The sequence below is a fragment of the Lissotriton vulgaris genome, chromosome 1_2 (assembly GCF_964263255.1).
Source record: "Lissotriton vulgaris chromosome 1_2, aLisVul1.2, whole genome shotgun sequence".
NCBI lineage: Eukaryota > Metazoa > Chordata > Amphibia > Caudata > Salamandridae > Lissotriton > Lissotriton vulgaris.
The window spans coordinates 227,936,341-228,080,519 of record NC_141686.1 but is presented as its reverse complement, the minus strand read 5'-3'; positions in this window follow the sequence as shown (position 1 = coordinate 228,080,519).

The following is a 144,179-nucleotide window of genomic DNA, read 5'->3' as shown; positions in this document are numbered from 1 at the left end:
GCCTGTCCGAGCTTACTACACTACTACTGGGCAGCGCACCTCCGGTTTGTGGTGGAATGGGGTGTACGTGAAAGCGATAAGCACTGGTTCCACATGGACCGGGCAGTCACGGGGCGTACTATATGGGATCTACCCTGGTTGCTGCGAGTGGCGCGATCCAGGAGTGCATACATGGTGGTCCCGACGAAAATGGTCCTGGATATCTGGGACAGGATAGTGGTGTCCAAAGGTATCACCACGTTTCTGTCTCCGCACACCCCATCGCTGGAAACCCGCACTTTCCTCCCGCCGCCCAGACTCGAGCATTCGAGAGCTGGACGCACGAAGACTGCAGGGTCATAGGAGACCTCTTCATTGGAGGCTCGCCCAAATCATGGAAGGACTGCAAAGAAGAATTCGGACTACCCTCGACTGCTGGCCTGCAATACGCCCAGCTGCGCCATTGGACTATGGGAGACGACATGTACTGGGCGGCCACCAGGGCCTACACGCCCTTCGAGAAACTGGCACATTCCCTAGGGGGGCTGAAGAGGCTTATCTCCCAAATATATAGCATACTGCAGCATCCCACCTCAACACCCACTCACCCCTACCAGAGGCAATGGCAGTCGGCAGCAGGCGTCGACATAGAACCCTCCCAATGGGCCAGGCTGTGGAACGATATCCCCAAAATCTACCGCAGCATCCCCCAGAGGGAAAATGCCTACAAGATGCTCACGCAATGGTACTATACCCCGCTGAGACTTGGCAAAATGTTCCCTACCACCTCGCCGCTGTGCTGGAGGTGTGGATCTGCGACTGGTGACTTTGTGCATATCTGGTGGACGTGCCCTACTCTAGCTGTTTTCTGGAAGGAGGTACTAAGTCACATCAAAAGGGTGCTGGGCTTCCCCCTGCCTGAGGAGGTGTGCACGCTATTGCTAGGCATCCGACCCCCCGCGCTTAGGGCCCTCACGCGCAGCGACTGGATCCTCATGCTCCAAATGCTAGGCGCAGCCAAGCAACTCATTGCATTGTACTGGAAGCGGGCTGAAGCACCGCCGATAGCTTCCTGGTTTGTGCGCCTTTGGCAGGTAATCTGAGAGTCATATGTACATAACATGTGCATAGTCCAGTCTGGATAACATCAATGCCTGGTCACACTTTTTTGAGCTTCCCAGTGTATAAGTTTGATGAATTTCATCAACATCCTTAGAATCCAGCACATATTTTTGACCACAGCAGAGATCTAGGATTTGAGAAATAGGTGAGTGTCAACTAAGACCCCTAAGTTTCTGAACATTTCAGTTGGGGTGGAAGCAGGGCAGTGGGATGGCCAAGCCCCTGACCAGCCTTGAATGGGATAGGGTCCAAAAAACAAGACCTCCGTCAATTCAATTCAATTCAAATATTTATTAAGATTTGGAACTCAGATGAGGTCCACATAAAATGCATACAAATTAATACAAGAAAATGTAAATATAGCAGCACTCATTCCACAAACAGTAAACGGAATAAAATGGCAAGATATATTCTGAAAAGAACAAAAGTGAACGGGGGGCAATAAATATCAAAAATTTAAAATACAAGCTAAAAATGTAGAATTCACCCTTAGCAGCCTATTTGATTTTAGCAGAGAACAGAATATATAAAGCGTATCCTATCCTAACCAAAAAGCAATACAGAAGAAGCAATACTTGTGTAAACGCAGTCCAGTATCTCACTTTAAAATACAAGATACAAATGTAGAATTCACCCTCAGCAGCCTATTTGATTTTAGCAGCGAACAGAATTTATAAAGCGTATCCTATCCTAACCAGAAAGCAATACAGTAGCAGCAATACTTGTGTAAAAACAGTCCATTATCTCACTTTATCTGAGACTTTAAGCTAGCAGCGGAACGGAAGGTGGAAATAGAATTCAGCATCTCCCTCTCGTGCAAACAGCCGCAGAAAACAGGATTAAAATTTACACATGAACTCCTTAAAATAATTAAAAAGTTTTAAACACACTGCTTCATTTTTTGGACAAAATAGATAATCGCGTGCTGAAGTTACATTTTTGACGCCATTTTGTAAAAACATTGGTTGTAGCCAACGGCGGCAGCTCAAGGTCAATGCGGGACATGCAAACAAGACATGATCCAAGGTCTGAACACTCAGATTGCAAAGGTTACAGACTTTTACATTACTCAGATTTGGGGACATGTGTGCAGTTAGATCGTTTAGAGGTAGAAAATTCATGCGACATAGTGTGAGAAGTCTTCGGAATCCATGCTGTAAATTCCAATATACATATTTTTGGGGAGTTTTTGGTGGGTCCGTATTATCTGGGTTGCATTTTAATGTGTTAGATTTAAGCCAATCCATCACTGCTGTCATACAGACAGCAACGTTTATTTTATATTTGCAGTCATTACTGTTATGTCAGCAGCAGTTGTGTATCATCTGCGTAGGAGACCACCTGGATCCCAAATGATTGGATGAGGTAGAGCTGTGGGATTTATATTAATCTTAAAAAAGGTAGGGCTCATGGCCGAGCCAAGAAGGACTCCATATTTAATTATATTTGTTTCCGTGAAGACCAGTTGTTCCCGGGGTTTAAAAAAAGATCCTAGCCAGGTCAAGGCCATGCCATCCACCCCAGTGGAGGCAATGTGGTAGAGCAAGATCTCATGTGAGATCGTGTTCAACACTGCAGAAAAGTCCAGTAGGATCAGTGTGGCATTATGTCCAGCATCTATGATGAATTTAATGGAGGCTGTGATCTCCACCAGTAAAGATTCTGTGCTGTACCAGGTTAAATATCTGTTCAATGACAACCCAACTAATCCCTTTATTTACTGTCTTCCTAAAATACATTACGGGAGGTTTCTACAAGGGAGACCCATCTTCTCAGGGATTGGGTCCCCCACTGAAGAATTTCTGAGTATATAGACCTCTTTTTTTCAACCTTTGGTGGTCAATTTACCATCTTACATTAATGATACTCCAGACATCTTAAGCAAAATTACAGATTGGGATTGGATGGAGGGTCATCTAGTGGTACCCTGTGACGTATGCTCATTATATACCAGCATAGCAGGAGAACAGGGTTTAACTGCTGATCAACATTTCTTAGATAGTCAACCAATCAACATGTATGAACATACTAATATGGTGTTGAACTTAATCAAACTGGTTATGGAGAATAATATTGTTTTACACAATGGCGATTGGTATCGTCAGATACAAGGAGTCACAATGGGGGTGACATTTTTGCCGTTGTTTGCCAACCTGTAAATGGGGATGTATGAACACACACATTTATGGCAAAAATTTCCCAGTTCCTTGTTGGGGAACATTCTATATTGGGGACGTTTTATTGATAATATCATCATGTTCTGGGCAGGGTCAAGTGAGGCCGTGGAACAATTCTTTTTACACATCAATAATAATGATTTCAATGTGACCTTTACCAAAGAACAGAGTACCATAGATGTAAATTTCTAGGATGTCACTATTAAAGTAGATGGGAATAGACTGAAAACAGTACCTTTCATGAAAAGCACAGCATGCAATGCCACCTTACATGCTGATAGTTTACACCCTCCATCACAGATCAAAACTATCCTGCATGGGAAAATGTTACGCCCAAAACCTAACTGCAGTGATGCAACCAGGATATATCAGGAATTAGATCTGGTTGAAAGTCGATTTTGGGCCAGGGGATACACGCAGGCAATGAATAAAGAGGCACGTCACAAAGTTAAGAAAGTAAATAGTACTAGTCTCCTATTGGGTAATACCAAGAGAAAGGTAAGTGATAGAAGAAAACCGGCCTTCATCACCCCCTATACCACCATGAGCTCTGATGTATACAAGATTCTAAAAAAACATTGGCATTAACTGACACATTATACTACACTGCAGGGAGGAGTGAGCATTAAAACACTGATTGTCCTTGCAAGAGGTAGAACGTTGAGACAATACTTATGCCCCAGTTTTATACCACCTGTGGCTAATATAACACATTTCCCATCACCACCAGTGGGTTTCTACAAGTGTTGACTTTGTAGCATCTGTTATTTTGCAATGCATAAAATCAAAACATTTAATTACAATACAGAGAAGATCTATACAACTTTATAAATTGCAATACAAAATTTGTAATTTATTGCATCAAATGCATTTGCTGTAAAATGTATATTGGCAGCAAAGTGAGACCCCTCAAAGAGAGAATTCAAGAATATGTACGGGCCATACGCAATAATAACACACACTATCCATTGGCGGTACACTTCAATGCGACACACAATTCAAATGAATTGATCAAGTTGGCTTTTTAACTTTTTCATTGTATTGATGTTACAAACTCAGGATTGAGGCGCGGTAACAGACTTTCCAAATTATGCAGAACTGAAAAGTGAGTGGATTATCAAATTGAGGGGGGTTGAACATGGTTTGGATGTTGATAAGGAGATGTTTACATTTCTGTAAAGAAGATGTTATGTTTCATCAGAAACATTAACCTGTCCACAATTATGAACTATATGCTTAGCCATCTGCTGGTTACACTACATCTTTCCATTGTGCTCATCAGCTGCACAAATATCACTTACTAACACTGAGACAAATAAGACATTCTTTCAAAATAGTTCTAATTTCTTCTGCTTCAAAGATACATCAATGGATCCTCTAGCAGGTTTCATCTGTCTGCATTTTATCCTTTGGTGGAGGGTCTGACCCATCTCAATACCTCCATACTAATTGCACATGAAATTTGTAACATGCCTATTTTTATCTTTTTTTCTTTTTTGTATTTAGTGAATATCAAATTGTTGTAATTTTTGGGCTCAGGGCAGCTTTAGCAGAAATATGTCAACTTTTTTAATACTATTGATCAAAATTTTTTTTATGGAGCTTCCAAGAGAGCTATTAATCAATGCACTAAGTTATTCTTCCCAAAATGTTTCACTTTATGCCTATTGGAATATGCACTAGTCCAATATGTCAGCGACTTTTTTGAGACGATCGATATACATGAACATTGGTCCATTCTCGCTGTCATCTTGGCACTTATGTGGCCACAGGAAAGTAATGGGGGTTGCACGCCAAACACTTCATACCCACTGGGGACACATATGGAATTCACGGCGCTGTCAAGATAAGCATTGTGGTCAAGGGGGAATTTGTTTAAATCACATTTAATATAATGCAGAAACAGTGCGTTCTCAGTGGGAAGGCTTAAAACCTAATGGCTCCTCTTTCTGTTTTCATGTTTTCTCTTACATTATGTAGAGTGAACTTATCAAGGTTCTCACTCGCGGAAAATATTGACGAAATTAACATGTCAAAGACACGACTTAGGATAGCGATAAGTTTGTACAGAGCATGTAGCGGCTGCTATTTGGACTCATGATCACTCTTGGTAAGCTACTGAAGCGAGAACTTTCCTCTGACAACAGTATTTTTTATTACTTTAATGTTGCCCTCTACAACAGATGCACAATTTTTTCTATTTGAGTATGATTCAATTATATTTCCTTTCTTCTTTTTTTATATTTCATCCTACATAGCTTTTGCACATTTCTAAATAAGACTCAATTGGAACATTGTATTATATATAATTTGTGTATGAATTTTATGACATCAAAACCTATACAAAGATTTAGAATTGAAGATGAGTCTTATTTACTTTTGGAATACGCTTATTTTTAGTCACTTCAGGTTAGATAATGGCACTTTAGACATAAGGTTTTTAATCACACTATTGGTCACCTATTTGAAATAAATGGCCACTTTATTGAATAAGTTCTACAGTCACAAATCGGGGGAATATGTTTTCCTCTTTATGGGTCTTCCCCCAACATGGATCGTCTGGTTTCCACTATGTTTGGGACAACTTTTTCTTGTGGTCTTTATTGACACATGGTTATTGCTGCATTTGCTCAGCTCACTTGGCTCTCATTGCCTCTATTAATTACAAACATATTAATATATGTTATTTAATATTATATTTATATATATATATATATATATATACATATATATATATATATATATATATATATATATATATATATATATATACAAATATATATATATATACAAATATATATATATACAAATATATATACATATATATTTATATATATATATATATATATATATGTATATATACATACATACATATATATACAAATATACATATACAAATATATATATATATACAAATATATATATTATATATAGAATATCAAATTATATATTAGCAATCAAATCATTAATTACAAAGAATTGCACCTTTCTTTAAAGAATAAGAAACATGTTTTCTGAAAGTGTACAATACATAATATGATACAAATAGTTTGTTTATATGATTTTGCAGACTTGAAAAAGTCTATGGGAGCACAAAACGTGCGTCGGCTGCTGTTTTTTGTCTGTAATGGAATGAATTAAAACTTCAACAGTGAACTGATTCATCAATTGTGGTGAACTTCTTCAAAGGAAACATTCATTTGTTTTGCCTCAGATTACTTTCAAAAGGATAAGAGTAACATAAAAGTGGTGTGCTTTGGTATAATTGCTGGACTTTGACTTTGATTTTGAACTGTGTTTACAGTTCGAATGGCCTTATACCCAAGTGGGCGGGTATTGCGACACCATGAGAACACCTCTACATTTGAATTTTCAGTACAGCAAAAAGAATTAAAATACTGTAAAACAGTAGATGTGCAGATAAAATAGCATACCCACCAGCATTGTATGTTATCCTCCTTTTTTTACCCTGCCTAACAGGCAGCGCACAACCCTTGTAAATATGAAGGGAATGTGCTTCAAAGGACAACACTTCAGGCAGCAGTCGCACTCCCAATGCTTAATTTGCAACTTTGCAAGTTCTGGGCTTTTTATTAGGCAGCAGCTTCAGACAAAATACTTTCTTTTTTTGAATGACTAAAAGGCACTGCACAACCTGTGTAAATATGAAGGGAATGTCCTTTAAAGGACACAACTTCTGGCTCCAGTCGCATTCCCAATGCTTAATTTGTAATCTTGCAACCGCCGGGACTTTTATTAGGCAGCAACTTCAGACAACATACTTTTTTTTAGCCTGCCTAACAGGTAGCACACAACCTGTGTAACTATGAAGGGAATGTGCTTTAAAGGACAAAACATCTGGTTCCAGTGGCACCCTGATGCTTAATTTGTAACCTTACAACTGCCCCGGCTTTTATTGAGCAGCAACTTAAGACAACATACTTCTTTATTTAGCCTGCTAAACAGGCAGCACATAACATGTGTTAATGGGAAGTGAATGTGCTTTCAAGGACAACACTTCTAACTGTACGAGATCGGAAACCAGGTTCTATTCTCAAATGTTGCTCAATATGGTGTGATTTTGGACAAAACATTTAATTTCCCGTCTGCGCCCGTTCGCGGCCGGCCGGGGCCAGGGGCACGAGACGCTGCCCGATGTACCATGTATTCACCCTCTCTGCTTTGCTCATATTGGTCACCAGGCACTATTGATCCCTCAACAACTTCCCTTCTGATGTATCTTGGTTTGTTGACCCCCCCCCCTCCTTCGTTACCCCCTAGGATTGTATCTCTCCTAGCTACGTCACCAATCATGCCCCCCTTTGCCCCTCCGTTACTTTCTATCCCCCTTGCTCCGCTGGGTAAAAGTGCGCTGAACAAATAATTTTAAATTCAAATTCAAATTCAAATTCCCGGCACACATTTAACAATACAGGTGTCCTTCACTAAAGTTTAAGTATTTCTGTTGATTTTTAGGTGCTGCTGTTGAGCACCAGAAGCCATCCAGTTCATATTTAGCACTGCACTTTTCCAATGTTTAAAATAAAACTACATATATAAAGCACAGTTTTAGTGTCATATTTTGCGCAATAGTGTGTGATTTTGGACAAAGCTCTTAATCTGCACCATTTTACAAGCACTAACCCTAGGTCTAATAATACGCTACGCATGCTGTACTAATTCGCACTTCGCAAATTGCACGTACTACAGTACCAAAACTGTGCTTAATCACGTATTAGCAGCTAAATCAACAACATCCTCAGATGCTTTGAAAAAGCAATTTTGTTTGCTTTAAAGCATATAACCAATTCACAAAAGTGAACTTTTACAATGAAAACATAAGGCAATGAGAGAGCTGATGATTGCATTGAAATTATTCTTACATCAAGCTGCAGTTCCACTAGTCATTACTAGATGTCCCTCACAAGACAAATGCAAACCCATTGAAACCCTTTCATCAAGCATTTGCATTTGACTCCTGAGGGACATCTAGTAACCACCAGTTGAACTGCAGCTCTTTGTAGAATTATTTTGATATTGGATACTATATAGTATACACTGCCCACTGCTAATCTCATCCCATAATCCTTTGCAGGGCCTTTGGTTGGAAATGCTTTTTTGCCAATAACTGTGCTTGGGGTGGTCCTAAGAGGATGGGGCCACCACCAAATCGTTCCATGAGATGTGCTTTTTTGTTTTCAAGGCATCGGTTTGGTACTCCCCGTAGGTTAGGTAGGTTCCCAAAATCATCACCTCTCTCACTGTTTGATAATTTTTCAGTTTCTTTTTTGTGAAAGTACTATATGCTCTTTAGTATATAAAGATAGAGATACTTAGTTTATCATAACTGGCATCGTGCAGGATGCCATTGGCAATTATTTTGCATTTTTTTCACAGTGCAGACAAGTACACAGTGCCATCAGCTACACTACGCAGACAATATCCCTGCTACGCAAACTACGCCCAGGGTTAAAATCACGTTTATTATTGCCTGTCATAAGGGCATGACTCACTCTTAACCTTTGGGTTGCCAGTGAGGCATGTCAAAATGTATCAATGATCTTCATTAAAACAAGCAATTACAGAAAGTTAACCTTTTGAGTGCGAAAATTGGCCAATCACCATCATCTTCAAGAAAACTGTTAGACGTGTCAGACTTAGGGTGGCCTTCTCCAAACATTTTGCCTTCACTCATCCTGTTTTGCTGAATTCATTTGTGTTGCCCTTAGGACTATGCACACTGTACTACAGCTAACCGGTGCTAAAGTGCTTGTGCTCACTCCTTTAAATGTGGTGAAATTAGCTTAACCCCTCGCACATTTAATTTATGCGTGAGTCCCTAATAAAGTGGTACTACAAGTACCCAGAGCTTGAGAATAAATATTATATTATATTAGTGGGCTTCCAGCACTGATTGTGACACCCACTTAGGTATCCTTTTAAAACACGTCCCAAGCCTTCCCTTGCAAACTGTGTGACCAGTATTAAATTGCCATTTCGACCTGGCAAAATTAACCTTTTGCCAGGCCCAAACATGCACAGGCATAACTTATTGGGAACGTGTAAAGTATTTATGCAGTACACAAACAGTAACAAAGCGAAAGCACAACAAAATAAAAATCTCAGCCAATTTAGGAAATAACTAACGGGCATTTTCTTAAATGATTTGATTTCAAAATGACAAAAACCTAATCAGTAGGTCCGGAGTAATGAATTTTGAAAGTTTGCAGTAAAAAGATCAAAACTCCAACTACAGACATCTAGTCGTTCAAGACTGGGCAAAAGCTGGGAAATATGCCTGACCGCGATGGAGTATGGTTCGGATACAAGTGGATTACTTTCAGACTTAAAAGAAATTCTGGTGAAAAAGTGCTGAAAAGATAAAATGAAGCGAGTAAAGGCTGCAGGCAGTGTCCGAGGAGGGAGTGTTGTTGTCTGAGAGCCACTGGACAACCTCATATTGAGGATTTATATATTCAGACTACGGCGCATATTATCAAGAAACTGATTTAAAATTATCGCCGATTTAGCGGCAGGAAACTGCCACTAAAGCGGCGATAATGGGCTTGATAATATGCCCTTGTGAATTCGTATAGAAACCCATGCACTGGTGTGAGCATGGGCTTCTATGGGAATTCTCTACGGCATATTATCAAGTCCATTTTTGCCGCTTTAGCAGCAGTTTCCTGCCGCTAAAGCGCCGATAATCTTAACTCCGTTCTTGATAATATGCCCCATAGTTACTTTTATGGAAGTCAAGAACCTCCAGTGGGACAAAGCAGGAGCCTGTAGGCAATAAGCGTTCAAGGAGGCCTGATACCTCATTGGTAAAGGACTGCTGTACAGGATTTAGGGCCATATGTATCAAAATCCTCATTTTGCGATTCTCAAATAGCGATTTTTTGCAAATCGTTTTTTGAGAATCGCAAAATGATATGTATGTAGGATTTGCAATACATTTTGCTAATCCTAGATATTCCTTAATTGTGAATCTCGAATTGCGACTCGCAATTAAGGAATACCTCCCCATTCATTTCTATGGGCCTAGAGGCCCATAGGAATGAATGGGAAGACATTCTCAATTTGTAATTAGCAATTAGAGGATCACAAATTGAGAATGCAATTTCAAGGGTGCAAGGGTGTCAAAGCTGTGGCACCCCTGAAATAAGCATGGGTGCACATGTGGTGCACATACATGCCCTAAGGGCATGTATGTGCTTCACATTGCACTTTGAAAAATTCAAAAAAGTGCATTTTACAAAGAAATCGCAAATTACAGCCAACTTTAATTTGGTGGTAATTTGCGATTCCTTAAGGCCAAATTGCACTTTTTTGGTGCTTTTTACATTGCATTTAAGAAATCGCAAAATTTGCGATTCCTTAAATGCAATCGCAAAATAAGGAAGCGCAAATTTTGCGATTCCTTATTTTGCACGCAGATTTGCCTCATACATACCACTAAGCAAAATTACGAAAGCAAACGGCGAAATTCTGTGAATTTCAGCACTTGTGATCGCAATTTTGCTTGATACATATGGCCCTTACTGCTGTTGTGAACGTAGCAGGAGCAGCCACAAAGTTAGACTCACCTGTTAAGCACCTTGGGTTAATTAACAAGCAGATTGATCCCAGTCTTCCCTCGGTTCTCAAAGCAGTTTTTAGTCAAAAGTCCCCGGTTACGGATTTTGGCTTTCTGGGCACCGTTAGCACCACAACCAAGGGTTCAGCACTGGAGAAGCACCACGAGGGGGTTGGGACTCACTGACGCTGGGTCCAGGTCTGAGTTGAAAATTGTGGGAGCCTGTTATGCTTCTGTGGCCCTGAACAGGAAGCCAGGAAACCTAGCCCTTGATGTTGCTCAACTAGTACTGGATTCAAGTGGACAAGCAGGGCTCAAGCAGCAGGGCAAGCCATGGAGTCTTCAAGGCAGGTGCCAGGTAGTAAAGCAGTTATTTGAAAATCCTTCCACATGTCCAGAATGTAACCTAATGTATAAGTCTGAGGGGGGGCGTGGCCGAGCCACAGAGAGAAATGGCTGCAAGGCGTTGAAGCTCCACCAGCTGACCTACGACACAAGCGTTTAATCCCATATCCTTTGCAGCAATGATGGCGATTTGGGCCTCGATGTTCTCCAGAAGCGGTGCCGCATAGTTTGTCATGCCTTCGGTACTACACGGAGCCTGCATGATGGTGCTGTAGAGACCGCCTCCTGGGGAGCGGACATGGAGAAAATCAGGGGCTTGTATTGCCTTGTATTGCCGGTGAGTGGCCTGGGTACCTGTCTGGTGAGTCTCTGCTCCCCCCTGCTCTGATATCGAGCACGATCGTTGGCGCCTAGGCGGGCCTGTCTAGCTCCCGTGTGGATTTGGGGCCATGCTGCCGCCTGGCCCCTGCGGCCCACCCTCGGGATTAGGGCGATGTGGTGGCATACATAATGGGGGTAAGAGTGGCATGAAGGGGGAGAGAGCTTGAGACTGCATGCTGCCCCTGGTGCCCGGTGCTCCTCCCGTGCAGCCCCCTACACTCTGCAGCCCGGCCTACTGTATGCTCCACTACCCAGTCAGCGCATGTGGATTGAGTCTAGTGATGGGCTCCACCAACTCTGCAGGTGAAACAGCGCTGCCCCTAATGACCACCACCGCAGTGAGGTTCTTTTCCAACTGGCGACCTCAGGTCCCCTTGAGTTGCTGGTCCCTGGCCCACAACGACACTGCGCCACGAGATCCTGGTCCCCTTGTGCCTCCCCTCAGACCACAGAACGCTGGCCAGACTGGCATACTCAATATCGCCCTCCAGCCTCTGCGCTGCCTCGGGCGTACCGCCATATTCCAGAACAACGCTGGGGGCCAGGCGCTGCAGCTGGACTACTTGAGATACTGCAGGCACTATACTGGCCGCTGTGGTGTCCCATCGGTAGAGTATAGTTACAGTGGCCTGCTATTATACTTACTTCCAGTGGCGCGCCCTGCAACATTCTTCAGGCATCTCCGGTTAGCCAGCCGGATTCCATATACTTTCCAGCTGCATGGGTCACAAGGACCTGAAACAAAGAGCACTCCCTTTTGAGAAACTTGCGGAGCAAACCACGGAATAAGGCCCAGACATGGCAGAGCGTGACCCAAGCCCAGATTGTGATGCCACCATCACAGCCCCTCCGGCAGAGTGGCTCCAGGAGATGAGAGCTGGTTATGCGTGCTGGATGGCCGTTTTGACTCCCTTGCCAAAACTCTCGTATCGATGAGAACCAACATCCAGGCGCACAATAGGCGTCTTGACGTGGCGGAGGCACGGATCTCCATCATAGAAGATGGGACCGCGCAGTCGATCAAGAGATTAGACAGAATGGAACGCATGCTGAAAGACGTGGCTATAAAGAATGAGGACATCAAAGCGCGCAGTCAGCGCAATAATGTTCATATTCTCGGGGTACGGGAGTCCACCGCCACGGGTCGCCTGGTTCTCTTTGTAGAAACCCTACTGTCGGACGTGTTCGGAAGAGACTTTTTCACTTCTGGTTTTGTGGTGGAGCGGGCTCACCGTACCTTGGCAACATGACCTAACCCAGGACTTCCCCTTTGTCCTCTTATTGTCCGTATCATGAACTTCGGGGATTGTGACACAGCCCTTTGAATTACAAGAGAGCACAGAGAGACTATCTGGCAGGATTCCAAAGTTGCACTTTCTCCAGACTTCACTGTTATGTTGCAGGAAGCCAGGCGCAAGTTTACCAGAGAGAAGGCTACGCTTCGGAATCTTGGCCTCAAGTATGGCATGCAATATCCTGCAGGGCTCAGGGTTGAGGTGGGGGGCCGTGTACGCTTTTTAGACAATCCGACCAAGGTCCAAGAATTCTGTTGCTCCTATAAGCGCACCAATGACCAGTCACATGAAGGCAGAGGTTGCCCATCTCCTCCTCAAAGTGGCTCCGTTGCAAGTTTGGATCTCTTTTCAGATTCTGGTGCTGGGTGACGTTGATGTTCTACTGCCCTTTATTGTTTTTAGTCTGCATGGGTATTGTATTATGCCATGGTTCAATGTATACTTCACAGTTGGTTGTCTGATGTGGCGTTGCCACACCCCTTGGTGGAAACCTTTGATTTGTTCTGGTTTGTCCTGATGTACCTCTTTGACATAGCGCTGTTTCACTGTAAAGTAAATTGGTACTCTGTTTTTTGTTTGCAGGTTGGGATATGCATTACCTTTATTGTAGTACAGCTGGGTGGTGGAAGGGGGATACGGAAATGTTATAATGCCTTCACTATTGATTATCGGTATTGTTGTTTCTTGTTTTGGTCTACTGCTTTTAAAATGAAACTTGATCTCGTTAAACTCCTCAACGTTCATGGATGGCACAGCCGAGTTTGGTTAATGGTCCCTCCAATTTTTCTCTGCTGTCCTGGGATATCCGAAGTCTCAATAACAACCGTAAAAGAAGGGAGGTGGTGCATTATTTGGTCAGGCATAATATAGACATTGCCTTCCTGCAAGAAACACACTTACCTGTTTTAGACACTGCACACTTTGCTTCAAGCTGGGGGGCCCACAGGTACTTCTCTAATTTTAGTGATTATGCAAGAGGAACAGAGGTTCTCATACAACGGAGGATCCCCTTTAGCTACCAGTTCATTTTCAATGATAAGGAGGGCGGTATACTATTGTCACAGGATCCATGATGGGTCATAGGGTCACATTGCTATGTGTCTACGCCACTAACACTGACTCCCCATAATTTTTCCATACACTGCACACGCACCTCTCCAAATTAGAACCAAGTATGATTATAATGGGTGGGGATCTCAATCTCCTCCTCAACCCGACTTGGAGAGTACCTTAGCCTCACCAGATACAAAGCCTCGGGCGCGGCGTGCCCCGCTTGAACTATGTGACCAGTTTTTATTGATAGACATATGGCACAGGCGCAACCCTACACTTACCAATTTCACACATTATTCAAGACAACACAACACATGAACCAGGATCAATCTCTGGTTCCTCTCCCCTGATGTGTCCTCCTCGTATCGGACATTGACTACACTACCTAGAATGTATTCGGCCCATTCCCCGGTCCAGCTTTGTCCTCAGGTCCCGCAGCCAGAGGGGTTTGAGAGGCAGTGGTGCTTTCCTAGTCGCGCCATCCTAGATGACCTTTTTTGTCATGAGATCGGAGAGGCTATAGAAGACTACTTCACTATTAACACTGGCTCGGTGGACACCTGGATGGTGCTGTGGAAGGAGTTCAAAGTCAACATCCGCTGTGTATGCATCTCCAAACATGCAGGGGTGCTCAAAGCTCTACGCACAACACTGACAAGGCTGGAGGGTGAACTTGCCGCTCTGGACAACGAGTCTCAACATGCCCCCACACCCACCTTGCAGGGAAGTATGCTGGCCTCCTCGCAGAATACAGAGATACAGCAGATTGTGAGATTCTCTACTTGGGCAAATATCAAACTGGCCATAGTTATGGAGAAGGAGACCGCCCAGGTCATACCCTAGCTCAAACTCTTAGGCCATCCTTTAGCAAAACATGCATCACCGAGATCTGCACCATGGATGGGACTCTACTCACATCTCCCACTAATATCCGGGATGAATTCCGGTCATACTACACCACGTTATACACATATAGGCTGGGCTGTGACCCTACCACACAGGAGGCGTATCTCTCGGAGATTGCCCTGGTATACCCTGAAAAAGATATGCAGGACTTCATGGCAGAACCTATCACTGAGAACGAGGTAGGTGGAGCAATCAAGGTTCTCCTCTGCCCCAGGGCTCAACAGATTTACCGGGGAGTTTTACAAGGCCTTCTCCAACCTCCTGGCACCAAAACTGATTGAAGTATATGCCGAGGCCCTGGAAAAACTGATCATGCCTCCTACATTAAGTGAAGTGGTTATCATTCTTCTTCCTAATCCGGGTAAGGACCCCTCCCTCTGTGGATCCTGCAGGATGCTTTCCCTATTAAATGTTGATTTTAAAATCCTTGCAAAAATTGATGCTAATAGACTTTTGCAATTAATGGAATTCATCATCTCCCCAGCACAATCAGGTTTTGTCCCGCATCGTTCGACCTCCTTAAATCTATGGAACTTATGTGCGGTACTTCATAGAATAAGCCCCGAGGTTTCGGCTGCGGCGATTCTTCTTGACACCAAAAAATCCTTTGAAACCCTTGGGTGGCACTTCTTTGTATCCATCATGCATCGCATGGGCATGCCAGCCGGCTTTATAGCCTCTATAGGCCCTCTTCACTGCCCCCTTGCCATAAACATGTGCATGTGCCGGAAGCGCAGCGGACAAGCGCAGCGGGCGTGACGAATGCGCGCCGAAGGCGTGCATAAGGCAAGCTCGTCTGCGCTCGTCCGCGCCGAGTCCGGGCCTAGGGCCACCCCCCTTACACCCCTGACTACGAAACCCAGGCAATACAGCCCCGAAAAACTCTTAGAGCTAAGACTCCTACAAAAGAACTGTAGCCAGCATCCTTACCACGTTGAATGTCTCTCGTATACATGCAACCTCTGCAAATCCACCCTCAAGCCCCTCCCACCCTCGGACCAGTGCCATGAGCACCGCATGTTCTTGCTGAACTGTAGGTCTCTGTCCAAGCATAAGAACGAATTTGCACTCTTGATGGAGGAGCACAAGCCGGACATTGTTTTCCTAACGGAAACCTGGCTCACCTTAGACTCGGACCCAGCCTTGGTTACAGCCATTCCCCCTGGCTTTCAAATCTCCCGCCAAGACCGCCCAAAAGGCAGAGGAGGAGGATTAGCAATCGTTCACAAAGAGCAGTTCCTCTGCCGAATTATTGCAGAAAGCATCCCAGACTGCGAAAGCCTAGCGTTTAGTCTGGAGCTCTCGCCGAACAACTGCTTCTCAGGCACCCTCATATACAGACCCCCCGGCCCCCCAAAACAATTCCACATCCAACTAGCACGGATTGTGGCAGAACGTGTCAGCAGTACCGCCAATTTCACATTGTTGGGGGACCTTAACTTTCACTTCGATTCCAAACTATATCACACAGCAGCTCTTCTTACCGACGACCTTGCCGCGTTACAATTACACCAACTGGTCAGCTCCCCTACCCATGATCAAGGACACCTGCTTGACCCAGTTTTCAGTAATTGTACTAATTTGACAACTAGTCCACCTCTCCCTCTCCCCTGGACTGACCATCTACTGGTCCCTTTTTTATGGCACACCCCCAGACCCCCAGCCACCAAACCCACTATAAGAATAGCCAGACCGTGGTCCCGCCTCCCTATCGAGACATGGACCAAAAAACTGTCCAGCAACACCCCCCCCGCTTAATGAGGACCCATGCTTCGCAAACCTTTCTTATGAGGAATGGATCACCAAGTCACTCGATCTTTCCCTACCTAAACGGAAAACCACCACAAAACGCTGTCAAAAATCAGCTCCATGGTACTCTGAACCCCTCAGAACTACAAAACGTCAGTGCAGACAAGCGGAAAGGAAATGGCGCCTGGATTCTTTGCCAGAAAACAAAATCCAATACCAAAAACTACTCAAAATATATAAAGAACAAATCAAGGCCAGCAAAACAGCCTATTTCGAAAAACGAAATTATCCTAGCGAAATCCAAACCCAGGGAAATTTTCCGTATCGTGAAAAGCCTCACCAAATTACCACCCAGTCTAGATGAGACCAAGACCGCAGTACACTGCAACAACATGGCAGATTTTTTCCTGCAAAAAATTACTACCATTTATGAATCATTCCCTGCTCCTCCCAACACCCTCTCTACCGCGAGCAATTCTGACCTGAACTCCTCCCCCACTTTGGACCACTTTGCTCTTCTTAACCTCTCGACTCTTGAGTCCTTGGCAAAAAAAGTCAAATCCGGGTCTCCGGGGGACCCAGCCCCGCCAGACATCATTATGTCAGCCTCGGCTATCACCCTGCCCGTCATAATGGACCTCCTTAACTCCTCCATTACTACTGGCGTAGTCCCGCCACAATGGAAACAAGCCATGGTCCGAGCACTATTAAAGAAGCCCAATCTGGATCCCTCGAACCTCAGTAACTACCGGCCAATCTCTCTCCTTCCCTGGCTTAGTAAAATCCTAGAGAGACACATTAACAGCCAGTTGATCAAATATCTCGAAAACCACCAGCTTCTTGATCCTACCCAAACGGGCTTCAGACCAAGACATGGCACCGAAACCGCGCTCCTCATGGTCACCGAGGAATCCAGAAACATCCTGGATCAGGGAGGATCAGTGGCAGTGATCCTCCTTGACTTAAGCGCGGCTTTTGACACGGTCAGCCATGACATACTGCTGGACCGCATGACAAACATCGGCATAAAGGACAAAGCTTTGTCTTGGTTTGAATCCTTTTTACAGGACAGATCCTTTCGGGTATTTGATGGAACATCTTCCTCTACCAGCAGACCATCAAAATGTGGAGTCCCGCAGGGCTCCTCACTGAGCCCGGCGCTCTTCAACATATATATGAGGCCACTGGCTGAAGTTGTTCGTCAGCATGGAATTAAGATAATTTCATATGCTGACGACACTCAGCTAGTGGTCTCACTGGCACAGGAGGCTAACCATACCTCGAAAGGAGGGCTGAGGAAATGCCTAGAGGAAGTCAAGGACTGGATGTCCTCCTCCTCATTAAAAATGAATGGAGACAAGACAGAGCTTATGCTCCTGGGCCCTGCCAACCCTAACTCCCTCAGCACTCTATGGCCACCCTGCCTGGGTACCCCTCCGGCCCCAAAGGACAGCATCAAGAGCCTTGGGGTGTGGCTAGACAGATCTCTGTCCTTCGGCACCCAATCCACCAAACTGGCAGCCACCTGCTTCTGCCTCCTTAGAGTGCTAAGGAAGGTACTCCATCTTCTACCGATGGAGGCAAAACAAGTAGCCATTCAGGGCCTTATCCAGTCACGACTGGATTATAACAACGCCCTTTATCTCGCCGCCCCAGAGTACACGATACGGAGACTACAGACGGTGCAGAACTGTGCCGCGCACACTTTGCTTCAGATTCCTCGACGTCAATCAGTCAAAAATCGACTGAAAAAACTGCATTGGCTACCCATTCCCCAAAGAATACAATTCAAAGCCTTATGCATTGCGCACCAGGCGTTCTGGAAAACGGGCCCTCTCATCACTCGCAACCTAGTGTCACACTACCTTCCCACTAGGAATCTGCGATCCAACCAGACCTTCACGGCCACAATTCCCAAAATAAAAAAATCCAGAACTGGCGGTAGGACTTTCACCTACAATGCTTCCAAGCTATGGAACACCCTACCCCTCCACCTAAGGAAAAATCCTAATCTTACCTCATTCAGGAAACAGCTAAAAACATTCCTCTTCAATGCTGCCCAATAACGCCCTGGCTACCTCCTCTTGTTCTGTTGGTTTCTTAGCGCTTGGACGCCCCCGGGCAGCAATCGCGCTCTACAAATCGACATACAAATACAAATACAAATACAAATATAGTCGAACAACAGCAAGGCTTTGCATGAACTGAGCCCTCTCTGACTCCTTCTCGCTGACCCGCGGCACACGCCACGGTTGTCCTTTGTCGTCCCTTCTGTTCATTCTCGCCATGGATCCCTTTAACACAGCACTTCCAAGAGTGGCATCTACACAGGAACCAACAGTTCAATACAGGCCCCCTTTTGGTTTCCTTATATGCCGACAACACTATCCTCTATGTTCGGGTCCGCACCTAAACCTAGACCCGTTCCTCCAGGAGACTCTTCGCTTTGGGCACTCTGGGTTGGGCATTAATTGGCATGCATCAATTATTTGTCCCTTAACCAGTAGCACGAACCCTTGGGCTTGTGAATTTCCCTTGGAATGGTTCTCGGACTCAATCAAATATCTGGGTATCCATATACACTTAGACCCGGTCCAGATTGTCCGACTTAATTATCGACAATCAGTTGCAAAGCTGGAGACTCAGGTGGAGAGATGGATGTGTCTCCCACTATCCATTGCAGGCGGAATTGACAGAATTAAGATGATGGTCCTCTGTAGATTTTGATATCTTTTTAATAATATCCCCATTCCCCTCACGCATAGTTTTTTTTCATCACTACGATCCCATCTCATCCAACTGGTCTGGGGCGGGAAACAGCCACATGTTAAATGGAGGATACTCACTTTACCATATGATAGTGGTGGTTTTGGGGTTCCGGATTTCTATTTATACTATTTAGTGGTGTAGTTTTGCCTTTTACTTGGTACCACCCAGACGCCAGGATTCGGTTTCTGAGCCCGGAGGCCGACTTTGTCCTCCCTGATCGGATTGCTGCCATCTTGCCCAAGGGTGAACCCAGGGATCCTGTAGATATACAGACAGTCTTGACTACTAGCTGGTCATGGATATCAATAGCGTGTACAGAGTTCCCCATATGAAGTGGAGTAAAATAAGTGAGTGACTCTCTCTCTGAAAGTGTTGGTTGTGCAGCAGGGAATAAGGTAATCCCTTGACGGAATTGAGGATGCCTCACACAATTAAAAGGCTGGACGACTGTTGCCATCCTACCCGATGATTGTATCGTGTCATCATTGGCCTCCTGCTCCAGCGACAGGCTGGCGGTGCAATGCCTGCCGGGTAGCACTGGGTGCTACTCTTTGGCGGAGTTCTTTTATTCCTGGCCAATAGATGCATGTGTGTGAGGGGCCTAAAGAGTGCAGAAGTGAGCGTGAGTGAAGAGTTAAAAAAGGTCAGTAGAGTCCATTGAGAAAACTTTAATGATATGGCTCACTACCTCGTTAAAATTGGTGAAGGGAGGGGTACCAAAGCACAAAGAATAAGGTAATTTGGCCTCGTTCAACCCTCGCCTATGGTGCGGTCAACATGTTTCATGCCACTCGGGCAATTCTTCAGGACCTAAGTAAGCTCATCAACTTGTAGGGAATTTCAAACCATTAGAAAGAAATTACGTATACAACCTGCGTGGTATGGCAGGAAGAAATCCTACGTGAGTTCCCGTCCTAGGTTTGGGGAGAGAAGGAAAGAGGGACACAATCATTCCTGGGCCCATCAAGTGGAAAATTTGCACGTGGAAACAGAATGCAAAAATAGGTATGGTTCAATGGCCTATACCAAAACACAGTGAAGGTGCAAGAGAGAGAGAATAAATGGGGAAGGTGTTTACACTATGTGTGCCATATGTCATCAATGATACATTAGTTCGATATACAACAGGCTTTACACTCCATGCTAAATCACTCATCTGTGTTTTACAGCCAAGGGGTAGTGTAATAAATAAACTTAGAAATTGGAAACAGAACCATGAGCACTTCAATGGGGGAAGAAATAATGGGATCACCAGGGCAGAATACTCTCAAGAAGTCCTTATCCTTAAACCCTGGTAGACGGTCCCCACAGACTGTCCTTGTGGGGCCTGAGCTGTAGGGTAGTTACCTAAATAGGGAGGGGAAAACATTAGGTTTATGATTGTGGTTAATGTAACAGGACGGTTTCAAGTGGGCCCTGAGGTGGTTACACCTACAGGATCGCCAATTGATGCCACAAAAAACCACATCGTGTCCGTTGACCACATCTTACCTTATTCGCCCGAGGCACTAGGCTAGTAAGCACCTACCCCTACCACAGCGGCGAGATCGCAGGACAGCCGGTGGATCGGTGTGTAGCCGAGCTGCTTAAGAAGCAGAATGCCGCGGGCGCCGTGAGTGGGCGTGTTTGGGGAGCATTGCTAGGTAACACCGCCAAGCGTGGTGTGGAAAGAGAGGGCAGTCAGTAGCCGGTAAGCGTTCAAAGAGGAGCACCATCTTGGAATAGAGCAGCCCCAATTGTGGGCGAATGCGACGGGTACCTTAATGGATGTAGATAGATGGTGCTTGGACTGGAGAGGGAACAATCTAAGCATGGTTTATCGGGCTAGCATATTCCAAGGGACAGAATCGTTGAGACCATGTGCATCTGTCTGGAGACGATGTACCCACCGCTGTTCCATTCTGTATAAGGCTTGTTGGTTAATGGAAGGGTGGCATTCAAGGACAGTCCATTGTATATTCTCCGCTAAATGATTCTGTTCTCTGCAGTGTTCATACAGCCTGGAGTGTGTCTTTTTACAGCGGATGTTGCTGTTATGTTCCATGATTCGTTATACAGAAGCAGGCTGTTCCTATCAGTCTCTTTCTTGAAGATCTCACACTGCGGCAGGAAGAATGGTCCTCTCCCACCACTATAGCCTTCATCATGGTACTAGTCCACATAGCCCTCACCGAAAACTTTTTCAGGTACGAGTCCCAGTTCTACCACCAGATCCGCGGGACTTCGATGGGTTCGACGTTCGCACCGAGCTTGGCCTGTATTTATATGGCGACTTTTGAAAAAAACTACATTTATCCATCTGAACAGAACCCGTTCCGAAAAAATCTCACCCTTTGGCGTCGTTATATCGACGACATTCTAGTCTTCTGGAGAGGTGATCGGACCAACTGTGAGGCCTTCTGCACGTGGATCAACCTGCAAGATCCCTTTTTGAAATTCACAGGCACGATCTCTGAGGACTCTGTACCCTTTTTAGATCTGACAATCAAGTTGGATCCCACAGCAATCACCATGACCCTCTTCAAGAAAGAGACTGACAGGAACAGCCTGCTTCTGTATAACAGCCACCACACCAGAGCCTTAAGGGATAACTTGCCTTTCGGGCAATTTCTACGGCTTCGCAGGAACTGCACCTCAATAACAGATTACAAACAAGAAGCCAATTCTCTACAACACAAGCTCCAGGATAGGGGGTACCCAACTCGACTTCTCAAGAAATCATCAAAAAGGGCTCTCAATAACAACAGAGACTCGCTCCTGGAAGTCCACATTAAGGAGAAAGATGATACAATTACATGTGTGACGTCTTACACTAGAAGCTCTACGTTTATAAAGAAGACGGTGAATTCGCATTGGGGAATCCTAAATACGGCGGGCCTAGATATACCTCGGCCCCGGTTTGCATTTAAGAGGACATCCAACCTCAAGGATACCCTGATCCATACTTGCCCCAAGAAGTCGAGCACTCGCCCCCTGAATACACTCTGGGATCTGCCCCCTGTCACGGGCCATTATCGATGTGGATCATGTGTGGTATGCCCTCAGACTATCCAGGGTAAAACCATAGAACTTTCTAATGACTTCACCTGGCACCTTAACAAGCATACGAACTGCAACAGCGCAAAATGTATCTACATGCTAACGTGCCCATGTAAGCTGACCTACATCGGTATGACGATGCGCACTGTTAAACTACGAATCATGGAACATAACAGCAACATCCGCTGTAAAAAGACACACACCAGGCTGTATGAACACTGCAGAGAAAAGAATCATTTAGCCGAGAATATACAATGGACTGTCCTTGAATGCCACCCTTCCATTAACCAACAAGCCTTATACAGAATGGAACAGCGGTGGGTACATCGTCTCCAGACAGATGCACATGGTCTCAACTATTCTGTCCCTTGGAATATGCTAGCCCGATAAACCATGCTTAGATTGTTCCCTCTCCAGTCCAAGCACCATCTATATACATCCATTAAGGTACCCGTCGCATTCGCCCACAATTGGGGCTGCTCTATTCCAAGATGGCGCTCCTCTTTGAACGCTTACCGGCTACTGACTGCCCTCTCTTTCCACACCACGCTTGGCTGCGTTACCTAGCAACGCTCCCCAAGCACGCCCACTCACGGCGCCCGCGGCATTCTGCTTCTTAAGCAGCTCGGCTACACACCGATCCACCGTCTGTCCTGCGATCTCGCCGCTGTGGTAGGGGTAGGTGCTTACTAGCCTAGTGCCTCGAGCGAATAAGGTAAGATGTGGTCAACGGACACGATGTGGTTTTTTGTGGCATCAATTGGCGATCCTGTAGGTGTAACCACCTCAGGGCCCACTTGAAACCGTCCTGTTACATTAACCACGATCATAAACAGAATGTTTTCCCCTCCCTATTTAGGTAACTACCCTACAGCTCAGGCCCCACAAGGACAGTCTGTGGGGACCGTCTACCAGGGATTAAGGGTAAGGACTTCTTGAGAGTATTCCGCCCTGGTGATCCCATTATTTCTTCCCCCATTGAAGTGCTCATGGTTCTGTTTCCAATTTCTAAGTTTATTTATTACACTACCCCTTGGCTGTAAAACACAGATGAGTGATTTAGCGTGGGGTGTAAAGCCTGTTGTATATCGAACTAATGTATCATTGATGACATATGGCACACATAGTGTAAACCCCTTCCCCGTTTATTCTCTCTCTCTCTTGCACCTTCACTGTGTTTTGGTATAGGCCATTGAACCATACCTATTTTTGCATTCTGTTTCCACGTGCAAATTTTCCACTTGGTGGGCCCAGGAATGATTGTGTCCCTCTTTCCTTCTCTCCCCACACCTAGGGCGGGAACTCACATAGGATTTCTTCCTGCCATACCACGCAGGTTGTATACGTAATTTCTTTCTAATGGTTTGAAATTCCCTACAAGTTGATGAGCTTACTTAGGTCCTGAAGAATTGCCCGAGTGGCATGAAACATGTTGACCGCACCATAGGCGAGGGTTGAACGAGGCCAAATTACCTTATTCTTTGTGCTTTGGTACCCCTCCCTTCACCAATTTTAACGAGGCAGTGAGCCATATCATTAAAGTTTTCTCAATGGACTCTACTGACCTTTTTTAACTCTTCACTCACGCTCACTTCTGCACTCTTTAGGCCCCTCACACACATGCATCTATTGGCCAGGAATAAAAGAACTCCGCCAAAGAGTAGCACCCAGTGCTACCCGGCAGGCATTGCACCGCCAGCCTGTCGCTGGAGCAGGAGGCCAATGATGACATGATACAATCATCGGGTAGGATGGCAACAGTCGTCCAGCCTTTTAATTGTGTGAGGCATCCTCAATTCCGTCAAGGGATTACCTTATTCCCTGCTGCACAACCAACACTTTCAGAGAGAGAGTCACTCCCTTATTTTACTCCACTTCATATGGGGAACTCTGTACACGCTATTGATATCTAGTTGTAGGACACGTACATTGGACCCCGGTAAACATTGTCCTGTATCTGTCCCTCCTTGTTGTTAGAATACTAGCTGGTCATGGCACAGGCTCCATTGCTACAGTGGCTCCTCGGTTTTATATTCGTCGGCCCTACCTAATGCCCGCTGGCTCCCCATTTCAGGAAAGAAACTTGTGCAAAGCACAATGAAAAAGTTCATCATTTTAACAATAGGTGACTTGTACCCAGATGGGCACATCTTTTCGGCCACCGAGGAAGCTCGCTTCCAAGATGCTACGTTCATGGATAAATTTGTTCTCAAACGACTATACTCAGCCTTGCGAGACACGATCAATGGCTTTCAGTTAGAACCTGACGCATTCTCTCCACTGTGCGGGCGTCCATAGCTCAGTCTCTCGTTGCAGAATGCAGTTGCAATTTGACCAGTTGCAATGCAGGCATCAGTCCAGTTTTTCAAAAGTTAGTGGCCACACTCATGCTGAATAGCTGCTTCAGGGACAGGCTACTTGACCTCGGGGAAGAGGAGTCAGAGTGCACAGCACAGAATCCTGACAGCCTGCAACGCTGGTCTCTGGTTCAGAGACAAGTACAGTAGCGCAATGATGTCTTTTAAGGACAGTATCTGGACGCCTGCTCACAGCGTGAACGGAGTACAAGACAGGTGTGCCTCAGAACCGGGCGGGCTGGCAGAGTGGCAGACAAACAGCAGATCCTGCTTTAGCCAGCCTTTGCCCACTGGGCCTCTCTGGCTTCTCCTAATCAATCAGGTGCAGAGCAAATGTGGACTAATGGCCACTCTGTCCCACGTGGGACCCGGCCAAAACTGAATGTGAGGCCCCAAATACATGGATTGTCAGACTGAGGAAATATAAATTTTATGGTCAAGAAATGTTCCCTAACGTGTACCCCACCGTCTCCATGTACCAGCCTGAAGTACATGTAACTTCCCTCCTGTGCCAGCTATGAAGACGCAAATACATTTGCGTCCAACGTTAACATGTCCTCTTTCAGATCCGCCATGAACGGGTTGAATATTCCGTTCCTAAGTATGCCATGCCAATGTCTTTTTGTGGTGTACTTTACACGTTTTTCCAGCTCTGGCGAAGTAGGCCCTGAATTCTGCCATCGAGCCTTTTCTTGCCTTCTGACTCTGAACGCCTCAGCCTGGGCTGCTTCTGTACCTGTGACCTCTGCCTTACTCCTTGCGCGGCTCACGGCGCTTGGCTCAGCCTGTTGCCTGCCAAGACTGTATTCAACCTTCGAATTATCTGCTCCGCTCCTCGAAAATACATTCCTGTCTCGTAGTTCAAGTAAACATCCTCCCAGCTGCAGAGCAAAGGGCCTGGCCTTACTGTCTCCGTGCAAGTAATTCATAGCTCCCGTTGCCATGGTAGGCCATGCCCCCCTCGCATCTTATACAGACACGTAGACGCTTATACACGCACTCACAGTCAGTATAGAATAGCCCCTGTCCTAGAGACCTTTTCCTTCCGGATAATACAGTTCCTAAAACATAAGATATTAGATACGATTTGGGATTAGGTTGATCTGACATCCCAGACTTTAGTCTCCACTTGTAGGGCTAAATGTCAAGTCCCCTTCACCCTCCAGTTACACGTCAATCACACGTCATGCTGCTGCGCGCGCATCTCTGCCATGTATTTCTGCTGACACTGCAGGATTCTCTTATGGATCCACCTACTTGTGACATCATGTTAAATGACGTTTCTAGTACACGCCTATTGCAACGCCTTTTTCTGTTACGTATGAGCATTCTTATCTCTCCTCTCAGCTGTTACGCCTTCTGCATATGCCTTTAATGTAATGCATTGACTATATATATGAATGACTGTTAATAAAGTATTGTCTGTCAGTCCCTTCCCGAACCCATGTGGTGACGGAATGGTATGCCACCTTGGCTCGAGCCAAATACCCAATTCCTTTTTAAGGAATAAAACCCTTTTTGAGAAACCTCAAATATCACGGATTTTGCCTCTTATTTTTCTGAGTTATTCTTATTGAACTTTACCGCATAAATTAAGCATGGGTAATTAGAATTTACCACATAATTGGCGCCCGAACAGGGACCCCTCCCCCATCTCACGCGCCGGAGGTGCGTTGCAGGCCTAGCACCCTGCCACAGCCGGACGGACAACTACGCGTACCCGCAGGATTTCCTGTATCTCCCTCAGGCCAACGGAGGTGACTGAGGCTGCGATCAACACCCAGACGAGGCGGTGAGGAGTGCGGAGGATCCCGACCAGAGCCTAGCTGAGAGAGCAAGATCCGAGGTATACGGAGGCCCACCAGGTTCCGAAGTTCCAAAGTATCTGTGCCACAAGTCGAGTCCGAATCCAGTCCGGTCCAGTCCAGTTCAGAGTTTCCGAGGCCTTCTGTTTCCGTGCTTCCCGGTGAGTACCGTTGCTGGGGACGCATCTAGACGTGCGCATTAGTTTGTGCCGGTCAAGACGGGTTTGGGTACACAGACCTGGTCTGCACTGTTTAGCAGTGTATCTGTACTGTTTAGCAGTACATCTAGTATCACGCAGTTAGCAAGTTTTATTCTAATTATTGTTGTTCGTTTTAAAATGTTTTAATGTGTTATCTAAATGTCGTGGTATGAGTGATTGTTCGATCTTCATTATTGTGATTATTGTGTTCATTGTGTTCATATCTGAGTAAGAACCAAGTAGCCAGATTTTAAGATGCCGTTATTCTCCAAATTAAGACAAATAAAAACTAGAAAAGGGATACTAGAAGAAGCTGTTCCCATTCCACCTAGGGACACTCCAGGGTACTTTATGTACCACAAGCAGGGCCTAGATGCCGTTTTATATCTCGATTTATGGGTGGACTACACCAAAGATCTAGCAGAGAATCAGAGATGGCCCGCTGCTGGGACGTGGGATGCAGATTGCATCATGAGAGTAGAAGAAGCATTATGGAAAAAGAAAGCCAGACAGTCACAGAAAGATGCCATTGAACTATGGCGTAAGGAATCGCATAGGCGTACAGAAAAAGCACACAGAAAAGAAGAGAAAAGTAGAGAGGAGTCTGAAAAGGCCCGAGAAAACGTATTAGTTGAGGAAGGTATCCGAGTAAAAATAGAACAAGTAGATAGACAACGAAACACCCTTATGAATGGTATGTATCCTCTCTTGGCCGAAGGTTTGCCTAAGGCCACCCCGGAAATACCGACAGATCTGCCACCCCCATTACTCCCGACTAAAATGCACCAGAAAACAGCAAAGGACATTTTCCTTTCTTCCTATCTAGACGATGTAGCCCCCGAATATGTTAATACCGCACCTCCACGCACACCTCCTCCTGGCGGCGCTGGACCCCAAGATGGTCAGCCCCCACCTCCGCGACAAGCTACTCCTCCTCCCGTTCCTCCTGGTCTTCCAGCCGTCCTTCCACCTCTTCCTGGACCTATTCCCCCTGCTTTACACCCAACGAATCCCTTCGGAGCCGGCGCCTCAGGAGGCGCGTCCGGAGGGGTGACAGGTTTCCAAACCCCGCCACCCACACATCGGTGGACTTATAGAGACCTAGCACACCAACGTACACCTCGAACAGCCGATTTTGCAATATATGGAGATCGTCTTGCAGACTGTAGATATGATCCAGTACCTGGTAAAAAGAATGACGAAGGGAAAGTCTACATGGTTTCTCCCGACTCTATGGTTCAGGTCATCATTAACACGATACATAGTCCAGCGCACCTAGGAGAAAAAGCTATGCTAGACAGTATTCAACACATATGGTTCAATAAAAACTTACGAGCAGCAGCCAAACAAAAAGTGCGTACTTGCATGATTTGTTGTCAGTTTAATCCAGGTAAAAGCATTCCCGTAGAGCAAGGTGGATTTCAGCCTCCCGATCATCCTTTTGAAGTCCTCCAGATGGATTATATCCAGATGGAACGTTGTCGAGGTTTCAAATATGTCCTCGTAGTCGTATGTGCTCTTTCCCGATGGACAGAAGCATATCCAGTCCCAGATTAAACTGCTCCCACCACTGCCAAGCAGCTGGTTCGTGAATTCTTCCCACGGTATGGTTTGCCCCGTATCGTGTACTCAGATAACGGTCAGCCATTCTCATCCGAGCTTGTGAAACATATTACACTCCTGTTAGGTTATCAGTGGAAATTCCACTGTGTCCGGCATCCCGAGGCAGCAGGTCTCGTGGAGCGCCATAATCAGACTCTAAAAATCCGACTTTCAAAGATCTGTAGAGAGAAAGGCGTTGACTGGATAGTCGCTTTGCCAGTTGCCCTTTTCTATATGAGGATGGTGGCGCATTCTCGAACCGGGCTATCCCCGTATGAAGTGGTCTTTGGTAGGCCACCGAATATGTGGGGGACGCCTATACCTCACAAAATCACAGATGTTGACTGTATTATGCTGACAGATTACCTTGCCTCCTTGATGTCTGCACCACAATCTTGTCGTTCACAGGTAGCTGCAGCCTTTCCCGACAACACCGAGGTGAAGCCTCACGAAGTGGTCCCTGGGGATTTTGTCTTCATTCGCAACTTCGACCGGAGAAGTCCACTGGAGCCCCGCTGGCAAACCCCGAAATTGGTTCTTCTGACGACGAGGACCGCGATTAAAGTTGAGGGCAGGAAGGAGTGGCTACATTCGAGCCACGTAAAGAAGTTTCACGGACTCCCTTCGGACTTGGACTCTAAGCCCTGCCCTCCTACACAGACTGATTCAAAACTCCCCCTGGTTGAGAAAACCGCCTCCGAGGAATACAGACTAAAGTTACGGTCTAGCAAGTCAGACAGTTTAATTGTTTAAGTCCTCCCCTAGGTGAATCGGTTAAATTAGTTTCTGACATGTACCCCCTAGATCGAGATAGAGAGAGAGATAGACAGAGACAACTCAAGAAACGTGCATATTGTAAATCACTTCGTAGTCACTGTATAGTGACATTATTGATTATGTTTTTCCTAAGTCTTCTGATTATTGTTGCTAGTATATTACTGCCAATCTACTATCCTATTTTCAAGCGTGCACAACCTGCTTATAACGTCACTGCCGAACATTCTTTCAGTGAATTACCTCCACATGAACTGTCATACAGACTTGCGCTGCGCAACAACACATTCATTAGTATGTTACATCACTCCCATCAGACTAATAACGCTACAAACTGTGGAGTCCACGAGTCAGCTGATTGTTGACTCTTTAAGCTGTCTAAATAATTAAAATTAAAGAGTCAACAATCAGCTGACTCGTGGACTCCACAGCCGGGCATTGAAGCCTGAGGATGAGGCATAAAACATTGTTAACAGCCAAGATGCATGCTATGGCGATCCTGTTTTCAAATACGACTCAACTCAACGCTAAAAATCATGCACTCCAAGCAATGCGTGACACAGATGAGCTGCCTAATTAAAAGGCAACCCTATAAAAATAATTACCCTGAGCGGTTGGCCCTGGTCAGCATGACGCTATCTGCCCATCCCTGCAGCCAGTGGACCAGATCATCACGCCTGCTGGGCTGTCACAGAGCTACACCAGGCATTGACATTGCTGCACTGAAAGTAATTGGGCCAATACTGGTAAACGCTCACCCATACTGGACCAATTTGAGTTTTGTTAGGTTGTATGTCGCAGCTGAAAATTAAGTGATCACCAGACACACACTAAGACTTCAGCTGTAACACTGACAGTGCATGCAGGCGAAGATATCGGCAAGCTATTATAACTCAAACCACATTTTATTAGAAGAGAGAGCGATATCACTGACTTACTTTGAGAGGCATGAGGCTGCAAACTGGTATGGGCCTGACCGCCTCTTGGCCATAACCGTTCCAGCAGCATGAAGATTCAGCGGCGGAGTGGTGTGTTCTGGTATCTAGCAGTCAGCGTAGTCCATTCCTTGGGTTGCGTCGGACTCAAGTTCTCCGCCGGTTGTGGATGTCGATTATATTTTTTTAAATAATATTACTGTGGTCTGAGCAGCGCTCATTGCCACTGCAGCACCCACAGCTAACGCAACTCAGGAACTGCATCCACGCTCTCGTGCAAAAGTGCAGAAAGCAGGAAGTTACGTTAGTCACATGTACATAAGTATGCTGCGCAGTTGGAATCCAATAATTGTTACATTGTAGAAGCTTAGCAAGAGAGCTGCAAGAGCCCCTAAAGCCTGCTGGGAGCCACTCCAACTGTAGTTTAGCATTACAAGGGTGCATAATTACCAGCTCTAGAATGGCTTGACAGTGAAGGTTTGATATGCCTATTATGTGTGATTTAGCATTTCAGTGCGGTGATGCGAACAACCACACTGAAATGCATTAGTGTCACGCCTGATGCGTGATACTTGGCAGGGCTGAGAGTATTATAATTGAATCAGGTTTTCGGTGGCCTGAGAGATGAATAACTGCCGGTGTTATGGGCAAGACATACTATTGTGTTCCTAAAACCCTAAAGGCAATGTTTGTCAAAGTTTAAAAGATGTACTTCCTGTATCAGGACCAAAGATGGCCTCAGGAGTCAGCACTTAAAGTGACCCCAGCTGTTTCAGGGGGCGGCTCTAGTGTGGCCAGGTGCCGGAAATACCTGTGGTCACTATGACTGTGGTGTTTTGATTGTAATACTGTCATTTATTATCCTGTTACCTAAGTGGTGGTGAAGGACGTCACGCAGCTGGTGGCCTTTTCTGGCTGCACAACACTATGTACATTCCAAACAGGCATGGGAAATAAAAAGACTCCTAAAACTACTCAAGTGTGTACTTTGACCAAGAGTTACGGCACCGCCTCAAGACTCTTTTTAAACAATTGCTGATAATAGTCAAAAGGATGTGACAAGTATCACAGAGATTAAAAATAAAGGAAATGTATCAGCATGAGACTAGCCCTTTTCAATGGTTGTTCTTTAGGTGGAAGCATGTCTGATCGTAAAACCAATAAGGTACTTTCACTGATTTATCATTCGTTCAGATACAAACAGCACAACCAATATTGAGATGGTAAAATTAAGTTGATCACGTAAGTAGCTACAGAATATATTGATTACAAGGTGGGATAGTGATGAGTGTGTACTATCATTATTACTTAAAGGCGAAGGACAGAAATGTGCTGCATGCACAAAGGTCAACTGTCAGAAACCATCGTTTTTGACTGATCTGAGGCATCTATCCTGACCAGAAATGGCCTCCACACAAGCAGAACACATCCTTGCTTTATTTTTGAAACATCAGCAGTTCTGTTCTGTTATACTTTGATCTTCCTTGCAATTAATCAAATCCCTCATCATCATCATAGAGTTTATTTCAGCACAATGACATAAAAGAGCATGTTAAAAACATTACATAAAAAAGGATAAAACAATAAAATGATTTATACTAATCTTTTAATTCCAAAAGATTTTCATAAAAGCTAGCACATTGCATATCATAAAAAGTCCACTTTAAACAGTTTAAAACAATGGCAAATTGAAGTTGCAATTGATCAATTTTAAATGACGGCAGAAGATGAAACCTATTCCATCTAAGCATCCTTTTCTGTCTAAGCCTCCACATGTTCATCAAAAACAAGTGACAGCAATTACGATACATTGTCTAGTGTCCCTTCTTAATATTCTATATGCGGTCCAATAATTCCTAAAGCTCAATTTACGGCAAAGTGTTAAAATCCATTTTGTTCTAATACCTTGCTATGTTGAGCAGAAAAATGCCAAATGTGCACCTGTTTCCACCACCTCGGGGCAGAAAAGGCAGATCTTGTCAGAATCATGGGCATCACGTTTCCATTTAGCTGTGAAGGAGCAGGTAGGCAAAGTCCCTAAGTAAAATTTGAAATGTAATATATAAAGCTAATGCAAGGGGGGGTTCAATATGATCCAAGAATGCCTACAGATGATAACCAACTTTAAACTCCATAAAGGAGGCAATGAGGGATCCAGCCAACAGAGGATGTAGAATAAGTTGTCAATATAGCACCAATAGGTACTTTTCACCTCTGGCTTTAAAACAGATAGCCTCTCTAGGGGAACACCAGAGATTCTCATACGCAATCTGATCCAGGCGATCTAGAAAAGTATTGTATTGTATTGTATTGTATTGTATTGTATGTATACTTATATAGCGCGGTCCTGTCACCCCAAGGGCATCCTGGCGCTTGAAATCAACGTTAACACCACATACGCTGCTCAAGTCCAAAGCAAGGTGATCTTACAGGCCCCAGGCTACCCCAGAACACCTTCTGAGGTGCTACGAAATGGCATCACCTCTGGGACTACCCATAGCCTCTGCCAACGCAACAGTAGTTTTAACCTAGCTATGCCATTAATGCATCTAACGACATGTGGGGCACTGACAGGTAGATTACTTAAGCCCCTCATAAATCAGTTTTTGTTAGCTCAAGAGCTCTAGAGTTCTCCACTTTACAAAGTAGCCCTAGGGCCTGACGTTCATAGATTTCAGTGGTTGGAGTTATCGGGCAAAAAAAAGTGCAGAATATGGGGAGAGGGATGAGACAAGGTGATGATAGAAACAAAGATCACATGTGTGATTGAAGGATCAGGGAAAACTAGAGAAAAGGAAAGAAAAGTAGGAAAAGAGAAAAAACAAGTAAGGAGACGAGAGGTGAGGACAGAAGAAGAGAAAAGCAAAAAGAAGAGGATGAGGGGAGCAATGGGAGGAGACAGAGACAAAAGGAGAAGCAAGACACATGAACGAGAAATGGAGAGAAAAAAGGGTTGGATTAGAAGGAGGCATAGAGTGTTTTGGGGGTCCACTGCCATTGATGTAGTATCTTAAAATAACTATCTTTCAGACTGGCCTCCATTAACCCTCAACCATGTTCTTCTAATGGCTCCTCTGAATCCCCCTCAAATATTTGCACTTCCTTCCAATTATGAAGTTCATTTGAGGTGGCTTGCAAGAATGTTTTAGCAATTAGAGTTGCATATGAGCCAGAATCCCTTCCACCATTTTCCTTCCAGGTGAGTAGATATTGAAGAATTGGGGACAGTGGTATGTAGATAGGTCATGGACCCAGTTTTACACGTATTGGGTGCACCAGTAGAGCATGCCTCCACTGTTGGGTATGTGGGATATTATGAGATTGCACTAAGTACTGGAAGGTTTAACTAAAGTATGCCCGTTATCCCTGTCAGCTTGCAGGCTCTCCCCATCGTCCATGTAATTTCTTCTCCCCCAATTTCATTCTGGCCATTCCGTTATAATGGCATTTTCAGCTGAAGAACTGCATTACGTCAGGCAGCCTATGGACCCTCAGCAATTGGAGTATTTTATAAGCCTGAAGTGTACTTGCCTGTGTAACCAATTCATGTCATGGCATTTGTATCCAAATTGCAAATCTGCCTTAAGCCCCTTAACGTGGGTTGTGTGTGTAGAAATGTCTTTTCAGTTTTTTTGAGCAAAACTTTGGAGGGTTATTTGGCGCTGCAACAAGTGCGTTTTGGTTCCTGGCGCACACAGCCATGGCTGCAGCGCACAGAGACCCTACACTGCCGCACACATTATGGGGTCGATTCCGATTCGGGAAAAAAAACATCCGTACGATTTGTATCCGGAGCCCTCTCTGTACGAATCGTACCTGTCTGTCCGAGTCACGAAGTACGATCCGTATTCCGTGAATCCGTCTGAATCGTTGAGATCTGTACGTATTGCAAGGCTGAAACCGTGAACCGTACGACTCGTGCACATACTGTACGACTCGTACACATGCCGTACGACCTGACGAGTACGATTCGGACCGTGGTATGAGGACGCAATTCGTATGATCCACCTCAGGTAAGGGCGAGTCGTATGGAAAAGCACACAAACACATACACACCGTACGGTCTGAACACCCCATGATCGCAGGGGTACGCACCGTACCCCTGCAATCATGGGATGTACGAGCCGTACCCCCATTGTATGATCGGTGTACGAGTTGTACCCCATGTACAATCGGTGTACGAGCAGTACCCCCATCGTACATGGGGTACGGCTCGTACACCGATCGTACACCGATCGTACAATGGGGGTACGGCTCGTACATGGGGTACGGCTCGTACACCGATCATACACCGATCGTACAATGGGGGCACGGCTCGTACACCGATCGTACATTGGGTACGGCTCGTACACCGATCGTACACCGATCGTACAATGGGGGTACAGCTCGCACACCCCATGATCGCAGGGATACGGTGCATACCCCTGCGATCATGGGGGTAAGCACCGTACCCGGGGGGGGCCATTCTGTACCTGTTTTGGCACGAACTCTGCTTTTACGGCTGTGTTCAGCTCCCGTAGAAAAAGGGTCGCACGGTGCGTACCTGACACGTATCGTACTTGCTGGGTCGTAAAAACCAGCCGCGAACCGTACAGATGTCGCGTACAGAGATTAGAGTCGTACGGTGTCTTGTACGACTCGTACGGAGTACGGCTCCTGGTGCGAATCGTACTTCGTCGTACGTACGGGGGACGTTGCAGGGTACGATTCGTGGCGAGAGCACAGAGACCCTACACTCACGCACACAGAGGAAAAAAATTAGAGGGAACATTGCTTGTGGGTTTATATCATGAGAGATAAAGAGGATTTTTTTTATAGGAACCTTGAGCCTCAGCTAGCTCGCCTCGGGACAGACATGAGTCCCTGGCGATCACTGCCTCTTTCCCTCATGGGCCGGGCGGCATTATTTAAGATGCTCGCTCTGCCGAGGCTCCTTTAAATCCTACAAAACACACTGTATCCTGTCCCACGGGGGTATTTGCAAGCGTCTCGCAGGCGGTGTGGACACTGCTGTGGAATGGTGGGACTCCTAGGATAGCACTCCACAAGCTCACTAGAGGGATCTATGATGGGGGTCTGGCGCTCCCTAATGTCAGATTATATTACTGGGCCTTGCAGCTCCAGGTAGTCAATGACTGGGAATATACAGACAGCACCGAACCGGCCTACAGAGTAGACAGGTTGGTCACGCCAGGGGGTAATATCGAGCACCTGCTTTATGCCCTGAGGCCGCGAAGAGAGTGGCCTGTACACACAAGAATGGTAGTTCAATTTTGGAGGGAGGCGAACAAGTTCCTGGGGTGGACAGCTAAACTGACCGGTATGACCCTCCTATGGAGCAGAGATCAACTGGGAGAGGTGACACATTTGACCAGCTTCAGGGGGTGGAAGCTGATTGGCATTGAATATTTGGGTGACGTTTGGAAGGGATCTTCCCCCGCTCTTTTGCTTACCTCAAGAAGGAATATGGCCTTCACGACTCACAACATTATCACTACATCTGTCTCATACACTCCATAAGTTCATACATTAGTAGAGATTCCTCCATCCCGGAATATTCCCCCTTGGAAGCCAATTTACCTGAACTACACTCTCTATTGGCAGCTTCAGCCCTTTGCTCTCCGGCTCAGCCACTCATCAAGCTTCCATCCTCGAACAATGGCTGGCGGCGGCTTGCAATTCAGTAGCTCCATTAAAAACCATAAAAGCTGTGCGCCCTCACGATGCCCAGCGATGGTTCACTGACCAGCTAAAACATTGATAAACTGGCTCTCCGCCAGGCTGAACGCCGATGGCGCCACAACTGTGATCCCCTTCTCAAAATCTAATTCACGACCCTTTTAAAAAATTATAAATCCTCCATTTTAGAGGCTAAAACATCCTACTTTTCCAGAAAAATCATGGAGTCTGCTTCCAAAGCAAAAGATATATTTTCGATTGTCAATGAGCTCTCTCTTCCCGATCGTGTCACTCTTCCCTCCATGCCCACCCAGGCTCTGTGTGATGCGCTAAACACTTACTTTCAGGATGAAATCTCCACTATTAAAAACAATATTTCTCCGCCCACTTCGTCCCATTCATTCTCATATCCCCCTCAATAATCCCCAGCAACTGGATTCCTTCCCCCCTATCTCCATTACTGAGTTCCAGAGACTTCTGCACTAAGTCAGTTCCGGGTCTCCCAACAACTGTTGCCCCCCCATATCCTCAAAGAAATCCTCTTGGCCTGCCCTGACCCTGCCTTGGCACTTCTTAACACCTCGTTGGCCACAGGAGTAGTTCCAGACTCCTTCAAACAGGCAGTGGTGCTACCAATTTTAAAGAAAGCCAACGCAGACCCCTTGGTTCTGAGCAATTATAGGCCTATTTCTCTGCTCCCCTACCTGGGAAAGATCTTGGAGACCCACGTGACTCGGTGTTTGAGCACCTTCATTGAGAGTTCATCTTTTTTCGACCCTCAACAGGCTGGTTTCCGCCCCCTTCACTCCAGTGAGGCGGTCATTGCGGCCGTCATGGATACGTTAAGAACTGGGGTGCATAATAACATCTCTCAAGCCCTCGTCCTGTTAGATCTGTCAGCGGCTTTTGACATGGTCGATCACTCTATATTGATCGACCGTGTCACCAACGCCGGCATTCAGGGCGTTGCCCTTGACTGGGTCCGATCTTTCCTCGACAGGCGCTCTCAAGCAGTTCATCTTTCCACCTTCTCTGCTCCCCTTTCCTCCCTTTCCTGCGGAGTCCACCAGGGCTCGGCTCTATCCCCCCTTCTTTTTTTTTATTTATATATACAACCCCTTATGGTTTCTCTCCGTCACTCCTCTGCAACAATCTATAATTACGCAGATGATCTGCAGTTGATTTTCCCCCTTGATACCTCTCCCTCTTCCCTCACCAATTTCCAAACCACCATGCTTTACATCTCTGATTGGATGGCCCACAGCCACCTCAAGCTAAATCCTACTAAGACGGAACTTGTCCTGGTTGGCGGACCGGCCAATCCGTGGAATGATAACTATTGGCCCCTCTCTCTTGGCGCCCCCCCCCCCGCCCTGTCAGCTCTGTGAAAAGTCTCGGAGTAGTCATCTCTGGTGATCTGTCCTTGAAGTCGCAGATCTCGGCAGTTACATCATCCTGCTTCTTCCATCTGCGCAGGATACGCAAGATCTGTAGATTTCTCACCAGAGAGGCACTCACTTTAGTCATCTTGGCCCTAGTCATCTCCAGGGTTGACTTCGCTAACATCTTATACGTGGGGATTCCTGCTTACCAGCTCCAGAGGCTCCAACTTATACTAAATCAGGATGCCCGCTTGGTGTTCCACCAGCCCAAGCACCAGCACGTTTCTCCACTACTGCGGAGCCTCCACTGGCTTCCAGTGGCCAAACGGTGCACCTTTAAACTCGGATGCACTATTTTTAAAGCTCTTTACAATCTGGCACCTGCTTTTATCTCTTCCAATCTAAAGCGGTATTTACCAACACGAAATTTACGCTCTTCCGCCGACAACCTCCTGTGCATCCCTCAAATCCATCGCAAGAAACATGGTGGTCTTCGCTTTTCTTTCCTGGCCCCTTCCTTTTGGAATTCCCTCCCCTCCTCCTTCCGTCACTGCCCTTCCTATGAATGCTTTTGCAAGACATTAAAGACGTTCCTTTTCAAAGCTGCCTTCGAGTAACCATTGGCCCTTGCCCGTTGTATCTGTTATGAGCGCCAAGAAACCGTTCCGGTGAACGTGCGCGGTATAAGAATTTTTAACATAACATAACATAACAAGATATATTACTGTTAGACCCCATATTGGAGAAGCCCACATCCAGCATCTACCGTAAGCTCATAAACAATATACCAGATCCCTTGATGATGCTTCGAGCAGCATGGGCCCATGATATTGGTACCCTAGAGGACGATTATTGGCAAGACGCCACACAGAGCCCGCATGAAATAGCAATCTGTCCCAGTTTTAGGTTGGTCCAATTGAAAATCCTACATCGCATATATTACCCTCGCACACATCTACCCACATAGGGCAGGAGTCAATCGGCCCTTTGTGTAAGTGGTTGCCAGGGGGAAGGCACCCTCTAGTGGAGGAGTGACCTAAATTGGTGCCAAAGAGATGATTAAACCATATAAAAGAGCTGGGGTTGCATTAAGAAATGGAAGATTGGGGGGCCATGGCGGAATTATAGAGGGTCGGGGACGGAGTCTGGGAAGTGATTATGTAATTGGATGTCCCACTTCTGTACTAATGTGCTCGTTTTTGTTCACCCTGATGCTATTTCCTAATCAGCCTCTTGAACATTGTCTATTGTTTTATGGTACTATGAGCTATGTTAATAAAATGTTTTTTTTTTAAATGACCCTCTTCTTTACCGGTAGCCAGTGTGTTTTGGAAGATTAAATAGTAGATGAATGGCCATGATCTGGACTTTTTGTAATCTATGTATCAGGTAATCTGAAAGTCCTATGTACATAACATGTGCATAGTCCAGTCTGGATAACTTCAATGCCTGGACCACACTTTTTGAGCTTCCCAGTGTAGAAGTTTGATGAACTTCATCAACATCATTATTAGCATCCAGCATATTTTTGACCACAGCAGAGATCTAGGATTGAGAAATAGGTGAGTGTCAACTAAGACCCCTAAGTTTCTGAATATTTCAGTGGCATCTCCTAGGTCGACGACACCCAGCTGATCCTCTCCCTCACCAACGACCCTGCCACCGCCAAAGACAACCTCCAGGAAGGAATGAAAGACGTCGCAGAATGGATGAAGATCAGCCGTCTGAAACTGAACTCAGACAAGACGGAAGTTCTCATCCTCGGACCATCTCCTTCTGCCTGGGACGACTCCTGGTGGCCCCTTGCCCTGAGCACCACACCCAAGCCAACGGACCACGCGCGCAACCTGGGCTTCTTCCTGGACTCCTCCCTCACGATGACCAAGCAAGTCAACGTCGTCTCGTCATCCTGCTTCAACACCCTGCCCATGCTCTGAAAGATCTTCAGATGGATCCCCAATGAAACCAGGAAGACAGTCACCCAGGCCCTCGTCACTAGCTGCCTAGACTACGGGAACACCCTCTACGCTGGAATCACAGCCAATCTCCAGAAAAGACTCCAGCGGGTTCAGAATGCCTCAGCACGACTCATCCTGGACATCCCTCGCCACAGCCACATCTCGGCCCACCTGAAAGACCTGCACAGGCTCCCCGTCAGCAAGAGGATCACATTCAGACTCCTCACCCATGCACAAAAGGCTCTCCACGACACGGGACCGAAGTACCTCAACAGCCGCCTCACATTCTACACATCCACCCGCCAACTCCAATCCACCAGCCTCGCCCTCGCCTCTGTACCACGAATTCGCAAATCCACCGTCGGAGGAAGATCCTTCTCCTACCTGGCAGCCAAGACATGGAACTCCCTCCCCACTCACATACGGCTGACCCTGGACAATCTCTCCTTCAGGAAACAACTCAAGACCTGGCTGTTCGAGCAGTAGCGACTCCCCACCCCCGCCTACCCCCCTCAGCGCCTTGAGACCCTACGGGTGAGTAGCGCGCTATACATATTTTGTTGATTGATTGATTGATTGAGCAGGGCAGTGGGATGGTCAAGCCCCTGACCAGCCTTGAATGGGTCGGGTCCAAATAACAAGACCTCTGTCTTATCTGGGTTGCATTGTAATGCGTTTGATTTGAGCCAATCCATCACTGCTGTCATACTGACAGCAAAGTTTATTTTATATTCGCAGTCATTACTGTTATATGTCAGCAGCGATTGTGTACCATCTGCGTAGGAGACCACCTGGATGCCAAATGATTCAATGAGGTAGACCAGTGGTATTTTATATTAATCTTAAAAAGGGTAGGGCTCATGGCCGAGCCATGAAGGACTCCATACTTGATTGCATTTGTTTCTGTGAAGAAAGGTTTAAGTCAGACCAGCTGTTCCCTGTGGTTTAAAAAAGATCCTAGCCAGGTCAGGGCCTTGCCATCCACCTCTGTGGAGGCAGCGCGGTAGAGCAGGATCTCATGTGAGGTCGTGTTCAACGCCACAGAAAAGTCCAGTAGGATCTGTGTGGCATTATGTCCAGCATCTATGATGAATTTAATGGAGGCTGTGATCTCCACTAGTGCAGAATCTGTGCTGTACCAGGTTAAATATCTGTTCAATGACAAGCCAACTGATCCCTGTATTTACTGTCTTCCTGAAATACATTAGGGGGGGTTCCTACCAGGGAGATCCATTGTCTCAGGGATGGGGTCCCCCACTGAAGAATCTCTGACTATATAGACCTGTTTTTACAACCTCTGGTGGTCAATTTATCATCTTACATTAAGGATACTCAAGACATCTTAAGCAAAATTACAGATGTGGATGGAAAAATGAAATGAAATGAAATGAAAAGAAATTTCTAAAGCGCACTGTGGCCAAGCGGCTTCCTGGCGCTAGGGGACACATCAGTATCTGCAAAGGAGCCCAATGAGATTAGCCGGGGAAAGCCTGAAGGAAAAGAAAAGTTTTGAGGGCTTTACGAAAATGGAAGAAGATCGGGATAGAGCGAATGGAAAGAGGGAGATTGTTCCAAATCTGGGGGGCCCTAACAGAGAAACGGGTGCCCCCGGTACGAGATTTACGGAAGCGGGGGACGTGAAGGAGAGAAAGAGAAGAAGAGCGGAGGGAGCGGCTGGGGGCATGGGAAGAGATTAAAGAGTTAATAAAAAGCGGGGCAGAGCGAGCGTGCGCCCGGAAAGCCAGACAGGCTAATTTGAACTGGGACCTAAAATGAACAGGAAGCCAGTGAAGGGTTTTGAGGGCCGGGGTAATGTGGGAGGATTTGGGAAGACGGAGGATAAGACGGGCCGCCTGGTTCTGGATGGCCTGGAGACGGCGAGTTTCGTAGGCAGGAATGCCTACGTACAAGCCATTTCCATAATCCAGGCGGGATGTAATGAGAGCCGCGATGATGGTTTTAAGAGCATCAACAGAAAAAAACCGGGAGATTTTGCGGATAAGGCGGAGGGAAAGAAAACACGAGGACACAACGGAACTAATTTGGGCATGCATAGATAAATCATTACTGATCTTGATGCCCAAAGTCCGGACAGAGGAGACTGGGGAAGGGGGAGGGCCAAAAGAAAGGGGCCAGTGAACAGAGGACCAGGGATTAGACGGGCCACCAGTGAGGACAAGCTCTGTCTTGTCAGGGTTGAGCTTCAAATGATTGAAGCTCATCCACTGGGAAATAAAGACAAGAGTGGTGCAAAACTTGGGAAGAGAGTCAGTTGGGGAAGAGAGATCAAAGACGAGCTGGAGGTCATCTGCGTAGTTATACACAGAGACCCCCAGCTTGAGAAGGGAGGAGATAAGGGGGCGGATATAAAGGTTGAAGAGAAGGGGAGAAAGGGAAGAGCCTTGAGGGACCCCACAAGTGACAGGAAGTGAAGGCGCAGAGAAGTCAGAAAGGTGGACTGCCTGTGATCTGCCTTGAAGAAAGGACGCGATCCAGGAGAAGGCAGTGCCTTGGATGCCCGCTGCGCTGACCCGGTCGAGAAGGATGGCATGGTCGACCGTATCAAATGCAGCGGACAGATCCAAAAGGACCAAGGCCTGGGGGAGGTTGCTGTCGGCCTTCCCCTTAAGTTCATCCAGGACTGCGAGGACCACCCCCTCAGTGGAGTGGCCGGGACGAAAGCCAGCCTGATGGGAGGCCAGGAGATTATTTGCTTCAATGTAGGAGGAAAGGCAGGATGTTACGTAGCTTTCGAGAATCTTCCCTCAATAGGGAAGAAGAGAGATCGGCCTGAAGTTCGATGGGAGAGAGGGGTCCAGACCGGCTTTCTTCAAGATAGGAAAAACAATAGCAGATTTAAAGGAAGAGGGAACACAGCCCGAAGCCAGGGAAGAGTTGAGAAGAGTGAGAGGAGGGATAGGGCAACTAGTGTAGAGAGTTCTCAGGATCCGTGCAGGAGCACAGTCCGCAGGGGAGCCGGACTTGACCTTGACAAGCAGGTCAAGGAAGAGATCAGATGAAATTGGTTCAAAATGATCCAAAGCGGAGGGGGACGGGTGAAAATGATCCGGCAGATCAGGTTGAGGCACAATAGGAATATTGGCCTTGATAGTGATGATTTTGTTGATGAAATAATCATTCAAAGAGTGACAGAGAGATTGAGAGGGGGCAGGGGAGAGACATGCGCGGTCAGAGGAGGCAAGACTATGAACCAGTGAGAAGATCTCGCGAGATTTGTTGCCCGAAAGGGCCACTCGCTCAGTAAAGTATTTAGATTTGGCCACTAAGATGGCTTTTTTATAGTTGTTGAGGAGGGCTTTATATTTGAGGCGGAGGGTCGGACAGTAGTTGCGGCGCCAACGGCGCTCCGACTGTCTGAGTTCTAATTTCAGGGATTTAAGGTCGCTAGAGAACCACTTGTGGGCGTCGTGTAGACGAGCTGATTTAATCTTTTTAAGTGGGGCGACCTGGTCACAAGCAGCAGAGAGCCAGATGTTAATGGCATCCGCTTGACTTTCCACAGACGGGTCGGTCAGGGTAGGAGCCGATGAAGACAATAGGGAAGAAAGATCGTGAAGATCAGTCTTGTTCCAACTCCGGGCCAAGATGTTTTTTGGCAGGGAGGCTTTCTCTTGGAGGATAATCTACTGGTAACCTTTGACATATGCTCAATATATACCAGCATACCAGGAGCACAGGGTTTAACTGCTGCTCAGCATTTCTAAGATATTCGACAAATCAACATGTATGGCATATTATTATGGTGTTGGACTTAATCAAAGTGGTTCTGGAAAATAATATTTTTTTACACAATGGCGATTTGTATCGTCAGTTATAAGTAGTGGCAATGGTGGCGAAATTTCGCCTTTGTTTGCCAACCTGTATATGGGGATGTATGAACACACACATTTATCGCAAGAATTTCCCAGTTCCCTGTTGGGGAACATTCTATATTGGGGACGTTTTATTGATGATATCATCATGTTCTGAGCAGGGACAAGTGAGGCCTTGGGACAATTCTTTTTACACATCAATAATAATGATTTCAATCTGACCTTTACTAAAGAACAGAGCACCACAGATGTAAATTTCTTGGATGTCACTATTAAAGTAGATGGTAATAGACTGAAAACAGTACCTTTCAGGAAAAGCATGGCATGCAATGCCACGTTACATGCTGATAGTTCACACCTTCCATCACAGATGGGGAAATGTTACGCACAAAACCAAACTGCAGTGATAAAACCAGGACAGATCAGGAATTAGATCTGTTTGAAAGTCGATTTTGGGCAAGGGGATACACACAGGCAATGAATAAAGAGGCACATCACAAAGTCAACAAAGTAAATAGAACTAGTCTCCTAATGGGTAATGCCAAGAGAAAGGCAAGTGATATAAGAAAAATTGCCCTCATCACCTCCTATACCACCATGAGCTCTGATGTATACAAGATTAAAAAAAAACACATTGGCATTAACTGACACATTATACTACACTGCTGGGAGTAGTGAGCATTAAACCACTGATTGTCCATTCAAGAGGTAGAACGTTGAGACAATACTCATCCCCCATTTTTTTACACCGGTGGCTAATATAACACATTTGCCATCACCACCACTGGGTTTCTACAAGTGTTGACATTGTAGCATCTGTTGTTTTGCAATGCATACAATCAAAACATTTAAATACAATACAGAGAGGATCTATACACTACGTAACTATATATTGCAATACAAAATTTGTAATTTATTGCATCAAATGCATTTGCTTTAAAATTTATATTGGCAGCACAGTGAGACCCCTCAAAGAGGGAATTCAAGAACATGTACGGGCCATACACAATTATAACACACACTATCTATTGGCTGCACACTTCAATATGACACACAATTCAAATGAATTGATCAAGTTGGGTTTTAAACTATTCATGGCATTGATAAGGGGTGATAACAGACTTTCCAAATTACGCAGAACTGAAAGTGAGTGGATTATCAAATTGAGGGGGGTTGAACATGGTTTGAATGTTGATAAGGAGATGTTTGAATTTCTGTAAAGAAGATGCTGTGTTTCATCAGAAACATTAACTTGTCCACAAATATGAACTATGTGCTTAGCCATCTGCTGGTTACACTTCATCTCTTCATTGTGCTCATCAGCTGCACAAATATCACTTACTAACACTGAGACAAATAAGATATTCTTTTCAAAATAGTTCTAATGTCTTGTCCTTCAAAGATACATCTATGGATCCTCTAGCAGGTTTTTTCTTTCTGCATTTTATCCTTTCGTGGGGGGATCTGACCGATCTCCTTTCCTCCATACTAATGGCACATGAAATTTCTAACGTGCCTATTTTTATATTTTTTTCCTTTTTTGTATTTAATGAAGATCAAATTGTTGTAATTTTGGGCTCAGGGCAGCTTTAGCAGAAATATGTCGAGTTTTGTAATACTATTGACCCAGATTTTTTTTATGGAGCTTCCAAGAGAGCTATTAATCAATGTACTAAGTCATTCTTCGCGAAATGTTCCACTTTATGCCTAGTGGAAGATGCACTAGTCCAATATGTCTGCCGCTTTTTTTGAGACGATCGATATATATGAACATAGGTCCATTCTCGAAGTCATCTTGGCCCTTATGTGGCCACAGGACAGCAATGGCAGTTCCACGGCAAACACTTTATACCCACAGGGGACACATATGGAATTCACGGCGATGTCAAGGTAAGCGTCATGGTCAAGGGGAAATTTGTTTAAATCGCATTTAATATAATGCAGAAACAATGTGTTCACAGTGCGGAGGCTTAAAACCTAATGGCCCGTCTGTCTGTTTTTATGTTTTCTCATATATTATATAGAGTGAACTTATCAAGGTTCCCACTCGTGGAAAATGTTGATGAATTTAACATGTCAAAGACGTGACTTAGGTTAGCCATACATTTCTACAGAGCATGCTATTTGGACTCTTCAGTCATGACCACTCTCGGTAAGCTACTGAAGCGAGAACGTTCCTCTGACAACAGTATTTCCTCAGCCACTGAGGAAGTTCACTTCCAAGAGGCCACATTCATGGATAAATTTGTTCTCAAATGACTATACTCAGCATTGAGAGCCACACTCAATGTCTTTCCATTAGAACCTAACTCATTCGCTCCACTGTCCCTCACTATTGAGAGTGAGAGCGGAGTGCACATTGTATCCAAACTCTACAAACTTTGCATCACACAACTCCCTATCGTGGATAACAAACTTCGTACGGAATGGGAGACAGATTTGGGTCATCTGATCATAGACCACCAGTGCGGAGTCTGCTGTAGAGCTACAAATGACGTCTCATTGAATAGTCGCCATAATTATTGCACTACAAGTTTCTGGGAAGAATTTACATGACGCCAGCCACGCTGCATTAAATTAACCACATACATGCCAGAAATGCAGTGCTCAGCACGCTGATTTTGCTCACCTGACCTGGACTTGCCCCTGCATACGTCCCTACTAGGAGCTAATACACTCAAACTTAGAGGATATCCTTGGGCTTCCCCTTACTCCTATTCCGGAAGTGGCACTCCTGAGTTACACAGTAAATTTTCCTGAAGCAGTCTGGTAACTTGCAACCCTTAGCCTCCTGCTGGTAAAACGAGAGATTGCATTACACTGGGGCAGCAAGGTTCCCCCACATCACAAGGCTGGTTGAATAGCTTAGCCCACTGGAGCACAAATAGCAAGATATACACAAGCACGTTACCTAGCACGTTGCCTAGCACAACGCGCCCCTGGGATATTTGGGGCCCATATAAGGCATACATTAACACCCTACGCAACTCAACCACTTCTCAGTCCTGTTTGGGTGTAGTACCACAGGGGTATGATAGAGCAATGTATTCACGCACAAACAAGTCATATTAGATTTCATCCAGCACTGCAGGATCTACCACTTCCGCTTACACACCACCTCAGTATATTTATGCTACTTTGGGATCGAGACGCCACTTGCTCCTTAGACACAGCTCACTGCATCGATAGACTTTGAGGGATTCTTCAGACATATGATTACCCAATCTCATGTATTCAATATGTATGTTATACAATCATTGTTTCGAGACCAGGTGGTGCTTCTGTTTTCTTCAATATTAATGTGATGTTAACATAATGACAACGTGTTTATCTTACTGTGACCAATAATAACTATAATGAATATGTCAAATTTGCTAATCAATAAAAATAAAGTTTTTTAAAAAAAGTGTAAGTCTGAGGGCCCTATTTTTATTCCTGGTACCTTCTTTGATGTGGAAGCAGTTTCAAGAGCCTTCGCTTTATAGTGCTTGGAATTCACTGAATCCCCTGCCATGGCTCCAAGCTAGTGGCAGAGACAATGCAGTGGTGACAACCCGTTTGTATGAAGGCAAACACAGCCTATTCATTTGCAAGTTGGGCTGTGCTGAGCTTGGCCTCCATCTCCTACCCCCACATCTGGTTCTGGAAAACTCTTCCCCTTCCCTTGTCAAGGATCCAAACTTTCTGGGGTTTACAAAAGGTAGGGCAGACCGGAAGTCAGTTTTCTGTGTGTGCACAGGAAGCAAAGCCCTTTGAAGTGTAAGTGAAGCTGGTTACAGCTCCTCCCAGTCACTAGCAGAAAGCAAAAATAGCAAAAATAGGTGAGTCAAGAAATGGGCAACTTTTAAAAAAAGTGTCATCTTCAGAACTATGAATTAAATCCGACAATGCCATTAAAGAGGACTTTAAATTACAATTAATTGTAGTGTGACCACCGTGTCTCTTTCTCTACATGCTCTCAACCCAAACTTATCATTTGTCAAGTACAATAAGGTATCCCAATAATAGCCAGTGTGAGAGATAGGCCTTTCAAAAGGAGTCTTTAACTGCTAGGACATGGAAAACTTAAACACGCATTTCCTACTTTTCAAGTACAATGCAACCTACTGAATGAGTCTTTGGGGCCTATGTGAGGGATGGTTTGTAGGTATTAACAAACATTGGCAAATGCAATAGGTTTCACCTAGGTGAGTAATATAAGGGTTTTATTTTCTAAGTCTTAGCTTGGTGAGCAATTTTGCAGCATGAATGTCTGTCAGACCACAAAGCATCTTAATTTCGAAAAGAGGTCACAAGCACCCTCGGTGGACAATAGGAAGAAAATAGCTTATTGATTCTAGAGGAATTGGTGCCTCCATTCACACCTCTGTGGCTTCTAAGTGCATTTGTTCTGCCATTTTATAAAATACTTGCTTTTTATCTATGGCATGTTATTGTATTTTAGGCACATTTTTATAAAACTTACTATCATTTGTGTGGTCACTCTGAGTTTTTGTAATCGGTGCTCAGTGGCATAGCAAGGGGTGTGGTCCACCCCGGGTGGCATGAGTTTTGGTGGTACGGTGGCACCCCCCTTGCTCTTACCTGCACCGTTGCGGGCGGCAGATGCAAGAACCGTTGCCAGCCAACACGCTCTCCCCTGCGACCGTCACGCCTGGCGCCAAAAGGTTTAGCTGCACCACTGCCTGTGCTTGTTTGTAAATTAATTGTAATCACAAATTGTACACGTGACATAATTCTGTGTATAAATATCATATATATAAGCTTTTACAATACATAAAAATATTGCAGTATAATCTCAAGCCATTCACAGTACAATTTTCAAATTCCATCCATAATACAAAGTGAATGAACATAGCATTGATCAATAAAAGAGGTTGTTGTGATGCATGACAAGTAGCAAAGGAGTATATTTGAAGATTCTTAATTAGTCTTAGTTGATGGATGGTGTTCAAGTACAAGAGTCCACCAGGAGCAGCCTGCCTGCTGCTCAGCCCATTCTCACACTGTCATACCTCACCACATACTCCCCCAAACATTCCAATCATCTGCATCACACCAACATTCCACTCAGAACACTCACACTGTCGGAGGGCTTGGAAAGCAGGTAGCCAAGATATCAGGCAAAATACATGAATACCTTTAGCAGGATTTAACATAGTATCCCCTTTATATATATATATATATATTACCTACTGGCTATCGCCAGTAGGTATATATAGTTAGGATTAATTCCCTATGGGATTTTTGAAAATTCTATGTCTAATAACTTTGGCGTTTGAGGACGGAATCGGCTGAAATTTTCAGGAAAATGGCACATTTAGTTTCTGAGCAGCCCCTGAAAATTTGGTGGAGTTTCGTCAAGGGCGGGCTGAGAAAAAAGGGGGGTCCCAAAACGCGTTTTTCCCATTCATTTTTCCATAGGGCGGTTGGACTCACTTTTAGCTCGAACGGCTGAATGGATTTGCACGAAACTTGGCAAAATTGTAGGGACTGTTAGCCCGATGTGCCTTTGCTAGGTCTCAATATATGTGCTCCAGTAGTTTTTGAGAAATTAACGTTCAAAACAAGATATATATCTGTAACAGCGCTGCGGGCAGCGATCCGGTCCGCTTACTTTTCGCGAAACAGAACTTTGCGCGCAGAAAGCTGATTGGCTCTCCGGTGTCTGTCAACATTCTAAACAGTCCGGAGCGGCCGCCATCTTATCTCTCGGTAGGATCGAGAGAGAAGAGGTGAAAAACGAAGGGGGAATTTATTGAAAGGGGGCAAGGTATACCCCTCTTGACCCCCTAGGATTGTTGTTGGGGTTATTAAAGGGTCCCGTGGGGAAAATAAAAAAAAAATTATTTTTCACGGTAGAAGCGTTTCCCGGGCCGCGAACTGGGCCGCAAACTGGTAGCGAAACGGGAATTCGCCATTTTGTGCTTCGTTTTAATTGTTTAGAGACAAAAATTATCGCCGCACATCGGCCACAATGCATGAATATCGTTGAAAAGTCAGCGATATTCATGCATTATCCAGCAAATGCTCTTAGCCATGTTATCCACCTTCCATTGGATAACAGAAAGCTGATTGGCTCTCCGGTGTCTGTCAACATTTTAAACAGTCCGGAGCGGCCGCCATCTTATCTCTCGGTAGGATCGAGAGAGAAGAAGAGGTGAAAAACGAAGGGGGAATTTATTGAAAGGGGGCAAGGTATACCCCTCTTGACCCCCTAGGAATGTTGTTGGGGTTATTAAAGGGTCCCGTGGGGAAAATAAAAAAAAAATGATTTTTCACGGTAGAAGCGCTTCACGGGCCGCGAACTGGGCCGCAAACTGGTAGCGAAACGGGAATTCGCCATTTTGTGCTTCGTTTTAATTGTTTAGAGACAAAAATTATCGCCGCACATCGGCCACAATGCATGAATATCGTTGAAAAGTCAGCGATATTCATGCATTATCCAGCAAATGCTCTTAGCCATGTTATCCACCTTCCATTGGATAACATGGCTAAAAACTGCTCTGTGCGTGAGCTTTTTTTTTTTTTTTTTTTTGCTGCGTGACGTTTGTTAACGTTCGATTCGATGGAAATCAGGAAGTGTTGAACACCATTTTGTCACTGCGAGTAAATATTTTGTTATAAATGAATCCTTATTGATAAACATTGTCTGCGGCATCTTGCGTTTTTGTCCAATGCCACAATTTTGTCGTGCACGGCAGCCATTTTAGATGCCTTGACCAGGGCCACTCTCTGCACGCCGCCGATTCTCAGCATGGCTCCCCACCCTCGCATGCATCTCCCCCACGCAATGGTCACCCCCGCTCTCTCTCTCATGCATGGGCCATATACTTCCCCCATCTGTGCTGCTCTTCTCTGAGAATCACACCCTGTGCCCGCTCGACACCTCCCTTTCACCCTATTCACTACCGCACCCTCTGACACTCCTCTTCCTCTGTGTCCAATTGTCCAGGCCGGACCTAGGCTATCACCTAGCCCTGCGGATGTAGTTTATGGCCCCAGCTGTAGAGTATCCAGACATGCCAACCCTCCCGATTCAGGTGTGAGCCTACTGATTTCAGTGCTAGTCTTTCGCTTCCCGATTCCTGCAAGGAAAAACCCGGGGGCATATTACCAACAACTAGCGGTAATTTTTGTCTCTAACTTGTTTAGAGACAATAATTATCGCCGCACTTCGGCGAATTTTATCGCACATAAACCTTGCTATTAGCAAGGTTTATCGCAAATGCGATAAAAAACGGCCGCAATGCATGAATATCGCTGAAAAGTCAGCGATATTCATGCATTAGTCAGCAAATGCTCTTAGCCATGTTATCCACTTCCCATTGAACAAGCGCATGGTCTTTTAAAGATTTGTGAAGTACTCGGGCGGCGGTGTGTGTGTGCCCTCTTTCAGGAGCGGGCGGGGGGGCACTGCCAGCAATTTGCAGGCCAGGCAGTGTTCAACACGTGCATCACCCTTTCTCTGCCTGCTATTGCGCTCCATGCTTCGGAAAGGTAAGAAAAAGAACGTGCATTTGAGTTTGAAATGTCCGATCTTGTAGCAGTACACTTGCAAAGCCCACACATGACAATAACCCGATTCAAGGCCCCATTCACCCGATTTTTAAAAAAAATATAGTACTCCAAGACAGTTACATTTTAAAACTTTATTAATATTTAAATATAACAAACGCAACAAAAACTGTAAATATATTTAACCATTTTTTGAAATTAACCAGAACTATAACGATAACAACAACAACAATAATATAACTTTTATGCCTAAATTACGCAAACATTTAGCTAATCTGCTAAAGGGGGGAGTCGCCATTTCTTTACAATAACCAATAATGAAAAATCCACCTCAATAGGGTTGCCCGTTTTCTCGATGCAGCACTATAGTGCAATATACACAGCACCTGGGGTGTCAAGAGTGAACAGGTCTTTCTTTGTTCCTTAAGATGTTATCTCCGAGAATGCTGATGCATTGGTGTCTGTACACTTCTTTGTCAATTCTGTCAAGATGATAACTGCTTTATAAACAGACGATATCTTTGTTTAGTCATTAGTGTTAAGTGTGTCTGAAACTACAGTGCCCTTCTGTTTTTTTTTCTTCAGGCTCTACAGAGTTTTGTGTGTTGTTCTTTTGAGCGACAATTATTCCAGAGGTTTCAGGTTCACTTGTTTTGTTCTGCAGTGAGTTAACAGCTTTAGAGAGTTCATGTTTATTTGCTATGTCCTGCTGTTCGTCAACTGCTTCAGAGACGTCAGCCTCATTTTTTATGTTTCAGTAGATCCTGGACCTGCCCGGCCGCGCCCAAAATGGCGCCGGTGTAAATGGGACTCGTAACTGCTTGTTCTGTACTGGTTGCCCAACCTTGATATCACGAGATACATATGCAGTTTTGAAGCACATGGCGGAGGCTTGTCTGCTGTAGTGGGGCGCCCCTTTATCGTTTCAGTCGCCATTCCGCCCGCTTTTGCTACACTGTGCCTTTTCCGCCATTCAGCTGTTTAGCGCCCGCTCTTACGGCTACAGCGTCTCGCTCACCATGTAGTTGAGTTGCTCCCACTCTTGCGGTGCAGCGATAGGCGGCTGCCACAGGACTCTTAAAATGGCGGCCGGCTCTTCGGATTTGGGCCTGGTCCAGTAAAATGGCCCTGGGACACCTTGGAACTCGGACGCTTGTCTGCCAGGGCTTGGGTTCCATTCTCGAAAGCGTCCCCTCAGCCTTGAAGATTGTACAAAAGTCTTGGGGGCCCTCGACTCCCGCAGGCTTCCGGTGGGGAGCGGCTGCCATGATTGCTTGCGGATTGGCCACGACGGAGCTACGAGATGGTGGTGCTCTCATGGTGACGCCAGCTTCAGTCTGAAACATCCCGAAACAAGGTGGGGCTTTCATCGTTTGGGGAAAAAAAATTTTTTAATCCAATGAAAAGTGTTATTTTTAGGTCACATGACCTAGTCTTACATAATTAGGAAAAGAAAAGTAAAATGAACCAATGAAAAGTTTTATTAACAAGTCACATGACCTGTTATGCTTACGTTACGCGCTGCGCGGCGCGCTCTGGATCGTTTCCGGGAAGCTGCGCCTTGCGCACCGGAGCACTTCCGGGTGCGCTAACGCGTCGCGTCATATGACGCATTACGCGACAATGCAGGTGCAGAATATAGTCAAAATGTCTCCACCAACCAGCGGTCGGAATTCCACCGCTTTCAGCAGTCCAAAAAGTTCGGTCAAATCTTAAGAGCGGGAGCAACTCAACTACATGGTGAGCGAGACGTTGTAGTCGCAAGAGCGAGCGGTAAACAGCTGAATGGCGGAAGAGGCACAGAGTACCAAAAGCGGGCGGAATGGCAACTAAAACGGTAAAGGGGCGCCCTACGACAGCGTGTCTTCAGGTGAAATGGATTGTGGGACAAGGTCCAGAATGAAAGATTCTTCAAAAGGGAAAAAATTCCGCCGGACCCCGGGAGCCGGCCGCCTATGCCGGGGGCGATCTCAGGCCTCACCAGGGCAACACGACTTGGGGAGGGGGCAGGAGCCAAGCGCCCCCTCTCAGTCCGCGCCATCTCACCGCCCCTCGGGGGCCTCCGTCAAGCGGTTTAGGGAGGCACCGTATCACATTGTTTTCCAATGCAGTCAGGTCCACAAATGGACCCCACTTACTTTGAATAGTGAAGCTGCAGCAGGTGCAAATAAGGTTTAAACAGTGTTACAAGAGCTGCTTAGAACTCTGAAGTATGGCACTCAACAACCAGGACTTATGCCATTTATGTAAGGCAGTGACATGGAATCAACTCAGGGACAAAAAGCATGAACGAACATTCACGTATGAAAATCTTATTTGGAGAAGGGGTAGAATCCAAACGCCCCCTGCCAGTTCGCGCCACTACACCGTATGTGGAAAATCTGAAGCCATCATTCTACAAACTCTCAACGCTTGTTATCAGTGCATGACTTTCATGCTCGATCGATTGAGCTAGCCGGATCGGGCAATAAAAAGTATAAAATAGTTATGTAAATAGTTATTTAATAAAATGTTTTACTCTGTTTCTTTGGTGGTGTGTTGTGTATATTTATAATATTTGCATAGGGTTTGCCGTTATTTTGGGCGGTGTGGGTGGCGGAGTCGAGCTGTTTTGCAGCCCTCATGGTGTGGAGCTCAGTTCATTTCACTATTTTCGTATTTCTCATGAAGGGTTATTCCTAATGTTTGTATTTTACCGAGGTTAAAAAGAGATCGAATTAGTGGTCTACTGATTTTGCTCGATTACTTTTATTTTTTTACACGATTTTTCACTATCTGCAAAGACTAAACAGAGTATTGCGACTTTGTGCTTGTTTGTAAATAGAGAATGATCCAAAGAGAACCAATTGTAAAACAGTAAATGCTTGGATAATAATTAATCAAATGGAGAGACAAGCAGGTACGACGGATTACAACAGGGGTAAAGGTCTGAGTTAACTACCGTTCACTATCTGCAAAGAGAGAGTACTACTAAGAGAAAAGAGGGGAGTGGGGGGGGGGCAGCGTTCAAAGCACATCAGCGTGCATAAACACGAAAACGTTTTTACCTATCACGTACTTGACATTTGACAGCTTTTGATATTTGCTATTAAAAAACCATTGAATTTCACAGAAAAAACCATAGGTTATACTCCATATATAGTTAGGAATTTGCATTTACAAAACCTTGAAAATTCAATGAAAAAACCATTGGTTTTAGGCCATATATAGTTAGGGATTTGCATTTAGAAAACCTTATTTTACTCGCATAAAACCATTGAAATTCCATATATAGTTATAAGCGCTAACTATATATCGCGCACCCGCAATCCACTGCTGATGATGTCACATATTACATCATTCATGACATGGTTAGTGACATCACTGATGACATCACTGATGACCTCTCAAATGACATCACTGATGACATCACTGATAACATCTCATTTGACATGACTGATCACATCACTGATGATATCATTCATGTGATAATACCATGAACCTCTTCAGACTCTAATATAACCTTAGATACAATCAGTGTAAACAGACAGTCACTCATCCATGGAGTTACTCACACACCTAGTCAGTTATGCCAAAAATCAATCACACCTCCATTTTCTCAACTATACAGTTATACACACCTTACTTATTCAAACATATACTAACACATATTTACTTTACTCTCTTATACAATCTCTGATACATGTTCACAATGATCCATACAGCCACTCACACATTCACTAGCTCTTATGCACAGTTATTTATAGATGTCAACTCTCACATGTACTGTGTTTTACATATGTACTTAATTTGACATGTAGCACTGAGATATCCATTCACTCACTAATACACTCATGCACAGTCAACCGCCCATACAGCTGTTTCCACATGCAGTTTTGAATCTATACATGTAGTGAATCAACTACTCACACATCTATGTACAGAGTCACACACCTCCCAGCCACCCATACACACACACTCAGTTTCCCATACAAATACTTGGACAACCAATCAATAACCCATACAGTTACTCATATAGCTACTGATCAACATATGCAGCAGTTTGTAGAACAACAGATATAATGATGCACAAATTAAAACAGTTTAGTCACTAACCCATGGACTCAGTGAGACACATTTAATCACTCACTCAATCAGTCAGTCATGCACCTAATAAATCCTTCATCCAGACACTTATACATGCACTCATTCTTCAATATGTAAAACATGTTTTAACTTTACAGAAACATACAGTCACTGGATGTTGTCATCAGTGATGTCATCAGTGATGTCATTTGAGATGTCATCAGTGATGTCATCAGTGATGTCACTAACCATGTCATGAATGATGTAATATGTGACATCATCAGCAGTGGATTGCGGGTGCGCGATATATAGTTAGCGCTTATAACTATATATGGAATTTCAATGGTTTTATGCGAGTAAAATAAGGTTTTCTAAATGCAAATCCCTAACTATATATGGCCTAAAACCAATGGTTTTTTCATTGAATATATATACATATATATATATATATATATATATATATATATATATATATATATATATATACATATATATATATATACATGTATATATATATATATATATATATATATACCGACAAACAACCAGGGCCTCAGCACGACTCCAGGCGAAGAACCAGCAAACACCTCCGCCCGTAAGAGGAAGGCCAAGAGGTACCGGGACAAGAAGAGGAAGAAGTACAAACAGAGGAGGAAACAGAGCACGCGGCCAAGTGGGAAACAAGAAGGGCCAAGACAAGAAATATTAAAGATGGATGAAGACCAGGTAAATTGTACTATCATTAATCTTTCCTCAAGAGACATCAGCATGAAAGATAAACGTACTCTGTGTTTAGGTCTTTCATTCTGTCCCGCAGTACCCATGAATTATGTTAACAGCAAGATTGACTTATTTAAGTTTTGTCGGAAATTAAAACTTAAAAAATGGCATGTATTGAAACCATCTAGAAGCAGGAATGTGTGCACTACCAATCCTAGAGAGATGGAGGATAATCTAGTCATTGGGGATATGGACAATCTATTGGCATTAGATGAAATCAACAATGAAATGGAGGAACATGAGATAAGCCTAGAAGCTAAAGGTATCTTTGAGGCCCTTGAGATACAACATGATAGCAGTGCTAGGAGTAACTTCAAACCCCGATCTACCTTTACCCCCAAACTTTATCACGACAACATAGACACTTTTCAAGAAATGGTAGGGAAAGAACTTCTTCAGTACAGGAGCCAGAACTGGCAGAAAAAAATGAAGGCTTTCAAACATAATCTCTCATCAGCAGAAAAAGCAGCTATGACAGAGTTAGCAGAAGATGAGAGCATTGTCATCCGTCCTGCTGACAAGGGTGGCAATATTGTAATCCTACCGAAAAATCTGTACGTAGGGGAAGCATTGAGGCAACTCAATGATGGTAAAACTTACAGGAAAAGCAATAGAGAAGAATACAATCTGAGTATCACCACAATTTGGGACAAATTATCAGATTGGAAGGACAAAGGATGGATCGAATGGGAGGAATATTGTTACCTTAAACGTGATTATCCAATTTTGCCAATATTATATTTGCTACCTAAGGTGCATAAATGCAAACATAATCCCCCGGGCAGACCCATCATTTCGTCCAGAGGGAGTGTACTGGAAAACATCTCCAGATACGTGGACCATTTTTTGCAGGAGTACGTCTGGAGCCTACCCACATATGTACGTGACACCAAAGACTTCCTGGATAAAATCAAGGATGTCAAGTGGGAAAAGGACTTACTGCTCATAACACTAGATGTTAGCTCCCTTTATACCTCCATAGAACACACTCAAGGTATAGAGGCAAGCGCCAGATTCTTGAAAACTCGTAACATGAAGTACCTTGGGCATACTACTATGATCTTGGACATGATGAGGCATTGCCTAGTTAACAACTATTTTCTGTTCAATGACGATATCTATGTCCAACTGCATGGCACTGCGATGGGCACATGTTTTGCCCCAAGCTTTGCCAACCTGTTCATGGGCGCATGGGAGGCTGACATCAGAAATAGACCAGATATACAGGAGGATTTTCAGAATGTCACTATGTGGCTAAGATACATAGATGACATTTTTTTAATCTGGAAGGGCAGTAAGAACGCAACCATTGAATTCATCTCCAAATTGAATACCAACCATAACAACATTACTCTTACTAGCAACATCAGTAATAGGGAGATTGAATACTTGGACACAAAGGTGAGAGTTCAGAACAACAAACTCAAAACCATACTGTTCCGTAAAGAAACAGCAGGTAACACCTTACAGCACGCCCCTAGCAGCCATCCTGACCCCCTGAAGTGGAGTATCCCCTACGGGGAACTACTCAGGGCGAAACGCAACTGCAGCACCATTGTTGATTATGAGAAGGAAGAAGCAACAATGGTACAAAGGTTCACCAACAGGGGTTATCCGAAATGGGTAATCAAAAGAGCCATCAACAGAGTGAAATCAGTGGAACGCAACGACCTCCTCACCAATCAAAAGAAAGATGATGAGAGTATCGATGATGAAATGGTCACTCGCATCATCCTTGACTACAATGGCAATCACAAACAAGTAAAGAAAAGTATTACCAAGAATTGGGACATTGTGAAGAATGATCCCATAATAGGCACTACCATACCATCCAGACCGAGTATCACCTACCGCAGGGGCCGCAACTTGAGTGATCTACTAGTACACAATCTGATCAGTGACATTACACCCCGGGGAGTAGATCTTCCCGGATTCTTTCCCTGTGGGCACTGCAAAGCCTGTGCGAGCAGTCAGATGGTTAAAGAATATTGGAATCCTAGTACCAACAAGATGGAAACCATCAATCAATTTTTGACCTGCACTACCACATTTGTGGTGTATGTACTTGTATGCCCATGTGAACTCAGGTACGTGGGCAGCACCACAAAAATGGCCAAACAACGGATATTGGAACATACCAGGGCCATAACGAATATAGACAAACAATATCCCATTGCCAGGCATTTCGAGAGTCATCATTTTTCTAATGCCAAACTTCTGAGGTACTACATTGTTGAACAAGTGATCCTATCCGCCAGAGGTGGCAACCGAGCATTGAGACTAAGACAAAGAGAATCGAAATATATCATTGGTCTCTGCACCCGTTTTCCGAAAGGACATAACCTCGATGAGGAATACAATGTACATTTACATCATGAATGATTTTTGTTATGGTTATTGTGATGATTTGACTTCAAGAGTACATTAGTCCTCATATGCTTCCTTCCACAGGTTGAAAGGGTGGGACTATGTCTCAGATCCATGAAACCAGCACCCCAGTCCTTTCAACGCTGGCCTTCTCCATTCTGCAGTTCAAGTATGTTTCCTATTTTGTTGAATCACAGCGCACTTTATCACTTTTTGGTAGTTGGAACTGGGTTTTTTCAAAGCAGATCCTCAACGTAGTTCTCAATTCTGCTGTTTTTGTGTACATTCATACATTGTGCCAGTCCATTTTGACCAGGACACTCTTGACTATTGGTGTCCGGTGACATTCCCACTAACAAGGGAACCGGAGTACGGATCTTGACTAGACTTACACAAGTGTTCTCACATACCCACTAACCAGGGAACAGAGAGATCTCACCCAGGTGGCCCAGCGTACCTACGGGGCTACAATGTATTTTACATTAGTATTGTTTACAGTCAAGCGAGTCAGTTACCAAGGGAACAACAGGATGTTCCATTGGCCAATCACGCGCTAACAGATTAAGCACGTGATTGGACGACCCAATCACAGGGGCCGCATTCTTTACCAGCACGAGTGGGCTCTATACATGTATTGTTTGTAATATACCCCTCGTAAACATGGACTATAAGCTTAAGTTACAATTTAAGCCCAGGCCAATGTATATTTACCGCAAAATATCGTAATGGTATAACGACTTGATAATGTGAATTTTTTGCACACGTATATCAATTTATTTACATATATCAGGCAATTGTTTTATGTTATGAATACAAGTGAGTATCTGTACAACTGTCGTGTATACCATTCAGGCAGACCCACTGAAAGATGGTGCCTATAAACACTAAGGTTAGGCGTGTGAGTCCATCTTTGATGTTTAGTATGTACACACAGTAAATACAGCAAATGCCATGAGAACTATTGTGTGAACAAGCACTCACGGAGTGCGAAACGCGTCACGTAGGGCTTATGGCGTGAATAAACCCTACCTGTTTGGCAGACCTGATTTCTGGTGTGGTTATTGTTGTGCCTGAGTGCGCGCTTGGGACGCCGTTTTGCACTTCACATATATATATATATATATATATATATATATATATATATATATATATATATATATATATATATATATATATATATATAGGGCACCTGACCTTACTGGCACCTGGACTGTTGCAGTTCGTTTTGGGGCCAACAAAGGTTGGACGGTCAGGAGTCCGCCAGGAATCCGGGGAAGATATTGGGCAGTTTGAGATTATTCAATCTCATGCTGGGCTTTCGAAACGCGTCAGGCACACCTGCACGGAGTGATTCAAGCGGCAACCGCCTGTACCTTAAAGAGAGTCCGACTCTCTGCTGCTGTTGGTCGAGTGCAAACCAAACTGATGGACACATCCTGGAGCTTGCATATATATATATATATATATATACATATATATATATATATATTCACTGAAAAAACCATAGGTTTCACACCAGTTATAGTTAGCTGGAAATTTTACTGATATAAAACCATTGAAATTCCCACGTTATAGTTAGATGGACTCACTATAACTTGCGCGTGCAATGCACTGCTGATGACATCACATATTACATCACTCATGACATGGTGAGTGACATCACTCATGACATCACTGATGACACCATCCAGTGAATGTGTGTCTTTCTGAAAAATAAATATATTTTATATATGTATATGTAAAAGTTGATGGAAGAATAAATGTTTAAATAAGTGTCTAAATGGATGGTTTTTAAAAATTGATTGGTTAACTGGCTTAATAAGACATCATCAGCAGTGCATTGCACGCGCAAGTTATAGTGAGTCCATCTAACTATAACGTGGGAATTTCAATGGTTTTATATCAGTAAAATTTCCAGCTAACTATAACTGGTGTGAAACCTATGGTTTTTTCAGTGAATTTAATAGGTTTTTTAAATGCTAATTCCTAACTATAACTGGTGTGAAACCTATGGTTTTTTCAGTGAATTTCATAGGTTTTTTAAATGCTAATTCCTTTGTATATCGAGTTTCTAACCTTTTTTTTTTTTTTACAATGTGCTGTTTTTTTTTAAGTATTCATTTTTTGTATATAATTTTTTTCTTTTGCGCTCTGGGTGCGCGCTCCGGGAAGCTTTCAGCTAAGCTCTCCGGTAAGCTTTTCCGAGAGCTCATCTGAAAGCGCACCCAGAGCGCAACTGTCGTTCGTGAAAAAAAATATGAATGAAAAGTTAATAATAATGCAAAACATTTCGTACCATACAAATAAAATTAGTTTTTTTTAATAAGGAAAATGATTATGCATTTCTATAAAAGATTGATGACGTCACTTCGGCGCGCAACGTAAGTGCCCTCGGAAGCGCCTACGTTCGCGGCGCATAAACGCACGCAAAAGCGCCTACGATCGCGCCACGTTTGCGCCCCGGAAGCGCCTACGATCGCGCTGCGTAAACGCACCGGAAGTGCTCCGGAGCGCGCAGCGTAAACGCGTCGGGTCATGTGACCCTAAAATAACACTTTTCATTGGTTGCTAACAGTTTTTTTTTACAATGAATGAAATCCCCACCCATTTCCTTCACTTCTTCTTTCACTTTTGTGACTGAAAGACCTGCCTTTTTTGCTGTTCCATATTCCTTGATTAATCATGGCTGCCAGACCATCCAGCAGTGAAGATGACTCCAATGATTTCATTGATGAAGAGCCTCCTCAGCCGAAGGTCAAAGAACATTTCATCTGGAAATTTTTTAAGTTTCCAGCAGACCAGAAGAAGGTGAATGCACCAAAAGTAGAGTGCAGGATCTGCAAACAGGTCCTGTCACGGGGTAACCCCCCAAAAAAATACTCTTTTGGCAACTTCACCATGATTCGCCATGTGGAGAGGAGGCACCCCCAGAATTTTGCCCGGGAAAGTGTCAGGGCTCTGGCACAAGAGGTTCCCAGAGATGGGGCCTCTACATCAACAGGAGGAGCAACTTCTTCTGGAAGAGAACAATCACAGGAGCAGGTAGCAAACATACAACCTGCATTTAACCATGGGGTCGTCAGATGCAGATACTGCAATCAACTCCTCACCTATGGGGAGCAAAGTGTCCTGCTCATGGTTCGAGCATTGGAGAACCATCGCTGCCCTTCCCACCCCTAATTTTTTTCTTTTCTTTTTGCTCCTGTTGAGCAGTTTCCATTCCCTGTTTTTGTTCCTGTTCAGTTAAAAGAAGAAAACCAAAAGTTCTTTTCAGAACTACCTCCAATTCTCATCAAAGAGCTATATTCTTAAAAAATGAAGAGTAAGTGAAATATAGTGCATTGATAATTGAAAGGAGAATGAGTAAGAAAGAACAGAAAGGTATGAGAGGTGAAAGGAAGTGAAGTAGGAGGAATGAAAGAAGGTGAGTGTTAGAAAAGAAAGTTATGACACAGTGAATAAACTGGAGGCCTCATTTCTGAAAAGTGACGCATCGCTACGTGAAAACAGCGATGCGTCACTTTTCTGGACGCACTCCTTATGACATTCCAGATATGTCATATTTAATATATGACTAATCAATTCGCAAGGAGTTACAGATATGTCAGTATTTCTGACATATCTGTAAACACAAAAGTAACGCATTGCAGGAGTGCGTCACAAAAGTGACGCAACTCCAGTAATGTGTCCTTTCACATGGAAAAAGCACCATGTGAAAGGTTTGCTGTGAAGCAGGCGCAAGATTTTGGCGCAACAGCATCCTAAAAGTGACGCACTGCGTCATTATTACCAAGCTTTTTGCAAGGAACACCCCCTCTGCATGCATTATACCTGACACTATTTTTTAAAAAGTGACGCATCTAGGTACATGGGTCACTTTTTAAAACTCTGCGCCACATTGTATCTGCATCAGGTATAATGTATGCAGAGGGGGCAATCCCTCGCAAAAAGCTTGGTAATAACGACGTACTGAAATCTATGAGATTTCTCTGCGTCACTTTTAGGATGCTGTTGCGTCAAAATCTTGCGCCTGCCTCGCGTCACTTTCATGTTTACAGATATGTGAGAAATACTGACGTATCTGTAACTCCTTGCAACATGATTCGTCATACATTAAATATGACACATCTGGAATGTCATAAGGACTGTGGACAGAAAAGTGACGCATCACACCAGCAGTGTAATAAAATGTGCCTCGTTGCACTATATTTAAAGGATGCAACAGAATCCTAAAAGTGACGCAGTGAAATCTCAAACATTTCATTGCGTCGCTATTACAAAGCTTTTTGTGGGGGAACACCCCCTCTGCATGCATTATACCTCACGCAGATATAATGTGGCGCTTGATTTTAAAAAGTGACCCATCTACCTAGATACGTCACTTTTTAAATATAACGCAACGAGGCACATTTTTTTACACCACTGGTGCGATGCGTCACTTTTCTGTGCGCACTCCTTATGACATTCCAAGTAACGCATTGCTGGAGTGCGTCACAAAAGTGACGCAACTCCAGTAATGTGTCCTTTCAAATGGGGAAAGCAGCATGTGAAAGGTCTTGCCTCAGTCTAACACCTGCTGTAAAGCAGGCACAAGATTTTGACGCAACAGCATCCTAAAACTGACGCAGTGAAATCTCAAAGATTTCACTGCGTCGCTATTACAAAGCTTTTTGCGGGAGAACACCCCCTCTGCATGCATTATACCTGACGCTATTTTTAAAAAGTGACGCATCTAGGTACATGGGTCACTTTTTAAAACTCTGCGCCACATTATATCTGCGTCAGGTATAATGTATGCAAAGGGGGCATTCCCCCGCAAAAAGCTTGGTAATAACGACGTACTGAAATCTATAAGATTTCTCTGCGTCACTTTTAGGATGCTGTTGCGTCAAAATCTTGCACCTGCCTCGCATCACTTTTATGTTTACAGATATGTCAGAAATACTGACGTATCTGTAACTCCTTGCAACATGATTCGTCATACATTAAATATGACACATCTGGAATGTCATAAGGAGTGCGCACAGAAAAGTGACGCATAACACCAGCAGTGTAATAAAATGTGCCTCGTTGCACTATATTTAAAAAGTGACGCATCTAGATAGATGCGTCACTTTTTAAATATTGCATAACAATGCGCATTTTTTTACACCGCTGGAGCGTCACAAAAATTGACGCACAGGAGGCGCAAAACTAACAGCGCAAGGCCTTCATAAATATGGTCCTGGATTTTCCCCGTGCTTCGCCGGTGCGCGTACCATGCGCTTCCCCCGCGCAAAACGAAAATTTTTTTTTAATGCCCTACAGGACCCTATTTTAGTCCCTACATCAAACCTAGCGTGTCAGAGGGGGTCTACTCTTCCCCCTTATGGTCATTTGCCCCTTTTATTTTCAAACCCCTTGTGTCTCGATTTTACCGAGACACAAGATGGCGGCCGCTCCAGACTGTTTAGAATGTTTACAGACACCCAAGAGCCAATCAGCTTTCTGCGCGCAAGTCGCGTGTCGCGCCTGGAGCGCACTCCGGTGCGCGCACCGGAGAGCGCCTATAGATATATATTTTTTTGAACCTAAATTACTCAAAATCCACTGCAGCACATATCTTGAGACATAGCAAAGGCACATCGGGCTACCAGTCCCTACAATTTTGCCAAGTTTGGTGTAAATCCATTCAGCCGTTCGGGCTAAAAGTGAAATTGACCGCCCTATGGAAATTAACATGGGGAAAATGCGTTTTGGGACCCCCCTTTTATCTCGGCCCCCGCTTGACGTATCCCCCCCAAACTTTCAGGGAAGGACCGGGGCTCGACGAGGCCATTTTCAGGAAATTTTCAGGCAGATTCGTCAACCGGTGCCAAAGTTATTCCAAATAGAATTTTGAGATTTAACATTGAAAAAAATCCTAACTATAACTACCTACTGGCGACCGCCAGTAGGTAATACATGTATATATATATATATATATATATATATATATATATATATATATATATATATATATATATATATATATATATATATATATATATATTACCTACTGGCGGTCGCCAGTAGGTATATATAGTTAGGATTTTTTCCCTATGGGATTTCTGAAAATTCTATGCCTAATAACGTTTGCGTTTGTGGACGGAATTGGCTGAAATTTTCAGGAAAATGGCACATTTTGTTTCTGAGCAGCCCTTGAAAATTTGGGGGGGGTTTGTGGAGGGGGGGCCGAGAAAAAAGGGGGGTCCCAAAACGCCTTTTTCCCATGTTAATTTCCATAGGGCGGTTGGACTCACTTTTAGCCCGAACGGCTGAATGGATTTTCACGAAACTTGGCAAAATTGTAGGGACTGTTAGCCCGATGTGCCTTTGCTAGGTCTCAATATATGTGCTTCAGTGGATTTTGAGAAATTAACGTTTAAATCAAGATATATATCTGTAACAGCGCTCCGGGCAGCGATCCGGTTAGCGAACCTTTCGCGTATCGGAACTTTGCGATGCGAAGCTGATTGGCCCTCCGGTGTCTGTCAACATTCTAAACAGTCCGGAGCGGCCGCCATCTTGTCTCTCGGTAGGATCGAGAGACAAGAGGAGGCCAAAACAAAGGGGGAAATTACCATAAGGGGGCATAGTAGATCCTCGTTGACCCCCTAGGTTTTATGTGGAGGTTTTAAAAGGGCCTAGGAGGGTCCAAAAAAAAAAAATTAAAAAATTTTTTTTTGCGTGGTAAGCGCCAAGTTTGCGAACCGGAAAGCGTTCTGGGCAGCGAACTTTATGGATAAAAGAATGAAAGACTTTTCTAATACTGTATGTTAATTATTTGTTGGTTTTGTTGATTTTTTTTAATATTTTTATTTTTTCAGCAATTTTTTATTGTTGTGATTGTGTTTCAAAATTTAATAACATTTCTTACATTTAACTACTTTATGAATTACATATAAAAATGATTAAAGACTCAAACAATTTTTTAATATTACATATAATTTTATTTTTCGGATTGTTTTTCGAAATTTAATAGAACGTCTAGCATTTCACTGTCTGATATGTGTTCTTGTTCAGTGAACATAAGTTCAAACATTTGACCGTCATCATAATGAAGTAAATGATCCACTGATTCCACACATTGAACTAATTCATGGTCCCGTGATTGATCCATGAAATCAGAGTCTTCATTGTCCTCAATTTCTTTTTGTGTGTTGGTCTCCAGAACAATTTCGAAGGAAACATTCTGCTCACCTTCCATTTTTTTGCTGTAATTTGCATAAAAAATAAATATATAAGTAGAGATAGGGCACTGTTGGGTTTAAGTTCAGACAGGCACTTGTGAGTTTATACCAGAGAAGTAATCTATGGGCACTGTATGGTTTCAGGCGTGAATTAGTACTATTAAAAAGTGCCTGTGAAGAAGCCTAAGTAAATTTATAATTATACCACAGAAACCTAAATCAGTCCATAATTATAATAAAGAAGCCTTTCTCAATGTCTAACTCTTACAGAGGGATAGTATATAACTATCTGAAAAAGTTTACCATATTTACTTATAGTACACAATATACTTCAGTTTTAAAAATAACAACTTACCTTTAGAAACAAGTTGATGTTATTATTGATATTCTAAATGATATATACAACAACAAGTAGTAGTCAAAATGGCTGTGTTTCCTTCTCTCCCTTTATATATATACAGGTATATAACCAATCAAATGTCAGGTAATAAAAGTAGAAAATGAAAGTAACATTTTCATTCGTTGTCAATTCCAACACTTCAGATGTGTTTTGTGAAGTAATTTACCTCACGGTACTTGGAGAGGTCTACAGGCTAAATGGCTAAATGAAATTTCAATGAAATTTGTGAGAATGGAAGGGATTGTTATGTAGTATGAGCTAATCTATATTTGGTGAGAGTGTCTCTAGTCGTTTTTCTGTAAATTACTTTCCCACCTTTTTTTTGGACCGCTTTCCGGGAAGCGGCCCGGTTAGCGAACCTTAAGCGTCACGGGAGTCCACCATTTTGTGTATCGGTCGCATTAAGATACAAGATGGAGGGCAAATAATGTTTAGAATGGGTAGAAGGGGTCATGGTAGACTTATCTTGACCCCCTAGGTTTTCTGAGCGTGGCTGAGGAGGCTTATATGTGCGGAAAAAAAAACTTTTTTTTAAAAGATTCCGCGAGGTTAGCTTTCGGTTAGCGAACCGGGTAGCGCTCCGGGGAGCGAATTTTGTGGAAAATTTGTGAAAAAAGTTAGAGAAAAATAATAATTGTGAGTGATCAGATGTAGGGTAGCTCTGAGAAGAGCTTTTGGGTTTATGGTACATTTAGGTACTTATAAGTAGGTACCAATGCACAGTCTTAAATTCAGAATGAAAATTCTGTTGCCCTCATCTGAGAAGTGAACTCCATCTCCTCTGTAGATATCTTGCATGTAGTAACGCAAGTTATTGTTGTAAAGAGAGCCCATTCCATGGTCTCTCATGTAAGCTGAAACAGATTTGTTTACATGCTTCCTCGCTTTCTCAATTTGTGGACAAAATTGGTTGGACCACCTCCATTTCTGTCTTTGGCATATATTGGAATATACCAAGGCAGTTTGAGGAAAAAGTGCCATTAATTGCTCCAAGGTGTCCTTTAAAAGCATTTCCAGACCTACCCCTGACAAAGTGCCCAAATCATTACCTCCACAGTGCACTATTAACAGGTCAGGTTTTGGCAAATGCATAAAGGTTTTCACCAATGGTATCAATTGGTGACATTTTAATCCTCTTTGGCCCAACCACTTAATTTCCACATCTTGTAAATTGAGGTTGTGTAAATTTCTGCTCTCAGCATACCTTTGAGCCCAGTGGATGTAACTATGTCCAACAATCCAGACGTTAAACATGGTGGAAGAAGGTTGTTCTGCAGTCAGATGAAGTGTGGTAATGAAAGGGCAGTTGAAACAGTAGGAGTTTCTAAAGAAAAAAAACTGTGGATTTACAATGCTAATGATTCATTAGCAGTGATTGGTGCATTTCCATTTCTGAAAACAGAAAGTTAGGGTGCATGGATGTGTTCTTTGAAAGATGTAATTTGAATGGTCAAGGAAGAAACATTTAATGAAAGATTGCACTGGATACGCAGGTGCACTGAGAGTTCAGAGTTCAATTGAAACATTGTTGTGTGAATTTGCAAACATGAGAGGTCTTCCAGGAGGTGGTTGCTATGGAAACAAGGCAGACAGGGCAGAGGGGGGAAGGGTTTTGATTTGAAAAAAGTGAGGGAAGAGGTATGATTGGCTAATATGAGAGATATGTGAAAAGAATATCTGTATTTCTGTGCTTTCAATAGCTGCAGCCTTTGGAGTGCATCCTTTTTCTTCTGCTGAAGACAATTTGGTGTATTTCTGAGACTGTTTTCAAAACTCAAAAAATATTTGCTAAGGTGAGAAAAGATTTATTTAATTTAGATAGAGAATAGTATGATTTAAGGAGAAAATGATGAAGAAAGCTGTGTTTTTAAAATGTGGTTTTGTCTCTAGTGATATACTAATAGAATTAGTTTCATAGAGAAATTATAATTGCATATTTGGTGTAACATTCTGGCATGCAGTAACATAAGATATTGTGATACATGGAGCCCATTTCATGGTCTGTTATGTAAGCTGAAACAGATATGTTGCTTTTAAAAACGATTTAAGAAATCAATTACATTTCTGGATATGTACTGCTAGAGCTTCATAGGTTGTTTTGGGCCATATTTATAAGGTATTTGAGTGTCTAAGATGTTATGTTCGCCTTTTAAAATGTAAAGTGTTCCTCATGGGGCAAGTGTCTTGTAAATACGGTCCCACTTGTGCTTGGCAAATTTAGATTTTGATTATGGGAGTTACCTAGCCATATTAATAGTGTCCCAAAAATGGTGCAAGGGCATTCCAGAAAACACAATCATGTGTCTCAAGGACATTTTTAGTCATTTCTTCATGACTGCAGGTATACAATTGATTTATATGCTGTGTTTAAAAACGAATTTTGAAATGAATTAAATTTCAGGATATGTACTGTTAGAGCTTCATAGGTTGTTTGGGGTCATATTTAGAAGGCATTTTAGTGTCTTTGATGTTATTTTTCCCTTTTTAAATGGAAAGCGTTCCTCATGGGGCCCTGAGCAGTTCTTAGCCATGTTATTTAATAGGAAGTGGATAACATGGCTAAGAGCATTTGCAGGAAAATGCATGAATATCGCTGATTTTTCTGCTATATTCATGCATTGTGGCCGTTTTTTTTCACATTGCTTCATAGGTTGTTTGGGTTCATATTTAGAAGGCATTTTAGTGTCTTTGATGTTATTTTTCCCTTTTTAAATGGAAAGCGTTCCTCATGGGGCCCTGAGCAGTTATTAGCCATGTTATTTAATAGGAAGTGGATAACATGGCTAAGAGCATTTGCTGGAAAATGCATGAATATCGCTGATTTTTCTGCTATATTCATGCATTGTGGCCGTTTTTTTTCACATTGCTTCATAGGTTGTTTGGGTTCATATTTAGAAGGCATTTTAGTGTCTTTGATGTTATTTTTCCCTTTTTAAATGGAAAGCGTTCCTCATGGGGCCCTGAGCAGTTCTTAGCCATGTTATTTAATTGGAAGTGGATAACATGGCTAAGAGCATTTGCTGGAAAATGCATGAATATCGCTGATTTTTCTGCTATATTCATGCATTGCGGCAGTTTTTTCCACATTGCTTCATAGGTTGTTTGGGTTCATATTTAGAAGGCATTTTAGTGTCTTTGATGTTATTTTTCCCTTTTTAAATGGAAAGCGTTCCTCCTGGTGCCCTGAGCAGTTCTTAGCCATGTTATTTAATAGGAAGTGGATAACATGGCTAAGAGCATTTGTTGGAAAATGCATGAATATCGCTGATTTTTCTGCGATATTCATGCATTGCGGCCTTTTTTTATCACATTTGCAAGCACTTCTTAGCCATGTTATCCAATGGGAGGTGGATAACATGGCTAAGAGCATTTGCTTCAAAGGTTGTTTGGGGTTATATACCATTTTTGGGAAATTATTAACATGCCTATCTAACTCCCATAATCAAAATCTAAATTTGCCAACCGCAGGTGGGAGCGTATTTACAATAAATTTGCACCATGAAGAATGTAAAATAGCATACTAGATACTCAAATAACTTATAAATATGACCCAAAACATCTTATGAAGCACTAGTAGTGCATATTTCCAGAAATGTATTGGTTTTCATTTAATGATTTACTTCATTGGTAGGCCTTCACATGTTTTTTCACCTTGGTTTTTTTCAGTGAAAATCTTATCTGCAACCATGTGTTGGCCTCACCTCAAATAAACAAAACAGGTGATGGACTGAATGTGGATCAATGACACACATTCACCCCAGTCCAAAGATCTGGGCCTAAACAAACCTTTAGATAGGCTACATCTTATCGTCATCCTGAATTAATGATTTAAAATATTAGGGAGTGATTTATGAGTGTTGTATGCCTGTTTTGTACCATTGAGTGTCATTTTTGTGATGCAGTGCTGGTGGAAAATATTTGCTATGTTAAATAATTAGTACGGCATTAAGTTTTAGATGACTGTTATTTATTTATTGTTTGGTAATAGTGGTTAATAACATTTTATATTATATTTTTTCACAGATTCAACTGCAGATTCTTTCATAGTTTGGAAAATGCCTTCCAGAAGTCGAATACGAAAGGCTAGAAAACGTCAAAGACAGCAGGATGATGTTTTATTGCAGCAGTCCTCTTCCCCAAATACTTGTCAAAACACCAAGAAAGGTCCGGGTAAGAGCACGAAATCATTCTTAAGAAATATTTGTAGTAAAAAAAATTTTGCTCAAAAAAATGTTTCTGTTCACAAAAAGAAAAGTAATTTAAATGGAAAGGAGAGACCCATCACAAATGTTACTGGTAGAGGAAGAGATAACTCTGTGCATGATAGTAGAAGGAAACAACAGTTTAGGGACATTCGACAACGAATGTTCCGTAATAGGATATTAGTTAATTTATTGAAAAATATTAAAAAGAAAGGCCAACAGAAAGCGGCATTTTATAGGAAGAAGAAAAATGTAGAGAAAATTATTGATCATGCTTTTGAAATCAAGCGAAAGTTGTTTATTTTGGTAATCAATAGAATTAGGAAACTAAGCAAGGTAATTTCTGATTTCAAAACAAAAAGTAGATGGAAGAGAGTAGTAAATCGTACTAACTTTTGTGAAGTTTTTTCTGGAGAATGGATGCATAGTTCAAGTTCTGAGGCATTTTTTAATGAGGAGACTTATTTTCAGGATAATGATTTGGTGCATGCAGTTGACATCAGTGGTCGAGCTTATGAAGTGAAGGATGGTTGTCCAGTTGAAAAAGAACAACTTGTGACAACAGAGACAGAAGAGGCGCTAAGTGATGAGGTTTTAGGAAGACGTCCTAAGGGTCCTGTGTACATTTGGAAGTGTAGTTCTATTTGCAGTGTGCGACAGGTTTCCATCAATTTGCTTTGTGATTTTATACGGACATTTAATAAGAAAAGTTTGAAGCAGAAAATGAAGTTGTTGCAAGATTTAGATCCTTGCAGAGTGAGACAAATGACAGGTTTGCGTGGTCATTCACTGGCTTGTCTTTCCAGGAGAGTATGCCAGAGTGTTTTTCATCATTTCAGGATGCTAGCAGTGCATCATAATAAAGTGAGAAAATTAGTGAGAATGTTGTATTATGCTAAGAGTCCAGCAATTATGCTTAAACAGTTATGTGCTGCTCTTTTGCATGGTTCTGAAATAGATGTGAAGAATCTTTGTGAAGAAATTGAGTTTTGTTACTTTGGTAGTAAAGATGAGAATGTTCAAATTGACCCTGAAGTAGAGGGTAATGTGGAAGATAATGTACAGGTTTCCAGTACAGATAATTTTCAGAAGGAAATTGCCACGTTTCAGATGAAATCAAGTGAGAGGCCTAATTTCACTTGTGTATGTTGTCGGATTTATATGCAAAAAGTGAAAGGGAAAATAATAGTGAATGGAAGGATTTAGCCACATACTTGATGGTAGAAAATTATTTTGATTTGGGATCGGATCAACGTGTGTGTACTTATTGTTGTAATAAATTAAACCAAAACCAGATGCCTGCTAGGGCAGTTCATAATAATCTGGAATTGGTTGAGATTCCTTCTGAATTGAAGGATTTAAATACTTATGAATCTATTTTGATTCAAAGTATCCATCCCTTTCAGGCTATTGTAAGAATGGAGCCAAAGACAGGGAAGTTGCCTCCAGCAGATTTACAGAGAGGATTAAAGGGAAGAGTTGTTTATTTGCCTCTAGATTTGAACAAAAACATTAACACAATTGGAATAGAAAAAGTGGAAGAGGAACCTCTGGTTATCTTGGTTAATGGGGTTCCGACAAAGAATAAGAAAATATGGCAAGATTTAGTGGATGTTAGGAAAGTCAAAAAGGCAACAGTGTATTTGAAGAAAAATAATAAGTACTATAAGAATGTATATGTTGCAGAAGAGGAAGTAAGTGATGAAGAGGATAGCGATTTGTGTGCTGGCCAAATTGAGAAAGTAGAGGCCTCTAAAAGTGAAGAAATATATGAATATTATAGTGTTCATCCTTTGCATTCCAAGGAAGTCATGGGGAATGCTATTGAGTTGTTTCAAATGAAACAAGCCAAAGGGAGTCCCATTAGTGTTTGGGAGGAAAGTTTGGAAGCTCGGTGTTTCCCACAGCTATTTCCCACAGGTCAAGGAGGAAGATATGATGAGCGACCTCGTGAAATTCCTGCGTCTGAATACCGGACTTTACGATTGTATGCAGAAGATCCTAGGTTTCGGCAATGCATTCCCTATTTGTTTCATCTCCTGTTTGAAAGCGATCTGTCTGGACTGTCATATGCAGTGAACCACATCTTAAAAAGTGGTATACAGATGCGAAACATCTCGGCAAGTGACTTTATGCATAAAGTCAATGTCCAAGACAGTATTTTGGATTCTCACTTAATTAATCTCATGGCGTGTCAGCGTGGTACTAATGAGTACTGGTACCGTCGTCATGGTGATTTAAAATGTATGCTGAGGAACTTAGGAACTCCGACATGGTTCCTCACTCTGAGCTGTGCCGAGTATGGCTGGGATGACTTACTTGAATTTCTACGAGAGGCAAATGGAAATATTGAAAACATTGAATTCAAGACACCTGGAGAACTGTGTTCTTTGGATCCTGTGAATGTATGCAGGTACTTCAATCATAGATTTGAAGCTATGATGTCTTTCATCACAAATAAAAAGAATCCACCTCTTGGAGAGGTGTTGGATTTCTTCTGGAGAAAGGAGTACCAAGCAAGAGGTGCCCCTCATATACATATGTTGCTGTGGATCAAGGATGCACCTAAATTTGGAACAGATCCGGATGACTTAGTGATGAATTTCATCGAACAGTATTCTACGTGTGCTGTTCCAAACGCAACGGAGAAGAAAAGTCCAAGAGAACAAGTTCTACGTTTCCAAAGCCATCGTTGTGGAAAGTACTGTCGTCGTAAATTCAGAAACAAGGACAAGTTCTACACCAAATGTCGTTTCAACTTTCCACGACCGGTGATTTCTAAAGGAAGAGTGAACAGTTTGATGTCTTCGCTGCGACATAATGTGACGAGGAAATCACCCAAGAATACATACAATTTGAAAAGGAACGAAGAGTCCAAGTACATCAATGACTACAACCCAGTGATTTTGTCCATGTGGAATGCCAACATGGATATACAGTTTGTGGCTGACAACTGTATGGCTGTGGCTCGGTATGTGACATCTTACATCACCAAAAAAGAAAAGACCGAACTGAAGGATATGTGGGAGGACATTTCCCATGAAAAGAGCCTCAGCAAGAAGTTGTACAGTTTCAGTCTGAAGATGTTGTCGCATCGAGAAATCGGAGCTTACGAATGTTCTGATCGATTGTCTTCAGCAAGTCTCTATGCCAAATCCAGGAGTCTCGTTTGGGCGAGTCTTGGTCTTGCTGCAACGCGAAATCGAGTTCTAAAACCTGTTCGGGAAATTGAGTATTTGGCAGAAAAGGAACCAAACAGTACCGACATTTTGAAGACCAACATGTTGGATACATATTATCCAAATCGAAGCAGTCACCTTGAGAATGTTTGTCTATATGAGGTTCTCCAAAATTATATATTCAAGAGGAACATCAAAGAAGATATTGAGAAAGGAGTGTATGCTGTAATTGGAAGTGAGGGATGCCTGGTCAAGCAAAGAAAATGCCAATTAGTAAACCATCAAAAATTAAGTGGCGAATCTCCAGAAAAAAAGGAGTTTTTCTATTTAGCACTTTTGCAACTTTTCAAGCCTTGGCGTGCAGAAGAGGAACTGCTTGGAGATTTCCTCTGTTACGAAGACTCTTTCAATGCAGCCAAGGAGTCCATAGAATGTCCTGCTTTTTCTAAATATCAAGAAATGCTAACTTTGGAAATTGAGCAGGAAGCAACGATTGCAGCCGAGATTGCCAGAGACAGTTCTCAGGACAGTCAGAGTTCTGTTTCATTGAGTCAAGATCCACTTGGAGGACCTATTATCGAAAATGAAGCTGCCACTGCTATGAATGAAGTAGAAAGAGCCATGGCACATGCTCAGGAGGATTCAGTTAACTTACAAGACTTGGAAAAACAACTCAACGTTGAGCAGAGGAAAATATATGATGAAGTTACCAAGGAAATTGAGCACGGATTAAGTCATGAGAAGAAAGAGTGCTCGTGTACGTCGTTGAAGCCTGTCCGACTGTATGTGAGTGGAGAAGCGGGAACTGGAAAAAGTTTCCTCATTAAAGCAATCTCTTGTTATTTGCAGGAAAGGACTGAGTCATCGCTGTCTTGTGTTGTCACCGCTCCTACTGGACTGGCAGCACATAATATTAAAGGTATTACTTTGCATCGTCTACTGATGCTGCCGGTGGAGCATGACAACAAATTACAATACAACAAGTTATCTGGAGATGCTTGCTGTGAAGTTTCAAGAGTTTTGAGGAAAATGAAACTACTTATCATTGACGAAGTAAGCATGGTTTCCAATGTCATGCTTGCCTTTGTGCATTTGAGAATGCAAGAAGTACTTAAAACTGAATATGATGTCTTATTTGGTGGGAAACACATTATTGTTTTCGGAGATCTTCTACAGCTGACACCAGTAAAAGGTCAACCTGTGTTCAAAATACTCACGCATGAAGATACCAGGAAGTGCCTAGGGAGCATTGGCAACGTCAATATATGGTTAAACTTCAATTATGCAGAACTGCATCAAAATATGCGTCAGGCAAAGGATGAAGATTACAAGAATATTCTACAAGATATTAGAATTGGAAAAGTGACCGAGCATGGGAAAGAAGCTTTAAATGCACGGTTACTGTCAAATTTGTATCCCAAACAAGAGATTGTGCCTGAGAATATTTTTCAGAAAATTACTGAGAAGAAATCCGGGATATGTCTCATGCCAACTCTTGCAGAATGTGCCATCTTCAACAACAAAATGTTGAATTTAGAAAAGCAAGACATTGTGAAACTGGAAGCTATCGACAAATTAGAGCATATGGGATCAACAATTATTTTGTCAGATAATTTGAAATCAAAATTGGATTCATTAGAGAAGACTATATCTAAGACAGCGGGTTTTGAAAAGACTCTGAATGTGTGTTTAAATTGCCGAATCATTTTGAGACGGAATTTACATGTAGAAAGAGGTCTGGTAAATGGATCAATGGGTAATGTTGTTGATTTTGAGAAATACAGAAATAGAGATGGAATAGAATTTTTAAGAATTAAATTTGATGGCATTGAGGAAGTACAGATAATTGCTCGTTGTTCTGCTAGGTTTTTGCTTGTTAAAGACTTATATGTTCGCCGTAAACAGTTTCCTGTTTGCTTGCATATGCGGTGACAATCCATAAATCGCAAGGTTTAAGTGTCGACTGTGCATTGGTGAATATTGGCAGTTCAGTGTTCAAGGAGGGTATGGCATATGTGGCATTGTCACGAGTTAGAACTTTATCGGGATTGTACTTGATTGACTGTGATGTCACAAACATTTGTGCGGATCTAGATTGTGTTAAGGAATACAATAGGTTAAGAAGAGAGTATGCGCCACATTTGCCTCAATATCCTTTGTTTGAGAAACGGGTGGTAGGCCGGAAACGTAGAAATAGCAGTAATAGTAGGGAGGTTGTTGCAAAAAGACTAAAAGTCAATGAACCGAAAGTTGTTAGCAGAAAGAAAGTGGATACTGTTGAAGAGATTGTTGGTTTTCAATTTGAAAACAGTTCTGGTGTCAACTGCTATGCAAATGTCGTTGTTAATGTTCTCTTTTCACTAGAGAGTTTAAAAGAACAGATTGTGTTCAATTCAGAACAAAGTTTATGCTGCTTGTTGAATTCTGTGTTAGAGAAATGTAGCACTGATCGAACAAAAGTAGAAAGTGTGTCTGAAGTTCGTTATCTGTTAGATGAATGTTCAGGTCAAACAGACTTCTCTGAAAATAATCAGCAAGATTGTCAGGAGTTTTTAATGTATATGCTTGATATATTGCAAGATGAGGGTGTAGATGTAGATCACCTGTTTGGGCTTTCTTATCAATGGCAGCATGACTGCGAGAACTGTATGGTATCAAGTACTACTAGTGTAGACTCAGAAAGATTTATATATTTAACTTTGCCAGACAGTAAATCAGTGTCCTTTAATAAGCTAGTAAATGCAGCGGATCACAACATGGAGTGTAGCCAATGTAAATGTGATATGATGTCAACATTATTTATACGTAGATATGGCCAGTATGTCATTTTAATGATGCAACGATGTAGGCCTGATGGATCAAAATTGTCAACTTTAATAAAAAATTTTGTGGCTTCTCAGCTGTCAATATCAGGGAGGACTTTTGTTACTGTAGCAATTATCTATCACGATGGTCCATCAACAACATCAGGACATTATACAGCTTACTTAAAGTCTGGAAACGGCTGGTCATTCTGTAATGATTCTGTTGTAACTTTCAAAAAAAAATTGCCGTTTGACCTTAAAAATTCTTACCTGGTGTTTTTAAAACCTAAATTTTAAGTAGAGGGAATGTAAGTCTGCAATGCTGTCTCGATTAAAAATCCAACTATATAAACCTGATGCAAGTAAGTCTGCTTCATAGTAAGCAGTATCAGTGTCATAGGAAAAGGAGAACATGAGTGACAAAGAAGAGTAAGATATTAGTAGTCCAGGATTGTGAAAATAATCTCAAATATTTTATTTTTGAAAGTTGCGAAAATAGAAAATGTCGGGATTTGATTGGAAGAATTACAAGACTTGCGAATCGCGGCAACATGATTTGGCCTAGTGGAAACATGTGATATAATGAGAGAAGTTTTTTTTCTATGTAACATATTTCACGTATCGATGGAGGTTTTCTTTCAGAAAGTGGCGGGCTGAAAATATTTAAAGCACAACAGAGTGGATGCTGTTTATAGGAGATCGTTTGACGTCATTGAAAGTAAGTTAATTTTAAGAAGTTTTGAAATCAGATTTCTTAGGTTGTATGGGTTTTTTAAACACAGTCATTTTGATTGTGTTTTTTTTTCCCCGCTGTTACATGATGAATACCTTCAAGTCACTGATTTAAGTGAAATTTGATACATTCTGAGAACAGCAAAAAGAAACCATTTAACATGTATAATTAATGTTATGCTTTTTGTCCTTATGATATACATTTAGAAATGTGAGGTACATATGGGTAAGCTGAGTTCTGTAAATATCAATTTTAATGCTTTCAGTGCTGTACTTCTGGGTAGTGTTTTTTTTAAAAAAAGAAAAGAGGCCTCACCTCAAAGAAAGCTCTTGAAAGCACACATCTTATTTGCATCCTAAATCAAGCATTTACAATGTTAGACACAATTTTATGATGGCTTTACGTCTTTTTTGCGCTGCTATTGCATCACTATTGTGAGACATTAGCAGTGCAAGAAAAACATCATGTTCCAAAATAGGGCTCAGTTCATCAACATCAAGATACAGTTTCTTTAGAATATATATCTTTAGGATTGTGTAGGGGACGTAGAGAAGCAGAGACTTCTGTAAATGTCAAAGTTGTTGAAAAACTGTTTGTTTTTGAACCTTTTCCCTTGTCTTTTCTAATTTTTAAATACATGTTTTAATATTTTTGGAAATGTTTGTTCTTTTTTTTACAGATTGAAAGTATGAAAAAATATTTAAAAAAAGGTAACAAGAATTATAAGGTAAATGTTTTCTACTCTTTTTACCCGCAATGCACTGCTGATGATGTCATTGACAGTATCTCTCATTTACTCTCTATAGCTGTCTTTCTTTTTACATTATTCTCTGTTTACTTCCCTTATACTAACTCTTCTTTTTTTAAAAAAAATATTTTTTTAGTTCGCTTAAAGTTCGCGAACCGGTCAGCGAACTTGAAGCGAACCAAAAGAAATAGAGCTTGCCAGAGTGATAAACATTCTAGCAATTTTGTTTGAAAGGGGAGGTAGTTCTGAAAAGAACTGTTTTTTTTTGTTTTTGTTGTTTTATATTTTTTTTTTTATTTTTTGAACATTTTTTGATTTTTTTGTATTTTTAGAACTGTTTTATGTTTTTTTTGTGTTTTTTATGGAGGGGAGACAACAAAAAACAGGCTTTCAAAATGGCTCAACTGGAGCAAAAAAAAAAAATTACTTTTTGGGTGCATTAGGGCATTTATGATTTTCATATGCAATGTTCATCAGGTTGACACTCATGTTGCCATATGACAGCATAGCACCACAGTAAATACAAGATAACTTCATATGCTGGAAGTTGGGTTGGATGTTTGGCACAGTCTCTTGTGCCTCTCTTCCCGTCAAAGACAATGTGGATGTAGATCTTGCCACAGGAGTTGCCGTCGGATTGTCTTCAAGATCCCTTAACTCAGCCCGGCTGTAGTTCAAGGGATGCCACCTGCTCATGTGACGATGCATGGTATAGTTCCCCATACTGTACTTCTTTTCTGTGCCTCTCGACAATCTGTAATCACAGATGAGGCAGGTGGCATATTTTGCATTCACTTTCTTTGATCCAGGAGGGATGGAGAAAAACTGCCAGATGAAACTGGTTTTTCGTTTAGAAACCCGGGGCAACTCATCGACAAATTGTTGTTCCTCTCTCTCCTCTTCTTCTTCTTCCTCATCTTCCTCCTCTCTGTTAGTCATAATTTGACTAGGTGGTCCTCTCTTCTTATGAGGAGGTGGAGGTGGTGGTGGGGGTGCACCAGCTGCAGCAAGAATGGAAGCCATTGTGGAACTTCAGATAAATGGTCTTTCTCTCACCAAGATGAAAGTCAGAGTGAGGAAATAAGGAGGGGTTTACATGATTTGGGGAAAACAAAAGTTCTGAGCCAATGAAAAGTGTTATTTTTAGGTCACATGACCTAGTCATACATCATTTGGAAACCAAAAGTGAAATGAACCAATGAGAAGTTTGATAAACAAGTCACATGACCTGTTCCGCTTACGTTACGCGGCGCGCGCCGCGTCCCAGATCGCTTCCGGTTCGCGGTCCGGAGCACTTCCGGGAGCGCTAACGCGACGCGTCATTAGACGCATTACGCGATAACGTGATACGTCGCGCTTCCGCGACGCGTCACTGTTCCGCTAACGTAACGTTGACCGGTTCGCGGACTAGATCGCGGCATCAAAATGAGCTAACGGAAAGCTTCCCGGTTCGCGAACTAGAAGCGAAGAAAAAAATATTTTAAAAAAATTATCAATAAATATCTAAATATATTTTGGGATTTAAAGAATAATACATTTTACAGCTACAGATGTTAGCTTTTAAAAAACCAATGAAATTCACTGAAAAAACCATAGGTTATAGACCATATATAGTTAGAAATTTGCATTTAAAAAACCATTGAAATTCAATGAAAAAACCATAGGTTATAGACCATATATAGTTAGGAATTCGCATTTACAAAACCATATTTTACTCGCACAAAACCATTGAAATTCCATATATAGTTAGTTGCACTAACTATATATCGCGCACCCGCAATCCACTGCTGATGATGTCACATATTACATCATTCATGACATGGTCAGTGACATCACTGATGACATCACTGATGACAACTCAAATGACATCCCTGACAACATCACAGATGACATCATTCATGTGTTAATACGATGAACCTCTACAGACTCTGATATAACCTTAGATACACTCAGTGAAAACAGACACTCACAGATTGTCACTCATCCATGGAGTTACTCATACACCTAGACAGTCATGCAAAGAATCAATCACACCTCCAATTCCTCAACTATACAGTTATACACACCTTACTTATTCAAACATATACTAACACATATTTACTCTCTTATACAATCCCTGATACAAGTTCACAATGATCAATACAGCCACTCACACATTCACTGGCTCTTATGCACAGTTATTTATATATGTCAACTCTCACATGTACTGTGTTTTACATATGTACTTACTTTGACATGTAGCACTGAGATATCCATTCACTCACCAATACACTCATGCACACAGTCAACCGCCCATACAGCTGTTTCCACATGCACTTTTGAACCCATACATCTAGTGTATCAACTGCTCACACATCTATGCACAGAGTCATACACCTCCCAGCCACCCACACACACACTCAGTCTCCCATACAAATACTTGGGCAACCAATCAATAATCCATATAGTTACTCATATAGCTACTGATCAACACATGCAGCAGTTTACAGAACAACAGACATAATGATGCACAAATTAAGACAGTTTAGTCACTAACCCATGCACTCAGTGAGACACATTTAATCACTCACTCATACAGTCAGTCATGCACCTACTAAATCCTTCATCCAGACACTTATACATCCACTCATTCTTCAATATGTAAGACATATTTTAACTTTACAGAAACATACAAACACTGGATGATGTCATCAGTGATGTCATCAGTGATGTCACTGACCATGTCATGAATGATGTAATATGTGACATCATCAGCAGTGGATTGCGGGTGCGCGATATATAGTTAGTGCAACTAACTATATATGGAATTTCAATGGTTTTGTGCGAGTAAAATATGGTTTTGTAAATGCGAATTCCTAACTATATATGGTCTATAACCTATGGTTTTTTCATTGAATATATATATATATATATATATATGTATATTGGGCACCTGACCTTACTGGCACCTGGACTGTTGCAGTTCGTTTTGGGGCCAACAAAGGTTGGACGGTCAGGAGTCCGCCAGGAATCCGGGGAAGATATTGGGCAGTTTGAGATTATTCAATCTCATGCCGGGCGGTGTATTTCACACAGTCCCTGCTAATTGGACTCCCGGACGACGTGGCTGGGGTGGTACGGAGGACCTAAGGAGGCACTTTGCTATTTCCACACCAAAGCAGGTAATTTCATCCCCTCTCCCATACGGGCTCACGCTTCCCTTAAGCCCTGCAAAGACATTGGACTACCCGGCGTTTCCTTTTGCACCGCATTTCCAAGGGTCCACTACACTGGATTGTGGGAATTGGAGTCCCGTACTACACATGAGACTCCACACAGGTGCAAACACGAACTACAAAGGGTGGAGCGGACATGTTTTTGCACAACATAAAGAGGAGGGACTTACTATCAACGTGTGTCTACGCCGAATGGAATGCTTTGGGCGCTGAGGAAGGCAGAAGTGCTGCCGAAATGCATTCGCTTGTGTGAAATTATAAAGGGCTTCCAAACGGTTCCTCCTGGGTCTCTGCCTCATTTTTCCTTGAAAGAAGTGGTGTGTGTTCATATATATATATATATATATATATATATATATATATATATATATATTACCTACTGGCGGTCGCCAGTAGGTAGTTATAGTTAGGATAATTTTCAATGTTAAATCTCAACATTCTATTTTGAATAACTTTGGCGCCGGTTGACGAATCTGCCTGAAATTTTCAGGAAAATGGTCTCATGGCGGTCCGGTCCTTCCCTGAAAGTTTGGGGGGGATTCGTCAAGCGGGGGCCGAGATAAAAGGGGGGTCCCAAAACGCGTTTTCCCCATGTTAATTTCCATAGGGCGGTCGATTTCACTTTTAGCCCGAACGGCTGAATGGATTTCCACCAAACTTGGCAAAATTGTAGGGACTGGTAGCCCGATGTGCCTTTGCTATGTCTCAAGATATGTGCTCCAGTGGATTTTAAGTAATTAAGGTTCAAAAAAATATATATATCTATAGCCGCGCTCCCGTGCGCGCACGGGAGTGCGCTCCAGGCGCGACACGCGACTTGCGCGCAGGAAGCTGATTGGATCTCAGTTGTCTGTAAACATTCTAAACAGTGCGGAGCGGCCGCCATCTTGTGTCTCGGTAAAATCGAGACAGAAGGGGTTTGAAAAAAAAAGGGGCAAATGACCATAAGGGGGAAGAGTAGACCCCCTCTGACCCCCTAGGTTTGATGTAGGGACTAAAATAGGGTCCTGCAGGGCATTAAAATTTTTTTTTCGTTTTGCGCGGGCATATGCGCTCTCCCGTGCGCGCACGGGAGAGCGCTCCAGGCGCGACGAGCGACTTGCGCGCAGGAAGCTGATTGGATCATAAGGGGGAAGAGTAGACCCCCTCTGACCCCCTAAATCCAGGACTATATTTATGAAGGCCTTGCGCTGTTAGTTTTGCGCTTCCTGTGCGTCAATTTTTGTGACGCACCAGCGGTGTAAAAAAATGCGCATTGTTATGCAATATTCAAAAAGTGACGCATCTATCTAGATGCGTCACTTTTTAAATATAGTGCAACGAGGTACATTTTATTACACTGCTGGTGTTATGCGTCACTTTTCTGTGCGCACTCCTTATGACGTTCCAGATGTGTCATATTTAATGTATGACGAATCATGTTGCAGATACAATATGGCGCAGAGTTTTAAAAAGTGACCCATGTACCTAGATGCGTCACTTTTTAAAAATAGCGTCAGGTATAATGTATGCAGAGGGGGTGTTCCCCCACAAAAAGCTTTGTAATAGCGACGCAGTGAAATGTTTGAGATTTCACTGCGTCACTTTTAGGATGCTGTTGCATCCTTTAAATATAGTGCAACGAGGCACATTTTATTACACTGCTGGTGTGATGCGTCACTTTTCTGTACACAGTCCTTATGACATTCCAGATGTGTCATATTTAATGTATGACGAATCATGTTGCAAGGAGTTACAGATACGTCAGTATTTCTGACATATGTGTAAACATAAAAGTGATGCGAGGCCGGCGCAAAATTTTGACGCAATAGCATCCAAAAAATGACGCAGGGAAATCTCATAGATTTCAGTACGTTGTTATTACCAAGCTTTTTGCGAGGGATTGCCCCCTCTGCATACATTATACCTGATGCAGATACAATATGGCGCAGAGTTTTAAAAAGTGACCCATGTACCTAGATGCGTCACTTTTTAAAAAATAGTGTCAGGTATAATGCATGCAGAGGGGGTGTTCCTTGCAAAAAGCTTGCTAATAATGACGCAGTGCGTCACTTTTAGGATGCAGTTGCGCCAAAATCTTGCGCCTGCTTCTCAGCAAACCTTTCACATGGTGCTTTTTCCATGTGAAAGGACACATTACTGGAGTTGCGTCACTTTTGTGACGCACTCCTGCAATGCGTTACTTTTGTGTTTAGAGATATGTCAGAAATACTGACATATCTGTAACTCCTTGCGAATTGATTAGTCATATATTAAATATGACATATGTGGAATGTCATAAGGAGTGCGTCCAGATAAGTGACGCATCGCTATTTTCACGTAGCGATGCGTCACTTTTCAGAAATGAGGCCTCCAGTTTATTCACTGTGTCATAAATTTCTTTTCTAACACTCACCTTCTTTCAGTCCTCCTACTTCACTTCCTTTCACCTCTCATACCTTTCTGTTCTTTCTTACTCATTCTCCTTTCAATTATCAATGCACTATATTTCACTTACTCTTCATTTTTAAAGATTATAGCTCTTTGATGAGAATTGGAGGTAGTTCTGAAAAGAACTTTTGGTTTTCTTCTTTTAACTGAAGAGGAACAAAAACAGGGAATAGAAACTGCTCAACAGGAGCAAAAAGAAAAGAAAAAAATTAGGGGTGGGAAGGGCAGTGATGGTTCTCTAATGCCCGAACCATGAGCAGGACACTTTGCTCCCCATAGGTGAGGAGTTGATTGCAGTATCTGCATCTGACGACCCCATGGTTGAATGCAGGTTGGATGTTTGGCACCTGCCCCTGAGATTGGTCTCTTCCAGAAGAAGTTGCTCCTCCTGTTGATGTAGAGGCCCCACCTCTGGGAACCTCCTGTGCCAGAGCCCTGACACTTTCTCGGGCAAAATTCTGGGGGTGCCTGGTCTCCACATGGCGAATCATAGTGAAGTTGCCAAAAGAGTATTTCTTTAGGGGGTTACCCCGTGACAGGACCTTTTTGCAGATCCTGCACTCTACTTTTGGTGCATTCACCTTCTTCTGGCCTTCTGGAAACTTAAAAAATTTCCAAATGAAATGTCCCTTCACCTTTGGGGTAGGTGGCTCTTCATCAATGAAGTCATCTTCACTGCTGGATGATCTGGCAGCCATGATGAACCAAGAAAAAAGGAGCAGCAAAAAAGGTAGGTCTTTCAGTCACAAAAGTGAAAGAAGAAGTGAAGGAAATGGGTGGGGATTTCATTCATTGTAAAAAAAAACTGTTAGCAACCAATGAAAAGTGTTATTTTAGGGTCACATGACCCGACGCGCTTACGCTGCGCGCTCGGGTGCACTTCCGGGTGCGTTTACGCTGCGCGATTGTAGGCGCTTCCGGGGCGCACACGTGGCGCGATCGTAGGCGCTTCCGGGGCGCAAACGTGCCGCGATCGTAGGCGCTTCCGGGGCGCACACGTGGCGCGATCGTAGGCGCTTTTGCGTGCGTTTAGGAGCCGCGCACGTAGGCGCTTCCGAGGGCACGTACGTTGCGCGCCGAAGTGACGTCATCAATCTTTAATAGAAATGCATAATCATTTTCAATATTAAAAAAAACAAATTTTATTTGTATGGTACGAAATGTTTTGCATTATTATTAACTTTTCATTCATATTTTTTTTTCACGAACGACAGTTGCGCTCTGGGTGCGCTTTCAGATGAGCTCTCGGAGAAGCTTACAGGAGAGCTTAGCTGAAAGCTTCCAGGAGCGCGCACCCAGAGCGCAAAAGAAAAAAATATAAAAAAAAATGAATACTTAAAAAAAACAGCAAATTGTAAAAAAAAAAAGGTTAGAAACTCGATATACAAAGGAATTAGCATTAAAAAAACCTATGAAATTCACTGAAAAAACCATAGGTTTCACACCAGTTATAGTTAGGAATTAGCATTTAAAAAACCTATGAAATTCACTGAAAAAACCATAGGTTTCACACCAGTTATAGTTAGGAATTAGCATTTTAAAAACCTATGAAATTCACTGAAAAAACCATAGGTTTCACACCAGTTATAGTTAGCTGGAAATTTTACTGATATAAAACCATTGAAATTCCCACGTTATAGTTAGTCGGACTCACTATAACTTGCGCGTACAATGCACTGCTGATGACATCACTCATGACATCACTGATGACACCATCCTTGTGACAGAGTGACAGACCTAATTTCAGTGTAATGTAACGCTTGAAACACATATTCAAAAATAGAAACAAACATTTTCAAAAAAATGGAGATACCCAAACCAGTAACAACAACCAATTCAGTAATTCCACCATCTATATACACATCCACTCATTCACCAACAGTTCTATATAGTCACTCATATATACTCACTCATCATATGTAGTGATACACCTACACATCCTGTTACACATCAGCAATCATCCAAAAGTTACTCACACACATACTCACACATGCAAATAAACTATTAAACATCCATTTATTTGCATATACATTTATACACACACTGCCACCTTACTTCTAAGGAAACTTACCCATACTTACTCTCTTAAACAATCACTTATAGAAACACATACTTATTTACACAGGAACTCCTACAATCTCGCACTATATATACTATACTCACTTATATACATCAATACTCACATATACTAGATTAAAACATATGTCGTTACTAATGAAGACACTAGTGAGACAGTCATTCACTCACTAACACACACATATATACACTCATCCACCCATACAGTCCTGCACATATGCTGTCTTCAAAACACATACAAACAGTGAGTCAGTCACCAACCCCATGCAGCCACTTATACACAAAGAGAAACACTGATACAAACATTTAAATATTTAAACAATACTCGCTAATATATGTATTCACTAAGATACACATAATATGCCAGTTACCCAACCAATTTTTTTTAAAAAAACATCCATTTACACACTTATTTAAACATTTATTCTTCCATCGACCTTTACAAATACATATATAATACAAATTTATTTTTCAGAAAGACACACATTCACTGGATGGTCTCATCAGTGATGTCATGAGTGATGTCATCAGCAGTGCATTGTACGCGCAAGTTATAGTGAGTCCGACTAACTATAACGTGGGAATTTCAATGGTTTTATATCAGTAAAATTTCCAGCTAACTATAACTGGTGTGAAACCTATGGTTTTTTCAGTGAATATATATATATATATATATATATATATATATTCACTGAAAAAACCATAGGTTTTAGTCCATATATAGTTAGGGATTAGCATTTACAAAACCTTAATTTACTCGCACAAAACCATAGAATTTCGCATATATAGTTAGATGCAATAACTATATATCACGCGCACGCAATCCACTGCTGATGATGTCACATATTAGATCTTTCATGACATGGTCAGTGACTTCACTGATGACATCACTGATGACAACTCAAATGACATCACTGATGACAACTCAAATGACATCACTGACAACATCACTGATGACATCAATCATGTGATAATACGATCAACCTCTTCAGACTCTAATATAACCTTAGATACACTCAGAGTAAACAGACACTCACAGACTGTCACTCATCCATGGAGTTACTCACACACCTAGTCAGTCATGCACTGAATCAATCACACCTCCATTTCATCAACTATACAGTTATACACACCTTACCTATTCAAACATATACTAACACATATTTACTCTCTTATACAATTCCTGATACAAGTTTTCAATGATCCATTCAGCCACTCACACATTCACTGGCTCTTATACACAGAAATTTATATATGTGAACTCTCACATGTACTGTGTTTTACATATGTACTTACTTTGACATGTAGCACTGAGATATCCATTTACTCACCAATACACTCGTACACAGTCAACCACCCATACAGCTGTTTCAACTTGCAGTTTTGAACCCATAGATCTAGTGAATCAACTGTTCACACATGTATACACAGAGCCACACACCTCCCAGCCCCCCCACACACACACTCACTCTCCCATAGAAATACTTAGGCAACCAATCAATAACCCATATAGTTACTCATATAGCTACTAATTAACACATGCAGCACTTCATAGAACAACAGATATAATGATGCACAAATTAAGACAGTTTAGTCACTAACCCATGCACTCAGTGAGACACATTTAATCACTCTCTCATACAGTCAGTCATGCACCTACTAAATCCTTCATCCAGACACTTATACATCCACTCATTCTTCAATATGTAAGACATATTTTAACTTTACAGAAACATACAGTCAATGGATGTTGTCATCAGTGATGTCATCAGTGATGTCACTAACCATGTCATGAATGATGTAATATGTGACATCATCAGCAGTGGATTGCGGGTGCGCGATATATAGTTATTGCATCTAACTATATATGCGAATTTCTATGGTTTTGTGCGAGTAAATTAAGGTTTTGTAAATGCTAATCCCTAACTGTATATGACCTAAAACATATGGTTTTTTCAGTGAAATTCAATGGTTTTTTAATAGCAAATTTCAAAAGCTGTCAAATGTCAAGTACGTGATAGGTAAAAACATTTTCGTGTTTATGCACGCTGATGTACTTTGAACGCTGCCCCCGCCCCCTTCCCGCCCGCTTTTCTCTTAGCAGTACTCTCTCTTTGCGGATAGTGAAGGGTAGTTGACCCAGGCCTTTGCCCCCGTTGTAATCCGTCATGCCTGCTTCTCTCTCCATTTGATTGATTGTTATCCAAGCATTTACTGTTTTAGAATTGGTTCTCTTTGGTTCATTCTCTATTTACAAACAAGCACAGAGTCGCAATACTCTGTTTAGTCTTTGCAGATAGTGAAAAATCGTTTTAAAAAACAAAAGGAATTGAGCAAAATCAGTAGGCCACTAATGGGATCTCTTTTTGACCTAGCTAAAATAGAAACATTAAGAACAACCTCTCATGAGAAATACGAAACTAGTGAGATGAACTGAGCTCCACACGATGATGGCTGCAAGACAGCTCGGCTCCGCCACCCACCCCACCCAAAATAACGACAAACCCTATGCAAATATTATAAATATATACAACACACCAGCAAAGTAACAGGGTAAAACATTTTATTAAATAACTATTTACATAACTATTTTATACTTTTAGTTGCCCGATCCGTCTAGCTCAATCGATCGAGCATGAGACTCATGCACTCTGATCTCCTTGGCCTCAGTCAAGCATCAATAGTAAGATTTTCATACATGAGTGTTCGTTCATGGTTTTGGTCCCTGAGTTGCTTCGATGTCACTGCCTTGCACAAATGGCATAAGTCCTGGATGTTGGGTGCCATAGTTCAGAGTTCTGAGCAGCGCTTGTAACACTGTCTAAACCTTATTTGCACCTGCTGCAGCTTCACTATTCTCAAAGTAAGTGGGGGCCGTTTGTGGACCTGACTGCATTTGAAAACAATGTGATACGGTACCTCCCTAAACCGCTTGACGGAGGCCCCCGAGGGGTGGTGTGATGACCCCCTCCTCAAGTCTTGTTGCCCTGGTGTAGCCTGAGATCACACCCAACATAGGCGGCCGGCTCCCGGGGTCAAGCGGAACTTTTTGCCTTTTGGTGACTCTTCCATTCTGAACATTGTCCCACAATCCGTTTGACCTGAAACGATTACACAAATAAAACATTTGTGAGTTTTAAATTTCCGGAAAAGTATAATTCACCAATACCTTTCTCTGTAGATCTTTTTCCATTAACAATCCCAGTTCCATCACCCGCCCAGGATATCACTACTGTTAGTTGTCATTTTTGCTTCTGTTTTAATAAAAAAAAAATTTAAGGTGTTTACTGTTTTTGTTGCGATGTATATATTTATAAGTTATTAAAGTGTTATAATCCTACTAATTTTTTATCGATTATTGCTCTTTGAGATATTCCCTGTCACAGGGAATATCTCAAAGAGCAATAATCGGACCCTGTCTACAAACAGAGAAGAATAGGAATATTCTGTCTCCCTTTGCAGATAGTGAAGGATAGGTAATGCGGACTTTTGTCCCCCGTTGTAATCCGTCATGCCTGTTTTTCTCCCCACTAATTGATTGATTGGCTGGACATTTATTGTTCAAGGAATAGTTCTTTTGAGGTATTCTCTGTTTACAAATAACGTGGAATAGAAATATTCTGTCTAGTCTTTGCAAGTAGTGAAGGGTGGGTAATGCGGACCTTTGTCCCCCTTTGTAAGCTGTCATGCCCATCTACTCCCCACTGATTGAGAAACTAGTTCCACCCGGACCATTTATTAGAGGTACATCATCTGGCTCAACCGGAGAGTACCCCTAATAAAGAAGACATATGTAAAATACGAAGTAATCACTGTATCCTAATAAACAGAAACTTTAACATGAAACACACTTGAAAAGGAAGGGAAAGAAATCGAACAAAATCAGTAGGCCACTGATAAGTTTTTGACTTCGCTAGAAATAAGAAACATAGAAGTGGTGAAAAAAGCCAAGCGTGACGTTACGGCAGCCGCGAGGTAGCTAGGCTCCGCCACCCCCCCACTGCTCCAAGCATGTCTGTCCCACCGCCCGCCACGCCCATTAACGGTAACATGAAATAGATACAAATCAGCAGACACCTACCCCCATTCCGGAAACTCCCGAAGTGCAACAGGGCCACGGTTACGCCCATCCGGAAGATGAGGCCTCGACACGTGCAGGGCGGAGCCCGGCTAACCGCCATCAGCCGTGGGGTGGATGGCCCAAAATGTACTGGTCTCCCGATTCCCTTCTTCTGCCGCCTTCAAGGCCACGGGGGGATGTCTTGCCTCTGCCTCCGACCCCCCCCCCTCTTATCGCCTGGTCCGGACATCACGGATATCAACGCCAGGTGTCGGCACGTTTGCTGAATACTGTATAGGTTTTCCTACACTTGGCGACGTGCTCGCTGCCTTGAATTCCTGGCGTAAGTCCATGAAGTTTCAGTCAACAAGGCCGGAGGGTGTTCTTCTAGACTGGCTCGCTGACCCGCTTCCCACGTGTGCTTGATATGAGCTCCCCGTTCGGGCCTGAAGCGACGCCCTGCAGGCCACGGGGGGGATGTCTTGCCTCTGCCTCCGACCCCCCCCTCTTATCGCATGGTCCGGACATCACAGATATCAACACCAGGTGTCGGCGTGGGGTGCACTGGGAGGGAGAGGCTGCGCGAACGAGCCTCTCCCACCCCCACAGGTGGGGGCCCCTCAGCTGCACCCCCAACGCTCCACTCACCCAACAAAAGGGTTCCTCCACTCTTGCGATGCAGCGGCGCTGCACTCACCCGACAAAAGGTCTCGTCCACTATTGCGAGGCAATGATGCTCCGCTCACCCAGTGGGGGTCTCGTCCACTGTTGCGGTGCAACAACGCTTCTAGTTTCCTGCGTCCAGAAACGTTCTCCTCAACTTTGAAGATTCTATAAGAGCCACGGGGGCCCCCGACCCCCGATGGGGAATGACTGCCATGATCACCCACGGAACGACCACGACGTAGCCGCGGGACGTCGGCGCGCTCATGCCGGCGCCGGCCTCAGTCTTGAAATCACCAAAATCCTGCAAGACTACCAACTTGATCAGTTCCGGTGGGACACCAGTATGACCCGGTAGAAGAGATTGTTGCCTCCCACCCCACTTTGACTGATGGTTCATCTCAGCAGTCCCCTCTGCTACCCTTCAACGAAAACTTTTGGACTGCCGAAAGAGGTCCCGGTCCAACCACGAGTTGGTGGAGACATTTTGACTATACTTGGACCTTCCTGACCTCACCCAAAATGGCGCTGGTACAAATGAAACTCTCAACTCCTTGTTGTGCCCCGATTGCTCAGCCTTGATATCATGAGATATGTATGCAGTTTTTAGCACATGAATTGATATGGGATAAGACTGATTATATGTTCGGACAATGAATTGATCCAGGATGGGTATTGATTATACGTTCGAACAATGAATTGACATGGGACAGGTACTGATTACACGTTCGAACAATGAATTGATATTAACTTCTAATGCATCATTGATTACTGTATTTATTATTGAAGGTTCGAATTGTCGACACTTTTGGTACTTGCTCACAATGAATTATCAATATGATTTTGTTGCACTTGTCGCACTTTTTACTAGGAAATCAACGACCACTGACTCTCTGTTATGTTTTCCACAAATAAATACCCCCCCCACCACGCGTAGATTGGTAAGTTTCGAATAAATGGCCACTGTTTCCGATTTTTTTTTTTTTTTTTTAAAAGCAGGTGAAATGAAGCAGCTCAATTAGTTAAGGGTTAAAAAGTATAGTACGCAGAAACATTGAAAATATGAATGGTCAAGGTTTGTTGTGTGTTTTTCATTTTTCTACAGCATAAAGCAATCGATAAAGATCCTGGTATTTAGCCTCTACTTTATATGCTACCTGTATCAGGGAAGTTGTTTTAAATGACCCTAAGCCACCCCGAACGAATGTCACCTGGCCCCCCTAGTACGAACGAAAACGACCCCATACCACTGTAGGTTATCTCTCTTCGTCAAAAATGACAAAAATTACTTTCTAGGACGTTTTGGACATTGATGATTTTCATATGATCTATTTTTTAAAGTAATACTCATCTCTCCGCATGAAATTAATTTTCCACATGCTTCACAAGTCAATCTCATCTGCCTAAAGTTCTTTTACAGATTTGGGACCGTTTCCCTTGCCTCTGACTCACTTATTGCTAAGCCATTGGTGGATGTTTTTGCCGGTCGGGGATTATCCACCAAATCTCGAAGTTGTGCTTTAGAATAATTAAGAGGGTGCCACCTCTCCATGTGCCGATGCATGGTATGATTACCATAGCTATATTTTTTTTCGGTCCCTCTCGAGATTTTTTTTTTTGCAGATGAGGCAGGTAACGAACCTGGCATTAACTTTCTTTTCATGTGAAGGAAAAGAAAATAATTGCCAGATAAAATTCACTTTCACATGGGACGTTCTTGGCATTTCTTTCAGAAACTTTTACATCACTGTGTCATTTCTTTGTCTATCCTGGTTAAAGCAATGTCATGTAAATAGTTGTTTAAAAAGTTTTTTTTAACGTGTTTACTTTGTTGGAGCGTTGTATATATTTATAAGTTATTAAAGTGTTATAATCCTACAACTTTGTTGGAGTGCTATATATTTTTAATGTGACACATAATTGTGAAGACTTTGATGTACAAAAAGGCATCCCTGGAATCTTCCGCTTCAGGCTCGGTCCCACACACCCTTACAGTGAGAAACCCCTCCCCAATCACAATACAGGATCGTTATCAGATAGTAGGAACGCGTGTGGTGTGACGGATCTCATGAGGTGGCGACCTTGATCTACTGTAACTCCGTTGAACAGTGGTGATTAACTACAGTTGGGGCCATAAACTACATCTGCAGGGCTAGGTGATAGCCTGGGACCGGCCTGGACAATCAGACACAGAGGAAGAGGAGTGTCAGAGGGTGCGGTAGTGAATAGGGTGAAAGGGAGGTGTCGGGCGGGCACAGGGTGTGATACTCAGGGAAGAGCAGCGCAGATGGGGGGAAGTTTATGGCCCATGCATGAGAGAGAGAGCGGGGGTGACCAGTGCGTGGGGGAGATGCTTGCGAGGGTGGGGAGCCATGCTGAGGATCGGCGGCGTGCAGAGAGTGGGTCTGGTCAAGGCATCTAAAATGGCTGCCGTGCACGACAAAAGTGTGGCATTGGAAAAAAGGCAAGATGACGCAGACAATGTTTATCAATACGGATTAATTTATAACAATTATTTTTAACAATATATTTACTCGCAGTGTCAAAATGGCAATCAGCACTTCCTAATTTCCTTCGAATCGAACGTTAACAGAAGTCAAGCGGCAAAAAAAAAAAAAAAAACGCTCACGCTCAACCGCTGGAAGACAAGTATCAACATATATGAGCCTCCTCAACCACCCTCAGAAAACATAGGGGGTCAGGATAAGTCTCCCATTACCCCCTTATACCCAATACTCACATTGCTTTTCCTCCATCTAGTAATTTAATTAAATCGAAACACAAAATGGCGAATTCCCGTTTCGCTACCAGTTTGCGACCCGGTTCGCGAACCGAGAAGCGCTTCTACCGCGAAAAATCAAATTTTTTTTATTTGCCCCACGGGACCGTTTAATAACCCCAACATCATTCCTAGGGGGTCAAGAGGAGTCTACCTTGCCCCCTTTCATTAAATTCCCCCTTCGTTTTTCTCCTCCTCTTGTCTCTCGATCCTACCAAGAGACAAGATGGCGGCCGCACCGGACTGTTTAGAATGTTGACAGACACCGGAGAGCCAATCAGCTTCGCTTCGCAAAGCTCCGTTACGCGAAAAGTACGCGATCTGGAGCGCTATCCAGGACGCTGTCACAGATATATCTGTTTTTTTAAACATTAATTTCTCGAAATCCACTGGAGCACATATATTGAGACCCAGCAAAGGCACATCGGGCTAACAGTCCCTACAATTTTGCCAAGTTTCGTGCAAATCCATTTAGCCGTTCGAGCTAAAAGTGAGGCCAAAGGCCCTATGGAAAAATGAATGGGAAAAACGCGTTTTGGGACCCCCCTTTTTTCTCGGCCCCCCCTTGACGGAACCCCCCCAAATTTTCAGGGGCTGCTCAGAAACAAAATGTGCCATTTTCCTGAAAATTCAGCCGATTCTGTAAACAAACACCAAAGTTATTAGACATAGAATTTTCAAAAGTTCCATAGAGAAAAAATACTAACTATATATACCTACTGGCTATCGCCAGTAGGTAATATATATATATATATATATATATATATATATTTTTTTTTTTTTTTTTTTTTTTTTTTTTTTTTATATATATATATCCGCACTGTCCTTCTCACTGCGCCAGTCTGCAATCACCGACCCCACACAGGAAAGAACAGGAAGACCCAGAGTGCAGGTGAGTTTAGTTTATTCGATAGCACACCACGGCAGCATAACGTTTCGGCCTGCACAGAGGCCTTGGTCACATGGCATATATTTATATATATTATATCAAAACACCTTCCCTGGCTAGGAAAGACTAAGTCGCACTATCACGGAGAATGTCATTCTTTATTCAAGGTTGGAATTATTGTCCCAATGCATTTCCGCCATTCAATCGGCCTTCTTCGGGGGAGGGTTTTTCAGACAGCAACCGGTTTCGCCTCTTATTACCAGGTGAGTGATTGTTCCTTTATACTTTCTTCCCTCAGGTTGGCGTTAACTCAATTAACTAGTTGCAAGGCTTCCTGGTATTCGTAGGCTGCAAACCAAATGACGTGGATGATGTCTGTGCCTTGAACTGATACCGTGATTTCCCCGCACGCCGCTTTCATGTGCGATGGGCACTCATGCCAGAATCTGGTTTCTGGTGGCGGCCGCTGCCCTTTGAGCTTTCCACTGATTTCCCATTCGTCCTGTTGTCAGGCAGGCATGGCGCTCTTGATGAGGTGCGTGACTCTGCGGCAGGACAATGCCGTAAATAACATCAAAACACCTTTCTTGGCTAGGAAAGACTGAGTCGCACTATCACGGAGAATTTCATTCTTTATTCGAAGTTGAAATTATTGTCCCAATGCATTTCGGCCATTCAATCAGCCTTCTTCGGGGGAGAGTTTTTCAGACAGCAACCGGTTTCGCCTCTTATTACCAGGTGATTGATTGTTCCTTTTTACTTTCTTCCCTCAGGTGGGCGTTAACTCAATTAACTAGTTGCACGGCTAACTGGTATTCGTAGGCTGCAAACCAAATGACGTGGATGATGTCTGTGCCTTGAACTGATACCGTGATTTTCACGCACGCCACTTTCATGCGCGATGGGGACTCATGCCAGAATCCGGTTTCTGGTGGCGGCCGCTGCCCTTTGAGCTTTCCACAGATTTCCCATTCGTCCTGTTGTCGTGCAGGCATGGTGCTCTTGATGAGGTGCGTGACTCCGTGGCAGGACAATGCCGTAATTAACATCAAAACACCTTCACTGGCTAGGAAAGACTGAGTCGCACTATCACAGAGAATTTCATTCTTTATGCAAGGTTGAAACTATTGTCCCAATGCATTTCGGCCATTCAATCGGCCTTCTTCGGGGGAGAGTTTTTTAGAAAGCAACCGGTTTCGCCTCTTATTACCAGGTGATTGATTGTTCCTTTTTACTTTCTTCCCTCAGGTGAGCGTTAACTCAATTAACTAGTTGCAATGCTTCCTGGTATTCGTAGGCTGCAAACCACATGACGTGGATGATGTCTGTGCCTTGAACTGATACCGTGATTTCCCCGCACGCCGCTTTCATGCGCGATGGGGACTCATGCCAGAATCCAATTTCAGGTGGCGGCCGCTGCCCTTTGAGCTTTCCACTGATTTCCCATTCGCCCTGTTGTTGGGCAGGCATGGCCCTCTTGATGGGGTGCGTGATTCTGCGGCAGGACAATGCCGTAAATAACATCAAAACACCTTCACTGGCTAGGAAAGACTGAGTCGCACTATCACGGAGAATTTCATTCTTTATTCAAGGTTCAAATTATTGTCCCAATGCATTTCGGCCATTCAATCAGCCTTCTTCGGGGGAGAGTTTTTCAGACAGCAACCGGTTTTGCCTCTTATTACCAGGTGATTGATTGTTCCTTTTTTTCTTTCTTCCCTCAGGTGGGCGTTAACTCAATTAACTAGTTGCAAGGCTTCCTGGTATTGGTAGGCTGCAAACTAAATGATGTGGATGATGTCTGTGCCTTGAACTGATACCGTGATTTCCCCACACGCCACTTTCATGCGCGATGGGGACTCATGCCGGAATCCGGTTTCTGTTGGTGGCCGTTGCCCTTTGAGCTTTCCACTGATTACACATTTGTCCTGTTGTCAGGCAGGCATGGCGCTCTTGATGAGGTGCGTGACTCCGTGGCAGGACAATGCCTTAAATAAAATCATAACACCTTCCCTGGCTACGAAAGACTGAGTCGCACTATCATGGAGAATTCATTCTTTATTCAAGGTTGAAATTATTGTCCCAATGCATTTAAGCCATTCAATCGGCCTTCTTCGGGGAAGAGATTTTCAGACAGCAACCGGTTTCGACCTCTTATTACCAGGTGATTGATTGTTCCTTTTTACTTTCTTCCCTCAGGTGGGCGTTAACTCAATTAACTAGTTGCACTGCTACCTGGTATTCGTAGGCTGCAAAGCACATGACGTGGATGATGTCTGTGCCTTGAACTGATATCGTGATTTCCCCGCACGCCGCTTTCATGCGCGATGGGGACTCATGCCAGAATCCAATTTCAGGTGGCGGCCGCTGCCCTTTGAGCTTTCCACTGATTTCCCATTCGTCCTGTTGTTGGGCAGGCATGGCGCTCTTGATGGGGTGCGTGATTCTGCGGCAAGACAATGCCGTAAATAACATCAAAACACCTTCACTGGCTAGGAAAGACTGAGTCGCACTATCACAGAGAATTTCATTCTTTATTCAAGGTTGAAATTATTGTCCCAATGCATTTCGGCCATTCAATCGGCCTTCTTCGGGGGAGAGTTTTTTAGAAAGCAACCTGTTTCGCCTCTTATTACCAGGTGATTGATTGTTCCTTATTACTTTCTTCCCAAGGTGGGCGTTAACTCAATTAACTAGTTGCAAGGCTTCCTGGTATTCGTAGGCTGCAAACCATATGTCCTGGATGATGTCTGTGCCTTGAACTGATACCGTGATTTCCCCTCACACCGCTTTCATGCGCAATGGGGACTTATGCCAGAATCCGGTTTCTGGTGGCGGACGCCACCCTTTGAGCTTTCCACCGATTTCCCATTCGTCCTGTTGTCGGGCAGGCATGGTGCTCTTGATGAGGTGCGTGACTCCGTGGCAGGACAATGCCGTAAATAACATCAAAACACCTTCCCTGGCTAGGAAAGACTGAGTCGCACTATCAAGGAGAATTTCATTCTTTATTCGAGGTTGAAATTATTGTCCCAATGCATTTCGGCCATTCAATCAGCCTTCTTCGGGGGAGAGTTTTTCAGAGAGCAACCGGTTTCGCCTCTTATTACCAGGTGATTGATTGTTCCTTTTTACTTTCTTCCCACAGGTGGGCGTTAACTCAATTAACTAGTTGCAAGGCTTCCTGGTATTCGTAGGCTGCAAACCATATGTCCTGGATGATGTCTGTGCCTTGAACTGATACCGTGATTTCCCCTCACACCGCTTTCATGCGCAATGGGGACTTATGCCAGAATCCGGTTTCTGGTGGCGGACGCCACCCTTTGAGCTTTCCACCGATTTCCCATTCGTCCTGTTGTCGGGCAGGCATGGTGCTCTTGATGAGGTGCGTGACTCCGTGGCAGGACAATGCCGTAAATAACATCAAAACACCTTCCCTGGCTAGGAAAGACTGAGTCGCACTATCAAGGAGAATTTCATTCTTTATTCGAGGTTGAAATTATTGTCCCAATGCATTTCGGCCATTCAATCAGCCTTCTTCGGGGGAGAGTTTTTCAGAGAGCAACCGGTTTCGCCTCTTATTACCAGGTGATTGATTGTTCCTTTTTACTTTCTTCCCACAGGTGGGCGTTAACTCAATTAACTAGTTGCACGGCTAACTGGTATTCGTAGACTGCAAACCAAATGACGTGGATGATGTCTGTGCCTTGAACTGATACCGTGATTTCCCCGCACGCCGCTTTCATGCGCGATGGGGACTCATGCCAGAATCTGGTTTCTGGTGGCGGCCGCTGCCCTTTGAGCTTTCCACTGATTTCCCATTCGTCCTGTTGTTGGGCAGGCATGGCGCTCTTGATGAGGTGCGTGACTCCGCGGCAGGACAGTGCCGTAAATAACATCAAAACACCTTCCCTGGCTAGGAAAGACTGAGTCGCACTATCACGGAGAATTTCATTTTTTCTTCAAGGTTGAAATTATTGTCCCAATGCATTTCGGCCATTCAATCGGCCTTCTTCGGGGAAGAGTTTTTCAGACAGCAACCGGTTTCGGCCTCTTATTACCAGGTGATTGATTGTTCCTTTTTACTTTCTTCCCTCAGGTGGGCGTTAACTCAATTAACTAGTTGCACTGCTACCTGGTATTCATAGGCTGCAAACCATATGTCGTGGATGATGTCTGTGCCTTGAACTGATACTGTGATTTCCCCTCACACCCCTTTCATGCGCAATGGGGACTCATGCCAGAATCCGGTTTCTGGTGGCGGACGCTTCCCTTTGAGCTTTCCACCGATTTCCCATTTGTCCTGTTGTCGGGCAGGCATGGTGCTCTTGATGAGGTGCGTGACTCCGTGGCAGGACAATGCCGTAAATAACATCAAAACACCTTCCCTGGCTAGGAAAGACTGAGTTGCACTATCACAGAGAATTTAATTCTTCATTCAAGGTTGAAATTATTGTCCCAATGCATTTCGGCCATTCAATCGGCCTTCTTCGGGGGAGAGTTTTTCAGACAGCAACTGGTTTCGCCTCTTATTACCAGGTGATTGATTGTTCCTTTTTACTTTCTTCCCTCAGGTGGGCGTTAACTCAATTAACTAGTTGCAAGGCTTCCTGGTATTTGTAGGCTGCAAACCAAATGACGTGGATGATGTCTGTGCCTTGAACTGATACCGTGATTTCCCCGCAGGCTGCTTTCATGCGCGATGGGGACTCATGCCAGAATCCGGTTTATGGTGGCGGCCGCTGCCCTTTGAGCTTTCCACTGATTTCCCATTCGTCCTGTTGTTGGGCAGGCATGGCGCTCCTGATGAGGTGCGTGACTCCGCGGCAGGACAGTGCCGTAAATAACATCAAAACACCTTTCCTGGCTAGGAAAGACTGAGTCGCACTATCACGGAGAATTTCATTCTTTATTCAAGGTTTAAATTATTGTCCCAATGCATTTCGGCCATTCAATCGGCCTTCTTCGGGGAAGAGTTTTTCAGACAGCAACCGGTTTCGCCTCTTATTACCAGGTGATTGATTGTTCCTTTTTACTTTCTTCCCTCAGGTGGGCGTTAACTCAATTAACTAGTTGCACGGCTACCTGGTATTCATAGGCTGCAAACCACATGACGTGGATGATGTCTGTGCCTTGAACTGATACCGTGATTTCCCCGCACGCCGCTTTCATGCGCGATGGGGACTCATGCCAGAATCCAATTTCAGGTGGCGGCCGCTGCCCTTTGAGCTTTCCACTGATTTCCCATTTGTCCTGTTGTTGGGCAGGCATGGCCCTCTTGATGGGGTGCGTGATTCTGCAGCAGGACAATGCCGTAAATAACATCGAAACACCTTCACTGGCTAGGAAAGACTGAGTCGCACTATCACGGAGAATTTCATTCTTTATTCAAGGTTCAAATTATTGTCCCAATGCATTTTGGCCATTCACTCAGCCTTCTTCGGGGGAGAGTTTTTCAGACAGCAACCGGTTTTGCCTCTTATTACCAGTTGATTGATTGTTCCTTTTTACTTACTTCCCTCAGGTGGGCGTTAACTCAATTAACTAGTTGCAAGGCTTCCTGGTATTGGTAGGCTGCAAACCAAATGATGTGGATGATGTCTGTGCCTTGAACTGATACCGTGATTTCCCCACACGCCACTTTCATGCGCGATGGGGACTCATGCCAGAATCCGGTTTCTGTTGGTGGCCGCTGCCCTTTGAGCTTTCCACTGATTACACATTTGTCCTGTTATCGGGCAGGCATGGCGCTCTTGATGAGGTGCGTGACTCCGCGGCAGGACAATGCCGTAAATAACATCAAAACACCTTACCTGGCTAGGAAAGACTGAGTCGCACTATCACGGAGAATTTCATTCTTTATTCAAGGTTCAAATTATTGTCCCAATGCATTTCGGCCATTCAATCGGCCTTCTTCGGGGGAGAGTTTTTCAGACAGCAACCGGTTTCGCCTCTTATTACCAGGTGATTGATTGTTCCTTTTTACTTTCTTCCCTCAGGTGGGCGTTAACTCAATTAACTAGTTGCAAGGCTTCCTGGTATTCATAGGCTGTAAACCAAATGACGTGGATGATGTCTGTGTCTTGAACTGATACCGTGATTTCCCCGCACGCCGCTTTCATGCGTGATGGGGACTCATGCCAGAATCCGGTTTCTGGTGGCGGCCGCTGCCCTTTGAGCTTTCCACTGATTTCCCATTCATCCTGTTGTCAGGCAGGCATGGCGCTCTTGATGAGGTGCGTGACTTCGTGGCAGGACAATGCCTTAAATAAAATCATAACACCTTCCCTGGCTACGAAAGACTGAGTCGCACTATCATGGAGAATTAATTCTTTATTCAAGGTTGAAATTATTGTCCCAATGCATTTAAGCCATTCAATCGGCCTTCTTCGGGGAAGAGATTTTCAGACAGCAACCGGTTTTGCCTCTTATTACCAGGTGATTGATTGTTCCTTTTTACTTTCTTCCCTCAGGTGGGTGTTCACTCAATTAACTAGTTGCAAGGCTAACTGGTATTCGTAGGCTGCAAACTAAATGACGTGGATGATGTCTGTGCCTTGAACTGATACCGTGATTTCCCTGCACGCCGCTTTCATGCGTGATGGGGACTCATGCCAGAATCCGGTTTCTGGTGGCGGCCGCTGCCCTTTGAGCTTTCCACTGATTTCCCATTCATCCTGTTGTTGGGCAGGCATGGCGCTCTTGATGAGGTGCGTGACTCCGCGGCAGGACAGTGCCGTAAATAACATCAAAACACCTTCCCTGGCTAGGAAAGACTGAGTCGCACTATAACGGAGAATTTCATTCTTTCTTCAAGGTTGAAATTATTGTCCCAATGCATTTCGGCCATTCAATCGGCCTTCTTCGGGGAAGAGTTTTTCAGACAGCAACCGGTTTCGACCTCTTATTACCAGGTGATTGATTGTTCCTTTTTACTTTCTTCCCTCAGGTGGGCGTTAACTCAATTAACTAGTTGCACTGCTACCTGGTATTCGTAGGCTGCAAACCACATGACGTGGATGATGTCTGTGCCTTGAACTGATACCGTGATTTCCCCGCACGCCGCTTTCATGCGCAATGGGGACTCATGCCAGAATCCAATTTCAGGTGGCGGCCGCTGCCCTTTGAGCATTCCACTGATTTCCCATTCGTCCTGTTGTTGGGCAGGCATGGCGCTCTTGATGGGATGCGTGATTCTGCGGCAAGACAATGCCGTAAATAACATCAAAACACCTTCACTGGCTAGGAAAGACTGAGTCGCACTATCACAGAGAATTTCATTCTTTATTCAAGGTTGAAATTATTGTCCCAATGCATTTCGGCCATTCAATCAGCCTTCTTCGGGGGATAGTTTTTCAGACAGCAACCGGTTTAGCCTCTTATTACCAGGTGATTGATTGTTCCTTTTTACTTTCTTCCCTCAGGTGGGCGTTAACTCAATTAACTAGTTGCAAGGCTTCCTGGTATTCGTAGGCTGCAAACCACATGACGTGGATGATGTCTGTGCCTTGAACTGATACCGTGATTTCCCCGCACGCCGCTTTCATGCGCAATGGGGACTCATGCCAGAATCCAATTTCAGGTGGCGGCCGCTGCCCTTTGAGCTTTCCACTGATTTCCCATTCGTCCTGTTGTTGGGCAGGCATGGCGCTCCTGATGAGGTGCGTGACTCCGCGGCAGGACAGTGCCGTAAATAACATCAAAACACCTTTCCTGGCTAGGAAAGACTGAGTCGCACTATCACGGAGAATTTCATTCTTTATTCAAGGTTTAAATTATTGTCCCAATGCATTTCGGCCATTCAATCGGCCTTCTTCGGGGAAGAGTTTTTCAGACAGCAACCGGTTTCGCCTCTTATTACCAGGTGATTGATTGTTCCTTTTTACTTTCTTCCCTCAGGTGGGCGTTAACTCAATTAACTAGTTGCACGGCTACCTGGTATTCATAGGCTGCAAACCACATGACGTGGATGATGTCTGTGCCTTGAACTGATACCGTGATTTCCCCGCACGCCGCTTTCATGCGCGATGGGGACTCATGCCAGAATCCAATTTCAGGTGGCGGCCGCTGCCCTTTGAGCTTTCCACTGATTTCCCATTTGTCCTGTTGTTGGGCAGGCATGGCCCTCTTGATGGGGTGCGTGATTCTGCGGCAGGACAATGCCGTAAATAACATCGATATTAACAACAAGGGGTGGTGAGGGACAGAGTCTCTGAATTAAACAGAATACTCTCACCCAGTCAAGAGATCAGGGCTAGATCCAACACCGTTTTTTAGCTCACTGCACCATCCCAGTTTCAGAACCTGGCTGTATGCAAATTAGTCTGTTCCTGTCCCAGTGCATGATGGGAACAGGGCAAACCAAACTACAAAAGCCAATTCTTACACTGGGAAGGAAACAAGCTACCGGGGACCGGTTTCTGGCATTTCAGCCTCTTCGGCCCGGCTTGCTTGAATCCTGATGGTGCAATGAGCAAGGGACTCACATCTGAGTATACCCTTCCACGCTTAGGGTGGACAAAAATATTAACAACAAGGGGTGGTGAGAGACAGAGTCTCTGAATTAAACAGAATACTCTCACCCAGTCAAGAGATCAGGGCTAGATCCAACACCGTTTTTTAGCTCACTGCACCATCCCAGTTTCAGAACCTGGCTGTATGCAAATTAGTCTGTTCCTGTCCCAGTGCATGATGGGAACAGGGCAAACCAAACTACAAAAGCCAATTCTTACACTGGGAAGGAAACAAGCTACCGGGGACCGGTTTCTGGCATTTCAGCCTCTTCGGCCCAGCTTGCTTGAATCCTGATGGTGCAATGAGCAAGGGACTCACATCTGAGTATACCCTTCCACGCTTAGGGTGGACAAAAATATTAACAACAAGGGGTGGTGAGGGACAGAGTCTCTGAATTAAACAGAATACTCTCACCCAGTCAAGAGATCAGGGCTAGATCCAACACCGTTTTTTAGCTCACTGCACCATCCCAGTTTCAGAACCTGGCTGTATGCAAATTAGTCTGTTCCTGTCCCAGTGCATGATGGGAACAGGGCAAACCAAACTACAAAAGCCAATTCTTACACTGGGAAAGAAACAAGCTACCGGGGACCGGTTTCTGGCATTTCAGCCTCTTCGGCCCGGCTTGCTTGAATCCTGATGGTGCAATGAGCAAGGGACTCACATCTGAGTATACCCTTCCACGCTTAGGGTGGACAAAAATATTAACAACAAGGGGTGGTGAGGGACAGAGTCTCTGAATTAAACAGAATACTCTCACCCAGTCAAGAGATCAGGGCTAGATCCAACACCGTTTTTTAGCTCACTGCACCATCCCAGTTTCAGAACCTGGCTGTATGCAAATTAGTCTGTTCCTGTCCCAGTGCATGATGGGAACAGGGCAAACCAAACTACAAAAGCCAATTCTTACACTGGGAAGGAAACAAGCTACCGGGGACCGGTTTCTGGCATTTCAGCCTCTTCGGCCCGGCTTGCTTGAATCCTGATGGTGCAATGAGCAAGGGACTCACATCTGAGTATACCCTTCCACGCTTAGGGTGGACAAAAATATTAACAACAAGGGGTGGTGAGGGACAGAGTCTCTGAATTAAACAGAATACTCTCACCCAGTCAAGAGATCAGGGCTAGATCCAACACCGTTTTTTAGCTCACTGCACCATCCCAGTTTCAGAACCTGGCTGTATGCAAATTAGTCTGTTCCTGTCCCAGTGCATGATGGGAACAGGGCAAACCAAACTACAAAAGCCAATTCTTACACTGGGAAGGAAACAAGCTACCGGGGACCGGTTTCTGGCATTTCAGCCTCTTCGGCCCGGCTTGCTTGAATCCTGATGGTGCAATGAGCAAGGGACTCACATCAGAGTATGCCCTTCCACGCTTAGGGTGGACAAAAATATTAACAACAAGGGGTGGTGAGGGACAGAGTCTCTGAATTAAACAGAATACTCTCACCCAGTCAAGAGATCAGGGCTAGATCCAACACCGTTTTTTAGCTCACTGCACCATCCCAGTTTCAGAACCTGGCTGTATGCAAATTAGTCTGTTCCTGTCCCAGTGCATGATGGGAACAGGGCAAACCAAACTACAAAAGCCAATTCTTACACTGGGAAGGAAACAAGCTACCGGGGACCGGTTTCTGGCATTTCAGCCTCTTCGGCCCGGCTTGCTTGAATCCTGATGGTGCAATGAGCAAGGGACTCACATCTGAGTATAACCTTCCACGCTTAGGGTGGACAAAAATATTAACAACAAGGGGTGGTGAGGGACAGAGTCTCTGAATTAAACAGAATACTCTCACCCAGTCAAGAGATCAGGGCTAGATCCAACACCGTTTTTTAGCTCACTGCACCATCCCAGTTTCAGAACCTGGCTGTATGCAAATTAGTCTGTTCCTGTCCCAGTGCATGATGGGAACAGGGCAAACCAAACTACAAAAGCCAATTCTTACACTGGGAAGGAAACAAGCTACCGGGGACCGGTTTCTGGCATTTCAGCCTCTTCGGCCCGGCTTGCTTGAATCCTGGTGGTGCAATGAGCAAGGGACTCAGACATGAGTCCCTTTCTCACTGCTCCATCAGGATTCAAGCAAGCCGGGCCGAAGAGGCTGAAATGCCAGAAACCGGTCCCCGGTAGCTTGTCTCCTTTCTGGTAAAGAATTGGCTTGGTAGTTTAGTCTGCCCTGTTCCCATGATGCACTGGGCCAGGGACAGACTGATTTGCATATAGCCATGTTCTGAGCTGGGATGGGGCAGTGAGATAAATAACGGTGATGGATCAAGCCCTGATCTTTGGACTGGGTAAGAGTGGTCTGCTCAATTCAGACACTCTGTTCATCACCACCCCTTTTGTAAATCGATTTTGGCCACTATAGGTGTGGCAGGGTATACTCAGACATGAGTCCCTTTCTCACTGCTCCATCAGGATTCAAGCAAGCCGGGCCGAAGAGGCTGAAATGCCAGAAACCGGTCCCCGGTAGCTTGTCTCCTTTCTGGTAAAGAATTGGCTTGGTAGTTTAGTCTGCCTGTTCCCATGATGCACTGGGCCAGGGACAGACTGATTTGCATATAGCCATGTTCTGAGCTGGGATGGGGCAGTGAGATAAATAACGGTGATGGATCAAGCCCTGATCTTTGGACTGGGTAAGAGTGGTCTGCTCAATTCAGACACTCTGTTCATCACCACCCCCTTTTGTAAATCGATTTTGGCCACTATAGGTGTGGCAGGGTATACTCAGACATGAGTCCCTTTCTCACTGCTCCATCAGGATTCAAGCAAGCCGGGCCGAAGAGGCTGAAATGCCAGAAACCGGTCCCCGGTAGCTTGTCTCCTTTCTGGTAAAGAATTGGCTTGGTAGTTTAGTCTGCCCTGTTCCCATGATGCACTGGGCCAGGGACAGACTGATTTGCATATAGCCATGTTCTGAGCTGGGATGGGGCAGTGAGATAAATAACGGTGATGGATCAAGCCCTGATCTTTGGACTGGGTAAGAGTGGTCTGCTCAATTCAGACACTCTGTTCATCACCACCCCCTTTTGTAAATCGATTTTGGCCACTATCGGTGTGGCAGGGTATACTCAGACATGAGTCCCTTTCTCACTGCTCCATCAGGATTCAAGCAAGCCGGGCCGAAGAGGCTGAAATGCCAGAAACCGGTCCCCGGTAGCTTGTCTCCTTTCTGGTAAAGAATTGGCTTGGTAGTTTAGTCTGCCCTGTTCCCATGATGCACTGGGCCAGGGACAGACTGATTTGCATATAGCCATGTTCTGAGCTGGGATGGGGCAGTGAGATAAATAACGGTGATGGATCAAGCCCTGATCTTTGGACTGGGTAAGAGTGGTCTGCTCAATTCAGACACTCTGTTCATCACCACCCCCCTTTTGTAAATAACATCGAAACACCTTCACTGGCTAGGAAAGACTGAGTCGCACTATCACGGAGAATTTCATTCTTTATTCAAGGTTCAAATTATTGTCCCAATGCATTTTGGCCATTCAATCAGCCTTCTTCGGGGGAGAGTTTTTCAGACAGCAACCGGTTTTGCCTCTTATTACCAGGTGATTGATTGTTCCTTTTTACTTACTTCCCTCAGGTGGGCGTTAACTCAATTAACTAGTTGCAAGGCTTCCTGGTATTGGTAGGCTGCAAACCAAATGATGTGGATGATGTCTGTGCCTTGAACTGATACCGTGATTTCCCCACACGCCACTTTCATGCGCGATGGGGACTCATGCCAGAATCCGGTTTCTGTTGGTGGCCGCTGCCCTTTGAGCTTTCCACTGATTACACATTTGTCCTGTTATCGGGCAGGCATGGCGCTCTTGATGAGGTGCGTGACTCCGCGGCAGGACAATGCCGTAAATAACATCAAAACACCTTACCTGGCTAGGAAAGACTGAGTCGCACTATCACGGAGAATTTCATTCTTTATTCAAGGTTCAAATTATTGTCCCAATGCATTTCGGCCATTCAATCGGCCTTCTTCGGGGGAGAGTTTTTCAGACAGCAACCGGTTTCGCCTCTTATTACCAGGTGATTGATTGTTCCTTTTTACTTTCTTCCCTCAGGTGGGCGTTAACTCAATTAACTAGTTGCAAGGCTTCCTGGTATTCATAGGCTGTAAACCAAATGACGTGGATGATGTCTGTGTCTTGAACTGATACCGTGATTTCCCCGCACGCCGCTTTCATGCGTGATGGGGACTCATGCCAGAATCCGGTTTCTGGTGGCGGCCGCTGCCCTTTGAGCTTTCCACTGATTTCCCATTCATCCTGTTGTCAGGCAGGCATGGCGCTCTTGATGAGGTGCGTGACTCCGTGGCAGGACAATGCCTTAAATAAAATCATAACACCTTCCCTGGCTACAAAAGACTGAGTCGCACTATCATGGAGAATTCATTCTTTATTCAAGGTTGAAATTATTGTCCCAATGCATTTAAGCCATTCAATCGGCCTTCTTCGGGGAAGAGATTTTCAGACAGCAACCGGTTTTGCCTCTTATTACCAGGTGATTGATTGTTCCTTTTTACTTTCTTCCCTCAGGTGGGTGTTCACTCAATTAACTAGTTGCAAGGCTAACTGGTATTCGTAGGCTGCAAACCAAATGACGTGGATGATGTCTGTGCCTTGAACTGATACCGTGATTTCCCCGCACGCCGCTTTCATGCGTGATGGGGACTCATGCCAGAATCCGGTTTCTGGTGGCGGCCGCTGCCCTTTGAGCTTTCCACTGATTTCCCATTCATCCTGTTGTTGGGCAGGCATGGCGCTCTTGATGAGGTGCGTGACTCCGCGGCAGGACAGTGCCGTAAATAACATCAAAACACCTTCCCTGGCTAGGAAAGACTGAGTCGCACTATAACGGAGAATTTCATTCTTTCTTCAAGGTTGAAATTATTGTCCCAATGCATTTCGGCCATTCAATCGGCCTTCTTCGGGGAAGAGATTTTCAGACAGCAACCGGTTTTGCCTCTTATTACCAGGTGATTGATTGTTCCTTTTTACTTTCTTCCCTCAGGTGGGCGTTAACTCAATTAACTAGTTGCACTGCTACCTGGTATTCGTAGGCTGCAAACCACATGACGTGGATGATGTCTGTGCCTTGAACTGATACCGTGATTTCCCCGCACGCCGCTTTCATGCACAATGGGGACTCATGCCAGAATCCAATTTCAGGTGGCGGCCGCTGCCCTTTGAGCTTTCCACTGATTTCCCATTCGTCCTGTTGTTGGGCAGGCATGGCGCTCTTGATGGGATGCGTGATTCTGCGGCAAGACAATGCCGTAAATAACATCAAAACACCTTCACTGGCTAGGAAAGACTGAGTCGCACTATCACAGAGAATTTCATTCTTTATTCAAGGTTGAAATTATTGTCCCAATGCATTTCGGCCATTCAATCATCCTTCTTCGGGGGATAGTTTTTCAGACAGCAACCGGTTTAGCCTCTTATTACCAGGTGATTGATTGTTCCTTTTTACTTTCTTCCCTCAGGTGGGCGTTAACTCAATTAACTAGTTGCAAGGCTTCCTGGTATTCGTAGGCTGCAAACCAAATGACGTGGATGATGTCTGTGCCTTGAACTGATACCGTGATTTCCCTGCAAACCGCTTTCATGCGCGATGGGGACTCATGCCAGAATCTGGTTTCTGGTGGCGGCCGCTGCCCTTTGAGCTTTCCACTGATTTCCCATTCGTCCTGTTGTCGGGCAGGCACGGCGCTCTTGATGAAGTGCGTGACTCCGCGGCAGGACAATGCCGTGCATAACATCAAAACACCTTCCCTGGCTAGGAAAGACTGAGTCCCACTATCACGGAGAATTTCATTCTTTATTCAAGGTTGAAATTATTGTCCCAATGCATTTCGGCCATTTAATCTGCCTTCTTCGGGGGAGAGTTTTTCAGACAGCAACCGGTTTTGCCTCTTATTACCAGGTGATTGATTGTTCCTTTTTACTTTCTTCCCTCAGGTGGGCGTTAACTCAATTAACTAGTTGCAAGGCTTCCTGGTATTCGTAGGCTGCAAACCAAATGATGTGGATGATGTCTGTGCCTTGAACTGATACCGTGATTTCCCCGCACGCCGCTTTCATGCGCAATGGGGACTCATGCCAGAATCCGTTTTCTGGTGGCGGCCGCTGCCCTTTGAGCTTTCTACTGATTTCCCATTCGTGTTGTTGTCAGGCAGGCATGGCGCTCGTGATGAGGTGCGTGACTCCGCGGCAGGACAATGCCGTAAATAACATCAAAACACCTTCCCTGGCTATGAAAGACTGAGTCGCACTATCACGGAGAATTTCATTCTTTATTCAAGGTTGAAATTATTGTCCCAATGCATTATGGCCATTCAATCGGCCTTCTTCGGGGGAGAGTTTTTCAGAGAGCAACCGGTTTCGCCTCTTATTACCAGGTGATTGATTGTTCCTTTTTACTTTCTTCCCTCAGGTGAGCGTTAACTCAATTAACTAGTTGCAAGGCTTCCTGGTATTCGTAGGCTACAAACCAAATGACGTGGATGATGTCTGTGCCTTGAACTGATACCGTGATTTCCCCGCACGCCGCTTTCATGCGCGATGGGGACTCATGCCAGAATCTGGTTTCTGGTGGCGGCCGCTGCCCTTTGAGCTTTCCACTGATTTCCCATTTGTTCTGTTGTTGGGCAGGCATGGCGCTCTTGATGAGGTGCGTGACTCCGCGGCAGGACAATGCCGTAAATAACATCAAAACACCTTCCCTGGCTAGGAAAGACTGAGCCGCACTATCACAGAGAATTTCATTCTTTATTCAAGGTTGAAATTATTGTCCCAATGCATTTCGGCCATTCAATCGACCTTCTTCGGGAGAGAGTTTTTCAGACAGCAACCGGTTTCGCCTCTTATTACCAGGTTATTGATTGTTCCTTATTACTTTCTTCCCAAGGTGGGCGTTAACTCAATTAACTAGTTGCAAGGGTTCCTGGTATTCATAGGCTGCAAACCATATGTCGTGGATGATGTCTGTGCCTTGAACTGATACTGTGATTTCCCCTCACACCCCTTTCATGCGCAATGGGGACTCATGCCAGAATCCGGTTTCTGGTGGCGGACGCTTCCCTTTGAGCTTTCCACCGATTTCCCATTCGTCCTGTTGTCGGGCAGGCATGGTGCTCTTGATGAGGTGCGTGACTCCGTGGCAGGACAATGCCGTAAATAACATCAAAACACCTTCCCTGGCTAGGAAAGACTGAGTTGCACTATCACGGAGAATTTCATTCTTTATTCAAGGTTGAAATTATTGTCCCAATGCATTTCGGCCATTCAATCGGCCTTCTTCGGGGGAGAGTTTTTCAGACAGCAACTGGCTTCGCCTCTTATTACCAGGTGATTGATTGTTCCTTTTTACTTTCTTCCCTCAGGTCGGCGTTAACTCAATTAACTAGTTGCAAGGCTTCCTGGTATTTGTAGACTGCAAACCAAATGATGTGGATGATGTCTGTGCCTTGAACTGATACCGTGATTTCCCCGCACGCCGCTTTCATGCGCGATGGGGACTCATGCCAGAATCCGGTTTATGGTGGCGGCCGCTGCCCATTGAGCTTTCCACTGATTTTCCATTCGTCCTGTTGTTGGGCAGGCATGGCGCTCTTGATGAGGTGCGTGACTCCGCGGCAGGACAGTGCCGTAAATAACATCTAAACACCTTCCCTGGCTAGGAAAGACTGAGTCGCACTATCACGGAGAATTTCATTCTTTATTCAAGGTTTAAATTATTGTCCCAATGCATTTCGGCCATTCAATCGGCCTTCTTCGGGGAAGAGTTTTTCAGACAGCAACCGGTTTCGCCTCTTATTACCAGGTGATTGATTGTTCCTTTTTACTTTCTTCCCTCAGGTGGGCGTTAACTCAATTAACTAGTTGCATGGCTACCTGGTATTCGTAGGCTGCAAACCACATGACATGGATGATGTCTGTGCCTTGAACTGATACCGTGATTTCCCCGCACGCCGCTTTCATGCGCGATGGAGACTCATGCCAGAATCCAATTTCAGGTGGCGGCCGCTGCCCTTTGAGCTTTCCACTGATTTCCTATTCGTCCTGTTGTTGGGCAGGCATGGCCCTCTTGATGGGGTGCGTGATTCTGCGGCAGGACAATGCCGTAAATAACATCAAAACACCTTCACTGGCTAGGAAAGACTGAGTCGCACTATCACGGAGAATTTCATTCTTTATTCAAGGTTCAAATTATTGTCCCAATGCATTTCGGCCATTCAATCAGCCTTCTTCGGGGGAGAGTTTTTCAGACAGCAACCGGTTTTGCCTCTTATTACCAGGTGATTGATTGTTCCTTTTTACTTTCTTCCCTCAGGTGGGCGTTAACTCAATTAACTAGTTGCAAGGCTTCCTGGTATTCGTAGGCTGCAAACCAAATGATGTGGATGATGTCTGTGCCTTGAACTGATACCGTGATTTCCCCACACGCCACTTTCATGCGCGATGGGGACTCATACCAGAATCCGGTTTCTGTTGGTGGCCGCTGCCCTTTGAGCTTTCCACTGATTACACATTTGTCCTGTTATCGGGCAGGCATGGCGCTCTTGATGAGGTGCGTGACTCCGCGGCAGGACAATTCCGTAAATAACATCAAAACACCTTCCCTGGCTAGGAACGACTGAGTCGCACTATCACGGAGAATTTCATTCTTTATTCAAGGTTGAAATTATTGTCCCAATGCATTTCGGCCATTCAATCGGCCTTCTTCGGGGGAGAGTTTTTCAGACAGCAACCGGTTTCGCCTCTTATTACCAGGTGATTGATTGTTCCTTTTTACTTTCTTCCCTCAGGTGGGCGTTAACTCAATTAACTAGTGCCAAGGCTTCCTGGTATTCATAGGCTGTAAACCAAATGACGTGGATGATGTCTGTGTCTTGAACTGATACCGTGATTTCCCCGCACGCCGCTTTCATGCGTGATGGGGACTCATGCCAGAATTCGGTTTCTGGTGGCGGCCGCTGCCCTTTGAGCTTTCCACTGATTTCCCATTCATCCTGTTGTCAGGCAGGCATGGCGCTCTTGATGAGGTGCGTGACTCCGTGGCAGGACAATGTCTTAAATAAAATCATAACACCTTCCCTGGCTACGAAAGACTAAGTCGCACTATCATGGAGAATTCATTCTTTATTCAAGGTTGAAATTATTGTCCCAATGCATTTAAGCCATTCATTCGGCCTTCTTCGGGGGAGAGATTTTCAGACAGCAACCGGTTTCGCCTCTTATTACCAGGTGATTGATTGTTCCTTTTTACTTTCTTCCCTCAGGTGGGCGTTAACTCAATTAACTAGTTGCAGGCTACCTAGTATTCGTAGGCTGCAAACCAAATGAAGTGGATGATGTCTGTGCCTTGAAATGATACCGTGATTTCTTCGCACACCGCTTTCATGCGCGATGGGGACTCATGCCAGAATCCGGTTTCTGGTGGCGGCCGCTGCCCTTTGAGCTTTTCACTGATTTCCCTTTCGTCCTGTTGTTGGGCAGGCATGGCGCTCTTGATGAGATGCGTTACTCCGCGGCAGGACAATGCCGTAAATAACATCAAAACACCTTCCCTGGCTAGGAAAGACTGAGTCGCACTATCACGGATAATTTCATTCTTTATTCAAGGTTGAAATTATTGTCCCAATGCATTTTGGCCATTTAATCGGCCTTCTTCGGGGGAGAGTTTTTCAGACAGCAACCGGTTTTGCCTCTTATTACCAGGTGATTGATTGTTCCTTTTTACTTTCTTCCCTCAGGTGGGCGTTAACTCAATTAACTAGTTGCAAGGCTTCCTGGTACTCGTAGGCTGCAAACCAAATGACGTGGATGATGTATGTGCCTTGAACTGATACCGTGATTTCCCCACACGCTGCTTTCATGCGCGATGGGGACTCATGCCAGAATCCAGTTTCTGGTGGCTGCCGCTGCCCTTTGAGCTTTCCACTGATTTCCCATTCTTCCTGTTGTCGGGCAGGCATGGCCCTCTTGATGAGGTGCGTCACTCCGCGGCAGGACAATGCCGTAACTAACATCAAAACACCTTCCCTGGCTAGGAAAGACTGAGTCGCACTATCACGGAGAATTTAATTCTTTATTCAAGGTTGAAATTATTGTCCCAATGCATTTCGGCCATTCAATCGGCCTTCTTCGGGGGAGAGTTTTTCAGACAGCAACCGGTTTCGCCTCTTATTACCAGGTGATTGATTGTTCCTTTTTACTTTCTTCTCTCAGGTGGGCGTTACCTCAATTAACTAGTTGCAATGCTTCCTGGTATTCGTAGGCTGCAAACCAAATGACGTGGATGATGTCTGTGCCTTGAACTGATACCGTGATTTCCCCACAACCCGCTTTCATGCACGATGGGGACTCATGCCAGAATCCGGTTTCTGGTGGCAGCCGCTGCGCTTTGAGCTTTCCACTGATTTCCCATTCGTCCTGTTGTCGGGCAGGCATGGCGCTTTTGATGAGGTGCGTGACCACGGGGCAGGACAATGCCGTAAATAACATCAAAACACCTTCCCTTGCTAGGAAAGACTGAGTCGCACTATGACGGAGAATTTCATTCTTTATTCAAGGTTGAAATTATTGTCCCAATGCATTTCGGCCATTCAATAGGCCTTCTTTGGGGGAATGTTTTTCAGAGAGCAACCGGTTTCGCCTCTTATTACCAGGTGATTGATTGTTCCTTTTTACTTTCTTCCCTCAGGTGGGCGTTAACTCAATTAACTAGTTGCAAGGCTTCCTGGTACTCATAGGCTGCAAACCAAATGACGTGGATGATGTATGTGCCTTGAACCGATACCATGATTTCCCCGCACGCTGCTTTCATGCGCGATGGGGACTCATGCCAGAATCCGGTTTCTGGTGGCGGCCGCTGCCCTTTGAGCTTTCCACTGATTTATCAAGCGTCCTGTTGTCGGGCAGGCATGGCGCTCTTGATGAGGTGTGTGACTCCGCGGCAGGACAATGCCGTAAATAACATCAAAACACCTTTCCTGGCTAGGAAAGACTGAGTCGCACTATCACGGAGAATTTCATTCTTTATTCAAGGTTGAAATTATTGTCCCAATGCCTTTCGGCTATTCAATCGGCCTTCTTCGGGGGAGAGTTTTTCAGACAGCAACCGGTTTCGCCTGTTATTACCAGGTGATTGATTGTTCCTTTTTACTTTCTTCCCTCAGGTGGGCGTTAACTCAATTAACTAGTTGCAAGGCTTCCTGGTATTCGTAGGCTGCAAACCAAATGACGTGGATGATGTCTGTGCCTTGAACTGATACCATGATTTCCCCGCACGCCGCTTTCATGCGCGATGGGGACTCATGCCAGAATCCGGTTTCTGGTGGCAGCCGCTGCCCTTTGAGCTTTCCACTGATTTCCCATTTGTCCTGTTGTCGGGCAGGCATGGCGCTCTTGATGAGGTGCGTGACTCCGCGGCAGGACAATGCCTTAAATAACATCAAAACACCTTCCCTGGCTAGGAAAGACTGAGTCGCACTATCACGGAGAATTTCATTCTTTATTCAAGGTTGAAATTATTGTCCCAATGCATTTCGGCCATTCAATCGGCATTCTTCGGGGGAGAGTTTTTCAGACAGCAACCGGTTTCGCCTCTTATTACCAGGTGATTGATTGTTCCTTTTTTACTTTCTTCCCTCAGGTGGACGTTAACTCAATTAACTAGTTGCAAGGCTACCTGGTATTTGTAGGCTGCAAACCAAATGACGTTGATGATGTCTGTGCCTTGAACTGATACCGTGATTTCCCCGCACGCCGTTTTCATGCGCGATGGAGACTCATGCCAGAATCTGGTTTCTGGTGGCGGTCGCTGCCCTTTGAGCTTTCCACTGATTTTCCATTCGTCCTGTTGTCGGGCAGGCATGGCGCTATATATATATTATGAAGAACTCCACACCACTTCCAGCAAGCAATCCTGCAACGCCAGCGAGAGAAGGAGACAGACCATAGAATCAGGTGCAATAATTTTATTTTGCACAGAACAGCTGCGCGTTTCAGGCTTTCACGAGCTCTTATTCACGCTGTATATATGTATATATATATATATATATTCACTGAAAAAACCATAGGTTTCACACCAGTTATAGTTAGCTGGAAATTTTACTGATATAAAACCATTGAAATTCCCACGTTATAGTTAGTCGGACTCACTATAACTTGCGCGTGCAATGCACTGCTGATGACATCACATATTACATCACTCATGACATGGTCAGTGACATCACTCATGACATCACTGATGACACCATCCAGTGAATATGTGTCTTTCTGAAAAATAAATATTAGTGAGTTATGTTTAAAAATTTAAATACATATATTAGTGTTTCACTTTGTGTATAAGTGGCTACATGTGTTGATAAGTAGCAACATGCGTATGTATATGGGTTATTTGATATTATTATTAGTATCAGTATGAGTGTCTATATGGTTTGGTGGGGGTATTACTTAGCACATAGATGCATGAGTGACTGACTCTTTGTTTGTATGTGTTTTGAAGACAACATATGTACAGGACTGTATGGGTGGATGAGTGTCTATATGTGTTTGTTAGTGAGTGAATGACTGTCTCACTAGTGTCTTTATCAGTAACTACATATGTTTTAATCTGGTATATGTGAATATTGATGTATATAAGTGAGTATATGTGAGAGTAAGAGATTGTAAGAGTTCCTGTTTAAATAAGTATGTGTTTCTATAAGTGATTGTTTAAGAGAATAAATATGTGTAATTTTAAATAGAAGTAAGGTGGAAGTGTGTGTATAACTCTATATTCAAATAAATGGATGTCCAATAGTTTATTTGCACGTGTGAATATGTGTGTGAGTAACTTTTGGATGAATGTCGGTGTGTAACAGGATGTATAGGTGTATCACTTCATATGATGAGTGAGTATATGTATGAGTGACTATATAGAACTGTTGGTGAATGAGTGGATGTGTATATAGATAGTGGAATTACTGAATTGCTTGTTGTAACTGATATAGGTATCTCCATTTTTTTAAAAATTTCAGTTTCTATTTTTGAATATGTGTCTCAAGGGTTACATTATAGTGAAAGGAGGTCTGTCACTATGTCACAAGGATGGTGTCATGAGTGATGTCACTGACCATGTCATGAGTGATGTAATATGTGATGTCATCAGCAGTGCATTGCACGCGCAAGTTATAGTGAGTCCGACTAACTATAACGTGGGAATTTCAATGGTTTTATATCAGTAAAATTTCCAGCTAACTATAACTGGTGTGAAACCTATGGTTTTTTCAGTGAATATATATATATATATATATATATTCACTGAAAAACCATAGGTTTGACACCAGTTATAGTTAGCTGGAAATTTTACTGACATAAAACCAATGAAATTCCACGTTATAGTTAGTTGGACTCACTATAACTTGCGCGTGTAATGCACTGCTGATGACATTACATATTGCATCACTCATGACATGGTCAGTGACATCACTTATGACACCATCCAGTGAATGTGTGTCTTTCTAAAAAATAAATATGTTTTATATATGTATATGTAAAGGTGGAGGGAAGAATAAATGTTTAAATTATTGTCTTAATGAATGTTTTTTTAAAAAAGAAATGATTGGATAACTGGCTTATTAAGTGTATCTTACTGAATACATATATTAGCGAGTAATGTTTAAATATTTCAATATATGTATCAGTGTTTCACTTTGTGAATAAGTGGCTGCATGGGTTGATGAGTACCTACATGTGTGTGTGTATGGGTTATTAGATGTTTTTTTAGTATCAGTATGAGTGTCTCTATGGTTTGGTGGGGGTGTTACTTATGATATAGATCCATCAATGACTGACTCACTGTTTCTATGTTTTTTGAAGACAACATATGTGCAGGACTGTATGGGTGGATGAGTGTGTATATGTTTGTGTTAGTAAGTAAATGACTGTCTTATTATTGTGTTTATCAGTAACTACATATGTTTTAATCTAGTATATGTGATTATTGATGTATATAAGTGAGTATATGTGAGAGTGAGAGATTGAAAGAGTTTCTGTTTAAATAAGTATGTGTTTCTATAAGTGATTGTTTAAGAGAGTAAGTATGTATAAGTTTCCTTAGAAGTAACGTGGTAGTGTGTGTATAGTTGTATATGCAAATAAATGGATGTTCAATAGTTTATTTGCATGTGTGAATATGTGTGTGAGTAACTTTTGGATGACTGTCGGTGTGTAACAGAATGTATAGGTGTATCACTACATATGATGAGTGAGTATATGTATGAGTGACTATATAGAACTGTTGGTGAATGACAGAATGTGTATATAGATGGTGGAATTACTGAATTGGTTGCTGTAACTGGTATGGGTATCTCCATTTTTTGGAAAATGTTAATTTCTATTTTCCAATATGTGTTCTAAGGGTTACATTACACTTAAAGGAGGTCTGTCATCAGTGATGTCATAAGTGATGTCACTGACCATGTCATGAGTGATGTAATATGTAATGTCATCAGCAGTGCATTACACGCGCAAGTTATAGTGAGTCTAACTAACTATAACGTGGAATTTCATTGGTTTTATGTCAGTAAAATTTCCAGCTAACTATAACTGGTGTCAAACCTATGGTTTTTTCAGTGAATTTCATAGGTTTTTTAAATGCTACTTCCTAACTATAACCTGTGTAAAACCTATGGTTTTTTCAGTGAATTTCTTAGGTTTTTTGAATGCTAGTTCGTAAGTATGAAATCACGTTCGTAACTAGATAGTGTCACCGCCTACACGTCCTAAGAAGCGCATGTAAAGTCATGTGACTTGAAAACAACACTTGCAATTGGTTCTTAGTAGTTTCTGTTCTGGAATTTACACGAAGCACTCCACCCACTTTCCTCACAATCTTTTCTACTCTGAAGAGACAACAACGTCGTGCATCTTCCGGAAAACTTTGCTGAAATGGCTGCCCTTCCGCATTCATCTTCCGAATCTGAAGGAAATGAGCGACCACCGTTAAGAAGAAAAAAGGAATCTTTCATTTGGCAATTTTTTACTTATCCTGAAGATCAAAAGAAAGTGAATGCGCCAAAAGTAACCTGCACGATATGCAATTCGGAGCTCTCAAGGGGAAATCCAAATAAAAAATATTCCTTTTCTATACACACCATGCAGCGGCATGTTAAACAAAGGCATCCTGAGCATTATGCAAAAGCATCGACAAGAGCCCTGGCCACGCTATTACCATCAGAGGTGGCCAGCACATCTTCTGGTGGACGACCTGTATCTCCATCGAGTGCTGAGATGGACTTGAGACCATATCTTGCGAAGGTGCATATGAAATGCAACGAGTGTGGAGAAATTCTTTTGTATGGAGAGCAGAGCCTCGTTCTTATTAAACTCAAAATTGAAAGTTACAAATGCCCCAAGAAAAGATACATTTCTTCACTTCATTTTCATAGTATTACATACTGAAAAATGTAGTAGCAACTTTAAGAAATCGAAAGCATCATAACACTTCTTTCCAAAAAAAAAATAAAAAAAAAAAAATGTTCTTTTCAGAACTAACTCTTTCTACCAAAACGTGCTCCAAGAGCATATTATGAGATGTTTTTTCGCCGCTTTATTTTAGTGCGAGACCGGGTGCGCGCACCCTCCTATCGCGTACAGGACCTGACACTTGCATGTGAAGTCATGTGACTTCTAAACAACACTTCTAATTGGTTCTTGGTAGTTTCTATTCTGGAATTTACACGCAGCACTCCACCCACTTCCATCACTTTCTTTTCTACTCTCAAGAGAGAACAACGTCGAACATCTTCCAGAAGACTTCGCTGCAATGGCTACCGCTCCGCATTCATCTTCCGAATCTGAAGGAAATGAGCGACCACCTTTGACAAGAAAAACGGAGGCCACGCTATTACCATCAGAAGTAATCAGCACATCTTCCGGTGGACGACCTGTATCTCCATCGAGTGCTGAAATGGACTTGAGACCATATCTTGCGAACGTGCACATGAAATGCACGAACTGTGGAGAACTTCTTGTATACGGAGAGCAAAGCTATACTCTAATTAAACACACAATTGAGTCATAAATGCTCCAAGAAAAGTTAAATTTCTTCACTTTATTTGGATAGTATGACATACTGAAAAATGTCGTAGCAACTTTAAGAAATCAAAAGCATCATAAAACTTGTTTCCAAAAAAAAAAAAGAAAAAAAAAAAGTTCTTTTCAGAACTAACTCTTTCCACCAAAACATGCTCCAAGAGCATATTATGAGATGTTTTTTCGCCGCTTTATTTTAGTGCGAGACCGGGTGCGCGCACCCTCCTATCGCGTACAGGACCTGACACTTGCATGTGAAGTCATGTGACTTCAAAACAACACTTCTAATTGGTTCTTGGTAGTTTCTATTCTGGAATTTACACGCAGCACTCCGCCCACTTCCATCACTTTCTTTTCTACTCTCAAGAGAAAACAACGTCGAACATCTTCCCGAAGACTTCGCTGCAATGGCTACCGTTCCGCATTCATCTTCCGAATCTGAAGGAAATGAGCGACCACCTTTGACAACAAAAACGGAGGCCACGCTATTACCATCAGAAGTAATCAGCACATCTTCCGGTGGACGACCTGTATCTCCATCGAGAGCTGAAATGGACTTGAGACCATATCTTGCGAACGTGCACATGAAATGCACGAACTGTGGAGAACTTCTTGTATACGGAGAGCAAAGCTTTACTCTAATTAAACACAAAATTGAGAGTCATAAATGCTCCAAGAAAAGTTAAATTTCTTCACTTTATTTGGATAGTATAACATACTGAAAAATGTCGTAGCAACTTTAAGAAATCAAAAGCATCATAACACTTGTTTCCAAAAAAAAAAAAAAAAGTTATTTTCAGAACTAACTCTTTCTACCAAAACGAGCTCCAAGAGCATATTATGAGATGTTTTTTCGCCGCTTTCTTATAGTGCGCGACCGGGTGCGCGCACCCACCTATCGCGTACAGGCGTCGAGACACGCGTGTGCAATCATGTGACTTTAAAACAACACTTCCAATTGGTTCTTACTAGTTTCTATTCTGCAATTTACACGGAACACTCCACCCACTTCCCTAGAAAACCAGTTTATCGAAAAACTTTTAAAGCCTCCTCTTATGAAATATTCGACATCAATCACATAGCAGAGTACTAAATAGCACTATGTACACTCCGTCCCTTAATTATAAGAGACTTATTGCTATGTAAAAGCAACTTTTGTTTTCACGCGATAATGTGAAATGCTGAGCCTGTTACACAATTTGCTTTCACATATATGTTACTATTCTCCTTCGAGCACTAACACCGTAGAAAATACCACCAATAGCGGTGATATTTTTTACACCGAGAACAGGCGATTTGTATCGCTTAGAGCCCTTACAATTATAAAGTTTTATTTCCTAAGTCTCTGATCTCCAACTGTGCAACGTGGCTCCCCTGTGTGTCGTAATAAGGTCCATAAACAAAAACTACAGGGCCAGCATTATAAACATGCACAGAACCACAAAACGACAAGAGCCACCATGTTGATATATATCCTTAATATAATAAACCTCTGAGAATAAATACATATTTCCGTGGCACCCCATAACACAAATGTGGCGTCCTCTGACTCTGCTCCATTACCAAACACCCTAACTCCCCGCCCCCCTCACTTTTCACTAAACTCCGCACTCCACCCCACCCGGACCCCCTATTACAAACCCCCAACCTACCCTCCCTGCCCAAACCCACCATGAACCTCAAACCGCCCCTAGAAAACTTATAAGACACAGGATTACTAAAACTCAAAGAATACGCAACAGGCAGATGATGTAAATAGTACATAAAGGCACATATTTTTTCCATAATACTATTTAAAAACATGTTCTATTTTTTATAAATCTAATATGCATCTGACCCTCTAGAACTGCTTTCAAAACGTGAACTATAAACCTCTACTTTTCATTTTCAAACCATACACTTTCATCTAACCCTCTAGAACTGCTTTCAAAACGTGAACTATAAACCTCTACTTTTCATTTTCAAACCATACACTTTCAATTACATTTTTTTTTTTTCACAATTCATGTAATGTTACACACCTTTTCTAAAATACACCAGTCCCTATTATTTATAAGGATTTATTTTCAGTCTTCATCAGTGACACTTTCTTAACATATAATGGAAATCACTGTAACTTTTTAAACGACAATGCTAACGCGGTAAAAATAACCCTTCATTTGCTTTCCTGTAAGAATGCAGACTATGTACCCCACGCATGCGTTTCTTGATCTTTGTATTTGGCAGCGAATACCGACCTTGAATCGGAAGACATGAACAAGACCGCCATTGTCACATTTAAAACCGAACGTTGCATCTGCTCACACACATATCTTTCACTAAGCTAACATTCACAGAAAACAGCATTGATGTAAAAAAAAATTGACCTTGTTTTACAACTCCCTCAAATCACTCCCTTATTTTTTAACGCATCCTCCAGTTCAAAAAAAGCTACTTTTTTGATAACTACTAAGCAATATATAAGTGACTAGACTCCTAGAAAATGTATCAAGTAATTCTGCTCCTCTCCACTGCATAGCCGGCGACCTAATTCTGTGGAGCTGCTATACAACCAGCGGTGCTGCGCCGTTTCCTTTACCATCTTGGGAAATTCAAAATGGATGTCCCTCCTGCCTTCGCAAACGAGCCGGGCCACTTAGAACTATTTCGACAGAGAATGCTTCTGTACTACGGCACCTTACCACTCTCAACTTTGAATACTTCATATCGATTATCATTTCGATATTCGTATTTCACCTGTGTGCAGCCTGTATTTCATTGCCTGAGCTGTGATTTCACGTGGGCCCTGGATTTATGTCTCTGCAATTTGGTACCTCCTGAACCGAATTACAATCACCTCATGAATCCGTTACTTGATCATGAACAGCTTTGTTACAACGGAGGGTTTATGGCCTTTGCAGCGATACAAGGAGTTCTGGGTCATTGGAATATATTCGCAGCGGCGCAAGATTTCCTAACAGAGAGCTACATCCAAAACCCACCGAGCTGCCCTATGATGGTAAAAGACGCTCCAATAATGACAGATCATGAATGCTCCTTTCATCTTCTCAATTGGATGGCTGACATGTTTTCAGATGATAACAATGATTTCATGTTAGAGGCACTTGCTGCATACTTTGCCTACACAATGGACGGTTAACTCTTTCCTAACAGCGAGCTACATCGAAAACCCACCGACCTGCCCTCTGATGGTAAAAGAGGCTCCGATTATAACAGATCATCAGTACTGCTTTACTCTTTTCCATTGGATAGCTGACATACTTTCAAATGATAAAACTGATTTCCTGTTACAAGCAGAAGCTACCTATTTTGCCTAAACAATGCTTCAATAACTCTCATACAAGCCATTGACGTCCTCATTTCCTTTTGGTTTTCTATATTCTTCACGTTCTTTTCCATATTTTCTTTTGAAGAACAGACCTATTGGCTTTACTAACAGTGGACATTATGATTTCGTGTTGTTTGACAGCTGATTCATAAAGTAATGATGTATAACCACTTGCATTTTCATATATCGTTCCTAAACTGAAAGGCCAGAGACCTTCTTCCATTTATTAAAATATAATATACTTCCTTATAAGAGTGTACAATGTTTTTTTCCAACTATATTCATTTTTCTTCAACTATAGCGTTTGTATTCCATTTACTACTGACAATACCAATTACTGTGTTTTTTGCAATTTCTGTACTCATATTACATAATGATTTGCCTTTAAAACAGTACATTTCTAAATAAACATTTCAAATATTCACGGTTTCTCTTTTAATCCATAATCTCAACTGAAATGATTTCATATTGAAAAACTATTCATGGGTTCCACATAACCTTAACTGTAGACACTGAGGACCTTATTTATAAAGACCTTCCGCCGCCAGTGCCTCATTTTTTAAAATGGGAAAAAGTGACGCACCGGTGGCGCAAGGCCTTCATAAATAAAGTCCTGAATGTTTTCTTTTCTCGACCTCACTTACTGATACTAGAACCTGCAAGCCAATTACGGCCCGTGAACTCTTTCTTAGTAGGTCGCGCACCGTAAAGACAGTTATACCACTGTTAACATTTTTTTTTTACTGTTACTAAGCACCGACACAGTTCCGCTTTACTCAGAGTTAATCACTGCTCCCACGCTTCTACAGGCCAGACGCTATGTCGTATTTCTCTCCTTATCACCCTTTCATCTCCACAATAACAAACAGTTCTCCGCCTGCCACCAGAGAACAGACTCAGATGCAGAGGCACCAAAGAGTGAACCCATCACCAACTGCCATCTCCGGCTGTTTCCATGGTTACACCTCATTCTGCACCTTGCTGAAGGCACAGGTCAAAAGTTCATGTCTTAACGTTCTACAACAAACTAAGAACACTATTTTCCCTCCAGAAACACCTGCCAATACACAGCTCTGTTACATGTCTTGTTTTTTCACACCCAATAGTACTTTTCGTTTAACATAAACATTAACATGGAACGTACTGTTCAATCTTCACTTGTTACAATCAACCAATCATTTTTATTTTTTAAACCACACCCAGCCTCTTCCTTTTTCTTTATTTAGAATTTCAACTTCTAACTACCATTCCACTTCCAGAACCGATCGGAGGACGACTACAAATCCCTTGAAAATGAAGGTCTGGCTAATAGGACACAGTTATATTCACTGGAGTGAAAAATATGCAGTAAGCAGACGAATTTGCAACCTCTGCTTACCAAATCTACACATAACATGGATTGCCAAAAGAGGATTGAAATGTCACCAATTGATTCCATTGGTGAAAACTTTTATGCATCTCCCAGAACCAGACCCTATAATTGTGCACTGTGGTGGGAACGATCTAGGCACAATCACTGGGGTAGGTCTGGAAATGCTTCTAAAAGACACCTTTCGACAATTGATGACACTTTTTCCTCGATCTGCCTTGGTATATTCCAATATATGCCAAAGACAGAAATGGAATTGGTCCAATCAACATTGTGCACAATTTGAGAAAACAAGGAGACATGTAAATAAATCTGTTTCTGCGTTCCTCAGAGATTATAGCATGGATTCTATTTACCACAACAACTTGCGATACCACATGCAAGACGTCTATAGGAGAGACGGTGTTCATTTCACGAATGAGGGAAACAGAATCTTCCTCTGCAACATCAGGCTCTGCATCGGTACTTACTTATAAATGCAGAAAACACTCAATTAACACTAGGGCTCTTTTCAGAACCACCTTATATCTAAGCACTCAAACTTCTGATTTATCTCCATTTTCACACTCTTGTGAATAGGTGTGCGCGACCGGGTGCGCGCACCCCGTTATTTTTTTCCCGAAAAAAAATATATCTTTTCGCGTTTAAGGGCCTTACTACACACCCCGAGAAAACCTACGCAGCAAGACAATCTCTACCTTCTCCCCTTTCCATGTTTCAACGCTTTGAAATGAACAATATATTTACTCACAGTGACAAAATGGCGGACAAAACTTCCTGATTTCCTTCGAATCGAACGTTAACAGACGTCACGCAGCAAAAAAAAATTCCGCTCACGCGCAGCCGCTTGGTTGCGCGCACGTGTGCGCGCCTATAGATATATAATTGACTTTAACTTTAATTTTCTCAACAACTACTGAACGGATTTACACCATTCCAAAAAAAGCGTAATCTGCAAACAGGACTCTACAGTTTTGGCAAATTTCTTATAAATCCATTCAGCTGTTCGACCTGTAGCCGAGTCTAAAGGTCCTATGGAAAATAACATGGAGAAAACACGTTTTGGGACCCCCCTATATCTCAGCCCCCACTTGACCAATCCCCCTCAGGGAAGGAGCACAGCGGACCGAGCCATCTTCTTTGAGAAATTCGCAAAGACTCATCCACCAGGGCCAAAGTTATTCCAAATAGAATGTTGAGGATTTCCTATGGAAACTAGGGTCCTAACTATAACTACCTAGGTAATATATATATATATATATATATATATATATATATATATATATATATATATATATATATATATATATATATATATATATATATATATATATATATATATATATACATATATATACATATATATATATATATATATATATATATATATATATATATATATATATATATATATATATATATATATATATATATATATATATATATATATATATATATATTACCTACTGGCAGTCGCCAGTAGGTAGTTATAGTTAGGATTAGAATTAGCATTTAAAAAACCTATGAAATTCACTGAAAAAACCATAGGTTTCACACCGGTTATGGTGAGTGACATCACTCATGACATCACTGATGACACCATCCAGTGAATATGTGTCTTTCTGAAAAATAAATATTAGTGAGTTATGTTTAAATATTTAAATACATATATTAGTGTTTCACTTTGTGTATAAGTGGCTACATGTGTTGATAAGTAGCTACATGCGTATGTATATGGGTTATTTGATATTTTTATTAGTATCAGTTTGAGTGTCTATATGGTTTGGTGGGGGTATTACTTAGCACATAGATGCATGAGTGACTGACTCTTTGTTTGTATGTGTTTTGAAGACAGCATATGTACAGGACTGTATGGGTGGATGAGTGTCTATATGTGTTTGTTAGTGAGTGAATGACTGTCTCACTAGTGTCTTTATCAGTAACTACATATGTTTTAATCTAGTATATATGAATATTGATGTATATAAGTGAGTATATGTGAGAGTAAGAGATTGTAAGAGTTCCTGTTTAAATAAGTATGTGTTTCTATAAGTGATTGTTTAAGAGAATAAATATGTGTAATTTTCAATAGAAGTAAGGTGGAAGTGTGTGTATAACTCTATATTCAAATAAATGGTTGTTCAATAGTTTATTTGCACGTGTGAATATGTGTGTGAGTAACTTTTGGATGAATGTCGGTGTGTAACAGGATGTATAGGTGTATCTCTTCATATGATGAGTGAGTATATGTATGAGTGACTATATAGAACTGTTGGTGAATGAGTGGATGTGTATATAGATAGTGGAAGTACAGAATTGCTTGTTGTAACTGATATAGGTATGTCCATTTTTTAAAAATTTCAGTTTCTATTTTTGAATATGTGTCTCAAGGGTTACTTTACACTTAGAGGAGGTCTGTCACTGTGTCACAAGGATGGTGTCATCAGTGATGTCATGAGTGATGTCACTCACCATGTCATGAGTGATGTAATATGTGATGTCATCAGCAGTGCATTGCACGCGCAAGTTATAGTGAGTCCGACTAACTATAACGTGGGAATTTCAATGGTTTTATATCAGTAAAATTTCCACCTAACTATAACTGGTGTGAAACCTATGGTTTTTTCAGTGAATTTAATAGGTTTTTTAAATGCTAATTCCTAACTATAACCGGTGTGAAACCTATGGTTTTTTCCAGTGAATATATATATATATATATAACCAAAACAAAGCAAACAATTGTAACATGTAGCCATGTGTGACATGCACCCACAGAATTGTATCCCTAATTCAAGGGGAACAAGAGAAAAATGTAGAGAAAGGAGAAATGCAGCCCTTACAGAAATCCCTCAAGTAAGGAATAGAAATATAAACTGTGAAAATAGGACTAAAACCCTCCTTGACACCCCTCATGTAAGGGTCAATAAATTGCAGGAATGGGACAGGAATGGGACTATAACCCATAAAGACATCCCTCATGTAAGGGTTTTTAATGGAGACTGTGTAAATGGGACTGACACCCACTTAGCAACCCCTCCTATAAGGGTCAGAAAATAGTAGAAATGAGACTTTAACCCATATTGACATCGCTCATGTTGGGATTTGTAATATAGACCGTAAAAATGAGACTAAAACCCATTCCCATCCCTCATATAAGGGAGTGTAACGTGCAATGGAAATAGAAGACAAACTCCAACAATAGAACGATTTACCATGTAAGTGTCTGTAACATAAAACCAAGACATGGATGACAACCACATACTAAAACATTGTGATGTCCCTCATGTAAGGATATCTAAACTATACCTGAAAATGGAAAAATAAAGCCCTTAATGCAATCCCATGTGTAAGGGATATGTAACGTTCAAAGTAGAAACATGACGTTCATGGAAAGTAGGGTGACAACAAACCAATTTAGTGTTAAATGAGAGAAAGTATCCCTATCACATACCAACATACCATCAAGTGGCAACACTAAAGACGCATTAGAGAGAAATTTCACAGACAAGATGTAGAATGTTACCGCAGCAGGGAAACCATAAATGCAAATAATGGAACACAGCAAAAATACACTCAGGATTCCCTCAGTGTGCAAATCTTGGACCACAATAAGGACTACAAGATATGCAGGAACTTAGCATTCAACACGTCAATTTAACCTGAGCACACTTTTAACAAGAGTGTACGTTAAAGACCTAAAATGAGGGCATCACACAGCATAGCAGTAAATGGAACATCAATCTTCAAACACTAGATGCACAACAATGTTTTGATGAAACTACAGAGTATCTATTTAAGACAGAACAACATATTCTGTGAGCTATACCTCACACGAATTAGGATGTTGGTTCACGCAATAAAACCGTAGAGCTCCATTCAACAAAAGTGTAAACCTTAGAGTGGTTGTACACAAGAAACAAAATCATCCAAAATATTTGATGCCAGCCTTAAAAACAATATAAATAAGCTTAGTGTTACCACATGTTGGCATGTGGTCCATCACAACCTGCTGGCAGCAAACTCTTGATGACGCCAGCAGTGCCACCCTGGCTCATCCCGCGATGTCAGTCCACCGGAAGTAGAAGGACATCTGCACACAAAGATGGCAGTTTGTTCGAGGAGCATATGTGCTCCAAACCCTTGTGCCATTGAAAAGGGGAGGTGTGCACACCATTCATTGTTCACTTTAATCCTACGTTTACACATTCATCAGTTGATTGCGTACATCCTGGGTGTATGCCTTGCCCTTTCGTAGGGAACATGCATATGCTCCACTCCCACTCGCACTGCTTTGAAGGATGATTGATCCTGCTTCTAGAATCCATAAGCAATTTACTCCATTTTACTACATTTTTAATCCAAGTTTATCAGTTATATTTACCAAGTTTATAATATTCCACATACATAATTTGTCTCTTGTGTTTTGAATGCTTCACATATTCAGAATGTGCCTATCCGGACCTCTTTAAAGAGTACGATCGGAACACAAGATTCATCCAGAGCAGCATAACTTTATTGGCACCCAATGCATTTTGGGCTATACCGAACCCTTCGTCAGGGGTAACTGCAATTTAAAAATGAAAAACAACATAACTACATAATCTTTGTCCAGTTTTTCTTTTTACAATTCTTATATTCCTTGAAACATTAGAACCAATTCCCCGTGCTTCTTATTAAAAATAAAATGAAAACAACATCATAGTGGATTTTTCCCGACACTTCACCACTCCGTAAGCTATGCAGTGTTTCACACGTTCTCACATACTGTCGGGTATCAAGCCCTCTCTCCATTCCTCACCTCACTAACCCCGCCTGCAATTTGCCTCACTAATGCGCATGTTTCACCTCTGTTTTTAAACTAATCCCTTATTTCTTGAGTGTCTATACTCTCCTCTGCCTCCTTACATCTCTTTTTTCTTTCACACACTCCATATTTTCCCGAGTTCACTATTCGCTGCACGCTTATGTATAAACTCATCTTTCTCAGTGTTTCTCAATTTCAACTGAAAAATGCTTATGCGCCCTTTGTCCCAACACGTACCTGCCACTAACCGCTTAGCTCTTCGCATCCATCTATCAACAGCTCTGATCTCGCACTCATGAATCTTTACACCATTGACTCAAGAGACTATTGTGCACATGAGACAGAGCGAGTGCTATCTTAGAACTAACGCAACCGGTGGTGAGTGGAGCAGCAGCGCTGAAAGTAGCGGTTGCCCGCAGTTAGCCGAGCACCAGAGCATGGCACCATGGAGCAATATGCAGCTCAGGGGCTACATCGGAAACCTTTATTTGGTGCTTGTGTAAAGACTCTGATAGGGATCGAGCTACATAAATAACATTACCTGTGCGAGTCTGAGCGTGTCTCTTTGCTGTGGGTCCGGAACTCAGGTCCCTGTCCAATGGGCAGCTGTGGCGATCTAGGCTCACAATAGGCTGCAAGGTGAGCACGAGTTTCAAGATGATAAAAATATGTGGTAGGAACAGCACAGGAGGTCAAGCTGCTGTGGCTGTGTAACAGGGCGGGCAGCAGGGGATAAGCAGAGGTGCTGACACGCTTGCTCACAAATAAGAAAGAAGTTCAACAAAGGTGGATGAAAACGTGTACTTTGGTCATGTGCCACTTGCAAGAAAAACGGAGCAAGAACAACAGGAAATAGCATGCTTCAACCAATAGGAGGAAAATTAATTGGCAAGCACTCAAATAAATGCAAAGGAAGGGTGGGATATACGCCCCTTTTAAGATTTATATTAAATACAATAGATTTCATAAATGCAGGCAAGTGCTGTGCTGGCCAAGCCTAAAAAGGAAGGTTTGGGCATGGACGTAATTTGAGGCTAGTTGTAGGTCTTTGCTGCAACCTCTAACTTGCTCCCTGCTACTTCTAGCACTTCCTTTGTGACCCATTGCCTCAGACGTGGAAACATGTTTGCCTCCTCTAAGGCCAGGGGTCACAATGGAATTGCCAGGAGTAGAAGGGAGCAAGTTAGAGGTTGCAGCAGTGACCCCTAACTAGCCTCAATGACGTACAAAGTTTTAGGCCTGGCAAAAAGGTTTATTTTACCAGGTCGAAATGTCAGTTTTAAAACTTCACTGCAGACTTGCGGTAGCAGGCCTGAGACATGTTTTAAAAGGGTACAGTAGTAGGTGCTCCTGCATGCCCACTAGTTGTTTTTAATTTACAGGCCCTGGGAACAGGTAGTACCACTTTATTAGGTGCTTAAAAGTAAATAAATGTGGCAGTTAGGTGTACTTCAATTTTAATTTCAACGTGTTTGAAAGAGAGGGAACAGGCACTTTAGCACTGGTTAGCAGTGGTAAAGTGCACAGATTCCTAATGCTAACAAAAATGAATTCAGCAGAACAGAAGGAGTGAAGGTAAAAGGTTTGTAGGAACCCTTCACCAAGGATTTCAGACCTAAATATCCAAACCTATTGTCCTTGCCAACACTTGTTTTGATAGTGTTTGAGAGGGAGATTATGCCACCAGACACATTTTCATATACAAACCAACAAGTTATGGATGGAAATGCTTGAATTATTCTTAAACTAATATTTACTCTAGGTACACCCCATAATCCTCAATGTGTTCCATTACAGAAATGGATCACCCAACTACATGTACAGAAACTTTAGTCTGCTTCAATAGCAACAGTCCAGGCCAAACTACTAGTGCAGGCTAAAAACGCGATGGAATGGAATGATTTTACTAATATATATGCTCTGCATGAGATGGATTCAAGTGACCCACGTCTAGCTTTTGGCTTTAAAGCCCATAGGAATCAATGGGAAATACCGATTCTGTAATACCGAATCCTGCAAGGGTGCAGGGGGTGTCACTTTGACACCCTCTAGCACCCCAAGTACAGGCTTGTGTGCAATGTGGCACACAGACATGCCCTAAGGGCATGTCTGTGTGTCACATTGCACAGGTGTGCATGCACAGATGTGCATGTACACCTGGATTCGGTATTTTACCACCCAATTGGATTGGGTGGTAAAATACCGAATCTGAAAGGCCTGCGGTACTCAAAGATGTGCTACCTACATGTACTTTTACAGAATCTGTATTTTTACCGAGTCTGTATTTACCGATTCGGTAATATTATCGAATCTGTAAATACAGATTCGGTAGAATACCGATTCTGTAAATGCATGCCCTACATCAGAAAACCTTAATACCGGTTGGAAACGGCCGAATTTGGCCATTTCCGACCGATATTAGGGCACCTACATCGGGCCCTCAGAAAGCTATTGCCCAGAGTCGCAGAGTGTGAACCCGTGAATCGAGTAGGCACCGGAGCGAGAATTGTCGAGTTCATGGACATTTTAGGACTCAAGACCCTGCCGAGCAGGGAATTGAACCCTGGTCCCGGGCTGACCTCTGGTTCCAGGTCTGCCTCCTCTAACCAGTGAGCCACACTTCTACAAATTAAATGTAAACAATATTTATAAAGCGTGTAGTTACCCAAGGGCATCCCAGCGGTGTGGGCAGAACTGATTTAATGCTGCGGCGGGGTCATTTGGGAAAAAGATAAGTTTTAAGCATTTTGCGGAAAGCCATATGGTCGGGTTCCTTTCGTAGCTGTAGCCGCGGTGTAAAAAAAGAGACGGCCGGCGCTTCTAGCCCTCTTAATTCTGGGGACATAGTCCATATTACGATTGGTAGAGGGAATGGCCCTATTAGCTAGGTAGGGCTGGACCAAGAATGAAATATTTGCAGGTCCTTTCCCTACTGTCAGTTAGTAATACGCAGGGCATTGAACCTGACTCTTTCCAGGACTGGGAGCCAGTGGAGAGCCTTTAAGGTTGGCCTTGCTGTTTGGCGGCTACGAATTCCCAAAAGAATCCTAGAAGCACAGTTCTGCACGGTTTGAAGTTTGGCCATCACCAAGCTGGGGGCACCAAGGTACAAGCCATTTCCGTAGTCCAAGCAAGATAAAATAAGCGCTTGAACTACAAGCTTTCTGACCTGAAGTGGTAACAGAGGGAGCACTTTGCGCAGCATTCTTAGAATGCCAAAGCAAGAGGCAGCAACCTTTCTGGCTTGAGTTTTAAAACCGAGCTCGGAGTCAAGCCAGACACCAAGGCTCTTTATCCCTGATCTAGGGGCAGGCATAGAGCCCATACATGTAGGCCAGGTGGAGACTATTTTAGAGATGGATGGATTACCAAGGAGCATACGCTCAGGTTTGTCCCCATTCAATTTAAGATAGGAATATTTCATCCATCTCATCACCTCTTCGAGGCATGGGCCAAGGCAGGTATATGCTTTGTTGGTGTGGTTCAAAACGATGACCAATTGAGTTTTGTTGGCATAGGTGATAATTTGCACCTGAAAAGGGAGACCAATATCATCAAGAGGAGCCATGTAAATATTAAAAAGAGTGGGGCTCAGGGACGACCCCTGAGTAACCCCACAGTGGAGATGCAGTGGGGTTGAGATGGCCTCTCCCTCAGTTACTTGGAAATATCTGTCCTCTAGGAAGGATCGCAGCCAGTCAAGGGCAACTCCAGTAATACCCAAGTCCTGAAGTCGTTGGACTAGGATGCAGTGATTAACCGTATCGAAGGCCGCACTAAGGTCTAAGAGTAGCACAGCCAGAGAACCTCCTGCATCGAGGATCCTTCTGGAATCCATCGACAAATGCTAATAAAGCAGTTTCCGTCCCATGTTCTGGAGGGAACACGGTTTGGGACGCGTGAAGAAGGTTCTCACCTTCAAGGTATCTGGAGAGCACCAGATTGACATGCTTTTCTGCGATTTTACTCACCCCTGAAAGGAGCGAGATAGGTTGGAAGTTGCTGAGGCTGTCAGGGTCCAAGCTGTTTTTTTTTAGCAGAGCTTTTAACAAAACTTTTTTTCCATTGGAGAGTGACCTCCCCAGAGGAAAGCAAAGTGTTGGTCATTTCCATAATAGTGGGGCCTACTGAAGCAGCTACAGATTTCAAGATATTAAGGGGGCCCGGGTTTCTGGGTGATCCACTCTTGAGCAGTGCAAAAATGGTTTGAAAAGCTTCTTTATAAAGTGGTGGGAACACTTCGAGAGAATGTTCACTGCTCTATACATCAGTTTCCTTGGAGGAAGGGATGGTAGGGAGTTGGGGAAAAACCAGCAAATAGTTAAAATTGTATTGTGGAAATAATCCGCAAGTTCATTGCAACAGTAATCTGCAGCTTCATGGGTGTCCAAGGGGGTGGGTGCATTCAGGAGTTTTTTTACAATGCGAAAAGTCTCCATAGGGGAATTGACTGCTGCAGTGAGTTTTTTCGCTAAAGTAGAGAGCTTGCGCCTTTTTGATTTCACTTTTATAAGTTCTAATGGTATTCCTGAATTGCTTTTTCTTAAGAAGGGAAAAATCTTTCCTCCAGATTCTCTCAGCTGTCTTGCACAGTTGCATTAACTCACGAAGATTAGGCGTATATAAGGCTGCTTTGTTGAGCCCTATATTTATCTGGATATTTTTCTTAGGCAGCACCTGGTCTAGTGTCCCTTCGATCCAGTTATTAAAATGGTCATTAGCTAATATCAGATCAGTATTAGTAGAGGGTTGGAAGTCTAAGTTTAGGCCAAACACGAACTGTTTTTCCTATTGGTTGAACAGTAGGGGAAGCCAATTTAGGGGACCGGGGTAGGGCGATCAAATGATGGTCTGATCAGGGAATGGGAATAGGGTCCGAGCATATTAATTCTTGTAAATTGGAGAAAACCGGGTTAAGAAGGTGATCTTTTGTGTGAGTAGCATGTGGCACCTTCTGAATAAGTTGGAGTGCAGCAAGGTCGGAAGAGAGTTCTGACGCGACTGTTGATGCTTGGTCTTCAATGTGAACATGTAGGTCGCCTAGGATAGTAAAATTAGAGGCAAGGCTGGCCAGCTTGGGGACGGTTTTGGATAATGCGTTAAGAAACTGGCCCATAGGTCCAGGCGCTCCATAGATTAAAATACCAGAGAAGGAAAGCAAGGGGGAGAGTCTTATAGAAAAGTGGAGGTTCTCGCAGTCAGTTAAAGGACTCCCAAAAGTGCAACACTTAAGGGAGTTTTAAAAAATAATAGCGACCCCACTGCCTTTCCCTATTGGTCTATCTATTCTCTGAAGTAAGTTGTCAGGGGGAAGGGCTTGAACAATATTAGGTTCAGAGACTAGGTTCGTCCATGATTCAGTAAGAAACAAAATGTTCAGACTTTCCTCTGAAAGCAGAATGAACAACTCCGAGGAGTGTTTAGGTAGGGATCTGCAAATAAGCAAAATAATGTTTTAAGTTCTCATCGGCCTTCCTTCCAGGGAAAGAGAGGGAGACTGTATTTGTAACCTGAAATGCAATGCCTACAACTAGTGACGGAGCCACTGGGATTAATATATTGCGTGCATCCTACTTCAGGAGTCTTCTTTAAATGTTTTAGCTGCTCAGAACTATAACAATACCTCTTTTGATGAAAAGGGGCAGAGTTCCTGGTCCCTCGCCCCGGCCGTCCACGGACGGGCAGTGATGAGCTTGCTTTAGGCGCGTCCGCTGCGTGGTCATGTCACATGGTTTCAAATATCTTTGACAGGGTCCAGCGACTAGGGCGCTGACCCAAAATGGCCGCCAAATGTGGAATTAAGGAAGAGAACGAGCATATTCTCCCCAAGCTTTAACAAAGCTCATCAGTACATCAATGCCACACAGTGAGTAAAACAACAATCACAATTAAAACAAAATTCCTAAAATCACTTTAAAAGAATTAGATTAGATTTTAAAAAGCCCCGTAGTGGCTGGGGGCTGCCTGGAACCTTACATTTAAATTTAAATGCAACAGAGGGAATCAAAGGTACACAGCTTGCCTTCTCTTCACAGGTATTTAGGAGAGGCCTGCTTCTGCCTTTGTTCTGTCCCTGTATATAAATGCAGACGCTGTAAAACTGCCAGTTGGGTTAGTCTGTCCCAGCATTTACCCAAATAATTTGAATAGCACTATTTTATTTCATGTATAGCGCTATGTTGTGACGTCATGAGGGCATTTGTGTGGTAAATGAAAGATGCAGAGTCTGCTTAGTAAGTTAAGATCCTTTATTGCAGGTTCCTTCCAGGTTAGATAGACAGGTTAAGATTGTAAGGAAAACCCACCAGGAGCCAGGTGTTAGCAGCTCAGCCTGAGATGACCAACTGCCACAGTAAGTAATAGACAGGCCCAGTGAGCTAGAGGGACACCCTGGCATTCTATGATGTCATAGATAACATAGTACAGTCTAGCCAGAGAAGAACAGTGGAGAGGACATTTACTACACATCCTCTTGCCTTATGGAGTAATAGCAGAATAAAGGAATGATCGGCAACAATACCTCAAGTGCAACAATCAGCAGGGAAGTACACCAATAAGAAGAACCAAAAGTAAAAGTGTACAACATGAGATGACGTTAGCATGAGGTATCATTAGCAGAGCAAAGAAAACAACATTATGCCATAATATGCCACATCCCCTTCCCTTAACGAAACAGCAAGGTTTCGAAAAAAAACAAGAGCAACAGCTAAGTTAGCTGCAGACACTCATAACCTCCCCACACATGGGTACACCACAGGGTAGACACCCTAGGAACACACAAAAAAAAAAAACTACCCCTGATAAAGATGTGCCGACACTAAACGTAAGATAAATTCACAGCTCAAAATCTTACCAAAATGAAGCCCTGGCCAGTAGCAGCAAGAAGGTAGACTTCAAAAGGAAAATAGTGCACAAACCATCTCCACCAAAAGCAGGGGGGTCAGCGCATAGTATGGAGAGTGGACTACCCACAGACACTGAACCTCCCGTGAAAAGGGTACACCGCAGGACAGCAATCCTGAGAGTAAAAATGGGCGTTGACTACCCAAAAACGCACAACCTCCCCTGAAAAGGGTAAACCGCAGGGTCAGCAAAATAACCCTGGGAAATGGGGCATGGACTACCCATAAGCACTCAACCACAAAGGGTACACAAAAGTTGGAATTGACTACCCAGAAAGACACAACCTCCCCTGAAAAAGGGTAGACCGCAGAGTAAGGAAAACAACCCTGGTACGCAAGATGGGCGTGGACTACCCACAAAAGAACAACCTCCCCTGAAAGGGTACTTAATGGGCATGGACTACCCACAAAGACTCAACTAACCCTGAAAAGGATACACCACAGAGTAAGGACAACAACCCTGGGACAAACGATGGGGCATGGACTACCCACAAACACCAACTTCCCCAGAAAAGGATACTCCGCAGGATAAAGACGAAAACCCTGGGACAAACGATGGGGCATGGACTACCCACAAACACTAACTTCCCCAGAAAAGGGTACTCCGCAGGATAAAGACGAAAACCCTGGGACAAACGATGGGGCATGGACTACCCACAAACACCAATTACAAAGGGCATGGACTACCCACACAGAATCCACCTCCCCTAGACAGGGTACACTTCAGGATACCAACCATGACAATATGGATGAGCATACACCACTACATGGGGAAAGGACACACAGACACCACCATCCCTAAATAGGGTACACTTAAGGATACCAACCCTGACAATATGGATGGGCATTGACTACCCAAGAACACCAAACTACATCCTCAACGCAGAATACACACTTTTTATAAGACCACCACAAATTTGCCATATTAAAAACACACACCACATTCCAGAAAAAGGCAGTGTTAAATAAAATACAGAGATGAAATAACTGCAACGCAAAAAAATAAATGACATTAGCTCCGGTGAGTGATCTCTCACCCGGGATCTGTACACAGCTGTGCGCGGTCATCATTGAATGTTCCCACAAGATGAGAAGACCGAAGAAGGAAAAATACAGGCCTCGCCGGTTTCCCACTAGTGATGGCAGTTCACGCATAGCGTCCCAAATTTGATCAAAAATGAATCAAATGTAGTCTGTATGCTGAGGCATGAAGAAACATTGCAGCCGAAAGACAAATGCCTCATGAAACGTGGAACCGACAATAAAACGAAGAACTGAACATCTGCCCTCGGACATGCCGAACAGCAACCAGGAAGCGCACAGAGCAAGCTGTTGTCGTGGCAACCAAACAAACACAAAATGGCCGCCACGTCGGTCGTAACGACGTAAGAAGCGTGTCTCCAAAGACGTCACAGGCATCACAGGAGAATCTCACTTTACCAACTCCCCGAAGCATTCCATAGACGGCATCAGACGGACGGCAGGCGGAAAGGAGGGAAGATCGCTTGTGGCCAACCGTCGACCAACGGACATCTTGGACGGTGAGTAAACAAGCTTGGAGATGCGCCGAAAGCTAAGGCCATCCAGACTTTAAACCCAGCCACAATAGCGCAGAGCCCCCTTGAATGCGCTAGTCAGGAACAGCGCCGGTCCCAGAATGCCGAAAGCTGAGGCGGTCCAGACTTTAAACCCTGCCACAATATCGCAGCGCCTCCTTGAATGCGTTAGTCAGGAACAGCGCCGGTCCCAGAATGCACTCAACTGCACTATTCAAATAAAACAGCAAAGGATTTGTACACTACTACTACTTGCTGAGCACACCAAAACGAAACAGCAGAGCAGGCAGAGGCTCTTTGTAAAGTCTCGCAGAGCACACAAGACCCAGTTTGCAGGCTGTCTGCAGACAGAAGAGCACGTCCAGTAGGCAATCAGTACACAAAACTCATAGGTGCAGAAGAACCATTCACAGCAGACATTAAGGTGAAACACACGCCCTGGGTGGAGGCTGTCCAGGTGGAACAGGACACTGGTGGGGTAAGCAGGGCATTACCTTTAATATGAAGTGTCTTTGAAAATCTTGAATTCATAAGTTCCTTCCTTTAGTTTGTTAAGTTCCTTAGTTCAGTTCCTTTACTTGAAGTTGTTTCTTTAATTCCACGTAGGTTCATCCTTTTCAAAACGTCGCTAAGTTGTGGTAAATGAAAGATGCAGAGTCCGCTTAGTAAGTTAAGATCCTTTATTGCAGGTTCCTTCCAGGTTAGATAGACAGGTCAAGATTGTAAGGAAAACCCACCAGGAGCCAGCTGTTAGCAGCTCAGCCTGAGATGACCAACTGCCACAGTAAGTAATAGACAGGCCCAGTGAGCTAGAGGGACGCCCAGGCATTCTATGATGTCATAGATAACATAGTACAGTCTAGCCAGAGAAGAACAGTTGAGAGGACATTTACTACAATTTGCATATTGCCTTGCTTGGTCAGTCCCCCCACTTCTTTTTATAGGACTTGTGTCCTGGTCCAAACAGTTCATTCACCTTCTGTTCAGTCAGGTCCCCCTGCTTCGTAAACAAATAGACCACTGGGGGATTAGAGACGCAGCCTGTGTGAGTGACACAACAATATCCCCTCTGGAACTTTCCAACCAGGATATCCCCGTGGGAGTTTGTGCCGAGGTGGGAGACTCACAAATGCTTTAAAGCGCCTTCGTGTCGCTGCCGGCTGCAGTTCACCGCCAGGGTTGCTCGCATTAAGGTGAGTCATCCGGGGCCTACAGTGAACACACTTTTGACGATATGGTCGCTGGACATCCTGGGTCCCTTCTGCTCAGAGCTGTCATGCTTCTCCCCCTCAAGACTATTCGGGAATTTTGAAGGGCGAGGGGCGAGGGTCGATAGGGCGCGGTGCGTCCATTGGGGCGTAGGGGCGTAGCCCCACTAAGCCACATGGACGCACCGTGGTATTTTCGGCAATAATTACCTCTGTGTGACTGTGTTATTATCAGCGCTACCGGCCGATCGGGAGTGCGCAGGGGGTGGGGCTGGCCCGGCTGCTGCAGCTTGAGTGACAGTCCACACTCAGCTGCAGCAGTACTGCGCATGACAAGGTGATGTGCCACCTTGCCCGAGCATGCGCGCTAGACTTTCCCCATAGAGAGGGGTGCTGCTTCTTACAGGCGCCGCCGCTGAAAACACGTTGGAAAAGGGCGAGCAGTAAATGTGCCCCCTGCTCGGAAGTTGTCACGAGTAAAGGCGGGCATTTAGCCCGGCCCTGGCATCCACCCGCGTCAGTGCGCGTGCTCGCGCCAGCACCTTGAGAGCAGTTAATGCGAGGAAAAAATATTCACATTTCATAAAGATAGGACTTAAATTGTAGCACCTGGCTCGGATTAGTGTTGATGTTAAAGCGGGCTCAACGCCGCTGGCTGCAGGCCCCGGCGCACCGAGGCTGCCCCTGCCTCCCTGTTTGCGTTTCACAATGCGCACGAACGCCTGACTTTTACAGGTTTATCTGTGCCAATGCAGGGCGCTTTTCTGTGGGGACCCACGTGCCACATGGTCGAATGGAAACCTTCTCATGCCATGAAGGATGAAGGTGGGATGTCCCCAAGGATAGCAGAATCTGTCGATAAACAGCGCGTTACCAGAAAGAAATGGGGGTATTTGTTTTCGTTTCCTTTCCGCCCTTGTTTCCTACTGTGTGAATGAGGCGGATAGAGTTTCCCCCAAGACATCAATAACTAAAGCCTCATTGGCATCCCCGCAGCTGGCCCTGTGGTTTCACTTGGGGCTGGACAGGTGAGCGCTGAGCTGCGCGAGGGAAGACGGCCCAGCTTGTGTAAGCGCCACGCTGAATCTTCTAGGCGCTTTGGCCCGTAAGTTCATTTTCTCTTCTCTACTCATTTTATCGGAATGCTTGCTTCTTATGCTACAAGACCCACACCTGTGTCTGCGCAGCAAACATCAATTAAAAATGAAGTATATTAACGGGAATAAAAAAGATACGCTTGATCTTTACAAAATATATCGTCTAAACTTTACGAAGGTACAAAATGCACTTTGTAGACTTAAGCTTTTTACAACTTCATGATTCCTGCTTTGTATTTCTTTGTTGAGGTGAATAATTCTTTTAAACGTGAAAAGGGGCCTGTATTAACTATCTCAAATGTTTGTATTGAAGTCATAGTTTTAGTTTCCAGCAAGGAGGAGGAAGTGACGCCTCCTCTAGCTCGAATGTTGTCGTCACCCTTTGCAGTCTTGGTTAGTTCATTGTCTGATCTATTTCCCTTGCCAAATGCTTTGTGGAAAAGGATTCCCAGTTAACCCGTTTATGGGAGCTGAGCCCGATTCTACTGTGGGAGCATGGAATAAAACGGCACAAACCGTTGTCATGTTCCTTCTACTTGCCTTGTGTTTTCCATGCTCGTAAAATCCTCTTGCGGCCCAGGACGCAGTTCTTTTGTGTGGGAATGTTGCTGAAACAAACGGACCACTGCAGTTTGTCTTCAAACAATATTGTTTGCATTTCAAAAATGAAGGCAATTTTTTTGAAGAAGGAATCCTGATAGAACAATAAAGAGCTGAATTTCACTCGTGGGAATACAGAACATGAACTTGTTTTAACTTGTGAGTGTTTTACGTTATTGCTTTAAAAGATTTGAGCTTTTCATATTGCATATTGGTTTGCTTTAATAAACAAGGTGGGGGCAGTGAATCCGAGGCCATTTGCATGATTGAAGACGGATATAAAGGTAATTTGAAGTGCCTTGTGTGTGTATGAAATGGATGCATTATTAATGAGCATTGCTTGGGCTAAGGTGTCAGCCTGTTTGCAGAAGTATTCGTCAGCCTCATCTTTTCAGGCTGAACTTGTTTAATGCCATAATTGCAATGAGGGGTTAGCTGTGAGGCTGCTTTATTCCATCAGTTTTCGGTTGGGGGTCGAAGGCGCCAAGAATGTTATTAGATTTCCATTGTGCACTGAAGGTTCAGCTGCAGAGCAGAGAGCAGTTGGGTGTGTTGGGGGGATGGGGTGGATGTGGTGGAGTGCAAGGTGGAAGGATGGGTGATGAGGTAGGGCAGGCCTCTTCACCGAGTGCCTCATGAGCTGCTGGAAGCTGTCCAGGCACCGAACCAAGGTTCGATTCTCGACCTTGGCTCAACCTCATGCCATTCTGGGTACACCACTTAATAAATCTCTCCGCGCCTATCAAAAATGAATTTGTTTGTCTGTAATGTAAAACTCTCCAATACCTTCGGGAAGAGTTTGCTTTGTACAAACTGCAAAAGTAATCTGTCTTGCCCGTTTTTTGTTTGTTTTTAGAACAAAAGCTTTATTGTACAACCTTAATCTATAGACACGTTCCAGTGCTAGCAGTATGTAGACACTGGGTGTGATATGTCATGTGTGCCACATGTCGCTGTCCTGATGAATAACACAGAAACACTAATGTGTGGCCTTGTCACCAGGACTGAGGGCACACCCGATCTGTTTTTCTCCAGCTGTCCAATTCGACGTGACACGCGTTCCGTTTACTAACATGAACTGCTGCTCAATAGAAATAGGGAGCTTGGTGCCTGGGGGTCTGTTGGTCTGTGTGCCTGGGGGTCTGTTTCTCTGTGTGCATGGGGGTCTGTTGTTCTGTGTGCCTGGGGGTCTGTTGTTCTGTCGGCCTGGGGGTCTGTTGTTCTGTGTGTATGGGGGTGTGTTCTGTGTGTGTGGGGGGGTCTGTTGTTCTGTGTGTGGGGGGTCTGTTCTCTGTTCCTCTTGTTCTGTGTTCCTGGGGGTCTCTTGTTCTGTGTGCCTGGGGCGGTCTGTTGTTCTGTGTGCCTGGGGGCCGGTTGGTCTGTGTGCCTGGGGCGGTCTGTTGTTCTGTGTGCCTGGGGGCCGGTTGGTCTGTGTGCCAGGGGGGCGGTTGTTCTGTGTCCCTGGGGTGGTCTGTTGTTCTGCGTGGCTGGGGGTCTGTTGTTCTTTGTGCCTGGGGGTCTGTTGTTCTGTGTGCCTGGGGGTCTGTTCTGTGTGCCTGGGGGGGTATGTTGTTCTGTGTGCATGGGGGTCTGTTGTTCTGTGTGTGGGGGGGGGGGTCTCTCGTTCTCTTTGCCTGGGGTCTGTTGTTCTGTCGGCAAGGGGGTCTGCCCGGTGGTATGTATGCATGTGGTACTGTTGGTGTGTTAGTCTGAGAGTGCATGGATGTTTACATGCATGTATCATCTATGTCGAGTCAACATGTGCTTGGATGGTGTGTATCTGTATTTACTATAAAAGTCAAACACATTCGCCTTGCCAATATTTGGATTTCATCTCACTTCAAATGCAAATTTAAAGTCTAATTTTATGCCCACTTTACCTCTCAGCCTTGGTCATGGTTCTTCTAGAGAGATAACGGATGCAGAAATCTGACATTAATAGAAACAGAGTGGCTGCTTTTATCTGGTATAAATGCTATCTCCAAGGCCTGTAAGTATGAGTTTTTATGAAATTGCTTTTCTGCATGTTGCCTAGCTGCAGGGAGGAGGTTAATATTGTTGTGTAGATATCTCAGTGCACAGGAGGCTGTGGCAAATTACTCAGGACATAAATACAGTGGGGAGTTCATTGCATTGATTGTAATTCTTTTCCCAAACACATGTAAACTCAAACATACTCACACATGCAAACAGCCAAAAACACCAGCATATGTAAACACAAACCTGCTCACACATGCAAACAGCCACAAACACCAGCACATGTACACTCAACCATACTCACACATGCACATAGCCACTAACACCTGAGACCAACAAGCAAACAACCACATCCACTCACTTATTTTGATAATGGGAAGTTCCAGGCTCAAGCTTGCGCACCGGAGGGCCCTAGAACAGGTGAGGTGCCAAAGATATAAAGACAACACTCCTAGCATTACAGAGTAAAGCTCATTCTCTTTCCGGTTTTTCAAAGCTGTTCCGCTTAGAAAAGGGTCAGTTCCTCTTGAGCATTCCACAAGAGTGACTCGCAGAGTTGCTACAGAAGAGTCACGTTCTGCTTCCTGGGTGTATAGGCCTATGGGGAAGGCATATGAGTCATCAGTCATTGCTTCATAGGTTCCTCGCAGTGACCGTGTGTAGGACCTGTATAATTTGATCATTGAATAGTCATATTGTATGGCTAAGCAGACCTTGAAGTTCAGATTTTTTCTTTTTTGAGTTTTATATAGCGCGAACTAGACCTGAGACATCGGGTATCAGAGCGCTTTACATGAGCACCAGTTTCGTTATAGATGAACACCTTCATTTTTTTATTGGTAGGCACGGGGAGATTAAGTGATTTGCCCTGAATCACATGATGTAGAGTGTTGTTGCTGAGAGTCTAACCAGGTTACCCAGCTTCGAAGCCGACCCCTCTAGCCGTAAGGCTACATCCTCTCCCCTTGATTGTTGATTGTAGTCAATTGGTCACAATTATGCAGCTCTCCTGTACGGATCGCTCATAGTGTTCTATTTACTTATTAAAAAATGTTTGGGGAAAACAACAAAAATGTTTGCCCATATAACGTTATTTTGTATTGCACGTTCTTTAAATGCCATTGTCGACATCCGCCATGCCGCTGTGCTTTTTCCTTGAAGCACATGTCTTTTCAATGCCATCTGAAATTCCTGCAGAGATTGGATGGGCCACATATTGGGTGATGTGGAGTTTCATTGTAGAAGGACAGAGATGTAAAAGTCCCAGAACTAGGAGGCAAACATGGTGGCTTTGGTGTTGTTTGAAGGTTGTGATTGGTGGATCTAAGGTTCTGATCTGGTGTGTAGTATGGTAGAGTGTCAGAGAGGGTGTTGGGAGCCGTGTCATTTGCTGATTTGAAAGCTGTGATTGGTGAATCTAAAGTTCCGAGTTGGTGTGTAGCATGGTAGGGTGTCAGAGAGTAGGTTGAATGCCATGTCATTTGCTGATTTGTATGTCCATTTAAGTGGTTTGAATACGGTTCTGTTCTTGAAAGTGAGCCAGTTGGCCTGGTGACCGGATTCAGTCTGAGCATAATAGGACGGAATGTATGAAGCTCTGTGGTTATACTGAATAAGCAGCTACCTATGTTATGCCATCTATTAATGTAATAACTGCACTTTCACAATTGCTTTATTAACCTTCCTGCTTTCTCAAATTTGCTTGAAAATGCATGATTTTTCTTCTTTTTTTTCAAAATTTTCTTGGGGGGGATTATCCCCCCAAACCCCCCTTTTGGGGTTCGAGCTCGCTCGCTGCGCTCGCTCGCTACGGTGCGGTATGCAAATCACTTTGCGCCCCACCACTTTCAAATGTCACCCACCGCCCCTGCTTACATTATTTGTACCAAAATGCCATAGTTTAATGGTGTCTAGAAATGAACAAATCAAGGCCTACAATAAAAACCGTTCCACTAGCTAGAAGCTAGCATAACGCAGAATTATACATGACAACGGCATAAATGTTTTAACTATAAGGTCATGGTTACGGATTTGGCCTTCAGCGACGTCGGGGACTGAGAAGCCTAGGTTTTATGTGCAAACTATGTGTTTCCCTTTAAGAAGCTGGGTTTCTTCATTATTTTGTTCGATTAGTTTGCCGGGATTTGGAACCCACTTTTGACAAACGAATTCCAACTACAGTGACACGAAAAGAGCGAACGCTATTTTGTTCTTTAGATTGTGTTTCTTAAAATAAGGTATATTGTGCTATAACGCGTCTTTAAAAAAATGACTTCGTTAAATGCAACCAAACTTGAAGGGGCTCCGAGGTACATGGAGGGCATCAACATTTCAATTCCTAATGTCTCCTTAAGAAAGCACACTTATGTCATGATGCCTGGGAGAGCCATGGCTGGTGGTAAAACCTTAGACTGTGGGTCTGTAAATGATGGGCCCGGTTCACAGTCTCCCAGTCCTGGTGGAGTCTGCGCACTCCTGGCGGAATCTCCGTACGGCTTGCTGCACCGAGTGCGTCCTGTGTATATTCCGCCACAAGCGCGGAGACTCCGCCAGGACGGTGGAGACCCCTTGTGAATCGACCCCAGTGAGTTTAAGGTGCACTCTGTCCGCGGTCGTGTGGCTCAGCTGACTGGGCATGCCTTCCGTGCCATTGTGTTTATAGCACACATGGTTCGGTGCTTGGGTTTGTGCGGCTCCTCTTGGCCCTGCATCTCTCTGCAGTTCTTAGAAAGGGTCTGCTGGTCTGTCAACGGGACGCTGGTGACAGGTATTGATCATGGATCGGCTTGAGTTTCTTGTCCATGTCAGGATAGTTGAAAAAAATGGACATATCAAATATATAGCTGTCAATCTGTCCTGGCCTGCAAAGGGTTCACATTAAGATCTATGTGTGACTTCCCACTGAGGTTCAAACCATAGCAAGGCCAAGCCAGTAAAAGATGGTGAAAGTAACTTTTTAAATAATCTGTCATTTCTCATATCATGTCATAGAGGTCTTATGCTGGACAGGCAGGATACAAATAGTACCTGCCACATTGCTTCCTCTCCTAGGCAGGACATGAGCCGCTGACCTTTGGCCTTTCCTAGGCAGGATATGGAGCCAAGTGTATGTTCCCATAGCGGTAATAAGGTATCTGACTCTAGTCCTAAATGTTGGGGGCGGAGGGGGAGGTTTACATCTACTGCCTCCCTGATAAAGGCGCTGCTTATACTTCTCTGGGCTCAAGCAGGTTCAAGTTTTTTACATTAAGAAACGAATACCATGTTGCTGTGCTTTTTTTTGCATAATCCTATACTGTAGATGCTACCCATTCATTACAATTGTAGTGAAAGTGCTGACTTGAGCCGAGCATCTGTTCAGGAGTCTGCGGGATGAATACTCACATTTTCCAGCAATTTTATGGATACCATGTTTGGCAGTATTCTCTATTCTTCTTCTAGTCTCTAGGAGAGCATTTGTCAGTTTCTTTCTCATGTCGCCAAAGAGGCTTCACAGCTGCTCGCAACTTCCTTTTAAGATGATTTGAGAGTGTGGATGCTCTGCTTTATAATTATGGATTCATCAGCTTCATCCTAATCGATGAGGCATTTAACAAAGCATTTTACAAGCCATTAACATTCAGAAGTATGATAGATCTTTTAGTTCTGTGATAATCCAGTCTCTATCGGTGCTCACTTTTTTTAGAATGGTGGTTCAT